This window comes from Marmota monax, unplaced genomic scaffold, assembly GCF_021218885.2.
Source record: "Marmota monax isolate L192 unplaced genomic scaffold, Marmota_monax_Labrador192_F-V1.1 WCK01_AAM20220418_F8-fsc00168, whole genome shotgun sequence".
Classification (NCBI taxonomy): domain Eukaryota; kingdom Metazoa; phylum Chordata; class Mammalia; order Rodentia; family Sciuridae; genus Marmota; species Marmota monax.
Genome location: NW_026692492.1, coordinates 2,248,123 through 2,367,380, shown reverse-complemented (window position 1 = coordinate 2,367,380; position 119,258 = coordinate 2,248,123). Strand labels below are relative to the sequence as shown.

At 43.9% G+C, this 119,258-nt stretch overlaps 2 protein-coding genes and 1 pseudogene across 9 annotated transcripts; all 3 read left to right on the top strand.

The window, feature by feature from the left end:
- Positions 1–23,062: 23,062 nt before the first annotated feature.
- Positions 23,063–30,073, top strand: LOC124092071 (zinc finger protein 433). The gene is made up of 4 exons (XM_046443362.2): positions 23,063–24,772; positions 25,824–25,950; positions 26,129–26,189; positions 26,758–30,073. Exons 1-4 carry the CDS (start codon positions 24,743–24,745, stop codon positions 27,833–27,835), a joined length of 1,296 nt encoding a protein of 431 aa, XP_046299318.1. The 5' UTR covers positions 23,063–24,742; the 3' UTR covers positions 27,836–30,073.
- On the top strand, positions 28,439–35,890 carry LOC124092038 (olfactory receptor 2W3-like; annotated as a pseudogene).
- A 1,968-nt stretch (positions 35,891–37,858) lies between these two features.
- LOC124092070 (zinc finger protein 709) lies at positions 37,859–97,633 on the top strand. Of its 8 annotated transcripts, XM_046443361.2 has the most exons (5): positions 37,962–38,418; positions 80,026–84,083; positions 93,384–93,510; positions 93,689–93,749; positions 94,318–97,633. In XM_046443361.2, the coding sequence occupies exons 2-5, from the start codon at positions 83,862–83,864 to the stop codon at positions 95,393–95,395; spliced, it is 1,488 nt and encodes a 495-aa protein (XP_046299317.1). In that variant the 5' UTR covers positions 37,962–38,418; positions 80,026–83,861; the 3' UTR covers positions 95,396–97,633. The 8 variants fall into 8 exon arrangements, 6 of the variants coding, with proteins under 6 accessions (XP_058435021.1, XP_058435022.1, XP_046299317.1 ...); XR_009226704.1 differs by lacking the exons at positions 93,689–93,749; positions 94,318–97,633 and adding an exon at positions 92,226–92,332 and having other exon boundaries at positions 37,898–38,418; positions 93,384–93,497; XM_058579036.1 differs by lacking the exons at positions 80,026–84,083; positions 93,384–93,510; positions 93,689–93,749; positions 94,318–97,633 and adding exons at positions 50,003–50,129; positions 50,311–50,371; positions 51,046–60,831 and having other exon boundaries at positions 38,250–38,530.
- Positions 97,634–119,258: the final 21,625 nt, after the last annotated feature.

The following is a 119,258-nucleotide window of genomic DNA, read 5'->3' as shown; positions in this document are numbered from 1 at the left end:
CTGGGGATTAAATTGGCAGTAAGAGAGAGACAGGGAGAAAAGCTTGCATGTGCAGGGGTGTCTCAAGTAGAGACCCAGAAAAGGCCCAGATTGCTGAAGACTTCGGAGCCTCTGGAGTACAGAATGGAACCAGCGGGTGTCAGGATGGTGGGGAAGATGACAGGAGGGAAGGTAGATGGTGGGGGAGGAGGGGGCCTTGCTGTGCAGACAGGTCTCGGGTGTCCGAGCTGGTGGGAGCAGCCCTCTTCCTGAGACTCCTTCACTAGCACAGGTTCCCTCACACACGGGGTCTTCAGAGCCACTCCTGTGCCCACAGTTGCTCAAAGAACAACCTTGGAACCAGCGGGCATATTGGGGGCCTGCTTTGGTCTCCTAGAGTCATAATTCAGGGTGGCCTGTGGTGAGCCTCAAGGTTGGGTTGATTCCTGTGTGCTCATGCACACAGTTAAGTTTTGCTTAGCAAAACAAGGGGTTCTGTGAGAAAGTGGGAACTCTTTGAACTGTGTCCTTGTTATATAGGTGACTCTATGACCAGTGTGATTCTGCAATCTGTACAATCAGAAAAATGAGAAATTATACCCCAATGATTCAAATATATGAATTGCCAAGATCATTGTAATGTCATGTGTAGCTAATAAAAAAATTTAAAAAAGAAGATAAGAGAAAGAATGTTCTGCCAAGTGTAAAATATATATATATATGTGTGTGTGTGTGTGTGTGTGTGTGTGTGTGTTTGACAGGGAATAAGTAACCCCCAAGTCAATTGATAAAAAATACGGAGCACTGTTACCATAAACATGTTTTCCTGAGAATGTTTATCCATGCTTGTAAGGATTAAGTTGCTGAAAGGATGTTTTTTTCTTTTCCCTTGTTTTAATTAACAATGCTGTATAAAAGAAGGAGAGGAAAAAGTAAAGACAGTGCTCATTTCTACTGGGTGTGTGTGTGTGTGTGTGTGTGCATGTGTCTTTCTTTCAGCATCTCTGCTGTAACAGGAACTACAAATTGTCAGCGGGTTCGAACAGATTCCTCTTTCTCTCCAAGGGACCCACGTGGGAAGGGTCGGCCAACGCCGTGGCTCCTGAAGGCCTCCTCTGGCACAGCCCATGGGCCCAGTTCTGTTCCCCTTGTGCGGTCCGCACACAGCCACCGTCCCTCACTGCAGCATGCAGCACCCTCATCCGTGTTCTGGGTACATCATGTCACCCCACTCTGGAGGCCCCCTGAGTCTACTGCGATCCCTTTTGGATGCTGTGGTGACGGTACCTGGCGAGAACCGCTGAGAGGGGAAACGTAAATTTGTTCTCATGGTTTCAGACACTTAGTCCAGGGCCAGCCAAGGCCACTGCCCTGGGTGGGTCTTTGGGGGGCAGAGCATCACCTTGGTGGAAGGGCGTGGAGGAGGGGAGATGCTCAGGGCGTGAGGTCAGCTTCTGCCACAGCAATCACTTCCCACCCGCAGAAGAGGGGGTGTCACACGCCATCACTTTTGCTTGTGGGCTACGCTAGGTTTTCTCTGTGTCTAGAGTTTCTTTTGGTCAGTTTTTTCATAGTATTATTTATTTATGCTTTACAGCATACATTTACACCATACAACACACATTCATGACATATAAGCCTTTGTGTTCGCTCTTCCCTGCAGCCGAGGTGTCCAGCACAGGTCGCAGACCTCACCCCAGTCCTCCCCCACTGCTGGGTCTTCTTTTGAAAGGGCAGCTATTAGGTGCCCACTCTGCAAGGCCACCCACAGTGCTGTTTGTCTTCTGACTCACATTCAGTTCCAGGGTCATCTCCAAAGTGGACGTTGTGGTTTTTGTAAAATTGCTTCTATGCCAACATATAATTTGGGTGGTTTTGATGGCTTCCCTTTTATAGCTCTTATTTGGAGAACACAGGAAAACATTTGGTCTGAGGAGCTACAGTGTGCTGTGCAAGCCCCCACTTCTTGGAAGTTTGAGCAGGAGGTCTCTTCATTGTGTGACACAGGCATGGCCATCATGCACAGCCACCCACAGAAGAGTGTTGTCCCGATGGTCATGAGTTGGAGACTCATTCACCCCTCAGTGTGACAGTGACAGCCCCTGAGAGCCCCACAGAGCCGACTGGAGATGGCTGACCCAAGGCCCTCGGGTAAGACAGTCCAGACACAGTACTTTGAAATTTTCATAATTCAGTGGTGTCCACATTTAACACATGTGGTACAGCTGTCTGTGAAAGGTCTTGTCGCTCCCCACAACTTCCAAGGAGGACTCCCTGGCATGTGACAGTGGAAAAACAAGGGCCAGCAGATGTGTGAGTCATTTTGTGCTCCTAAAAGTAGCCCAAAATAGCAACTGCAAACAGCCAAGCAGAACAAAGCAAAAGAAAGAAGCCCACAGAGGGGTCAGGAGAACTGACCCTAAGGGAGACCATTGTAAGGTTTATTTAAGAGGCTGGTGCTGAAATCCAATATACTGTGTACAGATACTCACTCGCCAAACTTGAATACATTCTTGCTGATTAAAAACATGTTCAGAATGTTTAAAAACCAATAGAGAGGCTAGATGATCACAGTGAGGAAATGTTCAAACAGGCAACCTAGAATCAGAAAGGAATGAAAATAAGAGGAAAAAAAATGATATAGGAGATTGGACACTGAACAATATTAATAGTAGAAAATAGAAGAAAGAAATTATTAATGGTATTATTGAAGGAGTTTACCATCTGAAAGTCAGGTATTGCAACATTAAAGGGGTTCTGAGACCATGGCAAGGTGGTGAATATATTTCACTGTTCAAAATATGCAAGAAAAGTGGGTTGGGGTTGTATCTCAAGTGGTAGCATGCTCACCCAGCATGCATGAGGCTCTGGGTTGAATTCTTATCACCAGATTAAAAAAAATAATATATAAAGATATTATGGTGGGCTGGGGATGTGGCCTAAGCGGTATCGCGCTCGCCTGGCATGTGTGTGGCCTGGGTTTGATCCTCAGCACAAACACAGACAAAGATGTTGTGTCTGCTGATAACTAAAAAATAAATACTAAAAAAAAAAGATACTACGGGCTGGGGTTGTGACTCAGAGGTAGAGCGCTCGTCTACCATGCATGAGGCACCATGTTCAATCCTCAGCACCACATAAAAATAAAATAAAATATTGTGTCCACCTATAAATAAAAAATATTTAAAAATATGCAAGACAAGTAATATCTTTATAAGCTTCTGAAGAGCCTAAAAGCACCAGAAATACAATGGCTTTCAGTTTCTCACCAATAAACTGGAATGCACAGGGAATTTTCAAAGTGGAATATTGTAGCTAACTCAAATGTCATTTACACAGAAGCTAAATTTAAGTCTATAGAACATTTTTTTTAAAAACTATTTATTTATTCTTCTTTGTTATATATGACAGCAGAATGTATTTCAATTCCTACTACCATATAAAGCACAATTCTTCATGACTGTGGTGGTACACAAAGTAGAGTCACACCATTTGTGTCTTTATACATGTCCTTAGGGTAATGACACCCATCTCATTTCACCATCTTTTCTACCCCCTGCCCCTTCTCTTCCCCTTCATTTCCTCTGCCCTATCTAAAGTTCTTCCATTTCTCCCATGTTCCCCCATGCCCATTATGAATCAGCATCCTCATAGGAGAGAAAAGATCCGGCATTTGTTTCCTAGGGATTGGCTCACTTCACAGAGCATAACATTCTTCCACTGCATCAATTCACCTGCAAATTTGCAAATGTCATGAATTTATTATCTTTTTATGCTGATTAATAATATATATATCACAGTGTTTTAACCCATGCACCTACTGAAGAACATCTAGGTTGGTTTCACAAATTAGCTATTATATATTTTGCTGCTATACACATTGATGTGGCTGTGTCCCTCTAATTATTTTAAGGTTTGGGGGTAAAAACTGAGAAGAAGGACAGCTGCTCAAATGGTGGTTCCACCCTGAGGTTGCCAAGGAATCTCCATACAGCTTTCCTTATTGGTGGAACCAATCTGCCATCCCACTAGCAATACATGTGGGCGCCTTTCTCCCCTTGATAGACCCAGCCTGATTTTCTCTTAAAGTTGGGAGCCATCTCGCTACAAAGCCATGGAAAGCTAATTTCAGCTTTACTGTAAATTACTGCAAATTCTGAACTGCTTGGAATGCCGGCCCGTGCCTTGAACTCAACCATGCCTGGCTCTCTGACCAGATAGCAGCCCTCTCTGAAACTGTAGTGATGCCTCATAAATCCTGGCCTTCCCTCATCAGATAATGAACCCCTCTGAGGCTCTAATGACCTTCATAAATTCTGATTTTGGGGCCCGCAAAAATTTAAACTAGCCTTTGTGTTCTGTTCGTCCGAGTTTTGTTATCTGAACCCCCTTTGTGTAATTTTTTGGGCTATAAAGCTGTGCTACAAGAAAGTTGGGGCTGTCTTGTTCCTACAGTGTTGGGTGGGAGAGGCAGCCTGGCCGGTCAAAATAATAACCTTGCTTTAATTTGATTTAATTGGAGCCAGTGGTCTTTTCTTGCGTCCTGGTCTAACACCCTCCCCTGCGCCACACTCACTGTTGTTTGTGTTCCTAGAAGCTGCCATTGTCCCTGGAGTGACATGAAAGAGGAATTTTGATCTCTAAGAACCTTTTTAAAATCAGCTGTGTTTCTCCAAATAGAGAATAGTGACGGAGGAAGGTGAGAGCTGAAGGGACTCAGGTCGACCAGAAGCCGGGCAGGGCTGGGAGCTGGTGGGCTGTGCCTGTGGCTGGAGGGCAGCAGGACAGAGCAGGCTGAACAGACAGACGTCAGTCATGGCTGGGGTCCATCCTGATGGGGGGCTTTTCCTGTCTGAGGTGTAGATCCTCAGGCAGTAGCTGCTCTCTGGATGTCACACTCTCAGGTCTCATTGTAGTGAATGTGTCTGTGCGGGATCTAATTGGAGGCCACCTTCTCTCTGCTCTGGAGAGGACAGAACAGCTTATGCCCACCCAAACACGGGCCACCGCCCCTGGTGCTATTCACCTCCTGAGGACACCTGGCTGAGTCCTGCTGTTGTCCTCAGTCATCTCTCTGTGATTTTTGTCCCTCCACAGGAGCAACTCTGTGGAACAGGCACTTCCTGACCCTGCTCTTCCAGCCAGAGGGCGCCTGAGCCTGCCAAGGAGGAGGGGTCTGTCATACTTTGGGGACAAGTGGTCCAGCTTGACCTGCCTTAAATCCTTGAACTCTGCAGAGACCCTTGGGAGACCCACATCCTCATGCTTGACTCGGATCCCTGGTTCCAGCAGGCTCATAGTTCACACCCAGCCCATGGTTGGCTTACCACATCGCCACATGCTCATCACTCAGAGCTAAGGGACCCTCAGTTCCAATGTGGCAGCTCCAGACACACTCAGGTCATTGCACTGGTCAGAGGGCTGGTGGTCACTGTAGTAGTCTTCCTGGGCTGCTGTAACAAAACACCCAGCCTGGGGCCTTCAGACCACAGACCCTGACTCTTCATTGATGACCTCAGGCCACCACCCAAGCTAACTCCACCTCTGCCTGATGGCCAAACCCATTTCCAGCCCAGTGGATCTCGGGATAAGGAAAGACATGGCAGCTGGCCATCGCTAGGAGCCCTGCTTCTTTCTCACCACCGATGCTATGTGGAACAGAAAGCCAGCACATTGGGCCAGCTGTGTCCCCAGTCACCAGCCCACCTTGACACCTCTGAGTTCTTCAGCATCCTCTGGGCTGGGTCACCATCTTCAGACCCAGCCACACCCTTGACTCTATTGACTTTGTAGCCCAAGTCCCTACAGAGGCTCCAAGTTCTGAACTTACTAAGCATCAAGCTTTCAATTCTGCGGATGTATCAACAAAATTATTACTTTAATTATTATTATTACTATTGGTGCTGGAGATTCAACCTGAGGTGCTTAACCACTGAGCTACATTACTAATCCTTTTTTTATATATATTTTATTTTGACATAGACTCTAAGTTGCTTAGGGACTTTCTGAGTTGCTGAGGCTGGTCTCCAACTTACAATCCTCCTGCTTCAGCCTCCCAAGTCACAGAATTACAGTGTGTGCCACTTCAAAATGAATATTGACACAGGCACATTAACATAGGTTGTAAATTATAAGGTAGAGCTTATCTATTATTACATTATAATTATACAATTATTATTAAATAATGAAATTCTATGTTATATAGTCTATTTAACATTCTATGGGTATTCCCTATCTGGAGCAATGAGACACAGCAGAATCAGGACCCACCCAGCTGCCCCTACCCACACAACCTCCCTCAAACTCTGCTCCCCAGGAAGCCAACTCCCATGGCCCTAGACCATTTCTAACCCATGATCGTGCTCAGTCTGTTTGATAATCTGCCTAGCAGCACCCAACTTGCTTGCTTCCTGTGTTCTTAGAGATCTCTGCTCCCAGGACGGAAGGTCTCCTCAAAAAACATAGTGTTATCTGCTGTGGTGTGGCATGCCTGTAATCCCAGTGGCTTGGGAGGCTGAGGCGGGAGGGTTGAATTTGGGGGCCAGTCTCAGCAATGTAGTGAGGGCCTGAGCAAACCGGCAAGACTCTGTATATAAGATATAAAAAAAGGGCTGGGATGTGGCTCAGTGGTTAGGCACACTGGGTTCAGTCTGCAGTACCAAAAAAGAAAAATAAAATGAAGATAAAACAACCTACTAGGCTGCTAATCTAGGATAATCTTGGCCGATGAATTGAGCATTCGGGATGTTGGTTGCTATGGGAATGATACACTGAAATACAGTGCAGTTTTGTGGATGGGGTGGTGCTGTGTGTCTAGTTATTGGAAAAAAATTATTTAAAATCGACCAGTGGAAGTAAAATTTCTTAGTGCTGCAAAACTCAGCTCCAGAAATGATAATTTTCCAACTGTAAAACTAGAGTATACTGAGTCTGTGAGGGTTTTCCTGGGGCTGTTATAATTAATAACCCAAACCAAAGAGACTGAAATTAAAAGTGATCCAGGAACCACCACTCCCTCCCCCAGCCCTGGAGGGCAAAGGGCTGAGACCAGGGTCACAAGGATGAGCTCCCTCCACAGGATCCAGGGAGGCTCCTGCCTGCCTCTCCCACCTCCTGGGGCTCCAGGTGGCCCCATCAATCCAGTCTCTGCCTCTGTCTCCATGTGGCTCCATCTCTGTGTCTGTGTCCTCTCTTCTGTCTCTTGTGTGGACACTGCCATTGCATATGGGCCCCCTGACCCAGAAGGAACCCATCTCAGGATCTTTCACTAACTACCTCTGCAGAGACCCTGTTTCCACACAAGATCCCACTCAGGGGTTCTAAGGGCCAGATGTGGACAGGACCCACCTCTTACAATGGTGTCCAGCTCCCTCCACTGGCTCCACAGAAGCTCCTTCCTGCCTCTCCCAGCTCCTGGGGCTCCAGGTGGCCCTTGGCAGAACAATGTGGTGGCCTCTCAAAAGCTTAGGATTGAATCACAATATGACCCAGCAATGCCACTGCTGGGTTTGGACCCAAAGGATTTGAAAGCTATGGGTGCAAAAGACACTTGCATATCCTGAGTTCACAGAAACCCTGATCCCCAGTATGACTGGGGACTAGGGAAAAAATTATGTCTTAGTGGGGTGTGGGGGAGACAGGGCCAAAATGGGGCAAAAGAGATGGTCTGAGTGGGGGAATTTGAAGGCCAAAGGATCTTAGAGAGTTTGGCGAATTTTTTTTATTTTGGCTAAACTGTGTACATGATGTCATACAGGCTTGTAGAAGTGTATTCAGTACTGAGCCCTTTATTCTCAGGATTAGCAAATCACTATCATTACTCAAATCCATCAGCATACATCTGTGTATATATCTATCCATCTGTCTATCTACCAGCCATCCCTGCTTCCACCCATCTGCCCATTTTCTCTCCCATATATCGTGGATTTGTGTATTTGCCCACCCATCTACCCATTCATCCAGGCATCCATTCAGACATACATACATCTTTCCATCAGTCCATGCATCCTCCCACCCATTCACCCATCCTTCCATTCATCCAGGGGCAATTGGCCACTTCACCACATCCCTAGCCTTGTTTTGTATTTTATTTAGAGTCAAGATCACACTGAGTTGCTTAGCACCCTATTTTTGCTGATGCTGGCTTGAGCAAGCAATCCTCCTGCCTCAGCCTCCTGAGAGGCTGGGATTACAGTCCTGCACCACCATGCTTGTACTTCTTATTTCCTCATTGGTCTGATAACAGGTTGGAGTCACCATCTGGGGTTATTTTCTCAGAACCATCACACCTATGCTCCCACCCACCTTCTTTGAACCACAATGAAAAGGGGGGCTGGGGATGTAGCTCAGTGCTATAGTGCCCCCGTATCAATTCAGTCTCCACATGGGGGACAATAAAAGTACCGGGGATTCAATTCTCAGCTCTGGGCAGCTATGTGCCCACGTTTCCACACTTTTTACACAAGAGCCCCCCTGGTCCATGGGCAATATTGTTAGGTAGAATGAATGTGAGACACTGTGCAGGATGTGAAAGACTTCACAAAGTCCAACTTGAGAGAAGAAAATAAAATGGTATAAAGTTTCCATTATTGGGGTTAATATGACAGGCTGCATTGGCCCCAAGTGGCAAATTTTTATGTTTTATATGCGGGTTTTCTGGCAGAGCTGAGCAGGGTTATTATTTCTTTCTTATAGTTGAACCCAGGAAGCTGAGAGCACTGGGTCAGCTTCTGGGGGTACATTGCTTCCTAGGCAGGATGCAGATGGGCTTATGGCTTTTCTTGAAAATGTTGGTGCATCTGAAACCTTGACATGGAAAGAGTTCACAAAGGGGGACTTTATACTGAGAGAAAATAATGAGGTCAGTCTGTGCAATTCAATGACATGTTTCAAGGAGGCAAATGAGCTTGAGTTCACAGACATGTTATGAGACTACAGATGCCTGAAGCCTAACCTAATGCAATTCTACATATTATGATATTATTTGCATATCACCTATTGCAGTAATAATACAATATTGTTATTTCACAATAAATACTGACTCCTACATACAATTTCCCCTATACATTCATGACGATGATTTCCCTTTCTAGAAAATCTCACAGCCCTTGTCAGCACCTAAACACAGGGTAAGGAGAGGGTTTCCTTGTCTCCCTGGTGTAGCTGCACTGGTCAAAGTACCTTTCCTGTTTTCAATCAACACCTTTTCTTTTTGCTTTTAGGGCAAACAGCCGAGCAGACTTGTGGGATCAACAGAGACAGGTCTGTACATAAGAATTGATAATTGTAGAATGTAGACTATCTACATTGAGCACAAGGCGCCCATTTTATTTCCGCTGCACATTGCTGTTTTAGAAGGTTGCCTGCCTCCCCCCACCCCACCCCTTTCTCTGCTGGGGATGGAACACTGAGCCACAGCCTGAACCCCAAATGTTTCCTTTTATAGCTCAGGCTGCCTCCTCAAAGATCAGAGGCCAGGAGGTAATGAGAATTACTAAAATAATTTTCAAATTGTTTTCATTAGTAGATATCATATATATGTGGGATATATATGATATCTTTAAAGAGTGTTTCAAAAATATGGAGACCGTGTCTTTCTAATATATATATATATATATATATATATATATATATATATATATATATATATATATATATATATATATTAAATCCAGTGGGGCTTGACCTGGACCACTGAGCTACATCCCCACCCTTTTCATTTTATTTTAAGAGAGGGTCTCTCGGGGCTGGGGTTGTACCTCAGTGGTAGAATGCCTGCCTCACTCACATGAGACACTGGGTTCGATCCTTAGCACCACATAAAAAGAAATAAATAAAGATTGTATTATCTACAACTTAAAAAAAAATAAATAAAAACAGAGGGTCTCATTGTTTGCAGACGCTGACCTGACCTTGGGCTCCTCCAGCCTCACCCTCCCTGTGAAGCTGTGCTTTGTTTTTGTGTTGAGGTTAAACCCAGGGGCTCGCCATGCTCAGAAAGCACTCTATGGCTGAAGCCTAGCTCAGCGCCAGGTGTCACCTCTGTACCAGAGGCTAGGCCAAGGCTTCCCACCTGGATTAGTTCCAGCACAGCTGAAAAACTCCGCCTGAAAAGGGCTGGGGCCAAGCATCTGTCACTCTACCCAACTTCAGCCAGTGATTGGAAGATGCTGGCTGTCAGTCACGATGCAGAGGCGGGCCTGGAGGCCGTCCATCCCGGATGCTGGGGGAACTGCCCAATCAGTGCGCAGAGGGAGAGGAAGGGCGGGCTTCCGTAATCTCGCGAGCGGTTCTTCCTCAGCGACTCCCCTCCGCATCCTTCAAGCCAAGAGTTCTCTGCTCCAGGGACTCAGGTGACTCTGCTTTGCCTGTGTCCCCCCCACCCCCGTCTCGGGTGCCTGGAGGTTCCTCGAGAGGACGCCGGGTCAGCAGAGAACACAAAAATGGTGAGTTTGCGACCAGGGCTGAAGGCACGCGTCACCACCCGCCTTGGGGCCAGGTGCCCGGGTGAGCTGGGGAGCGCGGCGGAGTCGTGGCCCTGTCCCTTGGCCTCGTGGGGTGAGTTGGGTTTTGGGATTTTGAGGTGAGCTGCTGAGCGTGGCACAGTCACCCTGGAGGGTGGCCCTGGGGCCTGTCCCCTGGTTCCCTGGGTTTGGAAGGGCGGCTCAGGTCCCTGGTGTCCCCTTTGCTCCCTACTGGTGGCCCGACCCACTCTTCCCAACGTGGAGGAAGCAGGGCCACAAATGCACCCTCCTTCTCCCAGGGGAGCTCCTCCGGAGGCTGCTGTAGGTTCCCCAAATTGCAGGCGCCTCCTGCCTTCTAAACCCCACCTTCCCTCCACCTCACAGCTCGGCCAGACGTTCGTTCTTCCCACTCAGTCAAAATAGACACCGTCCGCTAATTGTCACTTTTCATCTAATGAAATATTGGAGAGAATAGTTCTTTTCTTTTAATTGGGGACCCAAACTTGGGGAGCTTTATCAACCACATCCCCAGCCTCCACTTTTACTGAATTTTGAGACCTGCACCCACTTGGTGCTGGGAGCCATTAGCCAAGTAGGTATGACAATTTCCTTGCCAGCGTACCCCATGTTGCTGACATGTTGCAGTGACATTGAATGTAGGTGACCTTGCTCAAGGACCAAGGCAGATTAGGGTGTTCCCGGTTTTAAGATAATCGTGTTTAGGGCGTTCCCAGTTTAGGTTCCAGGTTTAAGGTTTAAGATTATTCCTGCTGGGAATAGGGTGTATCCTGCTGCCTGAGTTCCCCTTGAGTTCTCACAGGATTTAGACAATATATTTTGGAGATAGAAGCCCAGTGGATGTGGATTTGGGCAGAGAACGTGGATTTGGGCAGAGAACGTGGATTTCCCCAGAACGTGATTGTAGACGGCTGGTGTGAGTTCGGGAATAAAGAGTTGCTGTTTGAATCTACAAGCTGTGTGGTGGCTCGTGATTGTGTGCCCAGCCAGACTGTGGCATCTTGGTGTGGAAGCTGGTCTCCAACCTGTGATCCTTCAGTGACCGCTGTTTACCAGTGACGAGTCCTTGCTTCCCCGAATGCTGAAGTATAACACCAGAGAAGCACGCTGAGGCAAGTGTAGAGTGGAAAGTAGAGGTTTATTAAAGGACAGCAGAAAAGACTTCTCCCCACAGGAAGAAGGGGACCCAAGAGGTGGAATCCCTGTAAGGGGGAGGTCTTCCCTCTTTTATAGCTAAAGTCTTCTTTCCGCTTTCCCACACTTTGTTTCTCATTATGTTGCAGTGATAGAATGCAGGTGGGAAGGTCCAAAAGGTGGGAGATTGGTGGGCTGGAGGAGTAATCAGGGCAGGAAAGGCCTGGGGTGGCTTTTGGATTATGATTAACAGTTCCTTAGAATAGAGTCAGGCCTTGGGGACATTAACATTTCAATTGCTGCTCTGGTTTCCAGGACTCCATTCTCTATAATGGCCTCTGTTTTATTTATCTTACACAATATTAGACCCAATTTACCTAACTACCTATCTGTAAATCTGGCTTCACTTCTGCTTCAGCCTCCAAAGTTCCTGGGATTACAGGGCTGTGTGGAGGGGGCAAAACTGTGACTTATGCAGTCAAGGGGAGAAATAAAGAATGTCCACACACTTGTGCCCCTTTCAATGCTCTATTCACTCAAATTACTTAATACAGTTGAACTGTACAGGTTCTTAATCAAGAAAACAATAATCCTTAATGCTAGGCATTGCCATAGACATAATCAATTCACAGCAAAATGTGCCACAGCCTGGAAGCAGCAAACTAACTGGGGGGTGAAGATCAACTTGTGAAGGTGGATACAGCAGGAGTGGGAGCCGTTTATTGTAGGACAGTAGGGGTATATGTACATAATTAAGAACAAGTTGTGTATTCAGTTAACAAAAACTAGGTATAACAGTCAACCAATAAGGAATCATCATCTTAATGATTACACACAGCTTAACTTGATTGACATAATCTAGACACAGCAGTCACTCATTAAGGAATCTCTATCATCTTAATGGCTTGCTGGCCTTACTTCTCAACCACTGCTGGGAGCCATTAGCCAAGTAGGTATGACAATTTCCTTGCCAGCGTACCCCATGTTGCAGTGACATTGAATGTACGTGACCTTGCTCAAGGACCAAGGCAGATTAGGGTGTTCCTGGTTTTAAGATAATGGTGTTTAGGGCGTTCCCAGTTTAGGTTCCAGGTTTAAGGTTTAAGATTATTCCTGCTGGGAATAGGGCGTATCCTGCTGCCTGAGTTCCCCTTGAGTTCTCACGGGATTTAGACAATATATTTTGGAGATAGAAGCCCAGTGGAGGTGAATTTGGGAGAGAAGGTGGATTTGGTCAGAGAACGTGGATTTCCCCAGAACGTGATTGTAGACGGCTGGTGTGAGTTCGGGAATAAAGAGTTGCTGTTTGAATCTACAAGCTGTGTGGTGGCTCGTGATTGTGTGCCCAGCCAGACTGCGGCATTTGGTGGCCCGTATGGGGAACTTCTGAATCTTAGAGGTAAGTGAAATTTCTCACCCTTGAGGAAGAGAGAAAGAATGGGTGAACATTTCAAAAAACAACGTGTTATTGTTTTGATTTATTTTGTTTTTATTTCAAGTTGCCTGTTCCTAGAACTTTCTCAGGCAAACTGGGGAAAATGGTTGACTCAAGGTTTGAAGTTGTTCGCCTCCGAGCAAGAGAAATTGTTAGAGGAAGGAGGCACCCCAGTAAGACCAAGAACAGTTAAGGCATATGTTGATACAATACAAAAATGTAGCCCATGGCTTTTTAAAGACGAGTTATTAAGTATATCAATGGGACCATCATGGTATCCTGTAGAAGGATTTTTCTTCAACAAGAAAGAGATGGCTAGTTCTGTTTACTACACTTGTCTAAGATCTTGGTTTTTACAGACATCTGATTAATTTACAAAGCTAAAGTGTTAAAATATCAACCACTAAATATGAAATCAAGTACTCTTTACTTATTAAGTTCCATAAGGTAATATATTTAAACATTATGTGTGTTTTCATAAATTGGTAAATGGAAAAATGTTTAATATTGCTTTGTGTCTGTGTCTTTGCTAAAACAAGGTTACTAAGTGTTAAGATTCTATCATGTGTAATTTATATACAAAGAGTAGAAAAATTTTCAGTTGGGTTTCAATTATAGTATTATAGTGTCATAAGAAACATGAAAGTCTTTCATCTTATTAAAGTGGAGTAATTTGTCTAAATCAGAAATTTTATAAGAGTTGTTTCAAAATGTGAATTTATAAAAAGGGTTAATGGTTAAAAAAGAGAGAAAAAGATTCAAGATGTGGAAATATATTTTAATATAAAAGGTTAAAGGAAAAAGAAATGTTTCTAGATGAGATAATCTGTGTGTGGTAAAGTAAAAAGTTGTAAAATGCCATTTAAAAAGATTTTGAGGAAACTAGACTTACTTTAAAAGCTTGAGAAAGGAAGAAAGAAGAAAAAGGTATTTGTACATGGCAGATTGAGACAAAGCTTCTCAATGGAGTTAAAAAAAAAAAAGCCTTTGGTTGAAGGGCAGCCATGTAAACTAACATTGAAGCGATTTAAACAGAATCTAAGCCTCGTTTAAAAGAGTGAAGTTGTAGGTGGTGAAAAAGTACATTTAAAAGTACAGTATAGATGATAATTAAAAGGTTAAATTGAAGGTGGTCGAGATACCTTCATGGCGGAAAAAAGATTGCTTTATTGTATCATTCGAAGCCTAGTTAATCTTAAAGGCATTACTTTAAAAAAATGGGAAGATAATAGGATAAAAGATATTTAGATAAAGAAGATTAAAAATTTAAAGTGAAAAACTTTAAAGACAGAAGTATAGAAAGTTAAAAAGAAAAAAGATAAAGAAGATGTAGAAAGATAAAAAAAATGTAGGAAGACAAGAATTTTAAACCCACAAAATAAAAAAAAAAAAAAACTAGGAGGAAAATAAGCAACTAAGGGTAAAAATACAAACCTTAGGAAAAAAAAAACTAGAAGATAGAAATAAGATAGAAAATGGTTGAAAATGTCAAGTAAGGTATTACACAGATAGAAAATGCAAAAAGCTAAGACAACTATTAGATACAGACATACTTATTAAAGCAAAAAGAGGGAATTGGAAGGGGGTATATATCCCCCAAAGATAAACTTAAAATAACGCTTTTTACTCTAAACTTTTTAAATTTGGATTCATCAGGACTTAGTGCTGCGGAAAGACACATGTATCCAAAAAATGTACATAAGCCTAAGGTACTTTGGAAAGATATTCTAACAGGACAATGGAAAGGTCCTGACCCAGTGATTGTCTGGAGTCGGGGTTTTGTTTGTGTGTTTCCACAGGGAGAACAGCAGCCGATTTGGATTCCAGAGAGATTAACTAAAACAGTTTCTACAGATCGAAAAGAAGATGATTTGACTCAAATCCATAACAGCTGATATCCAGAACTCCAGCTTGGCACTCAACAAGTAATGCTCAATCAAAGAGTCAACTTACTTTGGGAGGAAACGGATTTTGGGAGGAAATGGACATATTGATAGATTCCTCTGCTTTGAACTGCTTGCAGAACTTGCCTGGACTATGTAACTATCGTTTGGTGCAGCGAATTGTGGTAATGCTGGCATATCTTTGCTGATGGTGTCACCAGTGATGCAATTTTTCCCAAGGAGCCGTCAATTGGCTTGGTGTCGTGGCATTTCTGTATCCTCCTCCCTTCTGCTAGTGATGGTCTAAAATTTGGGGGCCAATGGCTTATGCTGGACTGGTAGTCAGTGACGGGTATGATCCAATTGCAGTGGTATCAACCTAAGACAGGAGGCTGACGCCTAAAGGTCAGTTTTCCGATGACGGGTAAGAACCATATGTTGAATTGGACAACCTACCAGGCACGGTCCATAAGCCACATTAACCTCACTCCCCCACTGGCACCAAGGCCAAATTTGGGGGCCAACAGAGGTGAGGCAAAGAACCTCACCCCCCACTGGTGCATAGACCTATCCACAAGTATGGCTGTATGCTGGACCGGTAGTCAGTGACGGGTATGATTCAATTGCAGTGGTATCAACCTAAGACAGGAGGCTGACGCCTAAAGGTCAGTTTTCCGATGACGGGTAAGAACCATATGTTGAATTGGACAACCTACCAGGCACGGTCCTTAAGCCACATTGCTTGTTGTTTAATTAATCAGAAGGGGGGAGATGCTGGGAGCCATTAGCCAAGTAGGTATGACAATTTCCTTGCCAGCGTACCCCATGTTGCAGTGACATTGAATGTACGTGACCTTGCTCAAGGACCAAGGCAGATTAGGGTGTTCCTGGTTTTAAGATAATGGTGTTTAGGGCGTTCCCAGTTTAGGTTCCAGGTTTAAGGTTTAAGATTATTCCTGCTGGGAATAGGGCGTATCCTGCTGCCTGAGTTCCCCTTGAGTTCTCACGGGATTTAGACAATATATTTTGGAGATAGAAGCCCAGTGGAGGTGAATTTGGGAGAGAAGGTGGATTTGGTCAGAGAACGTGGATTTCCCCAGAACGTGATTGTAGACGGCTGGTGTGAGTTCGGGAATAAAGAGTTGCTGTTTGAATCTACAAGCTGTGTGGTGGCTAGTGATTGTGTGCCCAGCCAGACTGCGGCATTTGTGCCCAGCCAGACTGCGGCAAACCACTACTTCCTTTGGCTAACAGCCAGGTGCCATCTTGACTTGTTTATCACCCTAACTGCAACAATTCTAGGTTAATTAATTCACAGCAAACAATTCTAGATTCATTCTAAGCACTGGAAAACACACTTAATTATGATAAGCTAATGACATTCCCTCTGCATGCTAAGTTCAAAGATCTTATGTCTTAGGCCGTGAGTCCAGCAGATGCACACTCACTCAGACCTCGGTGACCAGTTCTGGAACCAAGGCAAGCATTTCCTGGTGTGGAGCAGAGGAGCAGTTGAGGAGGGGGTCCTAGGGAGGGGGTGCAGCTCTCACCAAGGCCCAGATGAGGCAGTAGAGTTTGAGAATGGTGAGGATCTTGCAGAGGCTCAGGAAAGATGCCAAGTGATGGGATGTCAGGTCCTCATCAGACTCTCCAGCTCGAGTGCATCCTTGTTTCTGTTGGCTGAATTCCTGCTCATCAGCTCTATCGTTTATACTAAAATTGGGGGCTTTTGATCACGCTTTCAATCCTTATCAGCTACCACCTTATTTCTCAGTGACATCATTTACCCTGGGATCATCTCCACCCTGATCTTCTTGCCTTTCCCTCTTATCAGGCAAGGACAGACTGCCAGAGGCTTCACTCTCTTTATCAGGGTGAGGGGAAGGAACTTGTTTGACGCCTTACTGGAGGGATCTGTGGATGTGCCTGGTGAAACTGCAGGTCTTCTAAAATGGAGTTGCTTAGGCTCAGGCCTAAGGCCATTCTAAGAAGGCCTGTGTCCCTGGTAAGAAGAACACTTTTGAAAGCCTTTGTTTTCTATTTGTGATTATTATACTTGAGAGGAAAGAATAATCACTTAACAGTTCCCTGTGTTTGCTCAAAATAATTACTTTAAAAGGAAAAAGGCATTTGTACATAGAACCTAGGGATATTGAATCTTGGGTTATGTTCCAAGCTCCCCTGCCCCAATTTGAAATAAATCATTTATTTACTTAAATTTGTTTTTATTAGTTACACATGGCATTATAATGCATTTTGACACAGCACACATAAATAGAGTGTCACTGCTCCTTTTTCTGGTTGTACATGATGTGGATTCACACCAGTCCTGTAGTCATATGTGCACATAGGATAATAGTGTTTGATTTATTCTTCTGTTCTTCATCACCAACTCTTTAAATTTGATTTTCAGATGGGGTCTGGCTATGTTGCCCAGCCTGGCCTGTAAGTCCTGACCCTCCTGCTTCAGTTTCTCAAGCTGTTGACATTAAAGGCATTGGCAATCCCAGCTATGGAAAATAGTTCATTTTGATTTAAATATTAATGACCATACTCAGGAACATGGATTCAAGTGACCCTAAATGATGTATGTGTCCCACCCTGAAAGACAAGGATTAAACCCATGGGCACTTAATCACTGAGCCACAATCAGTCCTTTTTAGATTGTATTTTGAGACATGATCTCATCAAGTTCCTTCTGCCCTCACTAAATTGCTGAGACTGACTTTGAATTTAGCAGTCCTCCTACCTTATCCTCTAAAGCTACTGGGATTACAGTTGTGTGGCACCGTGCCTGGCCTACATGAACTTTTATAAAAGAAACTGTGTATCACTACATTAACCAATTGCATTGGTAGGATCATCAGATGGGTGGGCTGCAGAAAGAAAGAAAGGAAGGAAGAAAAAAGAAATTTTTTCTGACCGTTGTTATTACATTCTTACTTTGGTAGATGGTGGGGACTAGATGTCTGGTAAGGGTAGGGATATATTCTGAGAAATTTAATAGTTTTGAGAATTGTGGTCTTATCCAGAAATTAAGATAATTGGCTATTAAAGGGCTTAAGATAGCCCAAGATAATTTTTGCTCTCCATACAGAACCCTGCCTTTCCACCCTCATGGTGGTCTGGTTAGCCAAGTCAAATACTCTGAAGGTACTTTGATGTAGATGCAACTGTATAGAGAACTTGAGTGCACAGCCGTAAAAATCTTGTGCTTCTCCCTTTATCTTTCTTAGGTGTAGACACCATGTCAGATTTCTTGGGCAGAGGTTCCCTTTGGACGCCTCACAGGGTCCTATGTCCTCAGCCACTGTCCCTTCCTGGAGCTGCCACAAGGTGCCCACAGCTGCCCTGGTCCCTGCAGGGTGAACAGAACTTCAGGCCCTGGGTCAGTTCCTCCTAGAGGACACCTGAGGTGTGGGGTGCAGCCTCTCAGGGAAGCTGCTGGGGGCTCTGGGCTGAGAAATCTCCTGGAACAGGCCTCATCTAGACAGCTACTTCCTTGGGACCTTGTTTTTCCCAATCTCTGTTCCCATTCCTTAGAGAGAGGTGGCCAGTCAGCCTGTGGATGCTGGTGCTGAGGGGCCAGGTCATCAGTGATTCCTGCCCTTGTAGTCTCACAGTGTGAAGGAGCGAAACCTCTCCCAGGGCATAAGCAACACCCACCCCAGTGCAGAGCTGTGCAAACCTGAAAAGCCTCGTAGACTGGAGTCATGGTCTAGGTCCCTGGGAGGGTGATCCTAGAGGCTTTCAGGAAGCAAGACCAGGAGGGAGCATGTCCCAGATGTCAGGGACCTTCCCTGCCCCTTGAGCCTGACACATGTGTGCTCCCTCAGCACCAAAGCTTTCTGTGTATCACTTTGAAATGATCTGCTCACATTTTGAGGCCCAGGTCTATTTTCTCAGAGCCAAATGGGATGGACTATTATCAAATAGGCAAGAAAGAAGTGGATTTCAAAAAGTCTAATTACATTTCCATTTTGAAAACAATTACAGCCAGGTACAGTGGTGCACACCTGTGATCCTTGCTGTTCCAGAGCCTTAGGCAGTAGGATTGTAAACTTGAGTATAGCCTTAGCGACTTAGCCAGGCCTTATGTCTGGGGATGTGACTTATCAATAAAGTTCCTCTGGGTTTAATCTCTGATCCCAAACCAAAGAAAAAGAACAGAACAAAAAAAACAAACAAAAAAAAAAAAAAAAGAAAGAAAGAAAACATCTAATTTATCTTTTGCTACCCCTGAGTATGCCTAGTAAATTGGTGAGATTTGATCTCCTCTTTTCAATGATTTCCAATTGAAATCCATGCCCTAGATTCCAGAATGCCACTTAAGATACAGAGAAACTCTGTCTACCATTATTGCTGCAGGAAATGAATCCATTTCTACAAAAATTTTGGTGGATAAATTTATGAATTTGATTTTATGTAAATTAGTTACAGTCGTTGACAAGCTGATGAATTTGACAGGAATGACAGTTTGTTGTTACTGTTGTTGTCTGGATTTGGTGGGTTCATGTTAGCTGTGTCGTTTTTGGTATCAGCAATGGAACCCAGAGGTGCTTAGCCACTGAGCGACATCCCTGGCCCCTTTTAGATTCTTCCTTTTGAGTCAGGGTCTTGCTACATCACCTTGGGCCTCTGACCCCTGAACCACGGGGGTTACAGATGTGCACCATCACACCCATCTTCATTGGAAGTTTTAAGGACAATTTTGGCAATACCTAAAATACCCAACTGTGATCATTTAAAAATCACTGTATACTTTATCAGTGAAATAATAAATGACACCTGTTTTCTGAAAAGGAGAGATATATATGTCTAAGTAAGGGTGCTGATCTTCTCACAAGCACTCCCACCATGTCACCTGATTCCTGTTCCCTCCTAATTACCTCCTCCTAGGGCTACCCATTTGGGAGCTGGCCTTTTAGATTATGAAACTTGGGAGTAACATAAATGCTCTCTCTACTCTGTCTGTCCTGTACAATATTTTTACTGGTCTTAGATACAGTGTACTATTTTCATTTTAGATATAGTTTTTTAAGTTCACCCCATAAAACACAATAATCCATGCCCTGAATTTCACATAATTTACTGAAATGCTCTTTGTTTTTTCAAAGAGTGTAGATCATGGGCAAGTTCAGTCTCCTTTGTTAGAAAGTGTGTTGTCTTTTCATTGATTTTTTGTTGCCTCTCATTGTGTATCTTTTGTATTATAATCTTTTTATCACTCATTACATATATTTTCAGGGTTTTTATTTGTGTGTGTGTGTGTGTACATGGACTGTTGGGGATTAAACCGAGGGCTATCAAGTTCTTACTACTGAGCTACTCTCCACCCCAAGAAAATTCGTATTGTAGACTGGGGTTTACTTATTTGCTGATGTATTGAGTGCTGGGATTGAAGCCAGGGACTTGATCATGCTTATGTTGTCCTCAAAAAAATGAGTTTCAATGTGTGAGCAGCATTTTGGAGGTGGGCAGGTGTTTTACTGGGTAATAAACCTAGACGCACTTGACCACTGAGAACGTCCTCAGCCCTTCCTATTTATTATGTACCTATTTATTTTTATTTTTATTTTGTATAGTTGTAGAGGGGCAGAATACCTTATTTTTGTTAATTTATCTGTGGTGCTAAGGATCATACCCAGTGCCTCATACATGCTAGCAAGTGCTCTGCCACTCAGCTACAATCTCAGTCCCCCCATTTATTGTTGATGAAAACCAAGTTTCAAAAAATTTCTGGATGTCTTGCTAAATTGCAGAGAGAGCCTCCAACTTGCCAGTTCCATGCCTTGACCACCCTAGTGGCTGAAATTACAGGTGCACACCACCACACCAGCAGTTGGAATACCTTTTAAAGATTTATCATCCAGGGGTTGGGATTGTGGCTCAGAGAAAAAGCACTCACCTAGCATGCGTGAGGCCTTGAGTTCGATCCTCAGCACCACATAAATATTAAATTAAAAAAATTGTGCCCACCTAGAACTAAAAAATTAATATATATTAAAAAAAAGATTTATCATCCAGTTTCTTGCCAGATGGAAATAGTATTGAAAATCGGTTTCGTTGCTTTTGTCCATAGTTTTGAAATTTGTAACTATGACTTTTCTTCTTTGGTTTATTTTTTGCATTATTATTTAGGAAAGGTATTCATTATGTAATTTTGTTTCTTATGTTTATATTTGTTAAAGTTTTTGGCATGTAGTTCATTCATTTCCTTATTAAATCAATTTTGTTTTTCAGAGCAATTTTAGACTTATAGTTTGTTAGTCAATGATTTCTAGAGGAACAGCATCAACACGAAGTGTGATTATAAAAGGGGACTTATTAGATTGGCCTACTTGACCTGAAGCTGGATGTCCACAGTGGCTGTCTGCAGAGTGGAGAGCTTGAGAAGTAGTAGCTGCAGAGTCCAAGAGGCTGAAGCCTCAGAACAAGAGGGATCAGTGGTGCTGCCCCAGTCCAGACCAAAGGTTCTGGAAACTCCCTGGAGAATCACAGGCAGGGTCCACGTTGGGAGAGTGAAGAAGGCAGAGTCTGATATCCTCAGGCCATTGCAGCAGCCATCAAGAACCCATTGAGAAGAAAGGAGCTTGCTCTGCTGCTGCTTCTTTCTTCTTCCAACTTTTGTGCCTCCCAAGACACCATCCTATTGGATGGTGCTGCCTAGCTTAAGAAGGTTCTCCAGTTTGATTGGCTGTTCCACATGCCAATCATTTGTAGACACACCCTCATGGACATACCCCAAAGCTTATTAATCACTGTATCTTTTAATCCAATCAAGGTGACAATTAAATGTGCCATTACTCATAGTATCGAATACCCGTTCTCTCCAGCCAATAGTCTCCACTGTTTTCAACATATTCCATTGGTGTATGATGTTTGTTAGTTACTAAACCAGGTTTGAACATTTGATAAAGAGAATGGATGAAGCAAAATGTTATCATAAGCCAGAGTTCACCATTTACCTTAGGTTCCTCCTCTGTGTGATGTGACTTTGTGTGTCACATAGTATACAAGAAAATGTACAGGAGAGTTTCACTGCTCTGGGAATCCTGTGTTCCACCTGTTCATCACTCCTCTCATTCCTTCCTCCCTCTGTGCTCCCTGAGTCCCTGGCACCCATCAGTTCTGCTAGTGCATCTATAATGTTGTCTTTTCCAGAATGTTCTTGACTTGGAATCTTACTGCACTTGGCCATTTCAAAGTGGCTTCTCTCACTTTCCAGTCTGCCTTTAAGGGTGCTGTATCTTCCCACGCTGCAGAGCTTGTTTTCTGGGTGATGTTCTTTGAGGTGGCCAAACTGCAGCTTGTCCATTCAGTATTGAAAGATGCATCTTCACAAAGAACTCAAAAAATTAGACAATAAGAGAACAAACAACCCAATCAACAAATGGGCCAAGGACCTGAACAGACACTTCTCAGAGGAGGACATACAGTCAATCAACAAGTACATGAAAAAATGCTCACCATCTCTAGCAGTCAGAGAAATGCAAATCAAAACCACCCTAAGATACCATCTCACTCCAGTAAGATTGGCAGCCATTAGGAAGTCAAACAACAACAAGTGCTGGTGAGGATGTGGGGAAAAGGGTACACTTGTACATTGCTGGTGGGACTGCAGAGTGGTGCAGCCAATTTGGAAAGTAGTATGGAGATTTCTTGGAAAGCTGGGAATGGAGCCACCATTTGACCCAGCTATTCCCCTTCTCGGTCTATTCCCTAAAGACCTAAAAAGAGCATGCTACAGGGACACTGCTACATCAATGTTCATAGAAGCACAGTTCACAATAGCAAGACTGTGGAACCAACCTAGATGCCCTTCAATAGACGAATGGATAAAAAAAAAATGTGGCATTTATACACAATGGAGTATTACTCTGCATTAAAAAATGACAAAATCATAGAATTTACAGGGAAATGGATGGCATTAGAGCAGATTATGCTAAGTGAAGCTAGCCAATCCCTAAAAAACAAATGCCAAATGTCTTCTTTGATATAAGGAGAGTAACTAAGATCAGAGTAGGGACGAAGAGCAGGAGAAGAAGATTAACATTTAACAGGGATGAGAGGTGGGAGGGAAAGGGAGAGAGAAGGGAAATTGCATGGTAATGAAAGGAGACCCTCAGGGTTATACAGTGGAGGGGGTAGAGAGAGAGGAGGGGAGGGGAGAGGTGGGGAAAAAAAGAAGATGCATCTTCCTTGCATCTAGCTTTGGGCAGTTCTGGATATGGATGCTGTAGTCACTGTTGTTAGGGTTCCTGTGCCCATAATTTTCACATCATTTTTATAGACACCTGAAGTGTGATGACTTAATCATACAGTTTTTTGCATTCATGATTGAATTTTGCATTTGTGATTATGAGCATCATTCATAGTTTTCTATTTAGTACTTTTCTTGATCCAGTTAATTTGGATAATATGGTAACTTATGCCTCAGAAAGAATTAGAAGATTTTAACTGAGCTTCTATGTTCTGGAAAAAATGTAGAAAATTGGTGGCAGTTTTTATGTGTCTCTTGGAAGCCTATTTGTGATGTTAGATCCTTGCCTTACTTTTGTAGTAGTAATTAGTTATTGAGTCTATTTTTTTCAGCAGCCATATGCTCATCTATTTTGTGTATTTCCCCTCGTGTGTAAAAATAAAAAACTGTCTCTCTCACTGAAATGGTCCAGTTTTTGCAAGTTGTCTAATTTGTGTCAAGCACATTTAAGATAATCTTGAAGTCCCAATGCATTGTGGACGATGACAATTTTAAATCTGTTAGTAGGTTTTCAGTCCTCTTTGCTTTTCTCTTTAATGTTATTGTATAATTTACACTTTTAATTCTTTCTTTTTATGTGTCAGTGAGGATTGAACCCAGTTTTTCCCAGGCACTAGACAAGCACTCTTCCACTGAGCCGCATCCCCAGTCCCTGTCCTCTGTACTCTTAGCCTTATGTCAGTTTATCAGTGATGCTGATGTTCATGAAGAAGTTGATTTTGCGGACTGTGGGTTTCCTGATTGTGGTTTCATCCACACCTTCTCTGTTACCTTCCTGTGGTTAATTTAGGTTTACCTTGCTCTTCTTTCTCTGGTTTTTTGAAGTGACAGCTTCAATAATTGCTTTTAGCTCCTTTTCTGAAATGTGTGTTGGATGACTTCGATACCAATACAGCACACCTCGGGTATTCTCTATGAATTTCCTGTGATGGACTTTTACATTTTTTTTTCCTTAAAAATGGTCACATTTTCTCTTGAGTCACCACTTTGTCCTGTGTCTGTTTAGAGTCTTGTTTCATGTCCCCTTCCCTGGAGGCTTTTCACCTGCTCCTGATCTGATTTCTGCTTTTGCTCTCATGATCTTTGGGCATACATGGGATTTCACTGGTGGTGCACTTGTAGGGGTGTGGTTTATGTCCTGTGGAGTGTTTCTGTGACCCAGAGTCCCCAGTGTGCTTCCCAAGGGTTGAAGGCCCATGAAGCCCTCCTGCCTGCATCATTGTCCTGACAGAGTTGGGCTGATGTCTCTGAGTGTAAATGTGCATTCTTCATTGTTTTGGGTGGTTCTGTATGTTCTCAGTCCTTGCGTGTGGTTCTGTGTCAGTGGCAGGGACATTTTCTTTTTGCCTGTTCCATCATGGTGCAGACATCATAGCATGCTTACAGATGTGAGTGGTGGCCTGTTTCACACCCAGACTGTGTGGGATAGTTCAGGAATCTGGGCTACAAACTTGTTGCTTGACCACACTCTGGATGATCTTCTCCCTTAGGTTTGTTGGCAAAACCATTGCTGCAGGCACGATGAATCTCTTTCACAACAGACAACTATTGCACATAAAGCCCAACAATGATCAAAATGTCCTTGAGCAGAACATTGGTATGTGTCTCATGACTACATTATGGTAGTGAACCGGCTGCTGTTAAGAAGAGTTTGACAATCATTGAACATGCCTTGTTGCTATGAGACTTAGAAATGTAGTGCCTTCTGTTTATTAAGAAGATTGTTTTGAGAGTTATAAAATTTTGTAAGGCTGTTGTTTGGACAAGGTGACATTTTTGGGTCATTGAGTTATTTTTAAGACATGTGCCATCTTTCACTTCCCCCATTCTGATTTGACAGGAACCACAGGAAATTATCAAATTGTTGTGTTTATTAATAAATAAATTAAATTAATCAAATAGAGAACTCATGTTTGTTTTGGCCATTTAATAGTAAGCTATTAACTAAATTTGTTCTGGAGTAAAGTACCTGCAAACTTCTAGTTGTTCTCAGTGTAATCACACAGGATGAGCTCAATCTCCAGCTAATGCATTGTGACAACCTGTGTGAAAGTTTGTCTAAATGTTGTCTGTGAAGGTATCTTTTTAGTGACCCCATGCCCAGAGGGTGTGAGTGGGGGCTGGTTCTAGGCATTTCTTTAAGTATGGAACAATAGACTTTCAGAGGAAACAAGACATCAGTAAATACCATGTTGTCTATATTAACTTTGTAGGTACAGGGAGCCACTGTAATTGGCAAAATCTCTTAGTTTCATGATTCCTGCAATTTCCTACTCATCACCTTTGTTTTCTAAACATAAGTACTATCAAAAGTGCTTATATTAGCTCTGTACCACACAACACGTTTCTAGGACATGTGATAGAGATGCAACCAATAAAGAAGTTAGGAGTAATCTGGGAGCCTGTCTTACTTCCTGTGAACTCACCAAAGAAAAGGTATAAATCACTATGATGTTTGCCTTCTGAGTAGCCAATTTCTAGTGTTGGAATGGCTGGAAGAAGTTGAGTACAGTAAAGATTTGATGGACCAAATCGTGGAATTAATCGAGAGGCCAGGGAATCATGTGAACATCATGCATGTTGAGTATAGATTTCTCATGCTGTCAATCTCTCCTGGCCTCCACTACACATTTGGGGGGATATTTTAGATCTCAGTGACCTTTGAGGATGTGGCTGTGTACTTCACCAAGGAGGAGTGGGCTTTGCTGGATCCTTCCCAGAAGAACCTTTACAGAGATGTGATGCTGGAAGTCCTCAGAAACCTGGCTTCTATAGGTAATAATGACGTTTCTAAAATTAATCAAATCAAGAATTCATGTTTAATTTGGTCATTTATGCAGAAGGTGGAAAAGGAATCAATTGGTGAATTATTGCAGCATAAATGGCACCTGGGATTTGGCAAAGCATTTCTGGCTCCTAAATACTCATAAAGATTGTTGTGTTCTCATTTTAGGAAAGAAATGGGAAGACAAGATCACTGAAGACCATGTTGAAAACTCTGGGAGCAATGTAAGGTAAGTGTACTCACAAGAGGAGTCCACGAGGGGGTCTGAGAACTGTCATATCATTTTTAAAGGAAACCAACCAAAGAAGTATGCATAATTTGAGAAGTATTTCTTCTTATAGTGTTTTTTACCAGAAATATGTACTTAGCTGTAACAGATATTCAGTCTTTTCAAAGTATTTGACATTCAAAAAGTACTATGAAATTGCTTATGTGAATACCACTATTTGGATAATAGCCATAGAGAAGCTGTGTTGAAAAGGATTGTTTGCTTTCAATCTCCTTATTTTTAGGCAAGTTGAACAAGTCAGCAAACCTAGCCTTTACCTGATGTTGGTAGTAATGTAAAGATCTATCAATACATAGAAAATGGTGAATGAATCAAGCATTGATTATGTGCTGGTCACTTCTTCTTCCTTAAGGAAGTCATATGGTAAACTCAAAGGCACAAAATAGTGTGGGAGAAGCTTCAAATCGATTCCAATTCTTACTTGAACAAAGAAAAATTTTAATAGAGTAAATCCATGTCACTTCATTATGTGTGCAAAAGACTTCATATGACCTTCATTCCTTCATAGGCAGATCACATCATACTCTGGACACAAATACTACAAGCATGAGGAATGTGAAGAGAAGCCATGTGAATTTAAACAATGTAAGAATGCTCTGGTTTCTCCCCAAAATATTCACACACAAATGTTAATACAAACTGGAGATGGACTTTATGAATCTACAGTACATGGGAAAGTCATCAGTCACTCCAGTGACATTCAAAGGCATGGAGATACTCATACTGGGTGGCAACCCTATATATATCAGCAATGTGGTGAAGCCTCTTCTTATCCCACCAGTGTTCCAAGACACATGATAACACACAGTGGAGATAAACTTTTTCAATGGGACATATGTGGGAAAGCCTTTGATTTCTCCTCTTTATTTAGAAGACATGAAGGAACTCATTGTGGAGAGAAACTCCATGAATGTAAACGAGGTGGTCAGACCTGTATTTCATACACAAGTCTTCAAAGGCACAGGATCACACACATGGGGAAGGAAGGTTTAAATTGTAAGGTATGTGGGAAAGACTTTGCTTATCCCAGTTTACTTAGAGTACATCAGAGAAGGCATACTGGAGAGAAGCCCTATGAATGTAAGCAGTGTGGCAAAGCCTTTGCTACATCTCATAAGCTTCATATACATGGAAGAATACATACCGGAGAAAAGCCCTATGAATGTCAACAGTGTGGAAAAGCCTTTACTACTGCCTCCTACCTTCAGATACATGAACGAACTCATACTGGAGAGAAGCCCTATGAATGTAAGCAGTGTGGGAAAGCCTTCGCTCAGTCCTCTCACCTTCACTCACATGCAAAAACTCATACTGGAGAGAAGCCCTATGCATGTAAGCAGTGTGGCAAAGCCTTTGCTACATCCACTAAGCTTCATATACATGGGAGAATACATACCGGAGAAAAGCCCTATGAATGTCAACAGTGTGGCAAAGCCTTTACTACATCCAGTTACCTTCAGATTCATGGAAGAATGCACACTGGAGAGAAGCCCAATGAATGTAAGCAGTGTGGCAAAGCCTTTGCTACATCCTCTACGCTTCACAGACATGGAAGAATACATACCAGAGAAAAGCGCTATGAATAACAACAATGTGGAAAAGCTTTTGCCACATCCTGTCTGCTTCATACAAGTGAAAGAACAGATACTGCAGAGAAATAGTATGCATGTAAACAATTGGTAAACTTTTCTGTTATTACTGTTTCACTCATATACATGTAGGACGTTACTGGAGAAAAATCCTTTGAATGTAAAAATGGTAAATCAAAAACTTTTCAGAAAAGCAACTTTCCCTTAGGAGAGCACCGAACTTAGCAACATATCCCATGAATCACCTTCATAATTCTTTATATTTACTTACGGTTTCTAGAATTGCAAAAATAGTTTTTGTTTATCTTTCTACAGATGAAAAATTCCCAGATCTTATGAGTTTAACATCACAACTTCTTCTTCTGTCTAATTCCCTTACTTTCTACAATTCAACCCACAACACTCTGAAATCCTAAGTGCACTTAACTTCTGGAGAGAAATTCCAAACTCACTAAATTTCTAAAATTGACACTGAAGTTCAAGTACAGGACACCACTTGTCCCGACATAGGACTAAACCAGTCAGGGTCACTCCAGGTGAACTGGGCTGCATGACATTGTCACACAGAGACAGAGAAATGTCTTTTTCTTTGGTTCTGTGATGGCTCCCTCACCCAGCTCCCCCAAAGGAGGCAAGGCAGGTAAGAATGAGAGAGAGCAGGCCTGGAGCCCCATTTTATGGGGGAGAAGCCACTCAAATGAGGATAGGGTCAAGATTCAGGGGGTGGAGTCTTCCTGATGTCTGCTGCCAGTAGGTTGACATCCTGGAAGGCCACGCCCATCTCATGTGCTGTGTGGGGATCAAGGGCAGAGCAAAGGAAGGGGACACACAAGGGGAGGTTCCATGGAACATTCTATCCCAAAAGGGCACAGAGTAGGATTCCAAAGGAACAGGAGGGTGTAACTCGACCCCACTGGCGGACTCCTACTCCTGGAGCCACACCTCACTATCTGAATGGGGGTGAGGCCCAATGTGTTGTGGGGCACAGCAGCTGTTCCATACTCCCCTACACAGGACTTAAAGTGACTCCCGACAGCAGAATTCACAGCTCAGATTGGACTCCGGGGCCAGCTGCCCAGTGTGTGGTGGTCAGAGCACCCCAGGGGGCTGTCTCCTGCGCAGTCAGCACAAATGCAATCGCTTCTGTTGGGTAAAGCTGTGGGACGAACGTGAGGCAGTCAGTGTCCGGGTCCAGCAGTGCTCACTGGGTCCCACTGTCCCATGGTCTACAGAAGCAAAAATTGCTTCTTCCCCTCTCCCCGTCCAAGCTCTGGGGTGGGCACGTCACAGGCTTTAAGTGGGTGTTATTTGAAGTTGTCCCCCTCAGACTCAGAGTCTGAGCCATGACCTAATGGAGCACAGCTCCACGACCATGGTTTACATCATGAGTTGGAAATTGTGACGTTTTGGCAAAAATAATGGTGAATGTGTTGTCACAGAAATTGTCTCATTTCTGTGTTCTTCTTAGCTTGATTTCATGGGAGGTTTTTGCATATTTCATCTGACAAGGGAGCAATCTGGATGCTGGGTGAAGAGGGTGAGGGGCTCCCTAGGGTTGAGGACCCAGGATGCTCCTCTGGGCACATCCCTGCATCCTCCAGGTGAAGTTTGATGCACAGGGTGCCTTTTGTCTGGGGTGTCTCTGGGTCACGTCCTCTCCACTGTGAGGAGAGGGTCCCGGGGTCAGGACTGTTGGGGGTCCCAGGAGCCTGGGTTTCCTATTGGGAGTCAGAAGCCTGAGCAGTAACCTCCACACAGGGGCCAGGGGCTTAGGATCCTGTCCCCATTGCTCAAGTGAGGAGAAGGACACTTTTCCTGCCACAGGGGTGCCTGAGGTAACGGCACAGCGCCAGGCTCCCTACGTTCCTCTCCTGCAGGGATGCTGCTGCTGCAGGTTTGCTTTGCTTTTTATTTCTCTCCTTTGCAAGTGGCACCTTGTATGGTCTCTGTTTCTGGAAATGTTGATATATTTTCACTTTTTACATGAGATTTGTGTGTATTTTATAGTAGTAAATGATAAAGTATCATAATGACAGCATAGATTTCTGCATTCGTGACATTCTAAACTTTTGATAAAGATTGAATATGTAGGGTGGGGCTGTGGCTCCATGGTGCTGTGCTCACCTAGCATGCAGGAGACACTAGGTTCGATGGTCAGCACCACACAACTATGAAATAAAGACATTGTGTCCACCTAAAAAACTAAAAAAATAAATATTTATTTTAAAGACTGAATATTTAGTTACATGTTTTGTCTTTTAGTTTATCAAATGCTTGGAAATCTCTAAGCTTGTTTTATATACTGAACCAGGTTTCTGTATGACCTGCCCTTGTACTTCAACCCCATGATGTTCAAGGATCAGATGCACATTGTGTCCTAAATCCTATCAGGTGGTTGTTTGGGGTGTTCTTTGTGCCTCTGAGGTTTTGACAGGAGCTCAGGAACTTGTGTAGCTGGAAGAAGCAAAGGATGGAGCTCAGCAGGTGTGTGTCCTCCTGTTCTGCAGTAACACTGAATCGGGGGTGGATAAGGGTGAAGATGGCAGCCACATTTCCTGGGTGCAGACCAGGTCTGCCCCTCCACGTGGGACATTCACTCTTTCCTTTCTATAACTTGGGAATAATAATAATCATCCCAGCAGAGCCTGCACAGCACAGATAGAGGTTATGTGAGTCAGTAAACAAGTCCTCACGGTGCTGCTTGAAGCCTGGCTAGGATCCCACACTCCAGCAGCCCTTGCCGTTTCTGCTGTTGACACCTCTCCTCAGGTGCCATAGAGATCGATGGGACCAATGGCAGCACCCAGGGCCTCTTTATCCTCGTGGGATTCTCTAATTTCCCCAATGTGAAGAGGGTCATCCTTGTGGTCCTCCTGGTAGCCCACCTGCTGACCCTGCTGGGCCACACTCCATCATCCTGGTGTCACAGCTGGACCCCACCTCCACACGCCCGTGTACTCCTTACCCCCTTCGTCCTTCCAGGACCTCAGCTTCACCCCCAGCTCCATCCCCAGCTCCTGCACAAACTACGTGTCCACGACAAGATCATCAGCTCTGCAGGGGCACAGTCCAGCTCTTCCTGTTCCTGGGCCTGGGTGGAGTGGAGGGACTGCTGCTGGCTGTCACAGCCTATGACAGGTTAGTGGCTATCGGGAAGCCCCTGCCCTACACAGTGATCATGATTTCCAGGCTGTGGGGCAGTCAATTCCTTGGTCCTGTGTCAGTGACCCTATGGTTACACTGCTGTGCACACAAGAAGAAGGATCACTTCCTGTGTGAGATACCTATCCTGATCCGTGTGGCCTGTGTCAGCATGGTGGCTATTGAGGGCACTGTCCTTGTCCTGGATGTGGGCATCATGCTGTTTCCCGTGGTCTTCCTCCTGGTCTCCTGTGGCCACATCATCAGTGCTGTGCTCAGAATGCAGTCGTCCTCAGGAAGACACACTCTTCAACACCTGTGGCCCACCTCACCCTGGGCTCCCTGTCCTACGGGAACATCATCTTCAAGTACATGCAGCCAGGAGCCGCTCCTCCCGGGACCAGGGCAAGGTCCTCATGCTCTTCTACAACCCCGTCACCCCCTCCTGAACCCCTCATCTGCACACTCAGAAACAGGGAGGTGAGAAGGCTGATGCTGGGGAACAGAAAAGGGGACAAGGAGTGAGGGCCCAGGGAGTGACCGGCACACAGCCTCAGGGTCAGCTCCATAAGGGCCACTGCTGTCCTCTGAGCCATGGGGCAGATGAGGTGTCCGCCTGCAGCTCTCAGCACCCTTGCAGGGTTGGTCTTCTGGGTGCCTGACTAAGGCCAGTGCTGTGGGTTTTATAGCAGCACAGGGCCTGTCCCCCACACCCGGATGTGCAGACCTGACCCTGCAGGCTGGTACCAGGGCCACACTGGCAGCAGCCCCTGGGTCCTGCTTCTGTAATTTGCTGACTTCACAGTGGTGCTCTCGGCGTTTTAGCTGGAACCTCCCAGCTCTCTCAGGGCTCTTGGTGTGAACCACTGTGTCTTCCTGGGTGGCGTCAAAGCTGAGTTCAGCATGGCTGGGTATTTCCCTCCCATAGGCTTGCAAGGAAGCATGTTGTCTTTTTCTGCCCTTTGTTAGGAGACAGATAAATGAATGGTGGGAGCACAAGGTAAGAGAGTAAGTATAAATGTGGCCCAGTGGGCAGACCCCACATGCTTCATTTGCCAAAAAAGCAATGTCTCTGCAGCCCTGCCTGGAGGAAGTGGACAGGGTCTGTCCCATTCCCCAGCAAACCACCTGTTGTCTGCATGGAAATGCAGGTCGGAATTAGTATGGGTGAGAGGAACCCAAGAGAGTATGAAGGGCCTGACTTTTGTGACCCTTTTGCCAGAGCAGATTCTGAAACATAAGGATGATTCCTCCTAACCACAAAAGTTGTAGCAATGTATAGTTAAGAATGCAATTAGCACTGCTCAACATGGGGCCCTGATGGCTTGGAAATGACCAGGCCACCAGACAGGCGCAAGCCATGGTCTCCAGAAACCCACTCCAAGTGGCCAGAGAGCCTTTGGAAGGTCTGTGGAAGAGAAGAGATGAGATGAAAGTTGATGGAGAGGAACTCAGCCTGCCACCAACACAGCGCCGCCACAGCGCCCTGCCGGTTGGTACCCACAGTCATAGGGTGCCCTGAAGGAGGGAAAGAAGGCAGTACAGGGGATGAGCCCCGGGGGCCATCTGCAGATCAAGTGCTCAAATCATTCACTCTTGAACTTAATGCCCTGCAGACTGGAGAGACCAGCCAGAGCGGCTCCTGAGCCCACAACATTTTTGAAGTGGAAGGCCTTCTTCTATGACAAATGTGAATAGCAGGGGAACCTCACCCCACCACAAATGTTGACCCCCCAGCTGAGTGCTTGTGGGAAGAGGGGATCTACTCTTCTCATGGTGCAAGCCACAGGCCCACCAGGTTATGTCAATCTGGTTCACTCTCTGCTTTAAGAATGTGCTAGAAGGAACCAGCTGGGGGAGGTACAGTGGATACACAGGGCCTAAGGCAAAAATCCACTGAGGACTTGCCACAGTTTATGGACAGAGTGAACAAGGCTTGAAAGGAAAAGTGTCTCATGAAGAAGCCAGGGAAGCCCCACCCAGCCAAGGAGGTGATCAGGGAGGGACTAAACAAGGGACAGAGAGCAGCAGGCGCCAGCACAATGCAGCCCAGTGGATGACTGGATTTGGCCACCCAGGATACAGGGACAGAAGGGGCTCAAGCCTCTCTGCTGGGGGTGTGGAGGGACAGGACAGTTCTGGCGAGAATGCCCAGAGCCTCTGCAAATTATTTCCTGAACTGACCAAGGAGGCTTGCAAGCAGCTAGTCAAGACCACAAAAATATGCCCCTTCCCTTCCTGTTGTCGCTTAACAACCTGCTGGAGTAAATCCCCAAGATTAAAATCTAATGCCTTATGGCAAGTAGATGTCACTCATTATGTACCTTCAGGAAATTAAAATATAACTATGTGGTCACTGATACCTATTCAGGCTGTGGAATGGCCATCCCCATCTACTTAAGTGCTTTGGGATCATGGCACCTCCTTTCTGCATGAAAACTGACACTGGTCCAGCCTGGGCAAGCAGAGCCTTCAAGGAATTTTGCTCTACATGGCACAGAAATCATGTCACTGGGATCCCCTATAACCCTCAGGTTTAATGCATTGTAGACAGAACACGCAAGGAATTAATGACCAGGCTACAAAAATGGGGCAGGGGGAGGGAGAAGGCTCTACCAAATCCCCTCACAATGCCTTGAACAAAATCTTGTTTGCTTCAAATTTTCTTTCAACTTCAAAATTTTCCATGGAAACAGCCACCCACAAACAGTAGGCCCCCTTCACTGTGCCCTGCCATTTACCTATAATCTCCCAGCTGGATCCCATCACAAGTGCATGATGGTCCAGCGTCCCTCCTAAAACTGGGTCCAGGGTTTGTACATGTTGACAGAAGCCTCACCCCATTTGGGTGCCTGCAGTGAAACTGCCTGCTGGGTAAATTGGGCTTTGGACCCTTGGCCACCAAATTAGCCTGGTCAATTGGGAAGGAGCCCTATCTAAGCTCTTTTCTAATAACTCCTTCCTGATTGATCCTGAGGTAGCCATACAAGGACCACCCGTACAGGGGAACACCAGCACTACCACTCCTGCTCGGCCGAGTGGTTTCTCCGTCGTTGATAATGAGACCTACAATCAGAACCGTCCTCTCTCTTTTGCTCTTGCTAATGAAACTTTTCTAGATCAATATAACAAGTCCTATGCTGGCTGTCTCTCACTGACAGTTGGTAGTTAACGCTACCAAAAGCCATAGACTACCTCCCCATGGCAAGTGCAAGAAACTCTTCCTGCCAACATGCCCAACAACACTCTTTAGAAAGCCCCCCTCTTATAATGACAGCACCCCATGGAATCGATGTGTGGCAGCCACACCTTATCTCCATGGTAAGAGAAATTTCTTTGGAGAAGATCAACACCTAAGTGCCAGGTTGGGCGCAGCTCCCTGGAATGTAACCCATGTGCCTCAAACCATGTGGGCTAATGCAGTAACTGCTCCCTGGGATGATCTGTCACCAACCATTATGCAGGAAATCAATATGGCATGATGGATATCAGGCCAATATTGCTGGCCACTAGACCCTTCAAATGGGTGGCAACTGGCTGGATGCATGAGTGGATAATGGGCCCTAAACCCAACATATACCTTCATCCCAAAGTATACCCATACCCACTGTGCACAAGATTGTGTCACGCCACCCTTGCCATGCTCATAATCACTTCCTCTGATGGTGTAAATATCACTCATGCAGAGATCCCTTGTGCAGTCAATGCATCCTGCTGGCTCACAACCTGTCTACACCGGCTATGAAATCTAAATGTGTATTGATCCTCAGATGCACCCCGCAGCCTGGCTTCCAGTGAACCAGTCCAAGGAGTGGAGGAGTCCATGGGACATGCAGAGGAATCATCTTCTGAGTGAGATCCTGCACCAGACAAGGCGTGATATTGCCCTCATCATTGCTGGGATTGTTGCCCTAGTGGCCGCCATCGCCGCCACAGCCACTGCCATTGCTGCGCTCACTCAGAGGATCCACACTGTGCACACTGGAAACAATGTGTCCCCTGTGTGGCAGCAGCCTTTGCCTCTCAAAATGACTTAAATAAACTGAACTGAACCACCATTTTCCTCATTCAGCAAGAACCAGACCTCCACCAGGAGCCACGAAGTGTTCTGTTTATGTTGCTAAGGCTCACAGTCACCCTGAATTTCATAGTATTTGCGTCACCCAATACGCTGTATCTGACAATGGAACCTTAGAGTTCTCCACTTTTTCTCAGTTCATGAAGGGCGCTTGGGATGCTCACTGTGTTACGACTGCATGATGTCACTAAGGCCATGGTCAAAATCAAGGGGACTAAGGTGTCTGTCTCAACAGCCTCCTCTTCCTTCCAGGGATTGGCTGAACATTGGAAAAACCTGAGAGCCAAGTTACTAACCCTTATAACGCTATTACCCTGGCCCTACTGAGTGTGACAGTAATAATTTTTTTCTTGTGTTGGGAGACGCTTATGCAAGCATGTGAAGGCCACCAAAGAAAAATAAGGGATGCTAGCAAAAGTCCTTGTGGCAAGTCTGAGGGGGAGACGTGGGGACAAGGGCATGGACAACTGCATATGTGGCATACATGAGGGGCACCTGAGTGGCAGGCCACTCCCCTCCAGCTAGGAGTGTGAGCTGCAGGCTGCTCACCCTGTAGGCCCCTCCCTGGGCGTGAGGCCACCTGTTGCAGACCCTGCACTTGCTCCACGACCTGCTACTTGTTTGGTTGTGGCTCTTCAGAGTCACTCCTGTGCCAGCAGTTGCTCAACAGAACAACCTTGGAATCGTCAGTAGGCCAGAGGGAATATTGGGGGGCCTGCTTTGGTCTCCTAGAGTTGTTCCGAAATTGTATTGGTGGCTGCGTGTAATGTGCTTAGCTGCTGCCCGAGTGTATACACATGGTAACTGCGCAATAAAATCAGACCTGCTTCCTGCTTGGTGTCTGGAGGTCTTGATTCTTGACTCTCTAGCCACACTGTCCTCGAGCCTGTTCCGTGGGCCTCGTTGCTGGATGAGACAGAGCCCACACAAACACAAAGGCCCGGTTTCCTTGGAAGCAATGTACAGAAGCAAACGCACGGACCCAGACATGGAGCAGTGCACCAGACACACAAGCACCTGAGGACTGAAGATTGAACACCACAGAGGAGGCTTGTAAAACCAGCGGTCATAACACAGGACGGCCAGCAGGGGGCACTGTGCTCACGACCAAGTGTTGAAAACAGGCCCCCTGCATCAAGGAGAGGATTGTAAACTCAGGAAACTGGATGAAGTGTCTGCACAGGAGCACAGCCCAGAGAGCAGAGAGTGACTGCAGAAACGTGAAAGAGAGGTCCCATGAGGTGTTGGCAAGGAAAAGGTCTCATTGGTCTGATAACAGGTTGGAGTCACCATCTGGGTGTATTTTCTGAGATCCATCACACTTATGCTCCCACCCACCTTCTTTGAACCACAATGAAAAGGGGGGCTGGGGATGTATCTCAGTGCTAAATTGCCCCAACCCTCAATTCAATCTCGATATGGGGGACAATAAAAGCACCTGGGATTCAATTCTCAGTTCTGGGCAGCTATGTGCCCATGTTTCCACACTTTTTACCCATGAGCCCCCCGATCCATGGGTATTATTTTTAGGTAGAATGAATGTGAGACACTATGCAGGATGTGAAAGACTTCACAAAGTCCAACTTAAGAGAAGAAAATAAAATGGTATATACTTTCCATTATTGGGGTAAATATGACAGGCTGTATTGGCCCCAAGAGGCACATTTTTATGTTTTATATGCGGGCTTTCTGGCAGAGCTGAGCAGGGTTATTATTTCTTCCTGGTTTAACTATCAGTTGAACCCAGGTAGCTGAGAGCACTGGGTCAGCTTCTGGGTTTACATTGCTTCCTAGGCAGGATGCAGATGGGCTTGTGGCTTTTCTTGAAAATGTTGGTTCATCTCAAACCTTGACATAAAAAGAGTTCACAAAGGGGGACTTTAAACTGAGAGAAAATAATGAGGTCAGTCTGTGCAATGGAATGACATGTTTCAAGGAGGCAAATGAGCTTGAGCTCACAGACATGTTATGAGACTACAGATGCCTGAAGCCTAACCTAATGCAATTCTACATATTATGATATTATTAGCGTATCACCTAATGCAATAATAATACAATATTATTCTTTTACAATCAATACTAACTCCTACATACAATTTCCCCTATACATTCATGACAATGATTTCCCTTTCAAGAAAATCTCAAAGCCCTTGTCAGCACCTAAACACAGGGTAAGACAGAGTTTCCTTATCTCCCTAGTGTAGCTGCACTGGTCAACGTTCCTTTCCTGCTTTCAATCAACACCTTTTCTTTTTGATTTTAGGGCAAACAGCTGAGCAGACTTGTGTGATCAGCAGAGTAAGGTCTGTACATAAGAATTGATAATAGTAGAATGTAGACTATCTACATTGAGCACAAGGCGCCCATTTTATTTCTGCTGCACATTGCTGTTTTAGAAGGTTGCCTGCCTCCCCCACACCCCACCCCTTTCTCTGCTGGGGATGGAACATTGAGCCACAGCCCGAACCCCAAATGTTTCCTTTTATAGGTCAGGCTGCCTCCTCAAAGATCAGAGGTCAGGAGGTAATGAGATTTACTAAAATAATTTTCAAACTGTTTTCATTAGTAGATATCACATACATGTGGATATATATGATATCTTTAAAGAGTGTTTCAAAAATTTGGAGACAGTGTCTTTCTAATTTGCCTGAGGTATATATATTGTTTTTTCATATATATATATATATATATATATATATATATATATATATGCACACACACACACACACACACACATGTACATACATACACACCAGTGGGGCTTGACCTGGACCACTGGGCTACATCCCACTCTTTTCCTTTTATTTTAAGAGAGGGTCTCACTGACCTTGGGCTCCTCCAGCCTCACCCTCCCTGAGAAGTTGTGCTTTGTTTTTGTGTTGAGGTTAAACCCAGGGGCTCGCCATGCTCAGAAAGCGCTCTATGGCTGAAGCCTAGCTCAGCGCCAGGTGTCACCTCTGTACCAGAGGCTAAGCTAAGGCTTCCCACCTGGATTAGTTCCCAGCACAGCTGAAAAGCTCCGCCTGAAAAGGACTGGGGCCAAGCATCTGTCACTCTACGCAATTTCAGCCAGTGATTGGATGTTGCTGGCTGTCAGTCACGATGCAGAGGCGGGCCTGGAGGCCGTCCATCCCGGATGCTGGGGGAACTGCCCAATCAGTGCGCAGAGGGAGAGGAAGGGCGGGCTTCGTAATCTCGCGAGCGTTTCTTCCTCAGCGACTCCCCTCCTCATCCTTTAAGCCAAGAGTTCTCTGCTCCAGGGACTGAGGTGACTCTGCTTTGCCTGTGTCCCCCCCACCCCCGTCTCGGGTGCCTGGAGGTTCCCCGAGAGGACGCCGGGTCACCACAGAAGACAAAAATGGTGAGTTTGCGACCAGGGCTGAAGGCACGCGTCACCACCCGCCTTGGGGCCTGGTGCCCGGGTGAGCTGGGGAGCGCAGCGGAGTCGTGGCCCTGTCCCTTGGCCTCGTGGGGTGAGCTGGGTTTTGGGGTTTGGAGATTAGCTGCTGAGCGTGGCACAGTCCCCGCTGGAGGGTGGCCCTGGGCCCTGTCCCCTGGTTCCCTGGGTTTGGAAGGGCGGCTCAGGTCCCTGGTGTCCCCTTTGCTCCCTACTGGTGGCCCGACCCACTCTTCCCAACGTGGAGGAAGCAGGGCCACAAATGCACCCTCCTTCTCCCAGGGGAGCTCCTCCGGAGGCTGCTGTAGGTTCCCCAAATTGCAGGCGCCTCCTGCCTTCTAAACCCCACCTTCCCTCCACCTCACAGCTCGGCCAGACGTTCGTTCTTCCCACTCGTTTCAAATGGACACCGTCCGCTAATTGTCACTTTTAATCTAGCGAAATGTTGGAGAGAATAGTTCTTTTCTTTTAATTGGGGACCCAAACTCGGGGAGCTTTATGAGGCACATCCCCGGCCTCCACTTTTACTGAATTTTGAGATCTGCACCCACTTGGTGTGGAAGCTGGTCTCCAACCTGTGATCCTTCTGTGACCGCTGTTTACCAGTGACGAGTCCTTGCTTCCCCGAATGCTGAAGTATAACACCAGAGAAGCACGCTGAGGCAAGTGTAGAGTGGAAAGTAGAGGTTTATTAAAGGACAGCAGAAAAGACTTCTCCCCACAGGAAGAAGGGACCCAAGAGGTGGAATCCCTGTAAGGGGGAGGTCTTCCCTCTTTTATAGCTAAAGTCTTCTTTCCGCTTTCCCACACTTTGTTTCTCATTATGTTGCAGTGATAGAATGCAGGTGGGAAGGTCCAAAAGGTGGGAGATTGGTGGGCTGGAGGAGTAATCTGGGCAGGAAAGGCCTGGGGTGGCTTTTGGATTATGATTAACAGTTCCTTAGAATGGAATCCTTCCTTGGGGACATTAACATTTCAATTGCTGCTCTGGTTTCCAGGACTCCATTCTCTATAAGGGCCTCTGTTTTATTTATCTTACACAATATTAGACCCAATTTACCTATCTACCTATCTGTAAATCTGGCTTCACTTCTGCTTCAGCCTCCAAAGTTCCTGGGATGACAGGGCTGTGTGGAGGGGGCAAAACTGTGACTTATGCAGTCAAGGGGAGAAATAAAGTATGTCCACACACTTGTGCCCCTTTCAATGCTCTATTCACTCAAATTACTTAATACAGTTGAACTGTATAGGTTCTTAATCAAGAAAACAACAATCCTTAATGCTAGGCATTGCCATAGACATAATCAATTCACAGCAAAATGTGCCACAGCCTGGAAGCAGCAAACTAACTGGGGGGTGAAGATCAACTTGTGAAGGTGGATACAGCAGGAGAGGGAGCCGTTTATTGTAGGACAGTAGGGGTATATCTACATAATTAAGAACAAGTTGTGTATTCAGTTAACAAAAACTAGGTATAACAGTCAACCAATAAGGAATCATCATCTTAATGATTACACACAGCTTAACTTGATTGACATAATCTAGACACAGCAGTCACTCATTAAGGAATCTCTATCATCTTAATGGCTTGCTGGCCTTACTTTTCAACCACTACTTCCTTTGGCTAACAGCCAGGTGCCATCTTGACTTGTTTATCACCCTAACTGCAACAATTCTAGGTTAATTAATTCACAGCAAACAATTCTAGATTCATTCTAAGCACTGGAAAACACACTTAATCATGATAAGCTAATGACAGACATTCCCTCTGTATGCTGAGTTTAAAGGTCTTATGTCTTAGGCTTTGAGTCCAGCAGATGCACACTCACTCAGACCTCGGTGACCAGGTCTGGAACCAAGGCAAGCATTTCCTGGTGTGGAGCAGAGGAGCAGTTGAGGAGGGGGTCCTAGGGAGGAGGTGCAGCTCTCACCAAGGTCCAGATGAGGCAGTAGAGTTTGAGAATGGTGAGGATCTTGCAGAGGCTCAGGAAAGATGCCAAGTGATGGGATGTCAGGTCCTCATCAGACTCTCCAGCTCGAGTGCATCCTTGTTTATGTTGGCTGAATTCCTGCTCATCAACTCTATCATTTATACTACATTTGGGGGCTTTTGATTACGCTTTCAATCCTTATCAGCGACCACCCTATTTCTCAGTGACATCATTTACCCTGGGATCATCTCCACCCTGATCTTCTTGCCTTTCCCTCTTATCAGGCAAGGACAGCCTGCCAGAGGCTTCACTCTCTTTATCAGGGTGAGGGGAAGGAACTTGTTTGAGGCCTTACTGGAGGGATCTGTGGATGTGCCTGGTGAAACTGCAGGTCTTTTAAAATGGAGTTGCTTAGGCTCAGGCCTAAGGCCATTCTAACAAGGCCTGTGTCCCTGGTAAGAAGAACACTTTTGAAAGCCTTTGTTTTCTATTTGTGATTATTATACTTGAGAGGAAAGAATAATCACTTAACGGTTCCCTGTGTTTGCTCAAAATAATTACTTTAAAAGGAAAAAGGCATTTCTACATAGAACCTAGGGATATTGAATCTTGGGTTATGTTCCAAGCCCCCCTGCCCCATTTGACATAAATCATTTATTAAATTTGTTTTTATTAGTTATACATGGCATTATAATGCATTTTCACACAGTACACATAAATAGAGTGTAACTGCTCCTTTTTCTGGTTGTACTTGATGTGGATTCACACCAGTCCTGTAATCATATATGCACACAGGATAATAGTGTTTGATTCATTCTTCTGTTCTTCATCCCCAACTCTTTAAATTTGATTTTCAGATGGGGTCTGGCTATGTTGCCCAGCCTGGCCTGTAAGTCCTGACCCTCCTGCTTCAGTTTCTCAAGCTGTTGACATTAAAGGCATTGGCAATCCCAGCTATGGAAAATAGTTCATTTTGGTTTAAATATTAATGACCATACTCAGGAACATGGATTCAAGTGACCCTAAATGATGTATGTGTCCCACCCTGAAAGACAAGGATTAAACCCAGGGGCACTTAATCACTGAGCCACAATCAGTCCTTTTTAGATTGTATTTTGAGACATGATCTCATCAAGTTCCTTCTGCCCTCACTAAATTGCTGAGACTGACTTTGAATTTATCAATCCTCCTACCTTATCCTCTAAAGCTACTGGGATTACAGTTGTGTGGCACTGTGTCTGGCCTACATGAACTTTTATAAAAGAAACTGTATCACTACATTAACCAATTGCACTGGTAGGATCATCAGATGGGTGGGCTGCAGAAAGAAAGAAAGGAAGGAAGAAAAAAGAAATTTCTTCTGACTGTTGTTATTACATTCTTACTTTGGTAGATGGTGGGGACTAGATGTCTGGTAAGGATAGTGATATATTCTGAGAAATTTAATAGTTTTGAGAATTGTGGTCTTATCCAGAAATTAAGATAATTGGCTATTAAAGGGCTTAAGATAGCCCAAGATAATTTTTGCTCTCCATACAGAACCCTGCCTTTCCACCCTCATGGTGGTCTGGTTAGCCAAGTCAAATACTCTGAAGGTACTTTGATGTAGATGCAACTGTATAGAGAACTTGAGTGCACAGCCGTAAAAATCTTGTGCTTCTCCCTTTATCTTTCTTAGGTGTAGACACCATGTCAGATTTCTTGGGCAGAGGTTCCCTTTGGACGCCTCACAGGGTCCTATGTCCTCAGCCACTGTCCCTTCCTGGAGCTGCCACAAGGTGCCCACAGCTGCCCTGGTCCCTGCAGGGTGAACAGAACTTCAGGCCCTGGGTCAGTTCCTCCTAGAGGACACCTGAGGTGTGGGGGTGCAGCCTCTCAGGGAAGCTGCTGGGGGCTCTGGGCTGAGAAATCTCCTGGAACAGGCCTCATCTAGACAGCTACTTCCTTGGGACCTTGTTTTTCCCAATCTCTGTTCCCATTCCTTAGAGAGAGGTGGCCAGTCAGCCTGTGGATGCTGGTGCTGAGGGGCCAGGTCATCAGTGATTCCTGCCCTTGTAGTCTCACAGTTTGAAGGAGCGAAACCTCTCCCAGGGCATAAGCAACACCCACCCCAGTGCAGAGCTGTGCAAACCTGAAAAGCCTCGTAGACTGGCGTCATGGTCTAGGTCCCTGGGAGGGTGATCCTAGAGGCTTTCAGGAAGCAAGACCAGGAGGGAGCATGTCCCAGATGTCAGGGACCTTCCCTGCCCCTTGAGCCTGACACATGTGTGCTCCCTCAGCACCAAAGCTTTCTGTGTATCACTTTGAAATGATCTGCTCACATTTTGAGGCCCAGGTCTATTTTCTCAGAGCCAAATGGGATGGACTATTATCAAATAGGCAAGAAAGAAGTGGATTTTAAAAAGTCTAATTACATTTCCATTTTGAAAACAATTACAGCCAGGTACAGTGGTGCACACCTGTGATCCTTGCTGTTCCAGAGCCTTAGGCAGTAGGATTGTAAACTTGAGTATAGCCTTAGCGAGTTAGCCAGGCCTTATGTCTGGGGATGTGACTTATCAATAAAGTTCCTCTGGGTTTAATCTCTGATCCCAAACCAAAGAAAAAGAACAGAACAGAAAAACAAACAAACAAACAACAACAACAACAACAAAAAAAAAACATGTAATTTATCTTTTGCTACCCCTGAGTATGCATAGAAAATTGGGGAGATTTGATCTTCTCTTTTCAATGATTTCCAATTGAAATCCATGCCCTAGATTCCAGAATGCCACTTAAGATACAGAGAATCTCTGTCTACCATTTTTTGCTGCAGGAAATGAATCCATTTCTACAAAAATTGTGGTGGATAAATTTATGAATTTGATTTTATGTAAATTAGTTACAGTCGTTGACAAGCTGATGAATTTGACAGGAATGACAGTTTGTTGTTACTGTTGTTGTCTGGATTTGGCAGGTTCACGTTAGCTGTGTCGTTTTTGGTATCAGCAATGGAACCCAGAGGTGCTTAGCCACTGAGCCACATCCCTGGCCCCTTTTAGATTCTTCCTTTTGAGTCAGGGTCTTGCTACATCACCTTGGGCCACTGACCCTTGAACCACTGTGGTTACAGATGTGCACCATCACACCCATCTTCATTGGAAGTTTTAAGGACAATTTTGGCAATACATAAATACCCAACTGTGATCATTTAAAAATCACTGAATACTTTATCAGTGAAATAATAAATGACACCTGTTTTCTGAAAAGGAGCGATATATATGTCTAAGTAAGGGTGCTGATCTTCTCACAAGCACTCTCACCATGTCACCTGATTCCTGTTCCCTCCTAATTACCTCCTTCTAGGGCTACCCATTTGGGAGCTGGCCCTTTAGCTTATGAAACTTGGGAGTAACATAAATGCTCTCTCTACTCTCTCTGTCCTGTACAATATTTTCACTGGTCTTAGATACAGTGTAGTATTTTCATTTTAGATATACTTTTTCTAAGTTCACCCCAAAAAACACAATAATCCATGCCCTGAATTTCACATAATTTACTGAAATACTCTTTGTTTTTTCAAAGAGTGTAGATAATGGGCAAGTTCAGTCTCCTTTGTAAGAAAGTGTGTTGTCTTTTCATTGATTTTTCTTGCCTCTCAATGTGTATCTTTTGTATTATAATCTTTTTTTATCACTCATTACATATATTTTCAGGTTTTTTTTTTTTTTGTGTGTGTGTGTGTGTACATGGACTGTTGAGGATTGAACCGAGGGCTATCAAGTTCTTACTACTGAGCTACTCTCCACCCCAAGAAAATTAGTATTGTAAACTGGGGTTTACTTATTTGCTGATGTATTGAGTGCTGGGATTGAAGCCAAGGACTTGCTCATGCTTATGTTGTCCTCAAAAAAAAATGAATTTGAATGTGTGAGCAACATTTTGGAGGTGGTCAGGTGTTTTACTTGGTAACAAACCTAGAGGCACTTGACCACTGAGCACGTCCTCAGCCCTTCCTTTATATAATGTAACTATTTATTTTTATTTTTATTTTGTATAGTTTTAGAGGGGCAGAATACCTTAATTTTGTTAATTTATCTGTGGTGCTAAGGATCATACCCAGTGCCTCATACATGCTAGCAAGCGCTCTGCCACTCAGCTACAATCCCAGTCCCCCCATTTATTGTTGATGACGACCAAGTTTCACAAAATTTCTGGATGTCTTGCTAAATTGCAGAGAGAGCCTCCAACTTGCCAGTTCCATGCCTTGACCTCCCTAGTGGCTGAAATTACAGGTGCACACCACCACACCAGCAGTCGGAATATCTTTTAAAGCTTTATCTTCCAGGGGTTGGGATTGTGGCTCAGAGAAAAAGCGCTCACCTAGCATGCGTGAGGCCTTGAGTTCTATCCTCAGCACTACATAAATATTAAATAAAAAAATTGTACCCACCTAGTACTAAAGAATTAATATATATTTAAAAAAAAAAGTTTTTATCATCCAGTTTCTTGCCAGATGGAAATAGTATTGAAAATCAGTTTTGTTGCTTTTGTCCATAGTTTTGAAATTGGTAACTATGACTTTTCTTCTTTGCTTTATTTTTTGCATTATTACTTGGGAAAGGTATTTATTATGTAATATTTTTTCTTATGTTTATATTTGTTAAAGTTTATGGCATGGTAGTTCATTCATTTCCTTATTAAATCAATTTTGTTTTTCAGAGCAATTTTAGACTTATAGTTTGTTAATCAATGATTTCTAGAGGAACAGCATCAACACGAAGTGTGATTATAAAAGGGGACTTACTAGATTGGCCTACTTGACCTGAAGCTGGATGTCCACAGTGACCATCTGCAGCTGGAGAGCCTGAGAAGTAGTAGCTGCAGAGTCCAGGAGGCTGAAGCCTCAGAACAAGAGGGATCACTGGTGCTGCCCTAGTCAGACCAAAGGTTCTGGAAACTCCCTGGAGAATCACAGGCAGAGTCCACTTTGGGAGAGTGAAGAAGGCAGTGTCTGATATCCTCAGGCCATTGCAGCAGCTATTGGAGAAGAAAGGGGCTTTCTCTGCTGCTGCTTCCTTCTTCTTCCAACTTTTGTTCCACCTAAGACACCGTCCTATTGGATGGTGCTGCCTATACCTAAGGAGGTTCTCTAGTTTGGTTCTCTATTCCACATGCCAATCATTTGTAGACACACCCTCACGGACACACCCAGAGGCCTCTTAATCACAGGTGTCTCTTAATCCAATGCGGTTGACAATTCTAATGAGCCATTACATATAGTATCAAACACCCTTCTCTACACTGTTCTCAATATTTTGCATTGATGTTGGATGCTTGTTAGTTACTGAATCAGTAGCCTACATTTGATTAAGAGAGTGGATGAAGCAACACTTTATCATCAGCTGAAATCCATCCTTTACCTTAGGGTTCCTCCTCTGTGTGGTGTGATTTTGTGTGTCACATACTCTACATAATAATGTCATACAGAAGAGTTTCAGTGCATCTATAATGTTGTCTCTTCTGGAATGTTCTTGACTTGGAATCTTACTGCACTTGGCCTTTCAGATTGGCTTCTCTCACTTACCAGTCTGCCTTTAAGGGTGCTGTATCTTTGCAGGCTGCAGAGCTCACTTTCTGGGTGATGTTCTTTGGTGTGGGTAAACTGCAGCTCGTCCATTCAGCATTGAAAGGTGCATCTTCCTTGCTTCTAGCTTTGGGCAGTTCTGGATATGGCTGCTGTAGTCACTGCTGAGAAGATTTCTGTGCATAATTTTCACCTCATTTGCATAGACACCTGGGAGTGTGGTGAATTATTTGTAGAGTGCACCATGTTTATTTTGTAAGAGCGTGACTGTCTTCCAGAGACAGTGTTCTTCTCTCCATTCACATGAGCCAGGGAAGGGTTCTTGCTGATTTAAGTTTTCACTGTCTTTTGGAGCTTTTAGTGTTTGGCATTTCACCACTCCAGTTGAGTACCTGGTGGCACCTCATTGTTCATTTTGAAGTTTCCTAATTATATGCAGGTGAATATCTTCTCACACATGTATTAACTGTGCCTCTTTATTGAATGAGTGTCTTTCCTAATCTTCTTCCCACTTCCAACTTGGTTGCTTATTTTTTTACTGAGTATTCTTCATGTATGTTGAATACCAACCCAGTGTCATTATGTGTTGTGACAACATTTTGTCCAGTTCTCCAGCATGTCTTCTCATTCTCTCAAGGCATCTTTTGAAAAACACAAACTTCGTTTTGATCAAGTTCTATTTACAAGTTTTTCACTCACAGTTCATGTGTTTGATTTTGCATATGAAGCTGTCATTCCAGCCCAGATTTCTCTGTATTTCTTTGTTATTTTAGAGAAGTTTGGAGTTTTGCATTAGGTACTACAATGTATAGCAATGTTTTGGTGCCGACAAGTGAACCCTGGGCCTCCTAATTGCCAGGCAGGTGCTTTGCTAGAGCTGCAGCCCCAGCTGTGTGTCCTACTTTGAGACTGAGGCTCCACTGGGAGCTCTGTGACATTTGTGAAATGAGAATGTTTTCTTTCTCTACATGTTAATTCATGTCCAGTGCTTTGGCAACATTGTCCAAGAGACTATATTTTCCATTGATTTTCTTTTGCTCCTTTGTCAAAGATCAGTGGAATATTTTTATATTGTGCCAAATACCACTGTGTCTTGATGATTGTAGATTTTTAGTAGTTGTTAACCTCAGGTAGTGTTCATCCTGTGAACTGAGTGTTCATTACTGTGTTGGTTGTTCTGGATCTTTTGTTACTGAAAACATAACTCAAAATATTTTTATTGGGATTATATTGAATCCATAAATAAAATTGGTAAGAATTGATGGTAACTGAGGCTTCCCATCTGTGAACATAAAAGTATCTCCAAATATTCTCCATGTCTCTGATATTTTTATTAGAAGTTAGCAGTTTTTGTCATACAGATTTTTGTTAGATTTATATATGAGTATTTCTCTTTTATTGGTTCTGTATAAGTGGTGTGTGTTTGTTTTTCTTTTCATTTTGGTGCTGGGTGTTGGACTCAGGGCTGCTCTACCATTTAGCTACATTCCTAAAACTTTTAATTTTTTGTTTAGAAACAGAGTCTTGCTACATTGCCCAGGCTGGACTCAAACCTGGGATCATCCTGCCTCGGCCCCCTGATTGTCAAGGACCACAGGCATGGCCTCCATGCCCAGCTTCCTGCTGTCAATAACATAAAAATTTTCCTGTTTATGAACATGACAACACTGATGTCACATCATTGTTTTTCATGATTCTTCAGTGGATTCCAGTAGCATAGAGGATCATGCTGTCTCTCTATGAAGACATTGTGTTTTTTTGAGTTTGTGTGTTTTTTCATTTTTCTTGATTTTTTTAACTATTGATATAATCAATATTTATTATTTAGCTTTTTGTTGTGATGGATAATGTTAATTGTTTTTTTAATTCTGAATTGGGCCCTGCAGAGGCCGATGTGAGTGGATCTGGGCCACTGGGCTTGACTTCTCACAGTAGTATGCTGGTCCCTGGAAAATGTTAACTGAGTTTTTAATTTGGCATCAGTCTTACAGAGCTGTAATAATTTCCTCTTGGCTGTGTTTATAATTCTTTTTTATTTATTTTTGGGTTCAGTAAAGTATTGTTTGATGAGGAATTTTGCATTCATGATCATGAAAGTCTTTCATAGTTTTCTATTTAATACTTTTCTTTATCTATTTAATTTTAATAATATGATAAAATATGCCATATAAAGAATTAGAAGGTGGGTTGGGGTTGTGGCTCAGTGGTCGAGAACTTGCCTAGCATGTGCAAGATCCTGGGTTCAGTCCTCAGCACCACATAAATAAATGGGATAAAGCTATTGTGTTTAACTGCAAGTAAAAAAATAAATATAAAAAGAAAGAATTAGGAAGTTTTAACTCAAATTCTGTTTTCTGGAAATAACAGTAGAAAATTGGTGGCAGGTCTTCAGTGTCTCCTGGAAGCCTATTTGAGTTGTCAAAGCCTTGACTTTCTTTTTTCTGGGGGCAGGTAGTAATTATATATTTTTTAAAATTTTGAAAAGTGTTTTAGTCTTTCACAGTTAAATGTATAATAAATGATATTTGTCTGTAGGATAGATGGATGAAGTACCCTTTGCCACTTAGATTTCAGTTTGCCTATACCATCATTGTGATCTGTCTCCAAGACACCTGCTGTCACTCATACTTTGTCCATGCAACGAATGACAGCCCACTAAAGGCTTTCTCTCAGGCTCCTAGTAGCCTCTGTTGATACTGTCGTGCTTCAAATGTCATGTGTCTTATGTCCTTGAGCATGGTTCTTTGTGAGTGGCAAGGTCCTATTCTGGTAGGTGGTCTTTTTGGCTGTTCCACACTGTGCAGAAATCATAGCCTGCTTAGAGACCCACATGGAGTGGCCTGTTTCACAAGCAGTCAGCGTGGGGTATTCAGGATTCTGGACTGCAAACCTGCTGCTTTAACACACCCTGGAAGTGCTTGTGCCTGAGGTTTCCTTGCACCAGCTGTGCTGCAGGAACGAGGAATCTCTTTCATGACAGACCACCATTGTTCATGTGGCCTGTCTTGATCAAAGTGTCCTTGAGCAGAACGGTGGTATGTGTCTCATGACTGTACATGATCTGAGTGAGACTTCTGCCATTCAGAAGAGTTTGAGAGTCATTGGACATTCATGGTTGCCATGAGGTTTGGAAAAGGATTTTCTGCTGTTAAGAAAACTATTTTTCAAACCGATATAATTTTGTAAGGCTGTTGTTTGGACAAGGTAACATCTTGGGGTCATCGAGTTCTTTCTGAGACACATGCCATCTTTCCACACACCCCATTCTGCTTTGACATTAACCACCAGAAATTATTATATTGTTGTGTTTACTAATCATTGAGGTTGACTACTAATTGGGTAAATTTGTTCTGGAGTAAAGCACCTGCAAACTTCTAGTTGTCCTCAGTGTAATCACCCAAGTTGAGCTCAGTCCCCAGTGAACACATTGTAACAACCGGTGTGGAAGGTTGTCTAACTGTTGTCTATGAGGGAAACTGTTTAGTGACTCCATACTCTGAGGGTGTGGGTTGGGGTTGATTCTAGGCTTTTCTTTTACGATGGAACAATTGACTTTCAGAAGGAAACAGGAGATCAGTAAATACCATGTTGTCTATATTAAGTGTGTAGGCCCAGTGAGCCACTGTGGTTGGCAGGATCTCTCAAATGCTGAGTTTTGTGATCCCAGCAATTTCCTACTCAGTCAGCTTTCTTTTCTAAGGGTAAGTAATAAGGAGGGTGCTAATATTAGCTCTCTACTGCACAGGATGTTGGTAAGAAGGTGATAGAGATGTAATCAACAAATAAGATAAGGGTGACCCGGGAGCCCCTCTTACTTCCTGTGAACTCACCAAAGGAAGGGTGTACAACACTCTACTATTTACCTTGTGTGGGCCCAAATCTAGTGTTGGAGTGGCTGTGAAGAATTAAATGCACTGGAGATTTCAATGACCAAATTGTGGAATTAATCGAGAGGCCAGGGAATCATGTGAACATCATGCATGTTGAGTATAGATTTCTCACGCTGTCAAATCTCTCTTGGCCTCCACTACATATTTGTGGGATATTTTAGATCTCAGTAACCTTTGAGGATGTGGCTGTGAACTTCATGCAGGAGGAGTGGGATTTGCTGGATGCTTCCCAGAAGAACCTTTACAGAGATGTGATGCTGGAAGTCCTCAGAAACCTGGCATCTATAGGTAATAATTTGTGTATTTACTTAATTAGAGAATGTGTGTTCATTTTTTTTTATTTATGTAGAACATGAAAAGACAATCAGTTGGTGAATTAATGTAGCATAAAATGCACCATGAATTTGGAAAAGCATTTCTAGCTCCTAGAAATTTGAAATAGAAATAATGTTTTGGTTTCACATTTTAGGAAACAAATGTGATGAGAAGAACATTGAAAATCAGATCAAAAATTTTGGGAGCAATCTAAGGTAATTGTACTCACAAGAGGAATCCTTGAGGGAATCTGGGGATATCATATAATTTTTAAAACCAATGCAAGAAATTTGCACAACTTTAAATGTATTTATTCTTATAAGATTTTTTACCAGAAATATATACTTCACTGGGACTGGGGTTGTGGCTCCATGGTAGAGAGTTTGCCTTGCATGCTTGAGGCATTGGGTTCTCTTCTCACCACCACATTTAAATCAATAAAGTCTATTGTCAACTGAAATAAATTTATATATATATATATATATATATATATACACACACACACACACACACACACACACACACACACACACACACATTAAGTCTATTCAAAGTGCTTGACATGCAAAAAGTATTATGAAATTGCATATGTGAGTATAACTATTTGGATAATGACCATAGGCAAGCTGTGTTGCAAAGCATTGTTTCCTCTCAATCTCTGTATTTTCTGGCAATCTGAACAAGTTTGAAAAACGTAGGCTTTACCTCATGTTGGAAGTAACGTTAACCTAGGACCTTAAATAAATACAACATCATGAATTAATCAAGTATTAATAATGTGCTGGCCATGAGATACCAATTCTTAAGCAAAGACAAATTTTAATAGAGTAAATTCATGTGACTGCATTACGTGTGCCAAAGACTTCATATGCCCTTCATTCCTTCATAGGCAGATCACATCTCACTATGGACCCGAATGCTACAAGCATGAAGAATGTGAAGAGAAGCCATGTGAATTGAAACAATACAGAAAATCTCTGGTTTCTCTCAAAAGTGTTCACACACAAATGTTAACACAAACTGGAGATGGACCCTATGAAAGTACAGTATGTGGGAAAGTCATCAGTTGTTTGAATGACATTCAAAGGCATGAAGATTCTCATACTGGGTGGCAACCTGATGAATGTCAACAATGTGATGAAGCCTCATCTTCTCCCACAGATGTTCAAAGACACACAAAAACACATAGGGGAGGTAAAGCTTTTCAATGTGAGGTATGTGGGAAAGCCTTTCATTCCCCCACTTTATTTAGAAAACATGAAAGAACTCATTCTGGAATGAAACCCCATGAGTGTAAAGAAGGTGGTAAAACCTTGGTTTCACCCACAAGTCTTCACAGTCACATGATCACGCACACTGGGAAAGAACTTTTTAAATGTAATGTATGTGGGAAAGACTTTGCTTACCGAAGTTTATTTAGAATACATCAGAGAAAACATACTAGAGAGAAACCCTATGAAAGTCAACAATGTGGAAAAGCCTACACTACTTTGTCTTACCTTCAGATGCATGAACAAATCCATACTGATGAGAAGACCAATGAATGCCAACAATATGGAAAAGTCTTCACTACTTCTTTATCCCTTGACAGACATGGACGAACGCATACTGGAGAGAAGCCCTATCGATGTCAACAATGTGGAAAAGCCTACACTACTTCATCTTACCTTCGGATACATGAACAAATCCATGCTGGAGAGAAGCCCAATGAATGCCAACAATGTGAAAAAGTCTTCACTACTTCTTCTTCCCTTCACAAACATGAACGGACGCATACTGGAGAGAAGCCCTATGAATGTAAGCAGTGTGGCAAAGCCTTCACTCAGTCCACTCACCTTCACTCACATGAAAAAACTCATACTGGGGAGAAGCCCTATGAATGTCAACAATGTGGGAAAGCCTTCAGTACTTCTTCCTACCTTCAGATACATGTGCGGACTCATAGTGGGGAGAAGCCCTATGAATGTAAGCAGTGTGGGAAAGCTTTTGCTCAATCGTCTAACCTTCACTCACATAAAAAAACTCATATGAAAAAGAAACCCTATGAATGTCAACAATGTGGGAAAGTCTGCACTAGTTTGTGTTACCTTCAGAGACATGAACAAATCCATACTGGAATGAAGACCAATGAATGCCAACAATGTGGAAAAGTCTTCACTACTTCTGCTTCCCTTCACAGACATGAACGGACGCATACTGGAGAGAAGCCCTATGAATGTAAGCAGTGTGGGAAAGCCTTTAGTACTTCTTCCTACCTTCAGATACATGTGCGGACTCATAGTGGGGAGAAGCCCTATGCATGTCAACAATGTGGGAAAGCCTTCAGTACTTCTTCCTACCTTCAGATACATGTGCGGACTCATAGTGGGGAGAAGCCCTATGAATGTAAGCAGTGTGGCAAAGCTTTTGCTCAATTGTCTAACCTTCACTCACATAAAAAAACTCATACGAAAAAGAAAACCTATGAATGTCAACAATGTGGGAAAGCCTGCACTAGTTTGTCTTACCTTCAGAGACATGAACAAATCCATACTGGAGAGAAGACCAATGAATGCCAACAATGTGGAAAAGTCTTCACTACTTCTTCTTCCCTTCACAGACATGAACGAACGCATACTGGAGAGAGGCCCTATCAATGTCAAAAATGTGGAAAAGCCTACAGTACTTCATCTTACCTTAAGATACATGAACAAATCCATGCTGGAGAGAAGCCCAATGAATGCCAACAATGTGGAAAAGTCTTCACTACTTCTTTTTCCCTTCACCAACATGAACGAACTCATACTAGCGAGAAGCCCTATGAATGTAAGCAGTGTGGCAAAGCCTTCAGTACTTCTTCCTACCTTCAGATACATGTGCGGACTCATAGTGGGGAGAAGCCCAATGAATGTCAACAATGTGGGAAAGCCTTCAGTACTTCTTCCTACCTTCAGATACATAAGCGGACTCATACTGGGGAGAAGCCCTATGAATGTAAGCAGTGTGGCAAAGCCTTCACTATGTCCTCTAAACTTCATAGACATGAAAAAACTCATACTGGGGAGAAGCCCTATGAATGTCAACAATGTGGGAAAGCCTTCAGTACTTCTTCCTACCTTCAGATACATAAACGGATGCATACTGGAGAGAAGCCCTTTGAATGTATGCAGTGTGGCAAAGCTTTTGCTCTATCGTCTAGCCTTCACTCACATAAAAAAACTCATACAAAAAAGAAACCCTATGAATGTCAACAATGTGGGAAAGTCTTCACTACTTCTTCTAACCTTCACAGACATGAACAAAGGCATACTGGAGAGAAGCCTTATGAATATCAACAATGTGCAGAACCCCTTGGCACATCCAGTAAACCTCATATACATGGAAGAATTCATGCAGAAGAGAAGCCTAATGAATACCAACAATGTGGAAAAGTCTTTTTCTTGGTCTTTCTTTCACAGACATGAAGGGACTCACACTCAAGAGAAACCCTATCAATGTATGCAGTCTGCCAAAGCTTTCACTCAGTCCTCTCATGTTTGCTCACATGAATGAACTCATACTGGAGAGAAGCCCTATGAATGTCAACAATGGGGAAAAGCCGTTGTTATATCCCATCAGCTTCACTTACATGAACAAACTCATATTGCAAAGAAATTGTACTGATGAAAACAATTGGCAAAGCCTTCTTTTATTACTGTTCTTCTCATCAACATATTGGAAGTTTACTGGAGAAAAATTCTTTAAATGTGAAATGTGGTGGATCAATATTTCTTGTCCCCTTCAAACACACTGCTCACTCTGCTGAATATTGTACTGGGGATTGTACTGCAGATTTGGTCTGGTGGCCCTCTACCACTGAGACACATCCTCATTCTTTTTTATATTTTTAATTTTGAGACAGAGACTTGCTGAGTTCCTTAGGGTTTTTCTAAAATGCTGAGGCTGGCCTCAAACTTGTGATCCTTCAGCCTAAGCCTCCCAAGTCACTGGGATTAAAGGCATACATCACCACATCTGGCTGAATAACTGTTTAAATGTGAAAAAATATGGCAAATCATTCCATTTTCCCTGTTGTCTTCAAAGCCATTTCCCTCACTGGAAAACAAACACTCTGAATGGGAACGATTTGCTCTACTCTATCAGCTTCATGTTCTAGACCTATTTTTCTTCTCTTTTATGAAAATTCTCATGGAGAGAAGCCCTATGAATGTTAAAAATGTGGGAAATCTTTTAATTTTTGCAGTTTATTTTGACTACTAGAAAGATTCTTTTGGAAAGATTCATGCCAAAATGAATAAATCCTACGCAAGTAAGAAATACAAAGGGCTCAGATGTTTTAGTTTTGTTCAGTTGTATTAAAAAAAATACTGTAGAAAATCCTGTGGATAAGCCATGTTGGGCAGTACTTAATTTTGACAGTTTTATTCAAAGACATAAAACGATTTACATCTGGGCTGGTGATGTGGCTCAAGCGGTAGCGGGCTCGCCTGACATTCATGTGGCCCGGGTTCGATCCTTAGAACCACATACAAAGATGTTGTGTCCGCCTAAAACTTAAAAATAAATAAATAAATAAATATTTTAAAATTTTTTTTAAAAAGGATTTACATCTGGGAAAACCCATCTGCTAGTTATCTATTTATTTATTTTGGATAAAGAAATTGCAGCAGAATCATTACAATTCTCATTACACATATATACCACAATTATTCATCTCTGTATATAAAGAATTTTTACACCCAATTCATGTCTTTATACATGTACTTTGTATAATGATGTCCATTACATTCCACCGTCCTTGATAATCCTCTGTCCCCTCCTTTTCCCTCCCAGTCCTCTTCCCTATCTAGAATTCATCTAATCCTTCCATGCTCCCCCTATGTACCCCCTATGAGTCAGCCTCCTTATATCAGAGAAAACATTCAGCATTTGTTTTTTGGGGATTGACTAACTTCACTTAGCATTATCTTCTCCAGTGCCATCTATTTACCTGCAGATGCCATGATTTTATTTTCTTTTTTATTGCTGATTAAACTTCCATTTTGTATACAAGGCACTTTTTTTTAATCCATTCATCCTCTGAAGGGCATCTAGGTTGACTCCACAGTTTAGCTCTTGTGAATTTTGCTGCTATAAACATTGATGTGGCTGTGTCCCTGTAGTATGGTGTTTTTAAGTTCTTTGGGTATAGTCTGAGGAGAGGGATTGCTTGGTCAAATGGTGGTTTCATTCCCAGATTTCCAAGGAATCTCTACACTGCTTTCCAAATTGGCTGCACCAATTTGAAGTCCCACCAGCAAGGTAAGAGGGTACCTTTTCCCCCGCATCCTCACCAACACTTATTGTTGTTTGTCTTCATAATAGCTGTCATTCTGACTGGAGTGAGGTGATAGGTTAGAGAAGTTTTGATTTGCATTTCTCTAATTGCTAGAGAGGATAAGCATTTTTTCTTATACAGGTTGATTGATTGTATATTCTCTTCTGAGAAGTGTCTGTTCATGTCCTTGGCCCATTTGTTGATTGGATTATTTGTTTTTTTGTTGTTGCTTAGCTTTTCGAGTTCTTTATATACAATAGAGATTAGTGCTCTGTCTGATGTGTGAGGGGTAAAAACTTGTTCCCAGGGTGTAGGCTTTCTGTTCACCTCACAAATTGTTTCTTTTGCTCAGAAGAAACTTTAAAAAGTTCCATCCCATTATTCATTGTTGGTTTTAATTCTTGGGCTATAGGAAGTTGCGGCCTAATCCCACATGATGAATATTACAGACTACAAGATAATTGTAATTTTCTGGGTTAGTGTCTGTGTCCTCTATTCTGTTCCATTGGTCTACCAGTCTGTTTTGGTGCCAACACCATGCTGTTTTTGCTACTATTTCTATGTAGTATAGTTTAAGATCTGGTATAGAGATGCCACCTACTTCAGTCTAAGGATTGTTTTAGCTATTCTTCATGTCTTATGTTTCCAGATGAATTTCATGATTGCTTTTTCTATTTGTATGAGGAATGCCTGGGGGATTTTGATGGGAATTGCATTATATCTGTATAATGCTTTTGGTAGTATGGTCATTTTGATCATATTATTTCTGCCTATCCAAAAGCAAGTTAGATGTTTTCATCTTCTGAGGTCTTCTTTGATTTCTCTCTTTATGGTTCTGTAGTTTTCATTGTATAGATCTTTTACTTCTTTCATTAAGTTGATTCTCAAGTATTTTTTTTTGATGATATTGTGAATTGGGTAGTCTTTCTCATTTCCTTCTCAGAGTCTTTGTCACTGATATACAGAAATCCTTTGATTTATGAGTGTTGATTTTATGTCCTGCTACTTTGCTTAATTCATTTACCAGTTCTAGAATTTTTCTGGTGGAGTTTTTTGGTTCTTCTAGATATAGAATCATATCATCAGCAAATAGTGCCAATTTAAGTTCTTCTTTTCCTATACATATCCCTTTGATTCCTTTCATTTGTCTAATTGCTCTGGCCAGCATTTCAAGAACTATGTTGAATAGAAGTGGTGAAAGAGGGCAGCCCTGTTTTGTTCCAGTTTTTAGAGAAAATGCTGTTAATTTTTCTCTGTTTAGAATGATGTTGTCTTGAGGCTTAGCATAGATAGCCTTTACGATGTTGAGATATGTTACTGTTATCCCTAGTTGTTCTAGTGTCTTGAACATAAAGCGGTGCTGTACTTTGTCAATTTTTTTTTCTGCACCTATTGAGATGATAATATGATTCTTATCTTTGGGTCTATTGATGTCATAAATTACGTTTATAGATTTGCATAAGTTGAACCAATCTTGCATCTCTAGGATGAATCCCACTTAATCATATTGCACAATCTTGGTAAGCTCTGTTTTCTATTTTATCACTTGATATTGGTCTGTTTCAATTGTGTATGTCTTCCTGATTCAATCTGGGCAGATCGTATGACTTAAGAAATTTGTTGGTAACTTCAATGTCTTCTATTATCCTCTGTATTTCTGTCATATCTGTTGTAATATTATTATTTACATCATGTATACGGGTAATTTGAGTTCTTTCTCTCTCTCTCATTCTCTTTTTTAGCATGGCTAAGGGTCTGTCAATTTTATTTATTTTTTGAAAGAACCAACTTTTTTGTCCATATTGTCAACTGTTTCTTTTGTTTCCATTTTATTGATTTCAGCTCTAATTTTAATTATTTTTTCCCTTCTACTGCTTTTGCTGCTGGTTTGTTCCTCTTTTTTTAGGGCTGTGAGAGGTAGTGTGAGGTCATTTATTTGTTAACTTTTTTTTTCTTTGAAAGAATGAACTCCATGCAATGAATTTTCCTCTTAGTACTGCTTTTACAGTGTCTCAGATTTCCATTGGTTGTTTCTCTGTTCTTATTTACCCCTAAGAAATTTTCAATCCCCTCCTTGATTCCTTCTGCAATGCATTGTTTATTCAGTAGCCTATTTTTAGTCTCCAGTGTTGGAGAAATTTTTACTTTTTCTTTTGTTTTTGATTTCCAATTCCATTTAATTATGATCTGATGAAATGTATGGTAGTGTCTCTACTTTTTTATATTTGCTAAGAGTTGCTTTGTGGCATAGTGTATGGTCTATTTTAGAGAAGGATCCATGTGCTACTGAGAAGAAGGTGTTTCTGTTTGATGCAGGTTGAAATACTCTATATGTGTCAGTTAAGTCTAAATTATTGATTATGTTATTGAGTTTTATAGTTTTTTCATTCAATTTTTGTTTGGAAGATCTGTCCAGTGGTGATAGAGGTGTAGTTAACTTCACCCAAGATTATTGTGTTGTGGTCAATTTGACTCTTGAACTTGAGAAGAGTTTGTTTGAACATAGCTGCACCATTGTTTGGGGCATATATATTTATGATTGTTACATCTTCTTGGTGTATGGTTCCCTTGAGCAATATGTAATGTCCATCTTTATCCCTTTTCATTCCCTTTGACAAGTCTCCTTTATTTGATATGAGTATGAAAAACCCTGGCTTACTTGTGCAGTCCATGTGAGTGGTATGGTTTTTCCCTACCTTACACCTTCAGTCAGTGTATGTCTTTTTCTATCAGATGAGCGTCCTGGAGGCAGCATCTTGTTGGGTCTTTTTTTTGTTTGTTTGTTTTTAATCCAGTCTGCTAGCTTATGTCTTGTGATTGGTGAGTTTAATCCATCAGCTTTCAGGGTTATTATTGAGACATGGTTTGTATTTCCAGCCATATTTGTTTATTTTTGTTATTTAACTTGACTTGATTTTCTTCTTTGATTAGTTTTTTCTTGGGGGTACTACCTTCCTCTTTTGATTTTCATTGTTATTTTTCTTTTCCTCTTCATGGAATATTTTTCCAATGATGTTTTGTAGTGCTGGTTTTCTAGCTATACATTCTTTTTTACTTTTGTTTATCATGGAAGGAATTTATTTCATCTTGAAATCTAAAGCTTACTTTTGCTGGATTCAAGATTCTTGCTTGGCACCCATTTTCTTTCAGCTTGATAGATGTTGTTCCAGGATCTTCTAGCTTTTCGGGTCTGTGATGAAAAAATCTGTCATTATCGCAACTGATTTTCCCCTATATATAATCTGATTCCTTTCTCTCATGGCTTTTAAAATTCTCTCCCTATCCCGTATGGTGAGCATTTTTATTATTGTGTGCCTTGGTATGGATCTGTTTTGATTTTGTACATTTGGCATCCTGTAGCCTCTTCAATTTGGATTTCCAATCCATTCTTCATGTTTTGAAAGTTTTCTGATATTATTTCATTGAATAGATCCTTGATTCCTTTGGTTTGGTCCTCTATGCTTCCCTCTATCCCAATAACTCCCAAATTTGGCTTTTTATGCTATCCCATTTTCTTGAATGTTCTGCTCCTGTTTCCTTACCATTTTCACTCTATGGTCTATGTTCCTTTCAAGATTATATATTTTATCTTCATTGTCTGATGTCCTATCTTCCCTGTGGTCTTCTCTGTTCGTGATGCTTTCATTTGAGCTTTGAGTTTAGTTTATTATTTCTTTCATTTCAAGAATTTCTGTTTGTTTCTTTGCTTTAGAACCTCTGTCTCCCTGTTGAGGTGATCTTTTACTTCTTGGATTTGCTTATGTAGCTGATTATAGAAGTGATCTTTTACTGCTTGTCTTTGCTCTCTTATATCTTCTTGGAGTTCACAGGACATTAAAACCATGTATATCCTGAAATCTTTCTGTGTCCATTTTTCTGCTGTAGCTGCCAATGATTCTAATCATGTGTTGTCTTGATTTGTTTGGGCACTTTCTTCCCTTGTCTTTTCATGTTACTTGTGCGTCTTCCTTTCCAGCTCTGTGGTTCTGAGGTGCTATTGTTTTTACCCTATAGATTTGTAGTGCTCTTGTAGGTTTGCAAGATCCCTCCTTTGTGGGGAAGGACGATGTTAACAGATCCCAATATCAACAATACCTTACGTATAAACTATTTGTTGTTATAAAGACATTTACAGTTTAGTCTCAATGTCCAGAAATGTTGGATTCAATTATTATTTAAAATATAGTCAGTAGTTTTGTTAAAAGGTTTACAGTCTCTGGTGGTGGACAATGAACTGGGGATCTGGCAGGATGATATGTGGCTCAGAGGGAGTTCCCATCTGCCAGCCATGCTCACCAAATACGGGGAGAAAGGTGATCCAAGATGGAGCCGGTCTGCTTCCAGCGCTGGGGTGTCCAGTGATGTGGGGGGAGCTTGGTGATGGCCTTGTGCTGTGGGTAGGTAGCAGCTGAGTGGCCTGTGTGGGAATGGGGTGCAGCATGGAGTTCTGCAGAGGGGCTGAGAGGTGTTTCTGCTGAGCCACTCAAGAGCTGCTTTTGGCTAGAGCTGCGGGCTTTGGGCCTTGAGTCCAGAGTCTTACTCGAACGCTGAGGCTCTGAGTGTATTTTCACGCTCTCTGAAATCCTGTATTCCGATGAGGTGAGACCTAGGCCACGGAACAACACAGGATGCTGCCTGTCTCTGGCCCACCATCTTGAATGTCCCCCCTTCTGGTCTTGACACGATATGGTACCCTTTCAACTGTCAAGGCCTCTTTAAACAGCACGGAAGACCTCAAACTGGAGAAAAGCCTTGTATGTAGAAATGTGGTAAGACATTCCTTGTTTCAGATCTAGTTGGACTTGTTCAGATTTGAGGGAATATTTTGTATTATTTTATTATTATTATTATTATTATTTCAACCCAGAGGTGCTGAACCACTGAGACACATCCTAGTCTTTTTTATTTTATTTTTATTTTTTTTCCAATTTTGAGACATGGTCTCACTTGGTTGCTTAGGTCCTAAGTGGCTGAGGCTGGCTTTGAACTTGTGATCCTGCTGCCTCAGCCTGATGTAGTCTTCGCTGCCTTCAGCAACCATGCTCTTTTGAGAAAACAACTGTGGGAGATTGAAAAGTGTATGTGCCTTCATTCTGGCTATTCACAGGTGACAAAAATGCACCCTAGAGTGGATGTAAGGATGGCATCAGTGTGAAGATGTGAAAGCAAGGTTAAATCTCTGTTATTGTTAAATTCAACTTTTTTTTTTTTTGTATTTTAAGTTCTTTGCATCTTTTGATATAACATAATCTTATATATACTGTGCATTTTTGTGTGTGCAAAAATGTTAGTTGCATTGACTTTTAGTCTCAGCATTTAAATACTTTTTTAGAGTTTTTATCTCTCTCCTTCCATTAAGTACATTTTCTCTTATAGTGTCCATTTTTTTTTTTTTTTTTTTTTAGTAAAGGCTTTATCAGATTTAAAACTCAGGTCTCATAATTTGAAAACTTTTTCTATATGGAATTCTGATATTTTTTCTATATGGAATTCTGATATTTTCTGTGTCCTCAAATATTGTATGACTTTTACATATGTTTTGATAAAATAAAAATTGAGAGAGGTTTTAGAGAAATAATTACCAGGGTCAGAGAATGGAGAAGAGAAAAGGAACATTACCATCATTATATCTGGAGTCTTTAAGCACTGAGCCTCATCCCTAGAACTTTTTAATTTTTTGTTTATTTTTTTGTTTGTTTCATAGAGGATCTTGCTAAGTTCTTCTTAAGGGCCTCCATTTCTTGCTGAGGCTGGGTTGAAACTTGTGATCCTCCTGCTGTGGCCACTGGGATATCAGACATATGCTACCATGCTCAGCTCCTGGGTGTTTCCTGAATCCCTGATGTAAATCGAAATGTGCTTTGTTTGTGTCAAGTTTCCAGGTGTCACCAATTCAGATGCCAGAATTACTTCTTCATGTCTTTCTGTATGTTAACGTCCCTCAAGCTCTAAGATTCCAAAATGATGCTGATCATCATAAGAACATTAACTCACACCTTCCAAATTATTATTAGTTCAGTTGAACTAAACTGGAGTTGACTTGGAAGATGTATATTAGATAATTTACGTTGAAAACAGGGGTGGAAGAACTATTTCAATATTTAAGGAAACCAATTATCCATTTCTATTAAGAGCTCATGATATAATGAACTTCAGTTACTATTCCCTTTCATGCACCAGGCACCAGAAAAGCACTTTAGCAGGGTCACAGAGGCTATCAGAAATGCCCTGGTGCTCATGTGAGGGTTTTCCAGAGCAGCAAGTCACATTAAAAAACACCTGGGAGGTGTGAGTTGTGCCACCCGCACATGCACACTCACACCCACGTGCACACACATGTACAGGATCAAGTCACCCTTTTCTCTACATACACTCCCTAGTGCAGTGCTTTCATCCTCACTGTGTCATGCAACTATTGATTTCTTTGACTTTTCTCACAATGTTGCTGCCCACTATTCCTTCTCAAAAATCAATTGTTATTTCCTGACTTCCCAATTTAATTCAGAAGTTTCAGACACATTGTGTGTGTTAGTTGAGGCCTCTCCACTCCAGCCTTGTATACAGATTAGTGAAATATCTCTTCTTTCCTCCTTTTCTCCCTTTGTTATTTCAGACATTACCCAGGAGGGCTCCACCACTGATCTTCACCCTAACCATGTTAATGGTTATTTTTTAAGAGAGTGTGGCTGGCCTTGAACTTGTAGTCACCTTGCCTCAGCCTCCTACAGCTGGGACCATAGGCATGTGCCCTTGTGTGCCCTGCAGCTGATCTCTTCCTTTTCCTTGATGCCTTCTTGGCCTGCTGATGACTAAGTCTCATGTGTTGTGTTGTACATAGGCAAGTTAAAGAGCATTATAAAATCTTGTAGTTTGTATGTATTGTTTGGAGAGGCTCCTTCTCAAAATATACTTTGCCCTATTATTAATGGAGTTTATTTCTTTTCTTTTCCTTGTGCCAGGGACCCAATCCTGCCTTGTGTATGCTAGGTAGGCGCTCTAGCACTGAGCACTCCCCTAGCTCAGGTGGTGAGTTTGCCGCTGCTGTGTGTGTGGACCCACTACTGTTCCCATCAGCAGATGCAGCTCTGCAGGTGTATCCTCATGTTTGTAGCTTGTCCCGTTTTGTCTTAAACTTCTTTTACAGCACTGAATTTTAAATCCAACTCAGCTTTTCTCCCCATGATTAATCCTTGGATGGAGTAAGCCAGAAAACCCAGGCTGGATTTCTCTCTGTGTTTGGGGTACTGTCATACATAGGTGACTGCATGACCCATATGATTCTGCAACATGCACACTCAGAAAAATGAGAGATGATATCCCATCTATGTATGATATATCAAAGTGCATAAATGCATTCTATAGTCATATATAAGTAACTGAAAGAAATAAAATAAATATAAAACAACAAATCCAGGTGCAATGGCTCATGCCTTCATTCCAATGGCTCAGGAGGCTGAGGCAGGAGGACTGTGAGCTCAAAGCCAGCCTCAGACATAGTGAGACAGTAAACAACTCAGTGAGCCCCAGTCTCTAATAAAGTACAAACTATAGCTGTGGAGGTGGCTCAGTGGTTGAGGGCCCCTGAGTTCAATTCACAGGACACCCCCCATTCCAAAAAAAAAAAAAAAAAAGGAAATGAAAAAAACCTAAGGAAGAAGGGTATGATACCAGTGTTGTTGGGCACAGCGTCACACAGCTATAATTCCAGTGGCCAAGCAGGCTGAGGGAGAGGGATCACAAACCTAGACAGCCTCAACTTAGTGAGGCCCTAAGGAACTTAGCAAGATCTGTGTCACAATAAAAAATCAAAAGGTCTGGGGATGTTGCTCAGTGGTTGTGCTCCCCAGGCTCAATCCCCAGCCCCAAATAATAATGATATAAAAATGGATTTAGTCTTTCCTCTTCATTTGCATTGCTCTCATCTTCCTAATGGCTCTAATTCACAACCTGTCCCTGATCCTTCTCACCCTCCTGGATGTCCGCCTCCACACACCTCTCTATTTCCTGGTGTACTGGCTGTCCCTCACTGATCTGCGTGACATCTCCTTATGTTTGCATTCATTGGAATCCCTTTTTTCTGTGGTCAAGTACTTCTTGCTCTCTGCTTTATGGCCTTGGGACAGGGAAGAAGAATGTCTTCTCCCTCTGCAGCACCGCCTCACTGTGGTGACCTTCCACTCAGCACCCTTTGCTCTCACCCCCAGCCATGATCCTTCTGGTCTTCAGCAGGGAACAAGGTTCTGCCTGTCTTCCACACCACCCTCACCCAATGCTCAACTCCATCTTCTACAACCTGAGGAACATGGAGGAGACGTCGAGGCCCTGAGCAGATGGACCCAGAGGTCTGTTCTGTGTGATATAGATAAAAGGTCTGCCCCTTTCCCCGGGACTTAGGTGCAAGTCCATTAAGCATTGCGTAGGAACTGAAAATATTATCTTATACCAAGAGTGTGGAGACTAAAAACCATCTACAATCAAATAAACTGCTCAGGTCTGTACAAAATTGTCTTCTGAATGTGTGGAATTTAAATATGATTTTAGCATCCTGCTTCCCTGTGAACCAGAGACAGCCCCACACCAGGACCCCAACATGAGGCATCCCTCATGGGAGCAGAGAGGTGCCCTGACTGGGGTTCCCTATTCACCCCATGGTGGCTCCACAGTTCAACATCAGACACATATAGGTTTGAGGCTGCCACTCCCACAAAACTGGGATGTCACAGCTTCAATCAAGGGACGACAATAAGGACCTGGTAAGAAGGTCTCCAAGGTCCCTGTGGGCCTTGCTACACCTGTGTCTCCTCTTCACTATTATTCTTTACACAGAATATCTTTATATTTTGGGATATTATTCTTTAAATAGGTGTTTCTTAATTGTCCTTTTAAAATTATGATTAAAATTACTTCCCAGTGTAGGGAACAGTATACAAGTCTTACAATGTTTCACGGACTATAGGTCCAGTTACAGAATGTATATAATACCAATGAATTTCTAACAATGTTTGTAAGTTTTATTGCTCAAAACTCACATATGGCTTTAATGTGGAGAACATTTTGAATATAATGTTTTCTCAAATCCCACAAACATCCAATGAACAGAAATGATATGCAAGAATCAGCAGCAATCATTGCAATTACTGATATCTTTGAATCAATTAAATTTGCTCTCCAATGAGAAGTGTCAAAATTGGAATTTAAGTCAGCATTTTAAAACACTTATTGTTTGATCAAGGTTGTATAAATTTGATTCATTATAAATTGGTCCTTGATCAAACAGCACAAATTGTAGGTATAAGCTTAATATTTTAATAAGTTCTGTCATGTCAGAATGTGGAGAAAAAGCTTACATCAGCATAATAAAATCAGGGAAATAGGGTAGAATATCCTAGAATTGATTGTTGAAATATATATAGTCAGTCCAGTTATACATAAATCTGTTTCTCAATTGTTTTGACCTTTCCATGTCATCTGTCTAGATAATTATATTAATATTTTCATCATGAAAACTTAGAATATAAAGACCTTTCCATTTATCTGAAGATGATTTCTTTCTTTTTAGGACCTCCTAGTAGAGATCCTTTTATTTCTGTCACTTAGGGCTAGATAATCATACTAGTAAACATGTCTGTTTCCTCTCTGTAGAAACATCTTCGTTTTCTTCTATAAAAATCTTTCTTTTTGTTTTACTTTGGGTCAATTTTTATAAATCTTAGAGTCTAAACAAATTACTTATTGTACCTTGATAAGAATTGTGTCAGTGAAAGTATAGTTAAAGCTGTTGGACATTTCTGTTGACAGAATCATATCTATTGATCATCTTATAAAAATTGGTACAGTAAATTGATAACTAGAGATTGCTTGATGGTTGTATATCTCTTGAAATAGATATTTTATAATAAAATACATTCATCTTAAATATCTGTACTATAAAATGCAGAGCATGAGATAGATGCATGTATAAGAAATATAACTGAAGTGTTTTCTTTTGAAAAACGATTAGAAAAAATAGATACATATTAATTAAAAAATCAGACATATATGTCAATTATTTTATGAATTAAGGACTCTAGATTATCCAAATAACTGGAAAGATATGCATTCATAATAAAAATATAACTTGCTGTTATATAACCACGGAATTTTAACGTGAGCCTCATTAAATCATGTGGCTCTTAAAAGTATTTGGGCCCATTTATTTTACTTTGGACTAGTAGTGCACTCATTCTATTTGCATGTCACGTGATGTGGTTAAAAAAATCCCTGTGTATGCATTTGTTTGTTTATTGTAATTATGTAGTCAGGAAGGAGAAGAAGGATTTCTTGGTCATCACAGAAACATTGTGAGAAAAGATCTCAGATGCTGGCTTTGATGTCTGAGGGGTGCAAAACGCATTCCCAAGATCTCCAAAATTGTAAGAAGACTATGTTTGTGACCTCTCATCAACGGAACATTATTTAGTAATATTACTATGAAGAGCAAAAAGAAGCACTGTAAAGCAAGCTGTTCACACACACACACACACACACACACACACACACACACACACAGTTATTTAGCTTCAGAGCGAGTCAGGCTTAGGGCTGCAACAGAGAAGCCTGTGGAGTCAGATTTTGCCTGAAAGAGATCTCTTGCCAACAAGGAGTGGTAAGGCCTGCACAGCTCTCTTGTGTCTTCTAACTAAGATGTCTAGGGTAGGAATGGGTAGGGGTTCATCTCCTGAGATAATTGTGATATCAGGAAGCAGTAATGCCAGAACGCAACCACCAGTCCAATTTGCTGGGAGCCTGGGAAAAGCTAAATTTCCACCACACATAAAGACTGTACCATTAGGGGGACAAATGGGCGGAGTAGGTGAGGAGTAATTCTTTACTAATGAGCAGTTTCCAAAGGAAGAGACTCCAACATCAACATCATAGGTATTATTTTGCATCATGCCCAGAAGGCATGACATAAAACCACCTAGAGGCTGCACCTTAAAGGGTAGCCCAGATTGACATGTGTTGTCATCATCAATGGTATAATTGATGGGAACCGCCAATGGCATGACTGCACCTGCCGTCATGCAGAGCCAGCAATCACCAGCAAGGGTAGGGTTGGAACTGTTAAGTAAAGAAAAGGTAGTTTCTAGGATATCTAATGTATTGGCATCTAAATCAGGAAACTGGGATTTGGGCAATATCAAGGGGTGGTATGTAGGCTTAGGGATCTCCGGCTTTAAAAGCTTAATCACCTGAAGGTGTTTGATAGCATCAGTGGGTCCCCCTCCATCAGAGATTCCGATGGGGGCCTGCATGGGCCAGCAGGAGGGTTTACCCACGACGCCCTCACATCCCGCCTCCGTTAACCGAGTCGTGATGTCTTCCCCTCCCCGGTCACCAAGAAAAGGAATATAATTATAAGTGGTCCCCCATTTTCCACGGGTGTTAGTTAGGATGGCCTCAAAATACTGTTTTCCTTGATTATTAACACAAATTGAGGCCGATGTATAACAGGAGATGTGCATTGCCGGGGTGTAATGACAAGTGGCGGGACAGCTTCCAAGAGTCTCGGTCGGATTAGGGACAACAAGTCCGGGCTTATTAACACATACCCATTTTGGTTGCTTAAATCCTCCGATGTTTTCATTGAGTTCAGCCGCCATGTAAGCTACTTTAGTCCCACAATCAATGCTCTGGATATAACCAGAGGGGGCCGAGTGCCGGGGCCCTCCCTTACACTCGCAAGGGGCTCCAAAAAGATATTCATGAATATTCCCAGGTGGGGGGTCAAGCCCTCCTTCAACAAACCTGTCCAGAAGGAATGCCACAAGCGGGGTCCAGCTCATGAGGTGTGTCTCGGCACTCACTTGAAGGGGTGAGAACAACAGCGGCAGGATCAGCCATCTTGGGAACTTCATTTTGTCTTGAATTTTCATTCACCGGTTTGGTGCAGCGCTCCGGGATCCAAATGGGCTTCTCAGTTCCTGGGGGAAAAACACATACAGCTCCCCTCACTCTAGCTAAGAGTGGAGCCGGGGGTTGCCACTTTCCGGTGGATAAATCTTTCCACCTTATTTGAGCATCTTTTACAGTGGGAGAGGAAAAGTGGCGTTGTGCAGCCGTGCGCCCTCCAGTGTCAGTGAGTAAAAAATTTAAAGTAAATAGGGTTATGCTTAGAAGTGCTTGTGGTCCCTGACAATTCCGGTATATCTCCCCCTCTTGTTTTTTGTAAATAAGTTTTTAAATATTGATAGGCTCGTTCCACGATAGCTTGTCCCTGTGGATTATAAGGGATTCCAGTCTTATGATTAATTTCCCATTGGGTGCAAAACTGTTGAACCGCCTGGCTTACATATGCGGGACCATTATCGGTTTTGTGGCATCGTGGGGTGCCCATGGAGGAAAAGGCTTTTAGAAGATGACTGATTACGTCCTTAGCCTTCTCTCCAGTATGTAAGGTGGCAAAAATGAAGCCAGAATATGTGTCAGTGGAAACATGTATAAAGGAGAGCTTACCAAAGCTAGGGAAGTGTGTAACATCAGTTTGCCAGACATCATTAGGTTGTAGTCCTCTTGGATTAACTCCAAGGGAAGGAGAATGAATAAATGGTGCACAGGTTGGACATAATGAGACAATCTGTAAAGCTTGGTCTCATGAACATCCTGTGTGGAAGCGTAAAGACTGTGCATTTAAATGAAATTTGTTATGGAATTGTAAGGCCTTATCATATTCGGTCGTCACACAGGAAAGGCCGACAGCATGAGTAGCAGCGTCTGCTTTTGCGTTGCCCTCTGACAAAGGTCCAGGGAGCCCTGAATGGCTTCAGATGTGGCCAATGTATAAAGGATCTCGTCTAGCCCAAATGAGAAGCTGAACTACCTGTAGTTGTTCTGTGATGGTGGATTGCTTTCCAATATATGATGCTGTTTCTATGACTAGAGCCAGATTGGCTACATACAAGCTGTCAGTATATACATTAAGAGGAATAGAACTATAGACTTTGAGAGCTATGATTAAAGCTTCAACTTCCGCCTTTTGGGCCGACTGACCTGACACAGGTTATCGGAGAATTTGAGATCCATCAAAAACGACGGCAAATCCATTTTTGGCCCCATCTGTATATACAGTTTGGGCCTTTGGAATAGGTTCCCTTTTCATAATCTTTGGGAAGATAATGGGACACCTTTTAAAGCCCTCCAAAAGTCTATGTTTAGGGAAGTGATTATCAATCTGACCCTTGAAGCTGCACAGGAAAAGACACCAAAGGTCATGTTCTTGTTGTAACTTGTGTATCATATCTTGAGTGTAAGGTTGAATAAGTATGTCAAAGGTTTTTCCAAACAATGCATCACCCAAATATTTATCCTTCCAAATTAAGTTAATAACTAGCTCATAAAAGGGAGTCAATACCCGGGGGTTAGAATCCGGCAAGTGGACCCAATAAATGGGACCCGTTTGCCAGAACACTCCTGTGGGAGTAATTTTAGAAGGTAGAACTATAAATGACAAGGGCAGAGAATAATCTATCTGCGTAATCTGCATGTCCTGCAGAGCCTCTTCTATTAGCCTCAGTGCTCGTAAGGCTTCTGGTGTAGGTACTCTACACGACGTAGGAGAAGGATCTCCTCGCAAGAGGTCATACAGGGGTTTGAGCTCTCCAGTTGGAATATGAAAGGACAGGCGCAGCCACTGTATTTCTCCGAGGAATGTCTGCCACTGATGTAAAGTTTTGAGCTGATTTATCTGGAACTGGGGTCTCTGGGGAAAGATTCCTATGTTATTAATGATGTATCCCAAATAATTGTAAGGGTGTTGAAACTGCACCTTTTCGGGTGCTATGACCAGCCCTGTCCCTTTTAGAAGGGATTGGAGGACTTCATAAGATTGAAGAAGACTTTTTTTCTTGGGCCCTGCCAGTAAGATGTGATCCATATAATGAATGAGGTAGAGCTGTGGGAACTGCTGTCGAAAGGGTCGTAAAACCTCAGCTACAAAATATTGGCACATTGTAGGACTATTAGTCATCTCTTGAGGTAGGACGGTCCATTCATACCGTTGGTAAGGTTCCCTAAAGTTTGTGGAAGGCAAGGAAAAAGCGAAACGCTTTTGGTCTCGTGGGTCTAAGGGGATAGAGAAGAAACAATCTTTTAAATCTATGACAATAAGATGCCAATCCTTTGGGATCGCAGTAGGAAAGGGTAGCCCTGGTTGTAAGGGTCCCATGGGTTGCATAGTTTTATTAATAGCTCGTAGGTCCTGAAGAAGTCTCCACTTCCCAGACCCCTTTTGTATAACAAAAATAGGGGTATTCCAAGGGGGGGTAGAGGGCACCACGTGTCCTAACTCAAGCTGGTCTTGAACTAATAGGGAAGCGGCCTGTAATTTGTCCTTAGTTAGGGGCCACTGTTTTACCCACACAGGGTCATCTGATAACCAAGTAATGGACAGTGGAGGTGGCCACACTTCAGTGGCCCCTAGGATAAATTTCCCAGTCCTCTCCGGTCTCTTCCCCGCCGGGTAACCTGTTTTGTTGGATCCACGGGTGATATTTTGCCCTCATGTCTCTTTTCTAGTCCCCTTCCAGGGATCCATCCCATGTCTAGCATTGCATCATTAACAAAGTCATTATTTTCTTTTAAAGTCTGGGTAGTGAGAATAGCCCCCATTTGATGAAGCAAGTCCCTCCCCCAAAGATTCGTGGGGAGTCCAGTCACTACATAGGGCTGGAAATGGCCACTATGTTCTTCGCCATCTCTCCATTTTAAAAAGGAGGCACTTCTTTTTGGTCGGGTTTGTCCTATCCCCTGTAATATGGCTGAGGGACTCTGGAGGCGCCAGGCAGGTGGCCATTGTTTTTCAGAAATGACAGAGACATCTGTCCCCGTATCTAGTATTCCCTTGAAAGCCTTGTCCTGTATCTCAATGGTCAGGTTGGGACGCAAATCCAAATGAGCTACCCAAAAGGCCTGGGGAGTTCCAGTGAAACCAAAGCTGCCGTCGCCCCGGGACCCACGGAGGGTGTGCCCAGGAATGGAAACTAAGGGTAGCAGCAGCAATTGAGCTATACGCTCCCCGGGGGGAAGAATAACAATTCCTTGGGTAGCTTTTACTACTATCTTTATCTCTCCCTGATAATCAGCATCAACAACCCCTGTAAGAATCTTCAAGCCCCACTGAGTTGCGCTACCTCGTCCCAACACTAGTCCCACCGTCCCCTCTGGCAGGGGTCCAAAAACCCCAGTAGGCAGCATCTGAGGTCCCATTTGGGGAGTTAATACCGCTCGGGAGGTGGAACTGAGGTCCAGTCCTGCGCTTCCTGGTGTTCCCCTGGGGAGTTCCCAGATAGAAAGGGGTTGGTCAGTGGGAGGCGGCGGAGACGCCCACTCCCTGGGGCACTGTTCTGTCCCTGCACTGCCCCGTACACTTTGGCTTCTGGGGCCCGGGGCGGGCCCCTGCTCCCGTTTCCGAACGGTATTGGGTTACCCTGGATGTCAAATTTTGACCTGCACTCACTGCTCCAATGATTTCCTTTATGACATCTAGGACAAATTCTAGGCATCCCTCTGCCAGCACCCTCGCTCCTTTCCGGGCAGTTTCTCCTTATATGTCCCTCTTTCCCACACTTAAAACACCCCTTAGAGCGGGTTCCCCTGTTATCAGCTTTTTGCATTCCAGTCTTAAGGGCAGCAGCCAAAACCTGACCAGTAATATGAGGCCCATCTATATCTTTGCATGCTCGAATCATGTCATCTATACTTTTGGCCCGGGAGGACTTAATAGCATTTTGGCAGTAAGTGTTAGCGTTTTCATATGCCAGTTGTCTAATAAGTGGCATAGCCTGTTCCAGATTAGGGAATATTTTTCCTGCAGCCTGCATTAGGTGGGCTATAAAGTCTGAATAAGGTTCAGAGGGTCCTTGAGAGATCTTGGAAATTTTTGCTTCAGTCTTAGAAACGGGCAGGGCTTTCCAGGCATGGACTGCAGCTGAGGCTATTTGAGCATAAACACCTGGGTCGTAATTAATTTGTTGGCCTATGGTAGCATACTGCCCAGTTCCTGTCAACATTTCGGCGTTTCGCCGTTGATGGCCCACATTCAGGTTAATCTGAGCCAGCTCGCGGCACCTTTCATGATATTCACTTTTCCACAATAAGAAATCCCCTCCAGATAACACAGCCCTGCAAAGTTGCTGCCAATCATTGGGTATCAGTTGACTGGCTGAGAAAGACTCGAAGAGGGTCAATGTGAAAGGGGCATGAGGTCCATAATTAATGACCGCCTCCTTAAGCTGTTTTATGTCCTTGAAGGCTAGGGGGACATGGGCTCTGGCCGGCTGTCCATCAGCATCGGCGTTTTCAATCATTGGAAAAACCTGAGCCGCTCTAGAACCCCAGTGGACCCCCGCCCGTCTAGTAGGGGCGTCCTCATTCCAATCAGGATTATAGGGAGGATGTGCGGCAACTGAGGGGGCCCTAGGCACCCTCACATTTGCCCTTTTAAGGCGATGTTCTAATTCCTCTATCCCCCTTTCTAATCCCTCCTCTTCCTCAGAGAGAGAACTGAGGTCCTCAGGATCCTTTTTGGGCTTAGAAATCTGGAGGCGTTTCTTACCCCCTGAGCCCGAGTCCTCAAGAGGACCCTCATCCTTTAAGGATTCTGCCATTTGCTCTTCCTGCACCTGATTAAGGGCCTGTTCACATTCAGCAAGCTGATCCTTGATCTTTACTTTATCTGTTAATAAAGCATCCTTTACCAACCTCCATAAGGAAAAGGTGGCAACTGGGACACTGTCCGAGCCCCGGTCCCTCAATAATTTCTGAAGGTCATGCCTCACCAGGTCCCAGTCACTATTATTAAGAAATCCTCCTGTCAGAAACCAAGGACAAGCCTGGGCAATAATTTCAATGAATTCGGTTGCAGTCTTAGTTTTTATTCCTGTTCCTTGTGTATTTAACAGCTCATTCAGTTCGTTGGCCAGACGAACCTTCACTGTTGAGTTACCCATGGTACGTACCCTGTCTCTTTAAATTATCTTTAAACCAATCCTCCCCCTTCTTTCTTAGAAGGTGAGCCCCGTCCACTTACCCCTGCTTTCCGGATCTCGGTGGGAACCTCCAATTTCCGCGTCCGGCCAAGGGAGCCGAGTCCGGCGAGGGACGGCGAGGTTAAAAGACACACAGGACACCAAGGTTCTTCATCCAGGAGTCAATAATCTTTATTGCTAACACACCTTTTTTTATACCCCAAGCAGCAGAAGTGGAAAACTACCCAAAAGCAGGAGGGAGGGGGGAGAAACTTAGTTTCAACATCTATTATTGTCAGGTACTGAAACCTCCCTTAACAATAAGTCCATCAGACCAGAAAAGGTCAAGGCATTCCCGTGGGATACATATGTCTCAGACGGACAAGCAGGAACAGAAAAACCGCAAGTTCGCCATGGCCTTGTGAGCTGGCCACACTGGCATGCAGAACAAACTAGTGGAGGTAGGGCTCCAGGGGCCAGGGTGGACCTGCTGCCAACACTGTGGGATAATTTCTGTGGGCTCAACCTCTGAGCTAGATCCCCAACTCTCTTTATTTTATTTTAAGCTAGGATCTCCCTGTTTGTGAAGCCAGATTGAAAGATAGTAGTTTGTGTAGCTAGGTAAGTGGGGTCTAATATCAGGTCCAATATAAAAAATAATGCAATCTGATCTTAGCCTGGGAAACCAAGAAAACACTTGAGGAGTGAAATTTTCTTGTCCCCTTGGCCTTGGGCAAGTGCTAAATAATTGCTAATGAAGTAGCACCCAGTAAAACAGGGAGATGCTAATCAAACCACCCTAGGCTGTTCCTGCCCAGGTTTCTGCTCCCTGCCCCACCAGTCCACCGGTCTCCCACCCTTTGTCCTTCCCACCCATATCCCATACCATGTGCACAATAAAGGGAAACAAAGGACAGGAATGTTGGAGGACCAAAGAAGATCTTAGGTTTAAAAAGGAGAAGACCTCCTGAAAGGAAAGTGACCACAACACTCGGAGTGACCAAGAGATCTTTATTGCAGCAGTGCAACAAAGAGAAAAGAAAGAAGGAAAGAGAGAGAGAGAAAAGAGAAGAGATGAACAGGGAGAGAGCAAGAGCAAGAGAGAGACAGAGAGCGTGCATAAGAAAGATAAAGAGCAAGAGAGAGAGAGCAAGAGAGAAAGAGCAAGAGAGAGAGGGAGCAAGAGAGAGGGGGCCTGGCAGGAGGGAGTTTTTATAGCCCAAATCTAATAGGGCCTCTGGGTCTGCAAGCTGCCTTGTTGGCCCAAGGGGGGGTTAAGTGTTCAGCCTTGAGCAGGGTTGAATGTTCAGACTTGAGGCAAACAGGTGATAAAGGACCAGATAGAGCGGGGGTTTGAGTGCGTGGGCTATCTTGCAGCCAACATCTGTTCAGCCTGCCCTGCAGACAACACAGTTCAGCCTGCTCTGCACCCAACACCTCCCCCTTCCAGGGATTCTGCCTTTTGGGTCCCCTTCTTCCTGGGGTGGGGGGAGTCTTTTGTGCTTTCACTTATTAAAGCCTTCCACTTTCCACTCTCCACCTGCTTCTCTGGTGTTATACTGCAGGATTCGGGGGGAACAAGGACTCCTTATGAAGGACCTCAAAGCCCCAGGCCCAACATTAGGAAATCTAACCCCTGGGCCCTGAAGCTGCAGGATGCTCCCTTACACAACCCCCATGTCAAGACCCCTCCAGCAGCACCTAGCATTTCAAGTCCTGCACAATGCTACCACAAGATGCTCCATATAGATAACCCTAACGGTCAAACTTGAGGATGCAGGTTTAAAAACAGGAACTAAAAGGATAGGATGCAGGCTTAAAAACAGGAACTAAAAGGATAGGATGCAGGTTTAAAAACAGGAACTAAAAAGACAGGATGCAATTCTATGGTTTTCCCGAGAACAATAAGTTGAAAAAAACAAGTTTACCCCCTAGGTGACCCGACTGACTGGATTCAGAAGGTCCAACAGGAAGACTGTCGCTGTGCTAGGAACTAACCCACTTATTCCCTATAAAAGATCTGTGCCCCAAAGCCCGGTGTGCCAGTTCACGGAAGCTCCGGCTGAGGTTTCGCTGAGCACCCGCAGGCGCCTGTGTAGCAATAAATCGCCTCTTGCTTTTGCAGCCAGTGTCTCGTGTGCTTTTCCTTGGACAGGGAGTCAGAGGGTCTTTCATTGTGGAGGTCCCACCGAGATCCCCCTCCCCCTCCGCACCCCGATCCGAGTCCCTGCCCGAGGAACGCCCGGCAACCACTGGGAGGTAAGCTGGCCAGCTCGGATCATTTATTTTGGTTTCTTTTGTTCTCTGTCTGCAGTCCCCGATCGTTGTCTGTCTGTGCGCAGCGTCCGTATGATTACGCGTAGTCACGCTGTATTCTGGGCAGCTTGAGAAGGAGTTGACGAACTCGGACTTCTCCCCTGCCACCCTGGGAGACGTCCCAGGGATCAGAGGGGTCCGTTTCTTCGGGGCCCCTAGTGTTTCCGAGGGATACACTGTTTTTGTAGGCAACGGGGAAGCAAGTACTTCTCCCAGACCATCTGATACTTTCGGTTTCCACCAAAGCCGCGCAGCGCTCTTCCTGTTCGGTCTCGTCTTTATGTCTGTGTGTTTGTCTCTTTACTTTCTCTCTGAAACTAACATGGGACAATCACTAACAACCCCTTTGAGCCTCACTCTAGATCATTGGCAAGACATTCAAGAGCGGGCAAACAACTTGTCCGTGGCAGTTAAGAAGAAAAAGTGGAAAACTCTCTGTACTTCAGAATGGCCAGCATTCAACACCGGCTGGCCAGCAGAAGGGACCTTTAACATTGATCTTATCTTACAGGTGAAAACCCGAATCTTCACCCACGGTCCTCATGGACACCCTGACCAGATACCCTACATTGTCACCTGGGAGGACTTAGCCTCCAACCCACCCCCTTGGGTTGCTCCTTTCTCTCTACCCAAGCCCCCTCTCCATTCTCCCCTTGAACCCTCTGCTCCCCTTGAACCCTCTGCTCCCCTTATTCCAGTTCCCCCTCCCCAAACCTCTCACCTTTACCCTGTCCTTAACAAATCTGAGACCTTAATTAAATCAGGGGCAACACCAAAGAAAGTTCTACCACCAGAAGACTCAGCCCTGATTGACCTGCTGACAGACGAGCCTCCTCCCTATCAGCCCCAACCCTTACAGGCCCCTGAACCTGATCAACCATCCTCGGAGGATGAAAACCAGGAAGGCCCAACCACCAGTGCTCCCCCGGATCCATCTCCCATGGTGGGACGACTCCGGGGACGCCGAGATCACACCGCCTCAGGGGACACCTCTAGAGTCCTCCCTCTGCGACAGACGGGGGGCCCCAATGGCCAATATCAGTACTGGCCTTTCTCTGCCTCCGATCTTTATAATTGGAAAACCCATAACCCTTCCTTTACCAAGGATCCCGTAGCCCTAACCTCTTTGATTGAGTCTATTCTAGTAACCCACCAGCCAACATGGGATGATTGCCAGCAGCTTCTGCAGATACTCCTCACTTCAGAGGAGAAGCAAAGGGTTCTTTTGGAAGCTCACAAAAATGTGCCAGGGGACGATGGGCGTCCCACCCAACTCCCAAATTTGATTAACGAAGCTTTTCCCTTAACCCGGCCAAATTGGGACTATACAACTGAAGCAGGTAGGAACCACCTACGTCTCTATCGCCAGTTACTCATAGCGGGTCTCCATGGAGCAGGACGGTGGCTCACTAATTTGGCCCAGGTAAGACAGACTATCTAAGGGCCAGAGGAAACCCCGACAGCATTCCTAGAAAGATTAAAAGAGGCTTATCGGAGGTTTACTCCCTTTGATCCTGATGGTGAGGACCAAAAAGGGAACGTTTCCATGGCTTTCATTTGGCAGTCCGCCCCAGATATCAGGACTAAACTGCAAAGATTAGATAACTTACAAGATTTTTCCCTAGTAGACTTATTGAAGGAAGCTGAAAAGATATTTAACAAAAGAGAAACTCCAGAAGAACGAGAAGACAGGATTAGGAAGATGCAGGAAGAACGAGACCTTAAACTTAGAGAGGAATCAGATAAAAGAGAAAGAGAAAAAGACCGGAGGCGTAACAGGGAACTAAGTAAAATATTGGCCACCATAGTTCAGGCAGGACATCAGGGAGACAAGGTAAGCAGGGACAGGGAGCGAAGCAGACCCCGTGTAGACCGAGACCAGTGTGCCTACTGCAAGGAAACAGGACACTGGGTAAAAGACTGCCCGAAGAGACCCCCCAACCCCAGAAGGGATACAAATTGGACCCCCCAACTGTTAGCGTTAGATGAAGATTAGGGGAGTCAGGGCCAGGAGCTCCCCCCTGAGCCCCGGGTAACTCTACAAGTAGGGGGGTAACCTGTGACCTTCCTAGTGGATACCGGAGCCCAACACTTGGTGCTGACACAGACACCAGGGCCCATGAGCCACAAAACAACGTGGGTCCAAGGCGCTACTGGGAGCAAACCATACCGATGGACCACTAAAAGAGAAGTACACCTTGCCTCAGGTAAGGTTTCCCATTCGTTTCTGCATGTGCCTGACTGTCTGTATCCACTGCTGGGAAGAGACTTATTGACTAAACTGAGAGCCCAAATTTATTTTAAGGATGGGAGCGCCTCTATCACGGGGCCAAACCAGACTCCCTTACATGTATTGAGTTTCAGATTGGAAGATGAATATAAGCTTTTTGACAAACCCTCGGTATCTATGAGAGACATGGACTATTGGCTTAGTTCCTACCCGGAGGCCTGGGCTGAAACTGGAGGAATGGGAATGGCAAAACAACGGCCCCCAATAGTTATTCATCTAAAGGCCGCTGCTACTCCCATCAATATCAAACAATATCCTATGTCAAGGGAGGCCTACCAGGGCATCAAGCCGCACATCAAACGCCTCCTAGACCAAGGCATTCTAACACCTTGCCAATCGCCCTGGAACACCCCATTACTGCCAGTTAAAAAGCCGGGGACTAATGATTACAGACCGGTCCAAGACTTAAGAGAAGTTAACAAGAGGGTAGAAGATATTCACCCCACAGTGCCAAATCCTTACAATCTCCTTAGCACTCTGCCTCCTACGCATACTTGGTACACTGTTCTGGATCTGAAAGATGCTTTTTTCTGCCTAAGACTGTCTCCCCAAAGTCAGGCTCTCTTCGCATTCGAGTGGAAAGATCCCCAAGGAGGAGTCTCTGGACAACTGACCTGGACGAGACTGCCACAAGGATTCAAAAACAGCCTAACACTCTTCGATGAGGCTTTGCATCAGGATTTGGCAGACTTCCGTATAAAACACCCTTCCCTAATCATGCTTCAATATGTAGATGACATTTTGCTAGCTGCGACCTCCGAGGAAGATTGCCAGGCAGGTACGGAGGAATTATTGAAAACTTTGGGACTGTTAGGGTATAGGGCATCAGCAAAAAAGGCCCAAATCTGTCAGACAAAAGTTACCTATCTGGGCTATGAACTCTATGATGGTCAACGATGGTTGACAACTGCCAGAAAAGAGACTATCTCAAGTATACCAACCCCCAGAGTCCCAAGCAACTGCGGGAATTTCTAGGGACCGCAGGTTTCTGTAGACTCTGGATTCCTGGGTTTGCTGAGATAGCAGCCCCCTTGTATCTACTGACTAAACAAGGTAACTCCTTTATTTGGACTGAGGAACATCAATTGGCATTTGATCACATCAAATTGGCTCTTCTGTCAGCCCCCGCTTTGAGCTTACCGGACGTTACCAAGCCCTTTGAACTATTCGTAGACGAGAAACAGGGCTATGCAAAAGGGGTTTTAACCCAAAAACTGGGGCCCTGGAAGCGACCTATAGCCTACCTGTCAAAAAAATTAGACCCAGTGGCCACAGGATGGCCACCATGCCTCCGGATGATCGCAGCTGTGGCTCTTCTGATTAAGGATGCCACTAAACTGACTTTGGGACAGCCATTAACCCTATTAACCCCTCATGCCATTGAGACTGTAATTCGCCAGCCACCTGATCGCTGGATATCAAATGCCCGACTCACCCATTACCAGTCTTTGTTATTGGACACCGACCGAATTCAGTTCGGTCCCATGGTGACACTGAATCCAGCGACCCTCCTGCCGCTCCCAGGAAAAGCAGATCCTCACAACTGCCAGCGGATTCTTGCAGAGACACAGGGAACCCGGCCAGACCTCACCGACCAACCGATGAAGGATGCGGAGCTGGTCTGGTACACAGATGGAAGCAGTTATCTGCTCAATGGAGAACGCCGAGCAGGAGCAGCCATCACCACCGAGTCTGAGGTAATATGGGCAAGTGCACTTCCGGGCGGAACATCAGCTCAGCAGGCAGAACTGATAGCTCTGACTCAAGCTTTAAAGTTGGCAGAGGGGAAAAGACTAAATGTGTACACCGACAGTAGATATGCCTTTGCTACTGCTCACATACACGGAGAAATTTATAAGCGCCGGGGGTTACTAACCTCAGAAGGGAAAGAGATCAAAAATAAGGCTGAAATATTAGCTTTGCTTAAAGCTTTGTTTTTGCCTGAGAAGTTAAGTATCATGCATTGTCCCGGCCATCAAAAAAGGGATACTCCAGAGGCCAAAGGGAACAGATTAGCAGATGAAACAGCCAAGAAGGCAGCCCTAGGGCCACAGCTTTTGATAGCGACTCTATTGCCCCAACAAGCAGAATCACAACATGGTGACCATGAGGAGCACTGGGTCTATGAAGACAAGGATTTAAGTGTCATACAGAAACTGGGAGCCACCTATGACCCCGAGAAAAATGTCTGGAAATATCGAGGAAAGACTATCATGCCCCTCAAAAATTCAAAACAACTAGTAAGGTCCCTACACAGACTGACACATCTTGGGGCTAAAAAGATGAAAGAACTCTTAGAACGTGGGGAAGGTACTTTATATCTTCCAAACAGGGATCAACTTCTGCGCCGGGAAGCAGAAAACTGTCAAGCATGCGCCCAGGTAAATGCTGGTAAGATCAAAATTGGAACAGGGATCCGGGTAAAAGGCCATAAGCCCGGAACCCATTGGGAAATAGACTTCACTGAGGTCAAACCTGGTATGTATGGCTTCAAATATCTCTTGGTTTTTGTTGACACTTTCTCTGGATGGGCAGAGGCATTCCCGACTCGGCATGAAACTGCTAAGGTGGTTGCTAAGAAATTGTTGGAACAAATCTTTCCCAGATATGGGGTACCTGGGACAATTGGGTCAGATAACGGGCCTGCCTTCGTCTCCCAGGTAAGTCAGATGGTGGCCAATACTTTGGGGATTAATTGGAAATTACATTGTGCTTATAGACCCCAGAGTTCAGGACAAGTAGAAAGGATGAATAGAACCATCAAGGAGACTTTAACTAAATTAACGCTTGAAACTGGCACTAGAGACTGGGTACAACTCCTACCTTTAGCCTTGTACCGGGCCCGGAACACCCCAGGCCCTCCCACAGGGACTAACCCCATTTGAGATTCTGTACGGTGCACCACCACCTGCTGTTAACTTTTATGAAACTGAAACTTATGCCTCCCTCACCCCATCTATGCAGACTCATTTGCGTGCCTTGCAATTGGTCCAGAACGAGGTCTGGAAGCCTCTAGCTGCAGCATACAAGGAGGAACTTAAAACCCCCTTGCTGCCACATCCTTTCAAAGTTGGAGACACCGTCTGGGTACGCAGGCACCAGAGCAAGAACCTCGAACCGCGCTGGAAAGGACCCTACACCGTTCTGCTGACCACTCCCACTGCAATCAAAGTAGACGGCATCACCGCTTGGATCCACGCCTCCCACGTGAAAGCTGCACATCCACAGGAGCCCACAGACGCCACTCCAGAGCCTGAATGGAAATTGCAATGCACCCAGAACCCGCTAAAGATAAGACTTACCCGCTGTTGATTTTTCTTGCTCTGTGCTCTATCTTCCCCATATCAGTTGCTAGGCACCAACTCTATGATCTCAATCGGCCTATACGCCAGACATGGCAAATACTATCGGGGGCGGGAGACATAATTTGGGAAAAAACATCCACAAAGTACCCCCTCTGGGCTTGGTGGCCTAACCTGGAGCCAGATCTTTGTCACATACTGGCCGGGTCAGAAGACTTTGATATTCCAACTACTGACCCAGCTAAACCGAGTGGGCCAGAGGTGTGCATCTCCAGCGGGCGCTGCCCTTGCTCACGCTATCCAGCAGGATGTAGGGACCCAAGGGCTCGGGCAGCTCTAAGAAAAAAATCATTCAATGTATGCCCCAGGGACGGGAGAACTAAGTCGCAAGCACATAAATGTGGGCAACATGAAAGTTATTATTGTAAGGCTTGGGGATGTGAAACTACGGGGGATGCATACTGGAACCCTAGCTCATCCTGGGATTTGATCCAAGTAAAAAGACAAAAGCAAAATGAGCCCCCACTCTCTACAGACTATTGTAAAAATACACCTGGGACAGTCAACACCTTATGGTATGGGGACGGGCCATGCACCATGTTTGCCTGCAACCCCTTAAACATTACCTTTACTAAGGCAGGCAGAACATCAAAAGATTGGTTACAAGGAAGGCTATGGGGACTACGGGTATATCATCAGACTGCATATGACCCGGGGGTCCTATTCAAAATCAGGTTAACTATAAACGTTGACCCCCAGCCGATAGGCCCTAACAAGATACTCCAAGACCAAAAGGCTCCTCCTCCAAAAAAATATAAACAGGCACCCTCAAGACCAATGTCCCCATCTAATACCATCCGTCCAACCCCCTCCACTCCTCCGACCGTGCCAGTTGTCACTAATCCTACTTTACCAGGGTCAGGAGAAGGACTAATGGAACTAGTTGAAGGGGGATACCAAGCCCTCAATTCCACCCAGACCAATCTCACTGAGTCCTGCTGGATTTGCCTCCAGGCAAGCCCCCCCTACTATGAAGGAGTAGCTATTAATGGGAATTTCACCTATGGCACCTCCACCAGCTGCAACTGGGAAACAAGACACAGGCTGACACTGTGCCGCAGTCTGGCTGGGCACAAATGCCGCAGTCTGGCTGGGCACACAATCACGAGCCACCACACAGCTTGTAGATTCAAACAGCAACTCTTTATTCCCGAACTCACACCAGCAGTCTACAATCACGTTCTGGGGAAATCCACGTTCTCTGCCCAAATCCACGTTCTCTGCCCAAATCCACTTCCACTGGGCTTCTATCTCCAAAATATATTGTCTAAATCCCGTGAGAACTCAAGGGGAACTCAGGCAGCAGGATACGCCCTATTCCCAGCAGGAATAATCTTAAACCTGGAACCTAAACTGGGAACGCCCTAAACACGATTATCTTAAAACCGGGAACACCCTAATCTGCCTTGGTCCTTGAGCAAGGTCACGTACATTCAATGTCACTGCAACATGGGGTACGCTGGCAAGGAAATTGTCATACCTACTTGGCTAATGGCTCCCAGCAACACTGCCTGAAGTAACCGGTTCAGGAACATGCATAGGAGGCTCCTCTACGTTAAAAGAGCTCTGTGTACGTACTGCAACCGTGTCATCATCTGACACATCCAGCTACTTAGTGCCTCCAACAGGACTCTACTGGGCATGTAACACTGGGATTACACCATGTGTTGCGATAGCCAATTTCAACCAGTCTAAAGATTTTTGTGTGTTAGTCCAGATCTATCCACGGCTGCTCTATTATTCCACAGAAGAGTTTGAGGGACATTTCATGAGCAGGACTCGATTCACCCGAGAGCCTATTAGCATTACCCTGGCAGTCTTGTTGGGAGCAGGAGTATTGGCCGGGGTTGGGACTGGGGCTACAGCTCTGATTGAGGGCCCTCGACAGCTGGGGATCCTGGAGACTGCAATCCAACAAGACCTAAGAGCAATAGAAACCTCTGTAACTGCTTTAGAAAAATCCCTAACCTCCTTATCAGAGGTTGTTTTGCAGAATAGACGAGGTCTGGACCTATTATTCTTGAAGGAAGGAGGACTTTGTGCGGCCTTAAAGGAAAACTGTTGCTTTTACACAGATCACACAGGGGTAGTAAGGGAGTCTATGACAAAGCTTAGAGAAAGACTGGATGCACGGGAAAAATCCCTGCGAGGCTCCCAAAGTTGGTTTGAAAGCTGGTATAATAAATCCCCTTGGCTAACTACTATATTATCTACTGTAGCTGGCCCCTTGATTATATTACTGTTAATTTTAACATTTGGACCCTGCATATTTAACAAATTAATGCAATTTATGAAAGAAAGACTGTCTGTAATCCAAACTATGGTCCTCACGCAGCAATACCAGGTACTCCAACAACACACCGAGCCACCAGCTGAGCAAATGCTGAATTCTGAGCAGACAGATCAATGGATATAGGATTATATCCCGGATAAAGAAAAGGGGGGAATGAAGGACCTCAAGGCCCCAGGCCCAACATTAGGAAATCTAACCCTTGGGCCCTGAAGCTGCAGGATGCTCCCTTACACAACCCCCATGTCAAGACCCCTCCAGCAGCACGTAGCATTTCAAGTCCTGCACAATGCTACCACAAGATTCTCCATATAGATAACCCTAACGGTCAAACTTGAGGATGCAGGTTTAAAAACAGGAACTAAAAGGATAGGATGCAGGTTTAAAAACAGGAACTAAAAGGATAGGATGCAGGTTTAAAAACAGGAACCAGAAAGACAGGATGCAGGTTTAAAAACAGGAACTAAAAAGACAGGATGCAATTCTATGGTTTTCCCGAGAACAATAAGTTGAAAAAAACAAGTTTACCCCCTAGGTGACCCGACTGACTGGATTCAGAAGGTCCAACAGGAAGACTGTCGCTGTGCTAGGAACTAACCCACTTATTCCCTATAAAAGATCTGTGCCCCAAAGCCCGGTGTGCCAGTTCACGGAAGCTCCGGCTGAGGTTTCGCTGAGCACCCGCAGGCGCCTGTGTAGCAATAAATTGCCTCTTGCTTTTGCAGCCAGTGTCTCGTGTGCTTTTCCTTGGACAGGGAGTCGGAGGGTCTTTCACTTATGGTAAACAGCATTAGCATTTGTAGATGCTCACCTGACCTTGGGCTCCACCTGCCTTAGACTCCTTAAGTAATTGTTTTTCTTGATTTTTTTTAAATTGTTGTTTCTTTCTGTAGTGAGTTAAAACCCAGGGCATCACCCGTGCTGGGAAAGCAGTCTCCCTCAGCCAGAGCTCAATCCCAGATGTTACCATTTGTACCACGTTCAAGCAAAGGCTTCCCACCTGGATTAGTTCCCAGCCCAGGAAAGAAGCTCCACCTGAAAAGGGCTGGGGCCAAGGATCTGCCACTCTAGGCAATTTTAGTTAGTGATTGGATAACCTTAGCTGTCAGTCACAATGCAGAGGCCTGACTGGAGGTGGCCCATTAGGCATGCTGGGGTGGAACTGTCCAATCAGGTTCCAAAACAGAGGGGAAGGGCGGGCTTCCGCAATGTCGCGGGCTTTTCTTCCTCACCAACTTCGCTCCTCCCTTTCCGGGCCCCACATGCTCTGCCAGAAAGGCCTAGGTGACTCTGAGCAGCCTGTGTCTCCGAGATCTCTGGTGTCTGGAGGTTCTCCAGCGAACACTGAGTCCCCAAGGAAGACAAAAATGGTGAGTTTGTGTCCAGGGCTGAAGGTACGCGGTCAGCACCTCCCTTGGGGCCCCGCAAACGGTGAGCTGCAGAGCCTGGACGAGCAGCGTCTGGAGGGTGCCCTGGGTCTCTGTCCCCTGGTCCTGGGGGTTGGGCTGCATGGTAGGAAGCAAGGCCACAAATCCCCTTTCCTTCCCCCAGTTTAGTTTCTCCAAAGGCTGCTGTAGGTCCTTCATTTGCATTTGCCTGCTGCATTCTAAAATGCCATCTTCCTCTCCACTTCCCCTCACTCTCAAATATCTGGTCTTCGTCATGTGTTTCAAATGGACACAGTCTACTTATTTTCACTTTTTCTCTACTGATATATATATATTTTTTAAAGTACTGGCAGATGCTTTGTATTTATTTATTTATTTATTTATTTTTTAGTGTTTCTTTTTAGTTTTTGGCGGACACAACATCTTTGTTTGTATGTGGTGCTGAGGATTGAACCCGGGCCGCACGCATGCCAGGCGAGCGCGCTACCGCTTGAGCCACATCCCCAGCCCTCTACTGATATATTGCAAGGAATATTTTGTTTTTGTATTGGGGATCAAAACTAGAGAAGCTGTATCAGTGAAATACTCAGGCATAGCCGCCCCAAATTTAAAAACAACAACTAAACAAAAAAAAAAATGAGATATACCAGTGGCTTTGACACTGTCCTCCCACTTGTGATCTTCCTGCCTCAGCCTCCTGAGTCCCTAGGATTACAGGCCTGTTCTACTGTCCCTGGTAAGAATAAGAATAACACTTCTGTTTTCTGTTTCTGAGTATTATACTTCAGGGAAAACAATAGTCACTTGACACATCCTGTGTTCAGGTAAAATAGCTGCTTTAAATGAAATAAGGCAGTTGGTTATTGGTACTAGGGATATTGAATCTTGGTTTACATCCCCAGCCCTTTTTTATTTGTTTGTTTGTTTTTGGCAGAAGTTATTTATTTATTTATTTTACTTGGTTTTCATTACTTATACATGATAGTAAAATGCATCCTACATAAATAGACTGTAGCTTCTCTTTTTTTGGGTTGTACCTAATGTCCATTCACACTGGTCATGTAGGCACATATGCAAATAGGATAATAATGTCTGATTTATTCTCTTGCCCTTCATCTCCAGCCCTTTTAAATTTTGTTTTCAGAGTGGATCTGGCTATGTTGTCCAGCCTTGCCTGGAACTTCTGATCCTCCTGCCTCAGCTTCTCAAGCTGTTGGAATTAAAGGCACTGGCCACCATACCTGAGGAAAATAGTTTATTTTCACCCAAATATTAATGACCATCCTCAGGAACGTGGATTCAATGTATCCTGAATGATGTATGTGTCCCATTGTTGAAGATATTACATGTTTTTTTTAAGACCAGGAATTGAACCCAGGGGTACTGAAACACTGAGCCAGATCTGAAGCTCTTTTTATATTTTATTTTAAGACATGATCTCACTACATTCCTTAGGGCCTCACTTAGTTGCTGAGGCTAGTTTTGAATTTAGCAGTCCTCCTGACCCAGTCTCTCAAGCTGCTGGGATTACAGTTGCGCCCCACTGTGCATGACTGACAAGAACATTTGTAAAAGAAAGTTATGCCTGAATACATTAACCAAGTGCATTGGTAGGATCATCAGATGGGTGGCTACAGTAAAAGGGAAATTTCTTCTGTAGGTCTGTTATTACATTGTTAGCTTTGGAAGATGGTGATTATATGTTGGGTAAGGTTGGTAATATATTCTGAGGTCATTTGTTTGGAGAATTTTGGGCTAATACAGAAATTAAGGTAATTGGCTTTGAAAGAGCTTGAGAGAGCCCAAGATAATTCTTGCCAACCATACAGAACCCTGTGTTATACCCTCATGGTGGTTTAGATCCCCAAAATCAGGTGGTCTGAAGGTTCATTGATACAGAGCAAGTTCATAGAGAACTTTAGTTAACACCTGCAAAAATTCTGGGTTCTTTTTTATCTTTCTTAGGTGTAGACATCAAATCTGATTTTCTCAGCCAGGTTTTCTTTGGACACCTCAGAGAGTCCTATGTTCTCAGCCACTATCCATTCCTGGGGCTGCCACCATGTGCCCACAGCTGTCCTGTCCCCTGCATGGTACAAGGAATTTCAGGCCCTAGGTCAGCTCCTCTTAGAGGACAGCCAAAATTGTGAGGTACAGCCTGTTGGGAGATCAGCTGAGTTCTTGGGGCTAAGGAATGTCCTGGATCAAGCCTCATCTAGACAACTAACTTCTTGGGACCTTGATTTTCCCAAGCCCTGTTCCCAGTCCTTGGAGAAAGTTGGACAGGCAGCCTGTGGATGCTGGTGCTGAGGGGCCAGGTCAGCAGTTACTCCTGCCCTTTCAATCTCTCACAGTGTGAAGGAGCAAAACCTCTCCCAGAGCATAAGGACCACCCACCCCAGTGCAGAGCTGTGCAAACCTGAAAAGCCTCATAGACTGGAATCATGGTCCAGGTTCATGGTAGAGTGATCCTGGAGGCTTTCAGTGAGCAAGACCTGGAGGGAGCATGTCCCAGCTGTCAGGGACCTTCCCTTCCCCTTGAACCTGACATATGTGTGCTCCCTCAGCACCAAAGCTTTCTGTGTATTACTTTGAAATGATGTGCTCACTTATCTGAGGGCCAGGTTTATTTATTCAGAGCCAAATGGGATGGACTATTATTAAAGAGGCAAGAAAGAATTGGATTGTAAAGTCTAGTTATATTTTCATTGTCAAAATTCCCAACTTACAGCCAGGCTGCTCCAGGGGCTGAGACAGGAGTGTTGCAAATTTGAGGACAGCCTTAGCAACTTAGCTGAGCCTTATGCAACCTGGTGAGACTGCATCTCAAAATAAAATATAAAAATGACTGGGGATGTGGATCAGTAGTAAAATATCTCTGGGTTTAATTTGGGGGGTACAAAAAAAAAGAACACACCTAATTACTTAATTTACCATTTGCTACCCCTGAGTTTATATAGAATGTTTGTAAGATTCAATCTTGTCTTTTCAGTGATTTCAAATTGAAATCCAGTCCTAGATTCCAAAATCCCACATAAGATACAGAAAAACTCTGTCTTGCATTATTGCTGCAGATTTTGAGTCCAATTCTACAAAAATAGTGGTGGATAAATTTATGAATGTGGTTTCATGAAAACTAGTATCTGCCCTTCACAAGGTGATGAATTCGACAAAGGATGACAGTTTTTCACTGTTGTTGTCTGGACTTGGCAGGTTCATGTTTTTTTTTTGGTATCAGGAATGGAGCCCAGAGGTGCTTAACCACCAGCCCCTTTTAGATTCTTTGTTTTGGTACAGAGTCTTGCAACATCGCCTAGTGCATCAGACTCCTGAACCTCTGAGATACAAGTGTGCACCGTCACTCCCATCTTCAATGTAATTTTTTTTTTGAAGAGAGAGAGAGAGAGAGAGAGAGAGAGAGAGAGAGAGAGAGAGAATTTTAATATTTATTTATTTTAGTTCTTGGCGGACACAACATCTTTGTTTGTATGTGGTGCTGAGGATTGAACCCGGGCCGCACGCATGCCAGGTGAGCACGCTACTGCTTGAGCCACATCCCCAGCCCAATGTAATTTTTTTAAAATTTATTTTTCAGTTTTCAGTTTATATAACATCTTTATTTTATTTTTATGTGGTCCTGAGGCTCGAACCCAGCGCCCTGCGCATGCGAGGCGAGTGCGCTACTGCTTGAGCCACATCCCCAGCCCCATTCATTGTAAATTTTAATGACAATTTTGACAATACCTGAAATACCCAACTATGATCATTTAACCACTGAATATCAGTGAAACAGTAAATGACACTTGTTTTCTGGAAAGGAGAAATACATGCCCCTAAATAAGGGTGATGATCCCCTCAAGAGCACTCCCACTATGTCACCTGATTCCTGTTCCCTCCTAAGTGCCTCCTCCTGGCCAACCCTTTGGGAGCTGGCTGTTTACCTTATGAAATTTGGGTGCAACATAAATGCTCTCTCTACTGTCTCTGTTCTGTACAAAATTTTGACTTGTCTTGGATACAGTCTAATATTTTGAATTTTTTTTTAGAGAATTTTTTAAATATTTATTTATTTTTTGTTTTTTGGCGGACACAACATCTTTGTATGTGGTGCTGAGGATCGAACCTGGGCCGCACGCATGCCAGGCGAGCACGCTACCGCTTGAGCCACATCCCCAGCCCTTCTATTTTCAATTTTTTGAAAAGTATTTTTTGTTATTTGCTGTAGGTGGACAGAATACCTATTTATTTATTTTTATGTGGTGCTGAGGATCAAACCTAGGACCTCTCATGTGCTAGGTAAGCACTCTACTGCTGAGCCAGAATCCCAACCCTAGTATTTCCATTTTAGATGTAGTTTTCCGTATGTTTACCTACAAAATACAGTAAACCATGCCCTAAATTTCACAGAATTTCCTGAAATGCTCCATGTTTTTTAAGAGAGTTGTGATCATGCTAACATTAAATCTCCTTTGTGAGAAAGTATGTTCTTTTAGTTGATTTTGTTGTATTCTATGCCTCTAATTGTGTACCTTTTGTATTATAATCATTTTTATGTATTTTATTTTATTTTATTTTATTTATTTATTTGTGTGTGTGTGTGTGTGTGTGTGTGGACTGCTGGAGATTGATCCAGTGGAGGGCCACATACATGCTTGGGAAGTTTTCTACAACTGAGCTATTCTCCAGCCCAAGAGAATTAGTATTGTAGACTGTTGTTTATTTACTTGCTTACTTATTGAGTGCTGAAGATTGATGCCATGGACTTGCTCATGCTTAGTTATCCTCCAGAAATGATTTTCAATTTGTGAGCAGTGTTCTGGAGGTGGGCAGGTGTTTTACTGGGGAATAAACTAACAGGCACTTTGCCACAAAGCCCATTCTCAGCCCTTCTTCTTATTTATTTATTATTTCTTGTTCTTTTATATATATATATATATATATATATTTTTTTTTTTTAATTTTTTTTGTATAGTTGTACATGGACAGAATACATTTATTTTGTTTGTTTATTTTTCTGTGGTGCTGAGGATCATATCGAGTTCTGCAAACATGCTAGGAAGTGCTCTGACACTCAGCTACAATTGTAGTACCCATTTTTATTTTTGACAAAGACGAGTCTCACTAAATTTCTGAGTGTCTTGCTAATTTGCTGAGACTGGCCTCCAACTTACCATTTCCCTGCCTTGACTTCCTTAGTGGCTGAAATTATAGGTACACACCACCACACCAGCAGTTGAATGACTTTGAAGACTTATCATCCAATTTCTTTCTGGATGAAAATAGTATTCAAAATCAGTTTATTTGCTTTTGTCCATACTTTTGAAATTTGTAAATATGACTCTTCCTCTTTGCTTTATTTTTGCATTATTATGAAAAAGTTATTTAGCATACAATATTGTTTCTTATGTAGATATTTGTAAAACTTCATGGCTTGATAGTTTATTCACTTCTTTATTATATGAACTTTATTTTATGAGCAATTTAGGCTTACGTAATTTATTAGTCAGTGTTCTCTAGAGGAACAGCATCAGTATGATGTATGATTATAAAAGGGGAGGTATTAGATTGGCCTACTTGACCTGAAGCTGGTGTCCACAGTGGCCATCTGCCGCTGGAGAGCTTGAGAAGTAGTAGCTACAGAGTCCAACAGGCTGAAGCCTCAGAACAAGAGGGATCAATGGTGCTGCCCTAGTCCAGACCAAAGGTTCTGGAAACTCCCTGGAGAATCACAGGCAGAGTCCACGTTGGGAGAGTGAAGAAGGCAGAGTCTGATATCCTCAGGCCATTGCAGCAGCCATCAAGAACCCATTGAGAAGGAAGGAGCTTGCTCTGCTGCTGCTTCCTTCTTCTTCCAACTTTTGTGCCTCCCAAGACACCATCCTATTGGATGGTGCTGCCTAGCTTAAGGAGGTTCTCCAATTTGATACGCTGTTCCACATGCCAATCATTTGTAGACACACCCTCATGGACACACCCCAAAGCTTATTAATCACTGTATCTTTTAATCCAATCAAGGTGACAATTAAATGTGCCATGACTCATAGTATTGAATACCCTTTCTCTCCAGCCGATAGTCTCCACTGTTTTCAACATATTGCATTGGTGTAGGATGTTTCTTAGTTAGTAAACCAGGGTTGAACATTTGATAAAGAGAATGGATGAAGCAAAATGTTATCATAAGCCAAAGTTCACCATTTACCTTAGGTTCCTCCTCTGTGTGATGTGATTGTGTGTGTCACATAGTATACAAGAAAATGTACAGAAGAGTTTCACTGCTCTGGGAATCCTGTGTTCCACCTGTTCATCACTCCTCTCATTCCTTCCTCCCTCTGTGCTCCCTGAGTCCCTGGCACCCATCAGTTCTGCTAGTGCATCTATAATGTTGTTCATTCCAGAATGTTCTTGACTTGGAATCTTACTGCACTTGGCCATTTCAAAGTGGCTTCTCTCACATTCCCGTCTGCCTTTAAGGGTGCTGTATCTTCCCAGGCTGCAGAGCTCACTTTCTGGGTGATGTTCTTTGAGGTGGCCAAACTGCAGCTTGTCCATTCAGTATTGAAAGATGCATCTTCCTTGCATCTAGCTTTGGGCAGTTCTGGATATGGATGCTGTAGTCACTGTAGTGAGGGTTCCTGTGCCCATAATTTTCACATCATTTTTATAGACACCTGAAGTGTGATGACTTAATCATACAGTTTTTTGCATTCATGATTGAATTTTGCATTTGTGATTATGAGCATCATTCATAGTTTTCTATTTAATACTTTTCTTGATCCAGTTAATTTGGATAATATGGTAACTTATGCCTCAGAAAGAATTAGAAGATTTTAACTGAGCTTCTATGTTCTGGAAAAAATGTAGAAAATTGGTGGCAGTTTTTATGTGTCTCATGGAAGCCTGTTTGTGATGTTAGAGCCTTGCCTTACTTTTGTAGTAGTAATTAGTTATTGAGTCTATTTTTTTCAGCAGCCATATGCTCATCTATTTTGTGTATTTCCCCTTGTGTGTAAAAATAAAAAACTGTCTCTCTCAACGAAATGGTCCAGTTTTTGCAAGTTGCCTAATTCGTGTCAAGCACATTTAAGATAATCTTGAAGTCCCAATGCATTGTAGATGATGAGAATTTTAAATCTGTTAGTAGGTTTTCAGTCCTCTTTGCATTTCTCTTTAATGTTATTGTATAATTTACACTTTTAATTCTTTCTTTTTATGTGTCAGTGAGGATTGAACCCAGTTTTTCCCAGGCACTAGACAAGCACTCTTCCACTGAGCCGCATCCCCAGTCCCTGTCCTCTGTACTCTTAGCCTTATGTCCATTTATCAGTGATGCTGATGTTCATGAAGAAGTTGATTTTGCGGACTGTGGGTTTCCTCATTGGGGTTTTATCAACACCTTCTCTGTTACCTTCCTGTGGTTAATTTAGGTTTACCTTGCTCTTCTTTCTCTGGTTTTTTGAAGTGACAGTTTCAATAATTGCTTTTAGCTCCTTTTCTGAAATGTGTGTTGGATGACTTCGATACCAATACAGCACACCTCGGGTATTCTCTATGAATTTCCTGTGATGGACTTTTACATTTTTTGTTCCTTAAAAATGGTCACATTTTCTCTTGAGTCACCACTTTGTCCTGTGTCTGTTTAGAGTCTTGTTTCATGTCCCCTTCCCTGGAGGCTTTTCACCTGCTCCTGATCTGATTTCTGCTTTTGCTCTCATGATCTTTGGGCATACATGGGATTTCACTGGTGGTGCACTTGTAGGGGTGTGGTTTATGTCCTGTGGAGTGTTTCTGTGACCCAGAGTCCCCAGTGTGCTTCCCAAGGGTTGAAGGCCCATGAAGCCCTCCTGCCTGCATCATTGTCCTGACAGAGTTGGGCTGATGTCTCTGAGTGTAAATGTGCATTCTTCATTGTTTTGGGTGGTTCTGTATGTTCTCAGTCCTTGCGTGTGGTTCTGTGTCAGTGGCAGGGACATTTTCTTTTTGCCTGTTCCATCATGGTGCAGACATCATAGCATGCTTACAGATGTGAGTGGTGGCCTGTTTCACACCCAGACTGTGTGGGATAGTTCAGGAATCTGGGCTACAAACTTGTTGCTTGACCACACTCTGGATGATCTTCTCCCTTAGGTTTGTTGGCACCACCATTGCTGCAGGCACGATGAATCTCTTTCACAACAGACAACCATTGCACATAAAGCCCAACAATGATCAAAATGTCCTTGAGCAGAACATTGGTATGTGTCTCATGACTACATTATGGTAGTGAACCGGCTGCTGTTAAGAAGAGTTTGACAATCATTGAACATGCCTTGTTGCTATGAGACTTAGAAATGTAGTGCCTTCTGTTTATTAAGAAGATTGTTCTGAGAGTTATAAAATTTTGTAAGGCTGTTGTTTGGACAGGTGACATTTTTGGGTCATTGAGTTACTTTTAAGACATGTGCCATCTTTCACTTCCCACATTCTGGTTTGACAGTAACCACAGGAAATTATCAAATTGTTGTGTTTATTAATAAATAAATTAAATTAATCAAATAGAGAACTCATGTTTGTTTTGGCCATTTAATAGTAAGCTAGTTAACTAAATTTGTTCTGGAGTAAAGTACCTGCAAACTTCTAGTTGTTCTCAGTGTAATCACACAGGATGAGCTCAATCTCCAGCTAATGCATTGTGACAACCTGTGTGAAAGTTTGTCTAAATGTTGTCTGTGAAGGTATCTTTTTAGTGACCCCATGCCCAGAGGGTGTGCATGGGGGCTGGTTCTAGGCATTTCTTTAAGTATGGAACAATAGACTTTCAGAGGAAACAAGACATCAGTAAATACCATGTTGTCTATATTAACTTTGTAGGTACAGGGAGCCACTGTAATTGGCAAAATCTCTTAGTTTCATGATTCCTGCAATTTCCTACTCATCACCTTTGTTTTCTAAACATAAGTACTATCAAAAGTGCTTATATTAGCTCTGTACCACACAACACGTTTCTAGGACATATAATAGAGATGCAACCAATAAAGAAGTTAGGAGTAATCTGGGAGCCTGTCTTACTTCCTGTGAACTCACCAAAGAAAAGGTATAAATCACTATGATGTTTGCCTTCTGAGTAGCCAATTTCTAGTGTTGGAATGGCTGGAAGAAGTTGAGTACAGTAAAGATTTGATGGACCAAATCGTGGAATTAATCGAGAGTCCAGGGAATCATGTGAACATCATGCATGTTGAGTATAGATTTCTCATGCTGTCAATCTCTCCTGGCCTCCACTACACATTTGGGGGGATATTTTAGATCTCAGTGACCTTTGAGGATGTGGCTGTGAACTTCACCAAGGAGGAGTGGGCTTTGCTGGATCCTTCCCAGAAGAACCTTTACAGAGATGTGATGCTGGAAGTCCTCAGAAACCTGGCTTCTATAGGTAATAATGACATTTCTAAAATTAATCAAATCGAGAACTCATGTTTATTTTGGTCATTTATGCAGAAGGTGAAAAGGGAATCAATTGGTGAATTATTGCAGCATAAATGGCACCTAGGATTTGGCAAAGCATTTCTGGCTCCTAAATACTCATAAAGATTGTTGTGTTCTCATTTTAGGAAAGAAATGGGAAGACAAGATCACTGAAGACCATATTGAAAACTCTGGGAGCAATGTAAGGTAAGTGTACTCACAAGAGGAGTCCACGACGGGGTCTGAGAACGGTCATATCATTTTTAAAGGAAACCAACCAAAGAAGTATGCATAATTTGAGAAGTATTTCTTCTTATAGTGTTTTTTACCAGAAATATATACTTAGCTGTAACAGATATTCAGTCTTTTCAAAGTATTTGACATTCAAAAAGTACTATGAAATTGCATATGTGAATACCACTATTTGGATAATAGCCATAGAGAAGCTGTGTTGAAAAGGATTGTTTGCTTTCAATCTCCTTATTTTTAGGCAAGTTGAACAAGTCAGCAAACCTAGCCTTTACCTGATGTTGGTAGTAATGTAAAGATCTATCAATACATAGAAAATGGTGAATGAATCAAGCATTGATTACATGCTGGTCACTTCTTCTTCCTTAAGGAAGTCATATGGTAAACTCAAAGGCACAAAATAGTGTGGGAGAAGCTTCAAATCGATTCCAATTCTTACTTGAACAAAGAAAAATTTTAATAGAGTAAATCCATGTCACTTCATTATGTGTGCAAAAGACTTCATATGACCTTCATTCCTTCATAGGCAGATCACATCATACTCTGGACACAAATACTACAAGCATGAGGAATGTGAAGAGAAGCCATGTGAATTTAAACAATGTAAGAATGCTCTGGTTTCTCCCCAAAATATTCACACACAAATGTTAATACAAACTGGAGATGGACTTTATGAATCTACAGTACATGGGAAAGTCATCAGTCACTCCAGTGACACTCAAAGGCATGGAGATACTCATACTGGGTGGCAACCCTATATATATCAGCAATGTGGTGAAGCCTCTTCTTATCCCACCAGTGTTCCAAGACACATGATAACACACAGTGGAGATAAACATTTTCAATGGGACATATGTGGGAAAGCCTTTGATTTCTCCTCTTTATTTAGAAGACATGAAGGAACTCATTGTGGAGAGAAACTCCATGAATGTAAACGAGGTGGTCAGACCTGTATTTCATACACAAGTCTTCAAAGGCACAGGATCACACACATGGGGAAGGAAGGTTTAAATTGTAAGGTATGTGGGAAAGACTTTGCTTATCCCAGTTTACTTAGAGTACATCAGAGAAGGCATACTGGAGAGAAGCCCTATGAATGTAAGCAGTGTGGCAAAGCCTTTGCTACATCTCATGAGCTTCATATACATGGAAGAATACATACCGGAGAAAAGCCCTATGAATGTCAACAGTGTGGAAAAGCCTTTACTACTGCCTCCTACCTTCAGATACATGAACGAACTCATACTGGAGAGAAGCCCTATGAATGTAAGCAGTGTGGGAAAGCCTTCGCTCAGTCCTCTCACCTTCACTCACATGCAAAAACTCATACTGGAGAGAAGCCCTATGCATGTAAGCAGTGTGGCAAAGCCTTTGCTACATCCACTAAGCTTCATATACATGGGAGAATACATACCGGAGAAAAGCCCTATGAATGTCAACAGTGTGGCAAAGCCTTTACTACATCCAGTTACCTTCAGATTCATGGAAGAATGCACACTGGAGAGAAGCCCTATGAATGTAAGCAGTGTGGCAAAGCCTTTGCTACATCCCCTCAGCTTCACAGACATGGAAGAATACATACCAGAGAAAAGCGCTATGAATAACAACAATGTGGAAAAGCTTTTGCCACATCCTGTCTGCTTCACACATGTGAAAGAACAGATACTGCAGAGAAATAGTATGCATGTAAACAATTGGTAAACTTTTCTGTTATTACTGTTTCACTCATATACATGTAGGACGTTACTGGAGAAAAATCCTTTGAATGTAAAAATGGTAAATCAAAAACTTTTCAGAAAAGCAACTTTCCCTTAGGAGAGCACCGAACTTAGCAACATATCCCATGAATCACCTTCATAATTCTTTACGTTTACTTACGGTTTCTAGAATTGCAAAAATAGTTTTTGTTTATCTTTCTACAGACGAAAAATCCCCAGATCTTATGAGTTTAACATCACAACTTCTTCTTCTAATTCCCTTACTTTCTACAATTCAACCCACAACACTCTGAAATCCTAAGTGCACTTAACTTCTAGAGAGAAATTCCAAACTCACTAAATTTCTAAAATTGACACTGAAGTTCAAGTACAGGACACCACTTGTCCCGACATAGGACTAAACCAGCCAGAGTCACTCCAGGTGAACTGGGCTGCATGACATTGTCACACAGAGACAGAGAAATGTCTTTTTCTTTGGTTCTGTGATGGCTCCCTCACCCAGCTCCCCCAAAGGAGGCAAGGCAGGTAAGAATGAGAGAGAGCAGGCCTGGAGCCCCATTTTATGGGGGAGAAGCCACTCAAATGAGGATAGGGTCAAGATTCAGGGGGTGGAGTCTTCCTGATGTCTGCTGCCAGTAGGTTGACATCCTGGAAGGCCACGCCCATCTCATGTGCTGTGTGGGGATCAAGGGCAGAGCAAAGGAAGGGGACACACAAGGGGAGGTTCCATGGAACATTCTATCCCAAAAGGGCACACAGTAGGATTCCAAAGGAACAGGAGGGTGTAACTCGACCCCACTGGCGGACTCCTACTCCTGGAGCCACACCTCATTATCTGAATGGGGGTGAGGCCCAATGTGTTGTGGGGCACAGCAGCTGTTCCATACTCCCCTACACAGGACTTATAGTGACTCCCGACAGCAGAATTCACAGCTCAGATTGGACTCCGGGGCCAGCTGCCCAGCGTGTGGTGGTCAGAGCACCCCAGGGGGCTGTCTCCTGCGCAGTCAGCACAAAGGCAATCGCTTCTCTTTGGTAAAGCTGTGGGACGAACGTGAGGCAGTCAGTGTCCGGGTCCAGCAGTGCTCACAGGGTCCCACTGTCCCATGGTCTACAGAAGCAAAAATTGCTTCTTCCCCCCCCCCCCGCCCGTCCAAGCTCTGGGGTGGGCACGTCACAGGCTTTAAGTGGGTGTTATTTGAAGTTGTCCCCCTCAGACTCAGAGTCTGAGCCATGACCTAATGGAGCACAGCTCCACGACCATGGTTTACATCATGAGTTGGAAATTGTGATGTTTTGGCAAAAATAATGGTGAATGCGTTGTCATAGAAATTGTCTCATTTCTGTGTTCTTTTTAGCTTGATTTCATGGGAGGTTTTTACATATTTCATCTGACAAGGGAGCAATCTGGATGCTGGGTGAAGAGGGTGAGGGGCTCCCTAGGGTTGAGGACCCAGGATGCTCCTGTGGGCACATCCCTGCATCCTCCAGGGGAAGTTCGATGCACAGGGTGCCTTTTGTCTGGGGTGTCTCTGGGTCACGTCCTCTCCACTGTGTGGAGAGGGTCCCGGGGTCAGGACTGTTGGGGGTCCCAGGAGCCTGGGTTTCCTATTGGGAGTCAGAAGCCTGAGCACTAACCTCCACACAGGGGCCAGGGGCTTAGGATCCTGTCCCCATTGCTCAAGTGAGGAGAAGGACACGTTTCCCGCCACAGGGGTGTCTGAGGTCATGGCACAGCGCCAGGCTCCCCGAGTTCCTCTCCTGCAGGGACGCTGCTGCTGCAGTTTTGCTTTCATTTTTATTTCTCTCCTTTGCAAGTGGCACCTTGTATGGTCTCTGTTTCTGGAAATGTTGATATATTTTCACTTTTTACATGAGATTTGTGTGTATTTTATAGTAGTAAATGATAAAGTATCATAATGACAGCGTAGATTTATGCATTCCTGACATTCTAAATTTTTGATAGATTGAATATGTAGGGCGGGGCTGTGGCTCCATGGTGCTGTGCTCACTTAGCATGCAGGAGACACTAGGTTCGATGGTCAGCACCACACAACTATGAAATAAAGACATTGTGTCCACCTAAAAAACTAAAAAAAATAAATATTTATTTTAAAGACTGAATATTTAGTTACATGTTTTGTCTTTTAGTTTATCAAATGCTTGGAAATCTCTAAGCTTGTTTTATATACTGAACCAGATTTCTGTATGAGCTGCCCTTGTACTTCAACCCCATGATGTTCAAGGATCAGATGCACATTGTGTCCTAAATCCTATCAGGTGGTTGTTTGGGGTGTTCTTTGTGCCTCTGAGGTTTTGACAGGAGCTCAGGAACTTGTGTAGCTGGAAGAAGCAAAGGATGGAGCTCAGCAGGTGTGTGTCCTCCTGTTCTGCAGTAACACTGAATCGGGGGTGGATAAGGGTGAAGATGGCAGCCACATTTCCTGGGTGCAGACCAGGTCTGCCCCTCCACGTGGGACATTCACTCTTTCCTTTCTATAACTTGGGAATGATAATAATCATCCCAGCAGAGCCTGCACAGCACAGATAGAGGTTATGTGAGTCAGTAAACAAGTCCTCACGGTGCTGCTTGAAGCCTGGCTAGGATCCCACACTCCAGCAGCCCTTGCCGTTTCTGCTGTTGACACCTCTCCTCAGGTGCCATAGAGATCGATGGGACCAATGGCAGCACCCAGGGCCTCTTTATCCTCATGGGATTCTCTAATTTCCCCAATGTGAAGAGGGTCATCCTTGTGGTCCTCCTGGTAGCCCACCTGCTGACCCTGCTGGGCCACACTCCATCATCCTGGTGTCACAGCTGGACCCCACCTCCACACGCCCGTGTACTCCTTACCCCCTTCATCCTTCCAGGACCTCAGCTTCACCCCCAGCTCCATCCCCAGCTCCTGCACAAACTACGTGTCCATGACAAGATCATCAGATCTGCAGGGGCACAGTCCAGCTCTTCCTGTTCCTGGGCCTGGGTGGAGTGGAGGGACTGCTGCTGGCTGTCACAGCCTATGACAGGTTAGTGGCTATCGGGAAGCCCCTGCCCTACACAGTGATCATGATTTCCAGGCTGTGGGGCAGTCAATTCCTTGGTCCTGTGTCAGTGACCCTATGGTTACACTGCTGTGCACACAAGAAGAAGGATCACTTCCTGTGTGAGATACCTATCCTGATCCGTGTGGCCTGTGTCAGCATGGTGGCTATTGAGGGCACTGTCCTTATCCTGGATGTGGGCATCATGCTGTTTCCCATGGTCTTCCTCCTGGTCTCCTGTGGCCACATCATCAGTGCTGTGCTCAGAATGCAGTCGTCCTCAGGAAGACACACTCTTCAACACCTGTGGCCCACCTCACCCTGGGCTCCCTGTCCTACGGGAACATCATCTTCAAGTACATGCAGCCAGGAGCCGCTCCTCCCGGGACCAGGGCAAGGTCCTCATGCTCTTCTACAACCCCGTCACCCCCTCCTGAACCCCTCATCTGCACACTCAGAAACAGGGAGGTGAGAAGGCTGATGCTGGGGAACAGAAAAGGGGACAAGGAGTGAGGGCCCAGGGAGTGACCGGCACACAGCCTCAGGGTCAGCTCCATAAGGGCCACTGCTGTCCTCTGAGCCATGGGGCAGATGAGGTGTCCGCCTGCAGCTCTCAGCACCCTTGCAGGGTTGGTCTTCTGGGTGCCTGACTAAGGCCAGTGCTGTGGGTTTTATAGCAGCACAGGGCCTGTCCCCCACACCCGGATGTGCAGACCTGACCCTGCAGGCTGGTACCAGGGCCACACTGGCAGCAGTCCCCGGGTCCTGCTTCTGTAGTTTGCTGACTTCACTGTGGTGCTCTCGGCGTTTTAGCTGGAACCTCCCAGCTCTCTCAGGGCTCTTGGTGTGAACCACTGTGTCTTCCTGGGTGGCGTCAAAGCTGAGTTCAGCATGGCTGGGTATTTCCCTCCCATAGGCTTGCAAGGAAGCATGTTGTCTTTTTCTGCCCTTTGTTAGGAGACAGATAAATGAATGGTGGGAGCACAAGGTAAGAGAGTAAGTATAAATGTGGCCCAGTGGGCAGACCCCACATGCTTCTTTTGCCAAAAAAGCAATGTCTCTGCAGCCCTGCCTGGAGGAAGTGGACAGGGTCTGTCCCATTCCCCAGCAAACCACCTGTTGTCTGCATGGAAATGCAGGTCGGAATTAGTATGGGTGAGAGGAACCCAAGAGAGTATGAAGGGCCTGACTTTTGTGACCCTTTTGCCAGAGCAGATTCTGAAACATAAGGATGATTCCTCCTAACCACAAAAGTTGTAGCAATGTATAGTTAAGAATGCAATTAGCACTGCTCAGCATGGGGCCCTGATGGCTTGGAAATGACCAGGCCACCAGACAGGCGCAAGCCATGGTCTCCAGAAACCCACTCCAAGTGGCCAGAGAGCCTTTGGAAGGTCTGTGGAAGAGAAGAGATGAGATGAAAGTTGATGGAGAGGAACTCAGCCTGCCACCAACACAGCGCCGCCACAGCGCCCTGCCGGTTGGTACCCACAGTCATAGGGTGCCCTGAAGGAGGGAAAGAAGGCAGTACAGGGGATGAGCCCCGGGGGCCATCTGCAGATCAAGTGCTCAAATCATTCACTCTTGAACTTAATGCCCTGCAGACTGGAGAGACCAGCCAGAGCGGCTCCTGAGCCCACAACATTTTTGAAGTGGAAGGCCTTCTTCTATGACAAATGTGAATAGCAGGGGAACCTCACCCCACCACAAATGTTGACCCCCCAGCTGAGTGCTTGTGGGAAGAGGGGATCTACTCTTCTCATGGTGCAAGCCACAGGCCCACCAGGTTATGTCAATCTGGTTCACTCTCTGCTTTAAGAATGTGCTAGAAGGAACCAGCTGGGGGAGGTACAGTGGATACACAGGGCCTAAGGCAAAAATCCACTGAGGACTTGCCACAGTTTATGGACAGAGTGAACAAGGCTTGAAAGGAAAAGTGTCTCATGAAGAAGCCAGGGAAGCCCCACCCAGCCAAGGAGGTGATCAGGGAGGGACTAAACAAGGGACAGAGAGCAGCAGGCGCCAGCACAATGCAGCCCAGTGGATGACTGGATTTGGCCACCCAGGATACAGGGACAGAAGGGGCTCAAGCCTCTCTGCTGGGGGTGTGGAGGGACAGGACAGTTCTGGCGAGAATGCCCAGAGCCTCTGCAAATTATTTCCTGAACTGACCAAGGAGGCTTGCAAGCAGCTAGTCAAGACCACAAAAATATGCCCCTTTCCTTCCTGTTGTCGCTTAACAACCTGCTGGAGTAAATCCCCAAGATTAAAATCTAATGCCTTATGGCAAGTAGATGTCACTCATTATGTACCTTCAGGAAATTAAAATATAACTATGTGGTCACTGATACCTATTCAGGCTGTGGAATGGCCATCCCCATCTACTTAAGTGCTTTGGGATCATGGCACCTCCTTTCTGCATGAAAACTGACACTGGTCCAGCCTGGGCAAGCAGAGCCTTCAAGGAATTTTGCTCTACATGGCACAGAAATCATGTCACTGGGATCCCCTATAACCCTCAGGTTTAATGCATTGTAGACAGAACACGCAAGGAATTAATGACCAGGCTACAAAAATGGGGCAGGGGGAGGGAGAAGGCTCTACCAAATCCCCTCACAATGCCTTGAACAAAATCTTGTTTGCTTCAAATTTTCTTTCAACTTCAAAATTTTCCATGGAAACAGCCACCCACAAACAGTAGGCCCCCTTCACTGTGCCCTGCCATTTACCTATAATCTCCCAGCTGGATCCCATCACAAGTTCATGATGGTCCAGCGTCCCTCCTAAAACTGGGTCCAGGGTTTGTACATGTTGACAGAAGCCTCACCCCATCTGGGTGCCTGCAGTGAAACTGCCTGCCGGGTAAATTGGGCTTTGGACCCTTGGCCACCAAATTAGCCTGGTCAATTGGGAAGGAGCCCTATCTAAGCTCTTTTCTAATAACTCCTTCCTCATTGATCCTGAGGTAGCCGTACAAGGACCTGTGCAGGGGAACACCAGCACTACCACTCCTGCTCGGCCGAGTGGTTTCTCCGTCGTTGATAATGAGACCTACAATCAGAACCGTCCTCTCTCTTTTGCTCTTGCTAATGAAACTTTTCTAGATCAATATAACAAGTCCTATGCTGGCTGTCTCTCACTGACAGTTGGTAGTTAACGCTACCAAAAGCCATAGACTACCTCCCCATGGCAAGTGCAAGAAACTCTTCCTGCCAACATGCCCAACAACACTCTTTAGAAAGCCCCCCTCTTATAATGACAGCACCCCATGGAATCGATGTGTGGCAGCCACACCTTATCTCCATGGTAAGAGAAATTTCTTTGGAGAAGATCAACACCTAAGTGCCAGGTTGGGCGCAGCTCCCTGGAATGTAAGCCATGTGCCTCAAACCATGTGGGCTAATGCAGTAACTGCTCCCTGGGACGATCTGTCACCAACCATTATGCAGGAAATCAATATGGCATGATGGATATCAGGCCAATATTGCTGGCCACTAGACCCTTCAAATGGGTGGCAGCTGGCTGGATGCATGAGTGGATAATGGGCCCTAAACCCAACATATACCTTCATCCCAAAGTATACCCATACCCACTGTGCACAAGCGTGTGTCACGCCACCCTTACCATGCTCATAATCACTGCCTCTGATGGTGTAAATATCACTCATGCAGAGATCCCTTGTGCAGTCAATGCATCCTGCTGGCTCACAACCTGTCTACACTGGCTATGAAATCTAAATGTGTATTGATCCTCACATGCCCCCCACAGCCTGGCTTCCAGTGAACCAGTCCAAGGAGTGGAGGAGTCCATGGGACATGCAGAGGAAGCATCTTCTCAGTGAGATCCTGCACCAGACAAGGCGTGATATTGCCCTCATCATTGCTGGGATTGTTGCCCTAGTGGCCGCCATCACCGCCACAGCCACTGCCACTGCTGCGCTCACTCAGAGGATCCACACTGTGCACACTGGAAACAATGTGTCCCCTGTGTGGCAGCAGCCTTTGCCTCTCAAAATGACTTAAATAAACTGAACTGAACCACCATTTTCCTCATTCAGCAAGAACCAGACCTCCACCAGGAGCCACGAAGTGTTCTGTTTATGTTGCTAAGGCTCACAGTCACCCTGAATTTCATAGTATTTGCGTCACCCAATACGCTGTATCTGACAATGGAACCTTAGAGTTCTCCACTTTTTCTCAGTTCATGAAGGGCGCTTGGGATGCTCACTGTGTTACGACTGCATGACGTCACTAAGGCCATGGTCAAAATCAAGGGGACTAAGGTGTCTGTCTCAACAGCCTCCTCTTCCTTCCAGGGATTGGCTGAACATTGGAAAAACCTGAGAGCCAAGTTACTAACCCTTATAACGCTATTACCCTGGCCCTACTGAGTGTGACAGTAATAATTTTTTTCTTGTGTTGGGAGACGCTTATGCAAGCATGTGAAGGCCACCAAAGAAAAATAAGGGATGCTAGCAAAAGTCCTTGTGGCAAGTCTGAGGGGGAGACATGGGGACAAGGGCATGGAGAACTGCATATGTGCCATACATGAGGGACACCTGAGTGGCAGGCCACTCCCCTCCAGCTAGGAGTGTGAGCTGCAGGCTGCTCACCCTGTAGGCCCCTCCCTGGGCGTGAGGCCACCTGTTGCAGACCCTGCACTTGCTCCACGACCTGCTACTTGTTTGGTTGTGGCTCTTCAGAGTCACTCCTGTGCCAGCAGTTGCTCAACAGAACAACCTTGGAATCGTCAGTAGGCCAGAGGGAATATTGGGGGGCCTGCTTTGGTCTCCTAGAGTTGTTCCGAAATTGTATTGGTGGCTGCGTGTAATGTGCTTAGCTGCTGCCCGAGTGTATACACATGGTAACTGCGCAATAAAATCAGACCTGCTTCCTGCTTGGTGTCTGGAGGTCTTGATTCTTGACTCTCTAGCCACACTGTCCTCGAGCCTGTTCCGTGGGCCTCATTGCTGGATGAGACAGAGCCCACACAAACACAAAGGCCCGGTTTCCTTGGAAGCAATGTACAGAAGCAAACGCACGGACCCAGACATGGAGCAGTGCACCAGACACACAAGCACCTGGGGACTGAAGATTGAACACCACAGAGGAGGCTTGTAAAACCAGCGGTCATAACACAGGATGGCCAGCAGGGGGCACTGTGCTCACGACCAAGTGTTGAAAACAGGCCCCCTGCATCAAGGAGAGGATTGTAAACTCAGGAAACTGGATGAAGTGTCTGCACAGGAGCACAGCCCAGAGAGCAGAGAGTGACTGCAGAAACGTGAAAGAGAGGTCCCGCGAGGTGTTGGCAAGGAAAAGGTCTCATTGGTCTGATAACAGGTTGGAGTCACCATCTGGGTGTATTTTCTGAGATCCATCACACTTATGCTCCCACCCACCTTCTTTGAACCACAATGAAAAGGGGGGCTGGGGATGTATCTCAGTGCTAAATTGCCCCAACCCTCAATTCAATCTCGATATGGGGGACAATAAAAGCACCTGGGATTCAATTCTCAGTTCTGGGCAGCTATGTGCCCATGTTTCCACACTTTTTACCCATGAGCCCCCCTGGTCCATGGGCATTATTTTTAGGTAGAATGAATGTGAGGCACTATGCAGGATGTGAAAGACTTCACAAAGTCCAACTTAAGAGAAGAAAATAAAATGGTATATGCTTTCCATTATTGGGGTTAATATGACAGGCTGTATTGGCCCCAAGTGGCACATTTTTATGTTTTATATGCGGGCTTTCTGGCAGAGCTGAGCAGGGTTATTATTTCTTCCTGGTTTAACTATCAGTTGAACCCAGGTAGCTGAGAGCACTGGGTCAGCTTCTGGGTTTACATTGCTTCCTAGGCAGGATGCAGATGGGCTTGTGGCTTTTCTTGAAAATGTTGGTGCATCTCAAACCTTGACATAAAAAGAGTTCACAAAGGGGGACTTTATACTGAGAGAAAATAATGAGGTCAGTCTGTGCAATGGAATGACATGTTTCAAGGAGGCAAATGAGCTTGAGCTCACAGACATGTTATGAGACTACAGATGCCTGAAGCCTAACCTAATGCAATTCTACATATTATGATATTATTAGCATATCACCTAATGCAATAATAATACAATATTATTCTTTTACAATCAATACTAACTCCTACATACAATTTCCCCTATACATTCATGACAATGATTTCCCTTTCAAGAAAATCTCAAAGCCCTTGTCAGCACCTAAACACAGGGTAAGACAGAGTTTCCTTATCTCCCTAGTGTAGCTGCACTGGTCAACGTTCCTTTCCTGCTTTCAATCAACACCTTTTCTTTTTGATTTTAGGGCAAACAGCTGAGCAGACTTGTGGGATCAGCAGAGTAAGGTCTGTACATAAGAATTGATAATAGTAGAATGTAGACTATCTACATTGAGCACAAGGCGCCCATTTTATTTCTGCTGCACATTGCTGTTTTAGAAGGTTGCCTGCCTCCCCCACACCCCACCCCTTTCTCTGCTGGGGATGGAACATTGAGCCACAGCCCGAACCCCAAATGTTTCCTTTTATAGGTCAGGCTGCCTCCTCAAAGATCAGAGGTCAAGAGGTAATGAGATTTACTAAAATAATTTTCAAACTGTTTTCATTAGTAGATATCACATACATGTGGATATATATGATATCTTTAAAGAGTGTTTCAAAAATTTGGAGACAGTGTCTTTCTAATTTGCCTGAGGTATATATATTGTTTTTTCATATATATATATACACACACACACACACACACACACACACACACACACACACACATATACATACATACACACCAGTGGGGCTTGACCTGGACCACTGGGCTACATCCCACTCTTTTCCTTTTATCTTAAGAGAGGGTCTCACTGACCTTGGGCTCCTCCAGCCTCACCCTCCCTGAGAAGTTGTGCTTTGTTTTTGTGTTGAGGTTAAACCCAGGGGCTCACCATGCTCAGAAAGCACTCTATGGCTGAAGCCTAGCTCAGCGCCAGGTGTCACCTCTGTACCAGAGGCTAAGCTAAGGCTTCCCACCTGGATTAGTTCCCAGCACAGCTGAAAAGCTCCGCCTGAAAAGGACTGGGGCCAAGCATCTGTCACTCTACCCAACTTCAGCCAGTGATTGGATGTTGCTGGCTGTCAGTCACGATGCAGAGGCGGGCCTGGAGGCCGTCCATCCCGGATGCTAGGGGAACTGCCCAATCAGTGCGCAGAGGGAGAGGAAGGGCGGACTTCCGCAATCTCGCGAGCGTTTCTTCCTCAGCGACTCCCCTCCTCATCCTTTAAGCCAAGAGTTCTCTGCTCCAGGGACTCAGGTGACTCTGCTCTGCCTGTGTCCCCCCCACCCCCGTCTCGGGTGCCTGGAGGTTCCTCGAGAGGACGCCGGGTCACCACAGAACACAAAAATGGTGAGTTTGCGACCAGGGCTGAAGGCACGCGTCACCACCCGCCTTGGGGCCTGGTGCCCGGGTGAACTGGGGAGCGCGGCGGAGTCGTGGCCCTGTCCCTTGGCCTCGTGGGGTGAGCTGGGTTTTGGGATTTTGAGGTGAGCTGCTGAGCGTGGCAGAGTCCCCGCTGGAGGGTGGCCCTGGGGCCTGTCCCCTGGTTCCCTGGGTTTGGAAGGGCGCCTCAGGTCCCTGGTGTCCCCTTTGCTCCCTACTGGTGGCCCGACCCACTCTTCCCAACGTGGAGGAAGCAGGGCCACAAATGCACCCTCCTTCTCCCAGGGGAGCTCCTCCGGAGGCTGCTGTAGGTTCCCCAAATTGCAGGCGCCTCCTGCCTTCTAAACCCCACCTTCCCTCCACCTCACAGCTCGGCCGGACGTTCGTTCTTCCCACTGGTTTCAAATGGACACCGTCCGCTAATTGTCACTTTTAATCTAGCGAAATGTTGGAGAGAATAGTTCTTTTCTTTTAATTGGGGACCCAAACTCTGGAAGCTTTATGAGGCACATCCCCAGCCTCCACTTTTACTGAATTTTGAGATCTGCACCCACTTGGTGTGGAAGCTGGTCTCCAACCTGTGATCCTTCTGTGACCGCTGTTTACCAGTGACGAGTCCTTGCTTCCCCGAATGCTGAAGTATAACACCAGAGAAGCACGCTGAGGCAAGTGTAGAGTGGAAAGTAGAGGTTTATTAAAGGACAGCAGAAAAGACTTCTCCCCGCAGGAAGAAGGGGACCCAAGAGGTGGAATCCCTGTAAGGGGGAGGTCTTCCCTCTTCTATAGCTAAAGTCTTCTTTCCGCTTTCCCACACTTTGTTTCTCATTATGTTGCAGTGATAGAATGCAGGTGGGAAGGTCCAAAAGGTGGGAGATTGGTGGGCTGGAGGAGTAATCAGGGCAGAAAAGGCCTGGGGTGGCTTTTGGATTATGATTAACAGTTCCTTAGAATAGAGTCAGGCCTTGGGGACATTAACATTTCAATTGCTGCTCTGGTTTCCAGGACTCCATTCTCTATAATGGCCTCTGTTTTATTTATCTTACACAATATTAGACCCAATTTACCTAACTACCTATCTGTAAATCTGGCTTCACTTCTGCTTCAGCCTCCAAAGTTCCTGGGATTACAGGGCTGTGTGGAGGGGGCAAAACTGTGACTTATGCAGTCAAGGGGAGAAATAAAGTATGTCCACACACTTGTTCCCCTTTCAATGCTCTATTCACTCAAATTACTTAATACAGTTGAACTGTATAGGTTCTTAATCAAGAAAACAACAATCCTTAATGCTAGGCATTGCCATAGACATAATCAATTCACAGCAAAATGTGCCACAGCCTGGAAGCAGCAAACTAACTGGGGGGTGAAGATCAACTTGTGAAGGTGGATACAGCAGGAGAGGGAGCCGTTTATTGTAGGACAGTAGGGGTATATCTACATAATTAAGAACAAGCTGTGTATTCAGTTAACAAAAACTAGGTATAACAGTCAACCAATAAGGAATCATCATCTTAATGATTACACACAGCTTAACTTGATTGACATAATCTAGACACAGCAGTCACTCATTAAGGAATCTCTATCATCTTAATGGCTTGCTGGCCTTACTTTTCAACCACTACTTCCTTTGGCTAAAAGCCAGGTGCCATCTTGACTTGTTTATCACCCTAACTGCAACAATTCTAGGTTAATTAATTCACAGCAAACAATTCTAGATTCATTCTAAGCACTGGAAAACACACTTAATCATGATAAGCTAATGACAGACATTCCCTCTGTATGCTGAGTTTAAAGGTCTTATGTCTTAGGCTTTGAGTCCAGCAGATGCACACTCACTCAGACCTCGGTGACCAGTTCTGGAACCAAGGCAAGCATTTCCTGGTGTGGAGCAGAGGAGCAGTTGAGGAGGGGGTCCTAGGGAGGAGGTGCAGCTCTCACCAAGGTCCAGATGAGGCAGTAGAGTTTGAGAATGGTGAGGATCTTGCAGAGGCTCAGGAAAGATGCCAAGTGATGGGATGTCAGGTCCTCATCAGACTCTCCAGCTCGAGTGCATCCTTGTTTCTGTTGGCTGAATTCCTGCTCATCAGCTCTATCATTTATACTAAATTTGGGGGCTTTTGATCATGCTTTCAATCCTTATCAGCTACCACCCTATTTCTCAGTGACATCATTTATTCTGGGATCATCTCCACCCTGATCTTCTTGCCTTTCCCTCTTATCAGGCAAGGACAGACTGCTAGAGGCTTCACTCTCTTTATCAGGGTGAGGGGAAGGAACTTGTTGAGGCCTTACTGGAGGGATCTGTGGATGTGCCTGGTGAAACTGCAGGTCTTTTAAAATGGAGTTGCTTAGGCTCAGGCCTAAGGCCATTCTAACAAGGCCTGTGTCCCTGGTAAGAAGAACACTTTTGAAAGCATTTGTTTTCTATTTGTGATTATTATACTTGAGAGGAAAGAATAATCACTTAACAGTTCCCTGTGTTTGGTCAAAATAATTACTTTAAAAGGAAAAAGGCATTTGTACATAGAACCTAGGGATATTGAATCTTGGGTTATGTTCCAAGCCCCCCTGCCCCAATTTGACATGAATCATTTATTAAATTTGTTTTTATTAGTTATACATGGCATTATAATGCATTTTCACACAGTACACATAAATAGAGTGTAACTGCTCCTTTTTCTGGTTGTACTTGATGTGGATTCACACCAGTCCTGTAATCATATATGCACACAGGATAATAGTGTTTGATTCATTCTTCTGTTCTTCATCCCCAACTCTTTAAATTTGATTTTCAGATGGGGTCTGGCTATGTTGCCCAGCCTGGCCTGTAAGTCCTGACCCTCCTGCTTCAGTTTCTCAAGCTGTTGACATTAAAAGCATTGGCAATCCCAGCTATGGAAAATAGTTCATTTTGGTTTAAATATTAATGACCTTACTCAGGAACATGGATTCAAGTGACCCTAAATGATGTATGTGTCCCACCCTGAAAGACAAGGATTAAACCCAGGGGCACTTAATCACTGAGCCACAATCAGTCCTTTTTAGATTGTATTTTGAGACATGATCTCATCAAGTTCCTTCTGCCCTCACTAAATTGCTGAGACTGACTTTGAATTTAGCAGTCCTCCTACCTTATCCTCTAAAGCTACTGGGATTACAGTTGTGTGGCACTGTGTCTGGCCTACATGAACTTTTATAAAAGAAACTGTGTATCACTACATTAACCAATTGCATTGGTAGGATCATCAGATGGGTGGGCTGCAGAAAGAAAGAAAGGAAGGAAGAAAAAAGAAATTTCTTCTGACTGTTGTTATTACATTCTTACTTTGGTAGATGGTGGGGACTAGATGTCTGGTAAGGATAGTGATATATTCTGAGAAATTTAATAGTTTTGAGAATTGTGGTCTGATCCAGAAATTAAGATAATTGGCTATTAAAGGGCTTAATATAGCCCAAGATAATTTTTGCTCTCCATACAGAACCCTGCCTTTCCACCCTCATGGTGGTCCGGTTAGCCAAGTCAAATACTCTGAAGGTACTTTGATGTAGATGCAACTGTATAGAGAACTTGAGTGCACAGCCGTAAAAATCTTGTGCTTCTCCCTTTATCTTTCTTAGGTGTAGACACCGTGTCAGATTTCTTGGGCAGAGGTTCCCTTTGGATGCCTCACAGGGTCCCATGTCCTCAGCCACTGTCCTCTCCTGGAGCTGCCACAAGGTGCCCACAGCTGCCCTGGTCCCTGCAGGGTGAACAGAACTTCAGGCCCTGGGTCAGTTCCTCCTAGAGGACACCTGAGGTGTGGGGTGCAGCCTCTCAGGGAAGCTGCTGGGGGCTCTGGGCTGAGAAATCTCCTGGAACAGGCCTCATCTAGACAGGTACTTCCTTGGGACCTTGTTTTTCCCAATCTCTGTTCCCATTCCTTAGAGAGAGGTGGCCAGTCAGCCTGTGGATGCTGGTGCTGAGGGTCCAGGTCATCAGTGATTCCTGCCCTTGTAGTCTCACAGTGTGAAGGAGCGAAACCTCTCCCAGGGCATAAGCAACACCCACCCCAGTGCAGAGCTGTGCAAACCTGAAAAGCCTCGTAGACTGGCGTCATGGTCTAGGTCCCTGGGAGGGTGATCCTAGAGGCTTTCAGGAAGCAAGACCAGGAGGGAGCATGTCCCAGATGTCAGGGACCTTCCCTGCCCCTTGAGCCTGACACATGTGTGCTCCCTCAGCACCAAAGCTTTCTGTGTATCACTTTGAAATGATCTGCTCACATTTTGAGGCCCAGGTCTATTTTCTCAGAGCCAAATGGGATGGACTATTATCAAATAGGCAAGAAAGAAGTGGATTTTAAAAAGTCTAATTACATTTCCATTGTTGAAACAATTACAGCCAGGTACAGTGGTGCACACCTGTGATCCTTGCTGTTCCAGAGCCTTAGGCAGTAGGATTGTAAACTTGAGTATAGCCTTAGTGACTTAGCCAGGCCTTATTTCTGGGGATGTGACTTATCAATAAAGTTCCTCTGGGTTTAATCTCTGATCCCAAACCAAAGAAAAAGAACAGAACAGAAAAACAAACAAACAAACAACAACAACAACAACAACAAAAAAACACATCTAATTTATCTTTTGCTACCCCTGAGTATGCATAGAAAATTGGGGAGATTTGATCTTCTCTTTTCAATGATGTCCAATTGAAATCCATGCCCTAGATTCCAGAATGCCACTTAAGATACAGAGAAACTCTGTCTACCATTATTGCTGCAGGAAATGAATCCATTTCTACAAAAATTGTGGTGGATAAATTTATGAATTTGATTTTATGTAAATTAGTTACAGTCATTGACAAGCTGATGAATTTGACAGGAATGACAGTTTGTTGTTACTGTTGTTGTCTGGATTTGGCAGGTTCATGTTAGCTGTGTCGTTTTTGGTATCAGCAATGGAACCCAGAGGTGCTTAGCCACTGAGCCACATCCCTGGCCCCTTTTAGATTCTTCCTTTTGAGTCAGGGTCTTGCTACATCACCTTGGGCCACTGACCCCTGAACCACTGTGGTTACAGATGTGCACCATCACACCCATCTTCATTGGAAGTTTTAAGGACAATTTTGGCAATACATAAATACCCAACTGTGATCATTTAAAAATCACTGTATACTTTATCAGTGAAATAATAAATGACACCTGTTTTCTGAAAAGGAGAGATATATATGTCTAAGTAAGGGTGCTGATCTTCTCACAAGCACTCTCACCATGTCACCTGATTCCTGTTCCCTCCTAATTACCTCCTCCTAGGGCTACCCATTTGGGAGCTGGCCCTTTAGCTTATGAAACTTGGGAGTAACATAAATGCTCTCTCTACTCTCTCTGTCCTGTACAATATTTTCACTGGTCTTAGATACAGTGTAGTATTTTCATTTTAGATATACTTTTTCTAAGCTCACCCCAAAAAACACAATAATCCATGCCCTGAATTTCACATAATTTACTGAAATGCTCTTTTTTTTTTTTCAAAGAGTGTAGATCTGGGCTGGGGTTGTGGCTCAGTGGTAGCGTCCTCATCTAGCATGCATGAGGCACTGGGTTCGAACCTCCAGCACCACATAAAAATAAAGACAATAAAGTCCATCAACAATAAAAAAATATTAATAAAAAAAAAAAGAGTGTAGATCATGGGCAAGTTCAGTCTCCTTTGTAAGAAAGTGTGTTGTCTTTTCATTGATTTTTCTTGCCTCTCATTGTGTATCTTTTGTATTATAATCTTTTTTATCACTCATTACATATATTTTCAGGGTTGTCATTTTTTTTGTTTGTTTTTGTGTGTGTGTGTGTGTGTACATGGACTGTTGAGGATTGAACCGAGGGCTATCAAGTTCTTACTACTGAGTTACTCTGCACCCCAAGAAAATTAGTATTGTAGACTGGGGTTTACTTATTTGCTGATGTATTGAGTGCTGGGATTGAAGCCAGGGACTTGCTCATGCATATGTTGTCCTCAAAAAAAATGAATTTCAATGTGTGAGCAGCATTTTGGAGGTGGGCAGGTGTTTCACTGGGTAACAAACCTAGAGGCACTTGTCCACTGAGCACGTCCTCAGCCCTTCCTATTTATTATGTACCTATTTATTTTTATTTTTATTTTGTATAGTTGTAGAGGGACAGAATACCTTATTTTTGTTAATTTATCTGTGGTGCTAAGGATCATACCCAGTGCCTCATACATGCTAGCAAGTGCTCTGCCACTCAGCTACAATCCCAGTCCCCCCATTTATTGTTGATGATGACCAAGTTTCACAAAATTTCTGGATGTCTTGCTAAATTGCAGAGAGAGCCTCCAACTTGCCAGTTCCATGCCTTGACCTCCCTAGTGGCTGAAATTACAGGTGCACACCACCACACCAGCAGTTGGAATACCTTTTAAAGATTTATAATCCAGGGGTTGGGATTGTGGTTCAGAGAAAAAGCGCTCACCTAGCATGCGTGAGGCCTTGAGTTGGATCCTCAGCACCACATAAATATTAAATAAAGGAATTGTGCCCACCAGAACTAAAGAATAAATATATATTAAAAAAAAGTTTTATCATCCAGTTTCTTTCCAGATGGAAATAGTATTGAAAATCAGTTTCGTTGCTTTCGTCCATAGTTTTGAAATTTGTAACTATGACTTTTCTTCATTGCTTTATTTTTTGCATTATTATTTGGGAAAGGTATTCATTATGTAATATTGTTTCTTATGTTTATATTTCTTAAAGTTTATGGCATGTAGTTCATTCACTTCCTTATTAAATCAATTTTGTTTTTCAGAGCAATTTTAGACTTATAGTTTGTTAATCAATGATTTCTAGAGGAACAGCATCAACACGAAGTGTGATTATAAAAGGGGACTTATTAGATTGGCGTACTTGACCTGAAGCTGGATGTCCACAGTGGCCATCTGCAGCTGGAGAGCTTGAGAAGTTGTAGCTGCAGAGTCCAAGAGGCTGAAGCCTCAGAACAAGAGGGATCACTGGTGCTGCCCTAGTCCAGACCAAAGGCTCTGGAAACTCCCTGGAGAATCACAGGCAGAGTCCACTTTGGGAGAGTGAAGAAGGCAGAGTGTGATATCCTCAGGCCATTGCAGCAGCCATTGGAGAAGAAAGGCCTTTCTCTGCTGCTGCTTCCTTCTTCTTCCAACTTTTGTTCCACCTAAGACACCGTCCTATTGGATGGTGCTGCCTATACCTAAGGAGGTTCTCTAGTTTGGTTCTCTGTTCCACATGCCAATCATTTGTAGACACACCCTCACGGACACACCCAGAGGCCTCTTAATCACAGGTATCTCTTAATCCAATGCGGTTGACAATTCTAATGAGCCATTATGTTAGAGTCTGTAAACAAGTCAAAAATAACACTTGGCATTTTGCCAGGGGAATGTTAGAGTTAGTAAACAAGTCTGAATGGTGCCTGGCAAAATGCCAGAGGGAGTGGTTTGAGAAGTAACAAAAGCGAGCTATTAAGTGTGGAGATTCCTTATTGGTTGACTGATGTATCTAGTTTATGCTAATAAGATAAGCTGTGTGGAATGTATAAATACTGCTCCTGTCCTGCAATAAACGGCTCCTACTCCTGCTGTATCAACGTACACAAGTTATTCGTCACCCCCCCGGTTAGTTTGCTGCACCATTACATATAGTATCAAACACCCGTCTCTACACTGTTCTCAATATTTTGCATTGCTGTTGGATGCTTGTTAGTTACTGAATCAGTAGCCTACGTTTGATTAAGAGAGTGGATGAAACAACACTTTATCATCAGCTGAAATCCATCCTTTACCTTAGGGTTCCTCCTCTGTGTGGTGTGATTTTGTGTGTCACATATTCTACATAATAATGTCATACAGAAGAGTTTCAGTGCATCTATAATGTTGTCTCTTCTGGAATGTTCTTGACTTGGAATCTTACTGCACTTGGCCTTTCAGACTGGCTTCTCTCACTTACCAGTCTGCCTTTAAGGGTGCTGTATCTTTGCAGGCTGCAGAGCTCACTTTCTGGGTGATGTTCTTTGGTGTGGGTAAACTGCAGCTCGTCCATTCAGCATTGAAAGGTGCATCTTCCTTGCTTCTAGCTTTGGGCAGTTCTGGATATGGCTGCTGTAGTCACTGCTGAGAAGATTTCTGTGCATAATTTTCACCTCATTTGCATAGACACCTGGGAGTGTGGTGAATTAATTGTAGAGTGCACCATGTTTATTTTGTAAGAGCGTGACTGTCTTCCAGAGACAGTGTTCTTCTCTCCATTCACATGAGCAAGGGAAGGGTGCTTGCTTATTTAAGTTTTCACTGTCTTTTGGAGCTTGTGGTGTTTGTCATTTCACCACTCCAGTTGAGTACCTGGTGGCACCTCATTGTTCATTTTGAAGTTTCCTATTTATATGCAGGTGAACATCTTCTCACACATGTGTTAACTGTGCCTATTTATTGAGTGATTGTCTTTCCAAATCTTTTTCTCACTTCCAAGTTGGTTGCTTATTTTTTTACTGAGTATTCTTCATGTATGTTGAATACCAACCCAGTGTCACTATGCGTTGTGACAAAATTTTGTCCATTTCTCCAGCATGTCTTCTCATTCTCTCAAGTGTATCCTTTGAAAAACACAAACTTCGTTTTGATCAAGTTCTATTTACAAGTTTTTTGCTCACAGATCATGTGTTTGATGTTACATATGAAGCTGTCATGCCAGCCCAGATTTCTCTGTAATTACTTCTGTGTCATTTTAGTGAAGTTCTGAAGTTTGCATTTAGTACTATGATGTATAGGCAATGTTTTTCGGTGCTGGAAAGTGAACCCAGGGCCTGCTAAGTGCCAAGTGGGTGGTTTGCTAGAGCTGCAGCCCCCGCTGTGTGTCCTACTTTAACACTGAGGCTCCACTGGGAGCTGATTCTGTGACATTTGTGAGGTGAGAATGCTTCCTTTCTTTGTACATTAATGTCCAGGTGTTTTGGCACTATTTTCCAAGACAGTGTATTTTCCGTTGATTTTCCTTTGCTCCTTTGTCAAAGATGAATGGAATAGATTTATACTGTGCCAAATACCACTGTGTCTTGATGATTGTAGATTTTTAGTAGTTCTTAGCCTCAGGTAGTGTTCATCCTGTGAATTGAGTGTTCATTACCATGTTGGTTGTTCTAGATCTTTTATTACTGATAACTTAAAAGAATTTTGATTAGGATTATATTGAATCCATAACTGAAGTTGGTAAGAATTGATGATAGCACTGAGGTTTCCCATGTGTAAACATAAAATATCTCCATGTGTTTTCCTTGTCTTTGATAGTCTCATTGGAAGTTAGCAGTTTTTGTCATACAGATTTTTATCAGATTTATATATGAGTATTTCTCTTTCATTGGTTCTGTATAAGTGGTGTGTGTTTGTTTTTCTTTATGGTTTTGTTGCTGGGTGTTGGACTCAGGGATGTTCTACCATTGAGCTACATTACCAGTCCTTTTAATGGTTTTGTTTGGAGACAGAGTCTTGCTAAATTGCCCAGGCTGGCCTCCAAGCTGGGATCATCCTGCCTATGCCCCGTGAGTGGCAGGGATCAGAGGCATGGCCTCCATGTCCAGCTTGCTGCTGTCAACAGGATAATAATTGCCCTGTTTATAAACATGACAACACTGACATCATGGAGTTGCTTTTTATGATTCTTTGGGGGATTCCACATAGAGTAAAGATCATGCTGTCTCTCTATAAAGACATTGTGTTTTTCTGAGCTTGAGTGTTTTTCATTATTCTTGATTTTTCTCTTTAACTTTTTATATAATCAATATTTATTATTTAGCTTTTTGTTATGATGGGTAATGTTAATTGGTTTTCCAATTTTAAATCAGCCTTGAGTCGCTGTAATAATTCCCTCTTGGCTGTGGTGTATAATTTTTTAAGTTTATTTTTGGACTCAATAAAGTAATGTTTGAGGAATCTTGCATTCATAATCATGAGAGTCATTCATACTTTCCTTTTCTATATAATACTTTTCTTTATCTATTTAATTTTGATAATTTGGTAACATAGAGCTCAGAAAGAATTAGGAGGTTTTAACTCAGCTTCTGTGTTCTGGAAAAAAACAGTAGAAAGTTGGTGGCAGGTTTAAGTGTCTCCTGGAAGCCTGTTTGACATATCAGAGCCTTTTTGTGTGTGTTTGGTGGTGGTGGGGGGGCGGTAATTAGTTATTGAGCCTGTTTTTTTGTATTTCTCCTTGTGTGTAAGTTGTAGGAGATTGTTGATAAACCCAGTCTGATTCCCTCTTTAAAATTGGGAGCCATCTTGCCACAAAGACATGAAAAGCTAATTTCAGGTTTACTATAAATTACTGCAAATTCTGATCTTGCTTGGAATGCCTGCCTGTGCCTTGAACTCACCCATGCCTGGCTCTCTCTGGGCAGATAGCAGCCCTCTCTGAAATTTTAGTGACGCCTCATAAATCTTGGCCTTCCCTGGCCAGAAAATGACCCTCTCTGAGGCTCTAATTACCTTCATAAATTCTGATGTGGAGGCCAGCAAAAATGTAAACTAGCCTTGTGTTATGCTCCTCAGAGTTTTGTTATCTGTAATTTCTCAAACTCCTCTTTGGTGACTTTCTAGGCTATAAAGCTGTGCTGCAAGAAAGCTCCAGAATTTATGAAGGTCATTAGAGCCTCAGAGAGCATTGTTATCTGGCCAGGGAAGGCCAGGATTGATGAGGCATCACTAAAATTTCAGAGAGGGCTGCTATCTGGTCAGAGAGCCAGGCATGGGTGAGTTCAAGGCATGGGCAGGCCTTCCAAGCAGTTTAGAATTTGCAGTAATTTATAGCAAAGCTGAAATTAGGTTTTCATGCCTTTGTGGCAAGATGGCTCCCAATCTTAAGAGAGAATTAGGCTGGGTTTATCACATGCTAGGGAAGCACTCTTGCACTGAGCCACAAGTTCAGTCTCTGTCCTTTGTATTTTGGGCCTTATGTCGGTTTATCAGTGATGCTGATGTTCATGAAGGGCTTGATTTTGCAGACTGCAGATTTCCTGATTGTGGTTTCATCAACACCCACTCTGTTACCTTCCTGTGCTTGATTTAGGTTTACCTTGCCCTTCTTTCTCTGGTTTCCTGAAGTGCAAGTCTCAATGATTGCTTTAGCTCTTCTTTTCTGAAAGGTGCTTTGGATGCCTTAGATACCAATGAGGCATCCCCTGTGCTGTTCTCTACAGATTTCCTATGGTGGACTTTTGCATTTCATTTCCTTTAAAATGATCACCTTTTCTCTCACCTCTTTCTCCTGATCTGTTGAGTCCTGTGCTTCACCTCCCTTTGCCTGGAGGCTTTCCAGCTGCCTCTGGTCTGATTTCTGCTTTAACTCCCATGTTCTTTGAGCATAGCTGGGCTTTCACTGGTGTTGCACACTCTCACAGGTGTAGTTTAGGGCTCAGAATGTGCCTTGTCCTGGGGGGTGTTGCTGTGACCCTGAGAACTCGGTGTGCTTTAGTTTTGAGTGAAGGCCAATGAAGCCCTCCTGTCTGCTTCTCTGTCCCCATGTCTGTCCTGACAGAGTTGGGCTGATGTCTCCCAATGGAAGTGTGGATTCGTTGTCCTGGGCAGTTCTGTATGTCTCTGCCTGATGTGTTTTGACTTTGTTTCAGGTGCATGCTTATTAAAACTCTCAGACAGTTAATTGAAAGTTTAGCCTAGGGAGGGCACAGGCCTGTAATTACAGTGGCCAGGAAGGCGGAGGCAGGAGGACTCTAAGTACAAAGACAGCCTCAGTATCTTAGAGAGGCCCTGAATAAATTATAGAGATCCTATCTCAAAACAAAAATGAATAAATAAAATTAAAAAGGGCTGGGAGTGTGGCTCAGTGGTTAAGCACCTCTATGTTCAAATTCTGGTACAAAAAGAAAAGAAGAGGACATTTAACCTAGGCATTTGGGAGCCTGATCTTTCTCAGGGTTGGTCAATCTCATGTATTGTTTGGTGTTGAGTATTCTTTGTATATTTTGTTGTTGAAAAGTGAATTGAAATGTGTTCTCCCCTTTTCTCCTATGGTACTGTTCCTGTTGGGAAGGCTTCATGCATTTGCTGAGTCGCATTCCTCACACTAAAACACTCAGGGTCACTCCAGGGGAACTGGGCTGCGTGAAATATTCACACAAGAGACACAGATACCTTTTTCTTGGGGTTCTGTGATGGCTCCACTGAACTTAAGGGGGGGGAGAGAGAGAGAGAGAGAGAGAGAAAGAAAACACTTGCTGAACCCTCTCATTGAGAAAGAACCATTCCAATGAGGCAAGGGGTCAGGTTTCAGGGGGCTGAGTCTAGCTTCCTGATGTCTGTGTCAGCAGGTTGACTGACATCTAGGAAGGCCACACCCAAAGGCAGAGCAAGAGCAGGGGACACACAAAGGGAGTTTCCAAGGAACATTCTATCCCAAACAGGGCAAAGGGGTAGGATTACAGAAGAATAGGTGAGTGTAGCTCAACCTCAGGGGTGACACCTACATCTGAAGACATGCCTTTGACTTCCTGAGCTGGGACAGTGCCCAACTGATCATGAAATGTAGTGATCTGTCAGAGCCTCTTGCTTCAGGACTGGAAGGTGGGGGGTCATTAAGAGTGGCTCCCCACATATTTCCTCTTCCTTAATATTTGAAGGCAATTGGGAAATTATATCCTTCCATCACTGCATTCTTGGTCCGAGGTCATCATGATCTGCTATTGAAACACAAAAGGCATTAGTAGAAAACATACTATCTCAGGGACATAACCAACTTGGAAGATCCAGGTTATTATTATTATTATTCTGCCAAACACTCATCAGAAGACTCTTCATCTTTTCTTGATTTATTGGGAAGCCTTGCACTTGGCAATGGTAACATGGACATGTTCATTTGGCATGGTGTTTCAGCCTTTCCACGGAGCAGAGGGCTCAGTCACAATATTTATTACAGTGGCTTTTTAGAGCATTTTAACTCAGTTCTAATTTTTGCATCAGCATTTATCTGACTATGAAAGATCTTGGAAGTAATTTAAGTCAAACATTAAGAAAATCCACATGTTGTAAGTTTGAAACAGAGCCATAAAGACTGTATCATAGAAGCAAGGAATAATATTTAAAGTAATCACTTCAAAGATCATGAGACCGGGAGCTGGCCTAGGTCTGGTTCATTGGCATGCACCTGTTTCAGACCCCAACATTAACTTCAGCAGAGTGTAGCTCTGAAATACCAGCCGGCAATACCTAGTGACGCCATAAGGTGAGTTGTATTCATACA

Excerpts from the sequence above, each read along its gene's own strand:
- LOC124092070 (XM_058579034.1), top strand. Across the intron at positions 50,130-50,310 it reads CAGAAACCTGGCATCTATAG|GAAACAAATGTGATGAGAAG; the intron begins GTAATAATTTGT and ends TTCACATTTTAG. Across the intron at positions 50,372-51,045 it reads AATTTTGGGAGCAATCTAAG|GCAGATCACATCTCACTATG; the intron begins GTAATTGTACTC and ends ATTCCTTCATAG.
- LOC124092071 (XM_046443362.2), top strand. The coding sequence starts at position 24,743 with ATGATCAAAATGTCCTTGAGCAGAACATTG. Across the intron at positions 25,951-26,128 it reads CAGAAACCTGGCTTCTATAG|GAAAGAAATGGGAAGACAAG; the intron begins GTAATAATGACG and ends TTCTCATTTTAG. Across the intron at positions 26,190-26,757 it reads AACTCTGGGAGCAATGTAAG|GCAGATCACATCATACTCTG; the intron begins GTAAGTGTACTC and ends ATTCCTTCATAG.